Source organism: Xiphophorus hellerii, chromosome 24 (assembly GCF_003331165.1).
Source record: "Xiphophorus hellerii strain 12219 chromosome 24, Xiphophorus_hellerii-4.1, whole genome shotgun sequence".
NCBI classification, from domain to species: domain Eukaryota; kingdom Metazoa; phylum Chordata; class Actinopteri; order Cyprinodontiformes; family Poeciliidae; genus Xiphophorus; species Xiphophorus hellerii.
This window is the reverse complement of record NC_045695.1, coordinates 4,746,817-4,855,486: the sequence shown is the minus strand read 5'-3', so window position 1 is coordinate 4,855,486 and position 108,670 is coordinate 4,746,817. Positions and strand designations below refer to the sequence as shown.

At 44.2% G+C, this 108,670-nt stretch overlaps 4 protein-coding genes across 16 annotated transcripts; 3 read left to right on the top strand and 1 right to left on the bottom strand.

Moving 5' to 3' along the window:
* Window positions 1-6,889: 6,889 nt before the first annotated feature.
* On the top strand, window positions 6,890-38,831 carry LOC116715755 (microtubule-associated protein tau-like). 9 transcript variants are annotated; one of them, XM_032556365.1, is made up of 17 exons: window positions 6,892-7,162; window positions 16,085-16,153; window positions 23,084-23,246; window positions 24,261-24,335; window positions 25,191-25,379; window positions 26,371-28,908; window positions 29,054-29,254; window positions 29,398-29,553; window positions 30,012-30,067; window positions 30,933-31,047; window positions 31,139-31,195; window positions 32,154-32,461; window positions 34,606-34,698; window positions 34,990-35,082; window positions 35,505-35,586; window positions 36,965-37,077; window positions 37,266-38,831. In XM_032556365.1, the coding sequence occupies exons 3-17, from the start codon at window positions 23,114-23,116 to the stop codon at window positions 37,473-37,475; spliced, it is 4,419 nt and encodes a 1,472-aa protein (XP_032412256.1). In that variant the 5' UTR covers window positions 6,892-7,162; window positions 16,085-16,153; window positions 23,084-23,113; the 3' UTR covers window positions 37,476-38,831. The 9 variants fall into 9 exon arrangements, with proteins under 9 accessions (XP_032412261.1, XP_032412256.1, XP_032412257.1 ...); XM_032556366.1 differs by having other exon boundaries at window positions 6,893-7,162; window positions 29,401-29,553; XM_032556368.1 differs by having other exon boundaries at window positions 6,895-7,162; window positions 29,401-29,535.
* A 1,986-nt stretch (window positions 38,832-40,817) lies between these two features.
* Window positions 40,818-93,268, top strand: unc80 (unc-80 homolog (C. elegans)). 4 transcript variants are annotated; one of them, XM_032556361.1, is made up of 67 exons: window positions 40,819-41,718; window positions 41,902-41,950; window positions 42,133-42,319; window positions 43,452-43,777; window positions 43,845-43,968; window positions 44,047-44,111; window positions 44,252-44,394; window positions 47,339-47,612; window positions 47,688-47,822; window positions 47,895-48,111; window positions 48,504-48,644; window positions 49,807-50,075; window positions 50,148-50,474; window positions 51,227-51,361; window positions 51,467-51,614; window positions 53,840-53,890; window positions 54,257-54,498; window positions 56,163-56,326; window positions 57,484-57,582; window positions 57,748-57,956; window positions 58,542-58,648; window positions 58,716-58,869; window positions 60,320-60,492; window positions 61,454-61,666; window positions 61,737-61,872; window positions 63,196-63,329; window positions 63,416-63,593; window positions 63,678-63,887; window positions 64,200-64,297; window positions 64,376-64,576; window positions 64,647-64,754; window positions 65,352-65,490; window positions 65,624-65,805; window positions 66,953-67,084; window positions 67,214-67,246; window positions 68,773-68,959; window positions 69,042-69,170; window positions 69,540-69,683; window positions 73,139-73,239; window positions 73,432-73,518; window positions 73,592-73,775; window positions 73,858-73,952; window positions 74,070-74,159; window positions 80,071-80,172; window positions 80,251-80,431; window positions 80,498-80,763; window positions 80,832-80,966; window positions 81,057-81,195; window positions 81,697-81,793; window positions 81,861-82,031; window positions 82,107-82,199; window positions 82,290-82,508; window positions 82,601-82,831; window positions 84,053-84,176; window positions 84,503-84,628; window positions 84,708-84,831; window positions 84,899-85,105; window positions 85,241-85,425; window positions 85,516-85,681; window positions 85,761-85,940; window positions 86,121-86,268; window positions 87,508-87,564; window positions 88,429-88,510; window positions 89,174-89,279; window positions 89,495-89,515; window positions 89,760-89,953; window positions 90,936-93,268. In XM_032556361.1, the coding sequence occupies exons 1-67, from the start codon at window positions 41,192-41,194 to the stop codon at window positions 91,395-91,397; spliced, it is 10,863 nt and encodes a 3,620-aa protein (XP_032412252.1). In that variant the 5' UTR covers window positions 40,819-41,191; the 3' UTR covers window positions 91,398-93,268. The 4 variants fall into 4 exon arrangements, with proteins under 4 accessions (XP_032412255.1, XP_032412252.1, XP_032412251.1 ...); XM_032556360.1 differs by having other exon boundaries at window positions 69,039-69,170; XM_032556364.1 differs by lacking the exon at window positions 90,936-93,268 and having other exon boundaries at window positions 40,818-41,718; window positions 69,039-69,170; window positions 89,495-89,589; window positions 89,760-89,940.
* Window positions 93,269-94,455: 1,187 nt separating this feature from the next.
* Window positions 94,456-103,822, bottom strand: LOC116716016 (oxysterol-binding protein-related protein 11). Of its 2 annotated transcripts, XM_032556737.1 has the most exons (13): window positions 102,986-103,822; window positions 102,782-102,850; window positions 102,539-102,714; window positions 102,318-102,397; window positions 102,056-102,238; window positions 101,140-101,344; window positions 100,517-100,653; window positions 98,626-98,766; window positions 97,485-97,935; window positions 97,024-97,210; window positions 96,155-96,337; window positions 95,928-96,081; window positions 94,456-95,851 (listed from the first exon to the last, which is right to left on the bottom strand). In XM_032556737.1, the coding sequence occupies exons 1-13, from the start codon at window positions 103,099-103,101 to the stop codon at window positions 95,786-95,788; spliced, it is 2,148 nt and encodes a 715-aa protein (XP_032412628.1). In that variant the 5' UTR covers window positions 103,102-103,822; the 3' UTR covers window positions 94,456-95,785. The 2 variants fall into 2 exon arrangements, with proteins under 2 accessions (XP_032412628.1, XP_032412629.1); XM_032556738.1 differs by lacking the exon at window positions 102,782-102,850.
* Window positions 103,823-104,277: 455 nt separating this feature from the next.
* LOC116716017 (glycerol-3-phosphate dehydrogenase [NAD(+)], cytoplasmic-like) lies at window positions 104,278-107,908 on the top strand. The gene is made up of 8 exons (XM_032556739.1): window positions 104,278-104,444; window positions 104,713-104,890; window positions 106,019-106,159; window positions 106,228-106,366; window positions 106,470-106,582; window positions 106,669-106,902; window positions 107,010-107,116; window positions 107,426-107,908. The coding sequence occupies exons 1-8, from the start codon at window positions 104,404-104,406 to the stop codon at window positions 107,520-107,522; spliced, it is 1,050 nt and encodes a 349-aa protein (XP_032412630.1). The 5' UTR covers window positions 104,278-104,403; the 3' UTR covers window positions 107,523-107,908.
* The last annotated feature ends 762 nt before the right edge of the window (window positions 107,909-108,670 follow it).

Here is a 108,670-nt window from a genome sequence, read left to right as displayed (position 1 = left end):
CCTCTAACGAGAGATTTGGGACTCCAAACTTTGCCCAGTCTGGAATTTTCTCTGGCATTTTATGCAAGAGAGTTTAAAAACAAAAACATGCGGCCCAGGAGTACTTTTAATTTGGTGATTTGTAATCATAGCAAATAGTTTGGAAACTACTGATTTAGAGAAAAAAGCAATATTTGACAATACTGCTATCATGTAACCTTACATATTTGTAATTTTAAAGGGTATAGTTAATGGAAGTTTATATTCTCAACCTTTTTTTAAGAATATTTTTGTCATTCTGTTGGGAAAACTTTTTATCAACGCAGATTCCATTTTTCAGAAAGCCATTTTCTCCAGTTATAAATGTTTTTTCGACTTTTCGTAATATTCAAGCGTGGGCGAAATTGACAGTGAGCGTCGTGTTCAAATGTGTTCACTTTGTCAAATTGCTGGACCTTTTATTAACTCATAATTGTCACTTCTGAGCTTTCAAAGAGGGTAAACAAACGTTCAGAATTCAGATTTTTAGATTCTTATCATAAGGAGTTCATTTCAAATCTTAGAGAAATAAACAACATACGGCATAAGAGACTTGTGCCTAAAGAAATCTCTGGATAATAACATCTATCTAATTTTTTAGGTTTACTTGTAATGTTTCCATGTCTCATACAGTAGCCTGTGTTTCAGTTCAGAGCTGGTTGTAGGGGTGACTTCAAAGCACCAGGCTACACCCTGTGGTTAGCGTAAAGTCAGACACACCGCCCGGCAGACTGCTAATATATGCACAACACTCTGTAAATCTAAGACTGGCACACGCCCGCCGACGTGCGCACTCCTATTGACGTTCATCATACCGACACGTTTCCTTGGAGTCATTGCATCCGTCCGTCATGCTGCACAGCGCCGAGCCTCTTCACCTCCTTCCTATTTCTGTCTTTTTTCCTCAAAACTATTTTTAAGCAGGCCTGTCAGGCGTATTTCACATATGAGGAATTTCCTGTGTTCTGCTTTTATCGGAGAGGAACGGCGGTCCAAAAAGCAGCAGGCCGTCTTTAGCCTGGAAGTGTTGGAGGATCAGACGTGCGTATGGTTTGACTGATGAGACGATATGAACACCCAGAAGGACGTGAGGGAAAAATGACTTCCAATCCGTACCATTGGCTATTTTGTCCATTTAGACATTTCAGGCAATTTGTCACGATTTTGATTTTCGCCAGCTGGTCTTTCTCATTGTCTGATGCTCACTTTTGACTAATGGACCGCCTGTTATTTGCTCTCAGCAGTAATTGCAAACTAAAAAAGCAGCGCTTTCATAAACCACTTAGTCTTTTATTTTTTTTTTACGCTCTTGGGAGCTTTTCCCAAACTGCGTTGCAGTCGTCCCCCTTGAGCAATAATGAATAGCACGGCTGTCATTGTGCCTTTCACAGATAATTGCGACAACATAGTGAAATCAACTGTTTATTTTCCATCAATATTAAGACCAAGAGTGATAAGCTTGTCTGTAATTTTACAGTCAAGGTAAATGATGTGCAAAACTCTTTATTAATACTAATCCTGTAATAATTTATACAGTGTTTTTGTGAGCAACGTGTACATAGGTTGTGACATGATTTTTGAGGATCAATAATAGTTTTTGAATCAAGCATATGAACTCTGTGTCTATTTATTCAGTTTTGTACTTCGGGGTTTCACGCCATTGTTCGGAATCAAGCTTGCACAGAAGATGCAAGTTGAAAATAAAAGGGTGCCAAGGACAGATACCTGAGGTACTCCACAAGTCGACTGATGCACAATTAAGTGTGAGAGTAAAGGTGAGGTTTTATTAGCAGTAGCTGCTAATATCTTTCTATAAACATTAACTATGCCTATGTGTTAGCAGTTTTTAGTCAAACAAACCTGTATTCAGTTTCTAAAACACTTCAAACTCGTAGTGTGAAGAAAGAACGTTAAAATGTCTTTGATACCTTCGGTTAGTTTGATAAGAACCTTCGTATGATTGATAAAATGAATAAAACAATATTTCTTAGAGTATTTCGTAGTGACATCATCTGCATAAAATTGATAATAGTACTGTGTTATTCTAAAAAAAGATTAGCTCAGAAGTGGAGTTTAAATGAAGAGTAAAGGGTGCCAAGGACACACACCTGAGGTACTCCACAAGTCAACTTACTGTAGTTATTGATGACAGTAGTTTCCAGGGTTTTGAGGGTTTTCAGTTTTCAAAGTAAAGCTCCCCCAATGCAATTTCAACTTCCTTTCCCTGAAACTATGTCTTCTGCAAATAACACTTCTAAATAAGTGGGAGGGTTGAAAAAAAATCATCATATTTTGACTAATAAATGTTAAAATAAAAAATAAAACGGTTGATTTTAAGATTGGTGCTTAGCAAGTGGGTCACAAAGCAAACCCTTCATGTGAGAAGTCTTTCAAAATAAATAACATTTTTTTGTTGTTTAGCTCATTCTTTCAGTATTACCGTCTAGCAAACGTGATAGTTTTGTCTAAGATGTCTCAGGGAAAAATATTTATATTGGAAAAGCTACTTAACTTCACCAAAGCCGTTGGAGATATTTGGTTACTGTAGCTGTGACTAGGATTTTTGAAACTTTTTGTGATGAAATTGCAGCAAAATCAAACGGTTTCGGGTCATCTGTAGTATGTCTGAAATTCTGTCCTAAACACTCCTAAAGCTGAGTAACAAACGGTAAGAAATATGAGGGAAAATATTATTTGTTGGTTAATAATAAATGCTTTGGCCATGGATTAAATAGATTTTGAGTGAAAACGCATGACCTTCCCGTACTTTGATGAAAGATCATAACTGATGAGAATATTTGCCTCCTGTGTGGCCTGAGTATTTTCTAAGCTTCGAACTACGCAGTGCAGATCTGGTTAATTCAATCTCTCGAGTCTAAATTAAATCTAGCTTGTTTTAAACAAGCAACCAGTCAGATGAAGGTATTTTTCCATCCATTTCTGACCAAAACAACTAGCAATAGATTTTGTGCTGCTGTCCTGTTTAAATGCATTGATCCAGTCCCCATTCTGCCTGCCAGTACTGGAGATTACAAGCTTCCAGTCTGGGTGACAGCATTAGTACAGGGCCATCTTTAAGCCTTACAGTCAAATGGCAGGGATGCTAACATCTGCTGTTAGAGAACACAACATGACATTAAAGTTTGCCTCAATTACATCTAATTCAGACATAAAGCAGGTTAAAATGTAATAAACTTCATTGAACCAGCTTTCTAAGCTCGTTAAATGAAATGCTGTTGTACCAGAGCACATTGTTTTTGGTGGTGATTACACCCAATCATCCAGTTTTATAAGTTTAAGTTGATAAAACATGGCTGTAACCTGGTGATTAGACCATGTAACCCACTGTGTTTTTCTACTCTGTCTGGAAATTTAAGGAGTTTTAAGTGTTTTCAGGCTTAGAAAACTGTGGAAAAAGAGCTCAAGCATGTTTGTTTTTCCATCCATACATCATCCATCCAACGGTTTGTCAGTCTGTCTATCCATCCATCCATCCATCCACCCAACCAATGATTCATCCATCCATCCATCCATCCATCCAACCAATGGCTTATCTAGCCATTCATCCATCCAGTTGTTCACCCTTCCATCCATCCATCTATCCATTTCCCATTGTTTGTGGTATTAGCAGGTATTTAACCTCTGACCTCTGTGAACAGGACAGGGAGCGGTGTAGATGTGGTTGTTACTTTGACTTGAAGGATTCGTTTTAGTCTCTGTGGTTTCTGTCCGGCTCAGTGAATCTCATCTAGCGCTAAAGCTGCATTTTCAGACGGCCTGAGTCATGGTTTATCAGGTGAGGTTTGGTGACAGCTGGACAGGCTTTCTTTCGTCTCCACAGCAGTCCTCCATCCTGCCTGAATACAGAATGAGGTGCAGTATTAGTCAGCACCTTTCTGTGTTCCTGTAGAGCAGATGAAGCGTAATGTGTTGCCCTTCCCAGAGCGGCGCTTGAATTTCATCGTCTACAGCACTCTCCGGTAAGACTTCTGGACATTTCTATTGATTGGTTGTTCGGAGTATTTAGGCTGTGGGATCAGACGCAGAAAATGTTCTGATGGGCCCAAATCTGGATGACAGGGTCATCATACGTAGATGTCCGGGGATGATCCAGTCAGCTAATCCAGATCACAGAGGGTTGGGGTCCAGCCAGGGCCAGACTTTCCTCTCCAACTCATCCCCAGCACATCAGCAGCTGGCCTGGACCTGCAGGTCTGCTCTCTTTGTTGACAGTCCTGTTATGTTCTGGCAGATTGGCATTAGCACTGCTAGCATCTGCTGGTTGGAGATTAGATGTTAACTGCCACGTTTTACTTTCCGTCTGGGCTTGATGTCTAATCGGCAGAGACGGGCAGCGGCCCAGGAGATGGCAGGACAGAAACCAGATTTTCTGTTTCTCTCAATACCTTCACATTTGGTCTCATTTTTTGAAAAAGGTGGCATCTGACTCTCACTGTTTTAAACTTGTGCGTTCTTTCACCTCAATGCTGACAGCTTGATTATAGTCTCTCACCAATGTCTGTTTCTGACAAGCTAATAGAGGATATGAAGCAGCAGGTCAGCCATTTTCTCTCTCTCCCTCTAATTTTGAGGTGCTTCTGGAGACCTTAGGACTGCCTCCTTTCCGATTCAGTCTCACGTCAACCTCAGTGGTCTCTTGGTGATGGACGATGAAGTGCAGAGTGCCTCTTAACTTCATTCTTGACCTTATAGGTTTGATTTGGTGGACAGGCTGCCAGTAAAGGCAGCTAGTGAATAGAAAAAGTTAAAGCAAAATGTTGTCTGTTTTAGTCTTCAACAGAAAATATTTCCAAGAGCTCCTGAGCAACGGCCCCCTGGTTGTTCTTCCATCGGCAACATGTCCCACCGACATAATTTCCCTTTTTAGCAGTTGGGTCGATTTGGGGGGCAAACCTTGTTGTTCAGGCTGCGGGTCAACCTTACAGAAAAAACACTGCCTGACTGACAACAATGTGCTAGTGTTTTTTTTCTGCGAAGGTCGACCAGGATACACCAAGTGATTCCCAATCCCACCATTGATGTTCCTGCAGATTGTGAAACGGAGCGGTACCACCTGTCCTCCGTTATCTGTGGGGATCCAGAGGTGACCCACGTTTACACATGCTTGATGCAGGGACGACAAACCGTCAACGCTGTTGACGGACATGTCTTCACTGCAGACAGCCACTGCATGAAGACATGTGTGAAAAGGGATTCATTTAGGTTTACAAAAAGCAAAGAAATGAAGAGAAACACCAGGAAACCACACCTACTGTTACGGTTTCTCCAGCCCGTCCTCTCCGAGACGATAAAGGTGCTTTTGGAGGGGAGCTAAAAACATCTTGTTTGGAAAAAAAACCCCAGCAGAGGGCTGTATGCATGGCGTTTGCATGTTCTCCACATGTATACGTGGGTTCTCTCCGGGTACTCCGGCTTCCTCCCATCGTCCAAAAAGATAACTGTTGGGTTAATTGGCTTCTCTGAATTCTCCTGAGGTGTGAGTAAAAAATAAATTTCATGAATAAAATATCAAAAATAAAACATCATGGTGGCACAGTGGCCCAGCCTGGCGTTTGGATAATCAATGGATGATGGAAGAAAACTGGAACTTGTTAATAGTAATAATAACAATTATTATTGTATGGGTATATCTATATATATAATTCTAAAACAACTGAGATTTGCCATTCTTACAGGAGTTAGCATTTTACTTTCTAGATGTAATTTGTTGTTATTTGGGGAATTTTCTGACCGTCCAAAGCCAGAGTCTGAATTAAATGATAAGTTCATGCAGCTCTACTGCTTTCTTGTTGGCAAAATAAACTCGGGTTTAGACTTCCAGTTGTTTGAAACTTTTTTAGTCATTGCTTTCACCATAGATATAGCCGTGTTTAGGCTAGTAGCTATTTTCTTGTAGCCAAATCTTAATGATTGAAGTTCAACACGTCTTTCATGAATTGCATTTTCTCTTGTACGTCTTATTGTGCAAAGTGACTAAGACATATCAGTATTCATTTGGTCCGGCTGAAACAATGAGGAAAAATAGTTGTTTGTTACACTGGCCACTGCTGGTTTGGTTAAACAACCATTTTTTTTGACAATTAAAATCCTTACATTAAAACTTGATGAATCTCGACTTTTCATTGTCTTTCTGTAAATTTTCCAAACTAGTTTCAGCTGGTGACAAACCAGCTCTGTGTTAATAAAGAAGCTGAATTCTCGGGGTGGGGGGTTTCACAGTTTTCCCTCGTTCTTCCTCCAAACTTCTGATGCCTCCGTGTTCATTTCCTCTGACATCTGTAGCGGTGCAGGTGATGGATAGCTACAGCACGACTGGGGGCTCTATAAATAAATCCTCCTTCATCTAGTTTGTGGTTGCAGGAACGAGCAGGACTCTGCGGCTTGCAGTCCTTTCTGGGTTGGACCGTTTGCTTGTGCCGCTGCGGCCTCTGCAGCCTCTCTCCGCCTTTGTCTCAGCTCTGCTGCAGCGCCCGGCCCTGCCTGCAAATGAGCACCATCGACAGAGCGATTATTCAGCACGGGGCAAGCCCTGCACCCCCTCCTGCACCTCGCGTTGCGCTCCTGCCGCATTCGCTGTCATGTTTGGATGCTTCCCGCATTCACAGTCTGAGTGCCTTCAGGAGCAGAAATGAGAATAAAATGTTCTTTGTGGAGGTTTCAGATGCAGAGTGAGGTCTTTCGTCTCTAAACCCAGTGTCCCCCGGGGGCTGGGTGAGCCTCATATCGCTGTCAAATATGAATTAATGTCTAAAACATGAACATGTTTCTGGTGCTCAGACATGGCTGGAACGCAGCATCCCCAACCCCCATCGGCGTGATGCTGCCTTCAGCCCCAACTGTTGGTGTGTACGCTGGCGGAGGGGATGTGATTGGCTCTCTCTGGTTTTGTGTATGTGTGTGTGTTGGTGGAGGAAGTGTGTAAGCTGCAGGAGTGCGCTCTCGCCGGCTCCGGTAGCCGGCGTAGAAAACATCAGTCATCTTAGCGAGAGCGCCGCTGCCCCGATGACTCCGGCTCCCGCTCCTCTGCCTCCTTCTCATCCGTTTGTTTCTTCTTCTCCTCTCTCTGCAGAAGCCGCCGCCAGCCCCTCGCTCCCCACGCCAAAAGCTGGACCCGCCTCACCAGGTAAGCTGCTAAAAGCAACTGCGTTCAAATCATCAGCATGTAAACCCCCTCGCCCCCCTACACTTTTTGTCCCTCAGGGCTTTCTTTTCTTCCCACCTTTAATTTCAAATCAATTTTCCTTCTTTGTCCTCTTTCTTTTGTTTGCAGAAATTCAAATTTCTCAGGATATTTGCAGCTATTAAAAACAATGGAGCTGATGTTATGATAAGCCCAGGGTTGGCTCTGGATTTTTATTATTTATTTTGTTTTTGTTGACCTTTAGTCTTTGAGACGCTCTCTGTCTAGACAACCCAGATTATTCAGCCACTAGCCTTGCCGTGAGAGCATATCTCGGGATATCTAACACCATTAGCTGCTTTATTTTTCAGACATCTTGGCTTGCGGTGCCATGTGCCGGTTGCTCGTTGTTGGGTTTGTCAACCAAGCCGGGCGACAATCAGACTGTCTGTTCTCGTTGGCAGAGCTGGCTGTCAAAAGTTCTCCATCGGCTCGGTCAGGGTGCGCTGTGGAGCAGGTGGTGGTATGCGGATGGAAAAAAAAACAAAAAAACACCGCAACCTTCTTCTTCTCTGGATATTCCCCGAGACTGTGTACTGTTTTGATTTGTACCGTAGGAAGACTTGTTTATGTCTTTGTTCTGCTGTTTTTAACCATTTTAATGAAGGGCCTCATGGTTGTGGCAGTGATTTTTCTTCCCCGTTTGTTGATTTGAGCTGCCAGTCAACTGTATATCTCGGGATATTTGACCCCGTTTGAATTTATACAAGACAACAACAACAACAAAAACCAGCGTAGCCACTATTTATTGGAGTTAGCATGTCAGTTGGTAAAATAAATAGCTAACAATTTTAGCTTGGATATTATAGAAATACTGAAAAACATTGTTTTAAAACAATCTCTAGCATTAAGTAATAAGGAGTTAGCATGCCTATCGCTGTCAGTAAAATACATAGCCCAGGAGCAGCTAGCTTGGCTAACAACCAGTTGGCATATTTTTAGCACTCCAGTATAGCCTAGCTTAAGGGGAAATGGTCAAAAAGACACAATATTATGTAGCATAAGCCACAAACATTGATTAAAAACAGTCTGATTGTAGCATGTTTGCTAACATAATCAGTTACACAATGACTTGATGAGTTATAGCAGTTAGCATATCTGTTGCTAACATAACAAGCAACAGACACCGGCGCTGCCTAGGACAACTTTCCAAAAGGTAAATGACAGAAAAGACAGTAACTGTGAAGCACAGTGGTGGACCTGTTATGGCTGGTGATTGTTTGAGCCTTTCCAATGTAATAGCCTGTTATTTTGCCCCTAGTGGTCATGTGAGGCAGTGATTATTATTCGGGTATCAGAACATGGAGGGTTGCGTAACAACAAAGATCCAGATTGGAGTTGTGCTGAAAGGCGGTGGGAGGATTTTAACTGGTGGACCATGATGCACATCGCCCACATCGAACTACTAAATGGATATCAGCTCGTTTTTCATCACATTAGAAGCACTAATTTATATTGTTGTGAAGCCATTTTATCTGTTTGGATCACATCTGTGACTGGGCGACTACTGGGTCCGTCACATGCTCACCAACATGACGGCCCGCGCCCCCGCCATCCCCCCTTATCTGTCCGTCTCTGTTTACGTCCACCTGACTGTTGCTAGGCAGCTCCCAGGCGAGCCGTCTCCTCTCCGGAGACCGACTCAGGATGACATGCAGGTCGGAGGGGGGCAGCGTGCCCTTCCTCTGCCCTCGTGTTTGGGGACGGAACCAGAAGCCTGTCCCCCACTTCACCCCGTCAGCTCAGGTTGTTGGCGTCTGCAGCCGTGGGAGTCGACTGCACCTCTCCCGCTTATTGCTGTTAGTCAGCCAGACCTTTCAGATCTGGACGTGGAGGTGGTAGGAAGTTGCTAAGTGTGCAACGCAAGGCCTTTATAAACATTTTTTTTCCTGCCGTTCAGACTCCAGCTACAACTGAAGCCTGCTTGGCGAAGGTGTTACGCATCCTGGAGGTGGTGAACGTGTGGGAAGGTGGCAGAGCAGGAAAGCGGTTCTCACACCGCCTGCTGATGTGGAAACTCAACCACACAAGCTCCTTTTCCATTGCTGGGGATGTTCCCTCACCATCCATCACCAATAAAATACTTCTATAATGTAATATAAAATGTTATTAGTGGAGCTAAGGTCATATCAGCTCATATGCACGGTGGAGCAAGTGTCATGGTGAGGGGATGTTTTGATTCTGGGTTTTTGTTGATTCTTCAGTTCTCAATTATGCTTCATATAAAAAATGTCAGAGAAACATAAACATAATAAATCTTTTTTTCTTTTTAGAGCTTAAGTGCTTCGTATTGAAGTTGCTCGTTAGCGCCCTCGTGCTGTTTGGAGGTCATTTCATACCCATCAGGATTAGCTAAAATACAGCTTCATGCTCACATTCCTGACCTCTAGAGAAGTTCATAGGAATGAAATGTCTGCCTCCAGGCTTGCGTTTCTCCCCGCCTGGTGGCAACATGTTGATTGATGGATGGAAAACACTTTCGTTCTGAGCCGTTTTGTTGCCCGTTTCCACGTTTTTTTTAAATGCAGCTGTTGCCTTCGGGGCTCAACAGCCAGCACCTGCTGACGCTCGGTTTTGATCCGAATTCACTCTCCAGGCTTTAAGCTCGCAGATTGTTTGGCGGTCGAGCTGTGGGAGTTTCTGATTGGACGTGGAATATTAAAGGACACCTATATGTGAAATGATTTCCTGAGTGGAAAGTTCAGGACTCGGAACCAGATTTCCCACGGTTTGCTGCCCTAAACAGGATATTGCTGCAGCTCCTGACCCGAGGTTATGTCTGACTGTAGGATTCAAAGCTCCTCCACACGCACCTAAAGGAAGGAAAAGATTCAGGTTTCCACAACATTTAGGTCCACACTATCCTTCCTGTTTTTATTTAATTAGATGGTATTTGGGTTCCTGTGTGTGATATAAGTAGAAAAGTATTTTCCAGACAGTAAAAAGTAGAACCATGGTCTGGTATTTGGAGCCGCTTCACACTGAAAGACATGTTTAAAATGATTTTTTAGGTGACTTGGAGTAATTTAAATTCTTGTTCCTAATTTTATCCCGACAGTGTTATGACGCTTCTATTTTTGCTTCATATTATTTTTATATATTTAATTCATTTTATGTATTTATTTGTGTTGTTACGGTCGCTGGGATTTATACCAGATGTTTGAATTAGGCGATTTTATTTTTTTTTATGGAGTTATATGTAATTCTTCCTGGAAAAATCTTTGTAAAATCCTCCAAATTAGCGTTTCCCTATGGCTAAATGCCTTAATGTCGTCATGTCCAGCTTTTCTTTTGGCTAAATTTTTCTTCTTTTTTTTTTGTACGTCATGGTTGCTGTTTGTTCTTTATTTCCTCCCATTTCTGCTTTTTAAAGCCCTTTCTGTTGCTCACACTGGAAAATGATCTGTCAATAATAACAGATTCTGATATTGTTGTTAAACAGATTGAATTTTGCCTTCATATTTAGTTGCGGATTGTGTCCTTTTACCAGTTTTTTCACCCTGAATCACCTAAATTTAGTTTCATTTCTCTCAGTTTACAGCGGCTGTTCACTCTTGAACAACATCGCCATAAAGAACATCCCAGTTCAACACACTTTGGTTAAAAAACAGGCTTTTTAGGTCAAAAGTTCTCACATTATTTACACTACTTAATCCAGTAAAATTGGTGGAGCATTGCTGAAGTTTAATACAGTTAGTAAAATAGCTTTTTTATTTCTGGAATCAATAAAGCATCGAAAACGGCTGTAGATTTTCAGATTCCCCTCACCTCTTGCGTTTCATGCAGCATCCCGTGTGTTTTATGGAGGTGTTTGTTGGCCTGGGGATGAGCATGTTGGGCTCCCTGTGTGTGTGGGGAGCAGGAGGCTGTCAGGGTGAATTATGGGTGAGGAAGTTGGGGTGACAGCCAACTTAAAAAAAAGGAGGAAGCTGGGAAACCTCTGAGGGCTGCTGTCTGATTTTTCCGACCGGACCCCCAGGTTGAACAGCAACACCGACCACAGCTGCCTCACGAGTCACGTTAGCACCATAAATCCGTTAAGGAGCTACTTTTCTACATCATACCAGCTTTTAGAAAACAACTGGAAATGTAATTAGTACTATAGTTCTGTAGTTTGCAACGGTGAAATACAAGGTTGGCATAATAACGTGGTCAGCTGTCGTGGGGATGTTTGTATCGTAGTGCAACGTAGATTTAACATGGTGCCATAAAGTACAATGTAGTTACAATGTAGTACCACGTAGTATAGTGCAACGTACGTAGTACCACGTAGCCTCCTCTGACTAAAACCTACTTTCAATGTGGATTTTCCACAGTGTGAATGTTGTGAAGGACAACTGGCTTATCAATTCACATTACAATATAAAACAATTCTAATTACAAAGAAATTTAAAACAAAGCCATTGACCAAAGATTTGTACACTAAAACAGACATAATGGTGACTGTTTTTTTGTTTTGGTTTGGTTTTTCTGTGACCACCTCTATTTGTGGATCAGAGGTGTGTTAACCCTCAACCAGTCCTGGTTTGGTTTTCACAAACCAAGGTCAAGTCTAGATCCTCGTTTAAAAGCGTCATAGTAAAAGCGGCCACAGTTCGTATCCTTCCCTTTTTTTAAATTTCTTTAAAGAAAAAAAAAAGCTATTTCCTAATTTTTTAAACATCTTTTTCCCCATCTCCCCCCCCTTTTGAGCCTTTTAATAAAGATGAACACAATTTTTCTGGTCAGTGGAGCGCCGAGATTAAGATTCATTTCCTGTTTCTCATTCCTCATGAAGAGCCGGTATCTTTGGATTAGCTCAGCCTCTGACCTCCTTCTTCATCCGTCGCTCTGCTTTCTGCCTTCTCTACAACCCATTCATAGGCCAACACGACCCGAGAACGGCTGAAAATGTTGAGATGTTCGACAAGGAACATTGTTTTCTAGACTTGATCACAGTTTACGAGCCACTCTGCGCGACGAACAGAATTTGGTAATAAGATAAAGCTTGAGGATCACTGATAAGATTGTGGGCGTCAAATTATCAGCACGGCTTCCTGTAAAAGCTTCAATTAATGAACTTGGAGATAAGATGAGACGTTGCTTAGAGACTCTGTGTGACGACAAGCTGTGGGAATCAGGGAGTCGGGAGGCGGCATCCATTTCTGGAGCTTTGACAACAGAAACACAAAGAATAAAACGCCCCAAAATGATTCTGGACTTGCATAAAAACACTTAAATAAAGACATTAATATTATTTTTTGGATCTTTATGAAGAAATGAAAAACCTAAAACATTTTTAATGGTGGCTAAACACATAAACTTTTTTCTGCTAGCACTATTCAGAATATAGAGCCTAATGATGGATTGATATCAGAAGAAAGAAACTGTTTTCCAAGTGATTAAAACTTCTGTTGTGAGAAAATTTGGACCTCCATTAAATTTGGACCTCCATTATAAGGGGCACGTTGAATAACGGTTTCAATGTGCCTTCTGTAGTCTTGATTTAACCGAAAGCTTCAAGTTCTTCGTCAGTATAAGACGTATTGTGTGAAAATAGACAAATTTAGCTGAATTTGTCTGCATAAATTGTAAAAGTGGAGCTAAAACTGCTTACATGAATGTCAGTGGGTCCACTAGGACACCAATGATATCACAAAATCCAAACTAGTTTGGTAAAAACCATGAAAGTTAACAACAACCGTGCGAGTTTGATGAAGTTCAAGGTTTTGTTACCTCTTCAAACTCTGAGGCGTTTTCTATAAAGTACATTTTTTGTGAAACACGGAAACACCGCACGAGGCATCGCTACCTAAACATCTGGCATATTTCCAATAGAGAAACGTTTTGATGTATTTTTACATTGTTTAAATTGTGGCACATGTGAGTTTTCCTGTCATACCTTTGGTTTCCCAGCAAGTGGAGCAGAGTAGAATGAGAGAACGGCCGTTTACTGTCGCTGTAGACAAATTCTTTGCTTTGGCTCTTCTATTCCTGTCATTTCCTGATATTTTAGGGGCAGGATGGAACCACAAATCTCTCAGTGTTTTTCCCGCTCTTCTTTATATAGTAAGCTCGCTGTTCTGGCTCGGCAGGCCATTGAAAGAGAAATGACTTCCTGCTGCACTCTCTTCTTCTCATTACAGTTGCTTTCCTTTTATTTATCACATCACGCAGCTTCCCTTTGGAGAATAGTTTGTCTCTGTCTCTTTTTTTCCCCCCTTTTGCACAGATGGAAGAAAACTCCCTAAAAATTTGCCAAGAAGCAAAATAAATCTCTTAGCTTTGGTTATTCCTTTAATTTGTCAATCCCAATTCATAACAGGCAACTGTTTTCACATTTTTAGTTTACTGAAGACAAATCATTTGGACAGTTTTTTTTTTTAATGTAAGAAATTGTGGGAGAACGTCTTTCTTTCGTACAGTAAACATATCAGATTTGTGTCTCCTGCCAATTATGCATGAGATATATAGTAAAATCCATACAAAGCCAATGCTTAAATATGGCCCCATATGGTTTAGATCAGAGGTGCCCAAACGTTTTGAGACCAAGATCTACTTTTTCTCTCACCAGCTGGCTGAGATCTACCGCATGACACGAAGATGTAAAGATTGTAAATGAAACTCTATTGACTTATTTCATACGGGAATATACATCAGTTATAGCAGACATATTAAAGTTATAGAAAACCTCATGAAGTTTCTTCCTCAGTGAGATTCTGACACTGGGAGGAAGTTGCTGGTTTCTCATAGTAAGAAGCTGGTTGCAAACCTGAGGCCAGCAGGTATCAATCAGTTGTGGTAGATCTGAAATTTGGTTTCATGACCTCAACATGAGAAGTTGCAGACTGATGGGAGGAACCAAAAAGCTCTGATAAGCTAAAAGTACATCTTCTGAAAAGTTGGGATATTTCTCCAGAGGCGTCACCTCAAACCAGATGTTGGACTGGATTTTATTTGTGTCATTTGTGAACCTCAGCTCCTCATTTTCAACATCAGAGCTATGCAGGTTGAAAAAGCTTGTTATTTTGGAGAAAGTCTCATCAACATCAACACTTCCACAAAATAAGAGACGAAAATAAATGGCACACAGATATTTGCACAACACCTTGTTGAAACGAAAATTACTGAGCTGATTATTTTTGTTGGATCATTCATTTGAACATGTTTTGTTGATTTTTAAAAAAAATTAAAATGTAGTCTTTAATAAAGTTACAAATGTGACAGTGTGTGTGTCTGACGAGAGCGCCTTTGCAAACAATGGGGGAGAAAAGTGCGAGAACTTCGCCGAAACACACGTGCATTGGGCGGTGCGGAGACACATCGTCAAAGATCAGCCTCTGCTAGTCAGGGGGAGGCCCTCTTTATCCTGGACCTTGATCATGTCTTTATTATTTTGAGATAATTTATTTAATTTTTTTTACCAGAGGGGCGGAAACGGGCTTCCCATAAGCCCTTCACTGCACAGTGACATTTAGCCTACAGAAAGCGCGCCAAGCTGCCAAATAAACAAAAGTAAACTGACCGATAACATTTAGCTTTAGGATGGACATGTGTCACAAGATGTTTTGTCACAATTTTTTTTTTTATCCATAGTGCTGTTAATCGGAAAGATGGTTAGGTAATACAAAAAAAAAATTTTTTTTTTTTTTTTACTTAAAGGAATATCTCAAGGTACGCACAGTGCGATTTGCAATATCAGTCATTGAATTGTGAAGGTGCTCCTAATTTATCGTACAATTTCATTTGACCTCTGGGAGCTACTCATTAATTAATTGATTGGTCTACTTTTAGGAGGCAAATTGTTTTTGCTAGTATGGAAAAAAAAAAAACATGAATTAGCTGCATCTTAGTATAAGCCGCAGTGTTAGAAGTGTGGGGAAAAACGTAAGCTTATAGTCCGGAATTTACGGTATATTAAATATATTAAATTCTAAATATTACCAGAAAAGGAGCTATAAATTAGATATCATTTCCTTTTTTACATTTGGCTCCAACCTTTTTAGTAAAGTTAAGAGGTTAAAACAGGAAAACATAAAAAACACATAATCATCTGCTAATAGTAGAATAGTAACATTTGACTTTTTCTTGCCTCTTTTCGAATAGATAGTTTTCCTTCTTCTCTCATAAATCCATCTCCTTCCTACTTGCAGAAACTCTTTGTTTGCAGAATTGTATTATTGTCTTAATGCTTGTTTTGGCACCTGTAATGCTAACAGGATGCTCCGGGTTCCACCTTCTTACAGTTCCAGAGCTACGCACGGCTGTCTGTCTTTGAATCTTGGCCCAAGATTTCACTTCTTCATTCTACAAATCCTAAAAACGGCTCACTGGAGCCGCTGGTCTACTTGGCACAGGAAGGATGCTTGTAATCACTTGTTGGAGCAAAATTACCATCCCTGCAGTTGCCTTGGAGACTCTCCGCCAAACCTCTGCTTCTCCTTTTATTAGTCTGTTGTGTCGCTCAAGCTTGTCTTGATGCATTGATGAGGATTTCCAGCTTCTCTGAATACCAATAACACAAATCAGCCAGGAAGATTATGGTGGTACTAATGGCATTCATTTCAAAGTAAATTATCATAATAAACAAAAGAATAAAATGGAACAAACTATTATTACATTGTTTTGGCAGTGGCTTTGTTATGATGAGTAATAAATGTTGCTTACAGGCAGGACTGAGCCTAATGCACGGCTCTACAACACAAGATGAAAGCTGAATGTGTGGAAAAGACTTTAATATAATTTAAGACTCACCAGATGGGATTTGGTTGTTTAAGCTTAAAGTTGTGGATAAATTAAATAGGCTTAGGCTTGCTTCTTCAAATATCTAACTATTGTATTATGATTCTAATGTTTATTTCTCTTCATTTCTCATTTTTATCTCAGATCTGAGCCGACAGTTCAACGACATACCTTCCTGGTTCAACAGGCAGAGAAGCTCAGCTTTCAGCTCAGGTAAGTTAGTGGATTCATTAATAAATGGTGACATCAATGTGGAAAATTAAAAATAATATAAAATTCCAGCTTCCCTTTAGTTATGAAAGCAGAAATAAAATCTTGGCCAATAAAATTGTTGCTTCTGGACAGCAGAGGTGTTGCTTCTGCTGTTCATTTAAATTGTTAAAGGAAAAAAATGCAAAGCTAAACGTTTCGTAGCTAAGCATTACAAAGGTAAAAGTGACGTTGCTGAACATTATGGAGCTAAACATTATGTAGTTAAACGTTAAATAGCGAAACATCACGTTGCTGAATGTTACATAGCTAATGTTCAGCAACGTTTTAGCTAAACAGTACGGAGCTAAACGTTAAATAGCTAAACATCACGTAGCTAAACGTTAAATAGCGAAACATCACGTAGCTAAACGTTAAATAGCGAAACATCACGTTGCTGAGTGTTACATAGCTAATGTTCAGCAACGTTTTAGCTAAACAGGACAGAGCTAAATGTTAAATAGCTAAACATCACGTAGCTAAATGTTAAATAGCTAAACATCCCGTAGCTAAACGTTAAATAGCAAAACATCACGTTGCTGAATCTTACATAGCTAATGTTCAGCAACGTTTTAGCTAAACAGTACGGAGCTAAACGTTAAATAGCTAAACATCACGTAGCTAAATGTTAAATAGCTAAACATCCCGTAGCTAAACGTTAAATAGCAAAACATCACGTTGCTGAATCTTACATAGCTAATGTTCAGCAACGTTTAGCTCCGTAATGTAGCTAAACAGTACGGAGCTAAACGTCACTTAGCTAAGTGTGACGTTGCTAAACATTATGTAGCTAAACGTTGGTGTTCATGCGTGGACCACTGCCAGCTGCTTCATTCAGCCCTACTCTCTCTGACATTTCACTCTCACTTTTCCCATGACTCACTTGAGCCACAGGGGTCGGCTGGAAGTGGCTGCATGCAGCCAGATAATTGGCTTGGCTCTCCATATGTGCATAATAGCAGGAGATTGTGCTCGGTTTGGGCTGATATCATTTTGACCCACTAAAAGCAGTGATTAAGTTAAACTCTGGTGTTCCAGTTTAACCCCAGCTGGGTTTGAAACGTTAGTTAAACGAGAGGATGCTTCCTCACCAGCCTGTCTGTCCAGATCAGCTGGAGTCTTGAGAGGACATGGAAAAAGGTTGAGTTTGAGACACGATGACAACTCATTGTCAGATTACATATAAACTGTCAAAGTTATTTAAAATATTTGAAACATGCGCCACTAAATCATACGTGATCACACTGTATTTAATTATTGCTCTGACCAAAGTTTTGGAGAGAAGCTTTTAACTTGAGACATTTCCTGACTTAAGGTGTTTTATAGAAATTGTTATTGAATGTTAAATTGCATAAAATAATGAGTATTTATTGTTTATTTATTGTGTTGTGTAGATGGTTCTTATGGAAGCGTTTAAACGGCCAGATCTCAGAAATAAATTTGTGAGTAACAACTCGGTAAAACGAGAAAACATTCTCTTATTAACAAGATTTATGTCTCATTAAATCCAACGTTTTTACTTTGGTAAAAAAAAGATACTTCTCCATTTCTCTTTTCTTTTTTTTTTTACCAAAAAAAGTTTTGGTAAAAAAGAAAAAAAAAGATACTTTTTTTTGGGGTTTAAAAAAAAAAAAGTAACAAAAAAAACGGCAATACGGTTTTGTCACACCAATACCTCTTGGAATAAGAAACAAGAAAAAGGAGAGTCAAAGTGATCTCCATTATGTTTTTTAAGAAGTCGTAATCAGCTAGAGAAGCATATTTCTATAGCTTATTGTAAAAAGTGAAAGTTTCTCGTTATGATTTATATAAAACTCCTCCTCATTTTAACCAGTTTTACATTTTGCTATGGTGGAAAAAGTTTCTTATTTTGACAAGATATGAAACTCAAGAAATGTTCTTGTTTTGATGAGTTTTACATCTCCTTATGAGGGGAAACTGCTCCCGAGTTTACTTGAGCCTCTGGTAATTAAACACTTCCTTAAGTTTTTACCTTCATAAATCAAATATCTATTCACTACTTACTTAACTTTTTGTTTTCTAAAACAAAAATAGACTCTGAAACTTAAGTAAATTCAAGTACACAAATATGATGCAACTACAAAAGTGAGTATATTAGAATTGGATACATTTTGTGACCACATTATAGCTTGCGGGTTTTAGACATTTGATCTTGAGTGATAAATTGTGGGCTTTATGAGCTTTATGTTGGCTTTATTTCGATGTTATGCAAGCGATCAGTAACACCAGTGCATCGACTGGTTTAAATGGCTCCCTTTGTGTCAGAGCAGTGGGGAAGGAACCCCGAGGCGGCACCGCGCCCAACACGATCCGCTGACCTATTTCTGGATGGTCAGAGTCACTCCGTTCGCTGCTGCCGTCCTCTACCAACCACTGACCTCCATGACTCCACGTTGTGGTATCACTATGGGAACGATGACATGGCTGGTGTCCTCTGAAACGCTTATTGGTGGTACAGACATGGAAGGAAAATACCAATATAAGGGCAATAAAATAAGCTAAGATGAAACTATTTAACATTTCAGAGACTGAGGAAGAAGCCAGTAACAACGCTGAAGTTTGGAGGGGGAAGTGTCACGGTTTGAGGGTGCTTGAGTAAAATATGAGATTATCTATAAAAATAAAACTGATGAAGAATCGAACTCTTCACAATAACCGTGTTTCCATCAATGTTTTATTTTGGGGGGGGGGTTTGTTGCAAATTTTGAAGTATCGCGACCGAAAAGGTTGATGGAAATGGCCAAATTTTTAATAATTTCAGCAATTTTGATAAAAAAGTTTTTACGCTCGCTTGACGTGTTTGTTTTTTTGTTGTTTTTTTTGCTTTTCCAAAAAAAAAAGTTAATTTGCTAAAGGAGAAATGGAAACACATTTATCAAATAAGTTCTAACAGTAGATAGATGAATACTTTATTGATCCCCAAGGGATGGAAATTTGTTTGTACCAGCATAGCATACAACAACTAGAAAATATCTGAAGAAATTTAAATGGGGCCTGGCCAAGTGTGCCCATCGATTGGAACCCAGAGTCCTGATGCTATGAATTAGCATCAATGCTAACATAAGTTACAATGTACTCAGTAGCATGTGGAGAGTCACAAGCTTGTTGAGTAACATAAATATATATAAAACAGACATTCAACACAAAAGTAAAGATCAGATCTATACTTCGTGGCAGTTCGTTACCAGAAGAAAATCCTCATCTTTTAACACCAAATTAATATCAAGTCATGTTATTGTTTATAAAACATAAGCTCTTTTGAAATATTGCTTATCTGCTTAGACACAAGAAATTTGCACTTCGTTACCAGAAAACACGTTCATCTCTTAGCAACAGCAACAGATCAACAACAAATATGGCTATTGTTAAAAAAAAAACCATAAGATTTCTTCTGCTTTGTGGGAACAAATTTCGTGGCAGTTCGTTACCAGAAAAAAAAAAAAGCTCAACCTTGTTTCAGATGTCAGGGACTGGTGGACGACAAGAAGAAGCATTTCTGTGACTTTAAAGTGATTGCTCCCATATGCCTGGTATTTCGGTGTCTAATCTTTTGTAAGTGTGGGCCCCACCCCCATGCTTGTGAAGCCAGGCTCCAGTGCTTACAGTTTATTCACACTTACCTGACAGTTCTCATTATGCTTTAATTCTCCTTTATGTGTTACTAAGTCAATGAAAGCTAATCTGCTGCTGCAGGAGGAGGAAGTTGCTGGTCCGGCTTAAACACGGGATAAATAATCTCGTAGGAAACTCGTTTTATTCAAGGAACGGTTTATTTCTCCCATTTTCCTCTTGCTTTAATTTAGCATTTTAAAATCACAGGGAAATATCCTTGATGGCTTCATCAATGAATGAACGAATCCTGCAGAATAAGAAAGCTCGGCAGCAACATGCAGTCCTATTATAGTTGCGGTAAGTCCATACAGGTCGTATTTTATTGGGTTTTATGTGAAAGACAAACACAAAGCGGAAGGATAATTGTGGAAGGAAAGTCGTGTTGTTGCTATTCTGGAATACAGTGTTTTTCATGTTGGAAGGTTTTTTTTATGTATGTTTTCACCGTCTATCTGAATCGAAGATTTTTTTTATTATTGAAAGAGCTCCCATTCTTAGAAGTATTTAAAGAATTTATGTCTGTCTTTATTTCTGCAATTTGACAGTAATTGATACTAGCTACATTAGATGTAATGTTTTTTTCTTTAACTTTCAGTTAACATTTAGTTTCCATGCTCTTCCTGTTAATTGTAAGCATGATTAATTCATTGTATGAAATGCAGATAATTATCATAGGTTCATTTGATTTTTGAAAACCAGCGCGATTAGTTGAGATTTTGAAGAAGCTAATATTAGCTACTGGTCCACCATCTGGCGTCTCAGGGGGGGGAAGCGGTGCAGCACCAACACTGTTTATAGTGGGGATGGTGTGCTGCTGACCTCGACTCGGGACGTTGTGGGCCGGTGGGCAGAGTACTTCGAAGACCTCCTCAATCCCACCAACATGTCTTCTATTGAAGAAGCTGAGCCTGGGGACTCTGGGTTGGGCTCTCCAATCTCTGGGGGCGAGGTCGCCGAGGTGGTTAAAAAGCTCCTCGGTGGCAAGGCCCCGGGGGTGGATGAGATCCGCCCGGAGTTCCTTAAGGCTCTGGATGTTGTAGGGTTGTGTTGGTTGACGCGACTCTGCAATATGCAATAGCTTTGCAGGAGAATGTAACTTCAAGTTTGAAGCTTACATCGGACCATTTAATGTATTTATTGTTTCTTATATCTATTTCTTTATTTTTCTGCTCAACCTCCACCAGTAGGACCAAACGGTCCTACTGGTGGAGGTTGTCGGACACATTCGGCTGCTCACACAGAGGATTAAGGCCAGGTTGGCCTACAGCGGAGACAGGCTGCCGGAGATCCTGCCTCCTAAATGGATGGTGACATTCCGACTGTGAGCAGCGCTCCATGGAAGCACGAAGACTGACCCAGATCCGGGCGGGGCTGGATTAGGACCGAGGTGGGGGGGCTAATAGGGAGAGGACAAACAGACAAAAGAGGAACCTGGAGCCTCTCTGGCTTAGCGTATCTTCTAGTTAAAAACCTGCTGGTGTGTTGAAGACGGAGTACTACGACGTGATCAGATCTGACAGTTGTTTGGGACTCATAGCGGTGTCGATTTAACCCTTTAGTTCAGCGGTGTAGACGCTGTAGACTCTGAGATAATAATGAAGATCACAACATAGCCAGGCTAATTTGAAAATATCCGCCCCATCAAACTACAAAGTCATCCTAAAGTTGATGTAGATTTTAGAGAGATAATTCGATCTTTCCACTAAAATTTTGTTTTGTTTAATTTTTTTTAAGCATTTCATGTTGCAGATGGTGAAAGTACAGAGAGAGGCTGGTAAACAGCTGAAAGGGAGCAGTAAAAAGGGCAACGTCAGCTCCAGTTAACAGCAGAATGACAGGATCTGCCTGGAGAGCAAGGTTTACAAACCCAAACCAGGGTAGAATACGGTTAACATAAGTTTTGAGTTTTAAGAAAAGGACAGGAGAAAGATCAAGCTTTACATTATTTGTAATAATTCATAAATCGACACTATATTTATTATGATTCTAGATTCAATTTAGTGAATAACTACTTAGGTACGTTAAAGCTACATAGAAACAACTCAGTTATCTGAAAACACGCAAACTAATTATTCAAAAGGGATAAATATTACATCTAAATGTAAATGATTTTCAATTCTGAAAAAAAAGTGTGTGCCATGGTAATGAAATGAGTTTAAAACCAAACAAAATGAAAGTCATGAGTTAAAATAGCGTTAAAATGTTGTGTTGACGTAAGTGAAAGAGGTGAAGGTCAGTTCAGACCAACAGCAGGACTTCAATGTTTGGTTCAGGAGGTTCGTTCAGGTCAGATTCATTTAATCCTGTTTGTGTTAACTATAACAGCAGCATGGCTCACTGCTGACCAGAGGGATTTAAACCCGCAACCTCCAGATTCCTGCAGAGAAACCTGCTCTTTAAGATTTTCAGCAAATAAAAGAAGATGTTCTCGGGTGTAGCTTGGGGTGTGAGTGTCGTTTGATTTTACCAAAGCAGCAGTGGCAGCAGGAAGCAGGTCAGTGTGATTCCAGGCTGTCTCCCTCCTTGGCAGCAGCTGCGCCCCGCCCTGCCTTGCCTCTGACTGCCCTGGGCTCAGCTTGTCTGGGTGTCACTGGGTCCGTCCTGACTCTGCAGCAGCAGGAAGCAGGCTTTATTAAGTTTAGTCTGGTGAAGAGAGAATGAGCTGCAGCTGCTTGGTGATGATGATGATGATGATGCTAGCCTCCTGTTAATCCTGTTTGAAAAACACCATGCGTTTGCCTTGGGGAACAAAAGGCTACATGATTAGAGAGTTAGATACTTTTGTTTGTATTTCTAATGCGTCGAGATGATCACTGGGAGCTGCTGCTGTGTCGTTTCCTGCAGCATTCAGGCTCATTTTACTGGTTTCTGCTCAGCTGAGGGATGTGAGGATCCACTCCGCACATGGATGTTGAGACAAAGGCCAGACCAAACAGCTCACTGCAGCCGCTGGCTCCCCCTGGTGGCATTTTTAGTGTTGCTCTGCAGAACGTGCTGTAGATTTAAAAATAATGTTTAAAAAATTGGACAGAGTTTAGTTTGGGGGTTTTTTTCAGAATATGTCTTTGGATTTTTTTTGCCATGTATAGTATATGGTATGTGTTCTTGAACTGAGTATTCTTACTTTTGCTCTGATTATCGGACATGAAAATAGTTGAAAATTTAGACTTGCCTTTATTTTATTTAAATTTTTTATTTTGGCGTGTTTTTCGGGTGATGCGTGGCCTCTTCCTCCTCCTCCTCTTGTCTGCCCCTCCTCAGATCCAGTAGGTGACTCTCTGGCAGGCGGACATGGCAGACGGCAGGCAGCCAGAAGACCAATGGGCCGCCAACGGCCAGGAGAACGGAGAGAACGGCTACTCATCCTACGGCTACCGGGAGAACGGCTACCACGCTGCGGCGGCCGCTCCGCCTCCAGTAACAGGTACGGAGGAAGCCGCATGCTGAAGCTTGTGGAGCAGAGCAACGGCACGACGAGACGAGGACAATAAATGAATCAATCAATCAATCCACCTACGTTTTTATGATAGTAAACATTAAAGTTCCTCAGGAATTTGTTCAATCCAACAGTAGCTGAAGGAATAACAAAGGACAGAGTACAGAAAAGGAAGAGAAGACAAAGAAAGAGAATAGAAGAAAGGGAAGAATGCCAGTTAGAAAATAATGATGACATAAATAAGAAAGGCAAGAAAGAAAAGGATGAAATAAGACAGAGAAATGAAGGAGGTACAACAAGAGGTAAATGATTGTAGGACATGAGGAAGGAAGGAAGAGCAAAATGAGGAAGGACGAAAAGGAAGGAAGGAAATCAATGAAGAAGAAGAAGTCAGGTGTAAGGGTATCCAGGTAATGAAAACTCTCCACTTTCCACACTGTGTAGGAACCTTTGAGTTTCCATCTGCCAGAGTTAGCTCTCCATGTCCGACACAGGGCTGCCCATAAGTCTTCACTCCTCAGAGTTCTTCACATTCTGTCTCATTCCAGCTGTGAACCGGTGCACAGTTGTAAAGCGGAAGGAAAACGACGGAGAAAAAGAAGCAGGAAGTTCCACTGATGCTTCAGTTACTGACTTCCTGTTGGTCTTCAGGATCTTCAGATTGTAGTTTCGATACGTCCTTTTTTCTTTTTTTACAAACCAACTAAACTAAACTAATTAGTTCTCCGTTGGATCCAGGTTTGGGCTTTGACTGGACCATCTTCTTGTTGAAAAATGAATCCTTTTCCTTCCCCTTCACAATTCTACTCTACTTTGTGTTGATCTGTCACATGAAATCGTCACCGTTTAATCTGCGGAGGTCGGTATGAGAAGAATATTGAGCGTTACTACACTAGCTGAGTATAGAAAGCTGCTCTGACTCATTCCTCATCTCCGTCTTTCCATCCATGTCCCGTCTTCCCGCTGTGTCTTGTCTCTCTCTCGCTCTCTGTCCCTCTGCAGTGGACGACTCGGCCAACCTGCCTCCCTCCCCTCCCCCATCTCCATCCGCTGAGCAGACTGGGCCCCTGGGACAAGGTACACAGAACTTTAAGGAATCAGCCTCCTTCCAACATGCAGGATGTGTGAAAGTAGCAGAGAAGTTCTCCTGGTCCTCAGTATATACCACTCTGTCCTGGTCCGCTCATAATCTGGTCCATTTGGCCAACTGTACTCTAGTAATACCTCAATTAGTTATTAATAATAATAGTAATAGTGACAACAACTCTCTTCTTTAAGACCCATCAGTCTCTATTGGTCTGCTTCTCATAGTCAACAGCTCACTATGTTCTTTGTTCACTCAGTTTGTTGATTTTTACCATTCGTCTTACCCCCGTCCCCATTCCCAAACTGGTTCCAGTACTAAAGTGAGTCATAGCAATGGTGCTTTCAGTTAAAGCCACAATTTCCAGCCCGGAACTACTTCTGTCCCAACACCAACTCAGTTTCCTGTTTCCACGCAAAGTCAGCTTAGCTTTCAACAATAAAAACACCCACCTAGATTCAGCAACAAAAGCTGACAGACTGGGAAAAGCACTAGCTTAATTTATGGGTTTTTAAATCCATAAAATCCTGACGGCAGAATTTATTAACTGATTAGATGTCAGAAATGTTGGTTGGTAAATGTAACTAAAAGGTCGTCATTTAGAAAACAGCTTTTTATACATTTAGACACTTATATTAGGGTAACAAATCAAGTCCCCATTGCTGGATAAATAAACGTTATATTTGCAAAATATAATGTTTTTGCAACTTTATAATTTGGGTTATGCAATGGAGAGTCTACATCGCATAATCTAGCTTGCACCCATCTTTGTCTCTGTCATTTTCAACCATGTCACGCTAGTTTTAATGTCAGCCATGTCTCATCTGTGTCTCCGTTCCCCTGCTCAGAGGAGAAAGTAGAGGTTGTCAGTCAACGGCCTCCAGTGGAGGAAGTGGCATATGAGCAACCAGGAGACTTGCACGTAAAGCAGACAGATTGTTTAAGGGAGTCCCAGGCTTTGGGTTACCAGAGAACCCAAACACCTGAGGCCGTCAATGGAGGAGATCACCACGGTGAACAGAGCCCGACACAGACAGGTGTGTGGGGGTTTTGAAAACAACATGAGTGTTTGAACAATGGACGCTTTTCTTGTGCATGACCCTCTGGTGCTCTGCGATGGGTACAAAGCTGTCGGCTCTTGGTTTTTCTAACTTGTATTGCAGCTCAGGCTTCGCTGCCAACCTTCCCTGCTGCTTTGTTGCTCTGGACATTGTGAGCTTCTGCTGCAGTTCTTAGAGCTGCTGTTTGCAAAATAATCACGTGACATAGCATTTTGATTTTGTGTTTTGTTTCATGCCTAACCACAACCATTTGCTTTTTTTGAGCACATAATCAACCATATCATGGTTGATCATTTCTGCACCTTAGTATTGCCAGCTACATTGCAAACGCTAGAATCACTGTCTGAACCATCATTGTATTCTGTACATTTTTCTGTGAGTTTTGCTGGGGTATTGTGATTGGAAAAACTGCTGAGTATCTCACAAATAAATGCTGGATGCATTTAAAGTCTGTTGTAAACCATTTGCTTTTTGTTTTTCTGTTGTCTTCATATCATCCCACAATAAAGAATAAATGTGTTTTCCTATTGTTGTTTAAACCAATTTGGGCTTTAAAATTAACTCTCATTGGACATTTATTGTCATACTAATAAAGCATTCACCCTTCAACATACGTTACTTGATTGTCATTGACAAATAAGTAAGACTAGTTTTTTTCTGTGTATCCCTTTTTATTACAATAGGAATTCAATAAGCGTGTGTATTACCATTATTTATTGCCATTTAACATCATGCAACTCATTCCTTTGTTCCAGTTCTGCACGCTATCTTTGATGCTGTGACCTCCCCTTGTGCTGTTGTGGCCTGGCACAAAATACACTGTGCTGTGTGTTTTGCTTGATGGAGAGTATCTATGTGCTGGAAACCTCAGCTTGACTGTATGGGCTAGCTTTTGTGGATGCTGCAAACAAAGCTTTTTGCTAACTTGAGTCAGCCCAGACTTCTACAGCATCCTTCAAACTCACAGCCCAGCCAGCGGAGAGCAAAGCATCTAGTGAGTCTGAGGTGCAAGAAGGCGAATGTCCTGTAACGTCTGAAGAAGAACTTGCTTCGAGTAAACATCCCACTACTTCAGAGAAAGATCTCTCGGAGGGGTCCTCAACCAAACAGACTGATAAAGACAGAGGAGATAACACAGAAGAATCCCCTGAAGACTGCAAGCCTTTGGAGTCTAAAGTCAAGGACCATAAAGATGTTTCGCTGACAGAAGATGCGGCAAGTCTCGAAACAGAAAATAATGCCGGAGTTATGTTACCCAAGAAATCACAAGCTCCTTTGAATGAAAGTACTGAGAAGACTGAGGGAGGAGAAGCAACAAGTCAGGGCAACGGGGACAGTAGCATTCAGAAAGAAACAGTCCAGTTAAAAGAAGAATCAGATAAAGATTCAAAGACTTACTTTGAGACTACATCAAAAAGTCAAGAAGAGGGATTGTCACAAGGCTATTATGAACTCAGTTTAACCTCAGAGAAAGGGTTAAGTGTAGATTATGACAGAGCTCTGGGTCAATTTGAAGGACGAGAGAAGAAAAATGTGAGAATATCACCTGATAAAGCACTGTTAGAGCAACGCAGACTGTCCTTGAACATTCCTAGTGGGTCTTCGACAGAAACGACTGTAAAAGTAGACAAGTCGAGGAGATTATCTGAAAGTTTGTCTCCAGTCAGCGGAAGTTTTGAGGGGACAGAAGTTCCTCCATTAACCCCATTTGTTGAGATGCATACTTCACCACTTCAACCTGTAGTCTCCATTATCCCAACACCGACACCATCTGATAGCATCCAGACAATGGAAGACGCTTCTGCTGAGGGGCATGGTTCTAGCTCTGACCAATCAGAAAGCCTTTCTGATATGTTGGACTTGGCTGGGGTCCCACTTCGTCCGTCAATACAGATAAGGGACCACATGAGACGAAAATCAATGCCAGCCAGTGCACTCCTCGGTAATGCCTTTGACAAGCTGAGTCTATCGGAACAAATTTTGATAAAGGTGGCAGGGGAGAATCAACAGGAAGAGTTTGGCTACTGCGTGTTCAGTGAATACTCGGCACCCATGCCTTCTCCAGCCGATGTACCAAATCCTGGAGATTCTCAACACCAGCACTTCCCTTCTTTGGGTTCTGAAGAAGAAGAGGTTTCTAAAGTTGTGGAAATTGAAGATGGTCAAACTCAAGTGCAACAAAAAGATCAGAAAGAAATTACACAGGTTTCTCAAAAACATGTGTTGGAAAAGAAAGATCCACCAGTAAAGACCTCCTTGATTCTGGAGAAAGCTGTGACTAGTGGATTAAAACCAGATCGCTTACTAATCCCAATGACGGCTTCGAAAGACCGTCTTACTGAACTTCGTCTGGAGACTGGTCTACCTGGGGACATAAAGATCCAGGCAATCCCTGAGGTGGATGTCGAAAAAGACCCCTCTAGAGAGGCCTCACCCATCCCACCAGACAACTCCTTTACTTTCACTCCTGCAGAAACCGGAAGTAGATTTCCCCTGAGTCCCATCAGCCCCAAGTCTGAAGGAACCCTAGTAACTCAAGGCGGTGAGCCACAGGGGAAAGATGATATGCCCAACAAATCTTCAGAATCCAAGAGTGTTGATGAAGACCTGGAGGCAAACAAAGCGATGACAAACACTGAGATTGTAGATCAACAAGAAAAAGCTGAGGAAGCTGACAGAACCACGACAGCATCATTGGAGCCTTTACAAGATCATTTGGAAGAAAAACCTTTAAGCTCAGGAGAAATAGAAACACAAACACCTTCAGATGTTTCTCAGCATTTAAGCATTGAAAAGGCAGGAGGTGAAAAGACTCCCCAAATCCAATTACCAGAGTTAACGCTAACAAAAGACTCATCAAGGCCACAAGTATTATCTCCAATCATTGTAATACCTCAAGCACAAGTAGATGAAGAGGTCGAAGAGGAGGATGACATTGAGATTGCGGAAGAGCCTCAAGAGATTATGGAAGAACCTGAAGAGATTCTGCACTCCAAGAGTAATATAACAGCGGAAAGTATACCTGATATACCTGAAGTGGAGGAGCAGAAGGACCAAATGAGACTGATGGTTTGTGATAAGATGCTGGACGATGATCCCAAGTCAGGAGCTGAAGAATGGAGCCATAGTGCCCTAAACAGCGACGAAGGAGAGCCTGCTACAGATAGTTCACACTTGTCCCCATGTTCTGACCATGACCTATTACAGCAGTCTGAGGAAGGTGATGAGGAGGATAAAAAGGAAGAGGACCTGCAGGTAGATAAGATGGAATGGACAAAAGAAGAGAATGGAGGGGTAAAGAAAGATGAAACTTATCAAGAGGAAGTGGAAGGAGTTGATTGTGATGCAACTGGTGATGAAAAAGAGAAGAAGGTCCTGATTGAAGAGGATGGAACCAAAGAGAAAGACATAGAGATTGGTGAAGAAGCAAGTCTGGCAACTAACGATGAAACCACAATGAACGTGTCCATCCTGGATACAGACAGTAGCTGGATGGACCCTCAAGGTACCCAGAACATTTAATATATCTATCACTTCTACAATATAGTCAAAGATCTTCAATCTATATACTTAGAAAGCTGATATGCCTTGATGTAAGCTAATACCTAGCCATGGAGAACTAGTCCTCTCTTGATACTTTTCTGCTGCAGATGATGACAAAAGTATCATGACTGAGCAAATCGTAGCCCTTCCTCAGACACAGAGTTCTACTGCTGCATCTACGATGGTGGACTGCCCTGCTAAACAGTTACCCGGCAAAGGAAGGGGCCGCCTTGGCACTGCTGAATGCAGAGTGACACGCAAAGCACCTACCTACCATCCGCCAAGAGAGGAGATAAGAAAGAAAAAAGGTTCTCCTTCTGTTTTCAAGAAGTGTTTATAGCCAGAAAATTAACTTTTTTGTTACTACCAAAACTCTTGACTTTTAACCCAGCTTTTTATGTCAAAACTGATTTGTGCATGATGGTATAATAATGTCTCTCCTCTTCGCCAGTAGGCGTGAGGAGGGCTGACCAGAGTAAGGTGTCAGCCCTCCAAAGTCGCTCTCCATCTCGAAAGAGTGGAGCCAAAGTGGCGGCCAGACATCCTAGGCCTGCTCCGCTTCACGGCTCTGCTAAGCGCAAGGCCACAGGTGAACACCTTTCGCCAGGTATCAGCGCTGTGAATGGAGAGAGATCGCATACATGTTGTGAAGTCAGTATATATGTGACCTATGTGGAAGATTCAGAGGCAGGTCTCTCTTTATTTTTGGCTCTTGGAGGAATTGAGCAGTGGCAATGTAGCTGGCAAACATCGTGTGCTTCTTATCCATCAAACGTTTCCGTTACTTTCACTGCCTTAACTGCTGTCTTTCTTTGCGTCATGATTGTTTATTTCTGCTCAGTGTTTCTTTTGTTTATGATTCTTGTTTTGTAACATAGAGAGAAATAAAATGTTACGTCTTGTTTAATTTGTCATCTTTGAAACATAATAAACCAAATGCAGCTTGCTGTTTGGTACCTTTCCTTTGGAACTGTCCATTCATTACATGTATGCACCACATATGTGCAATCCTAGAAGATGAGTCCCCCTTCTGGTTAACACTGAGTATTGCTCCTTTTCCCACAGGTATGGCACAACACCAGCCACTCAGTGTGGCCCAGCCGTCCAGGGAGAGGCCCACTGTAAGTAATATTGTACTGTTCTAACAAACTGTAGATTGATAGGGCATGCTTATGTCACAATCCTACGAGTATTTTTCTCCCATACAGACATGAAAATATTTAAATCTGCAAAATTGATCAGGGGCAAAGCATAAAAGGAGAAAATCTTTACGCAAGAGCAGTAGCTGAGGCATTCACTGAGTCTGATGAGAGCAGAAGCATCACTTTGAGATTTACAAGCAAGGGGGATTGTTGAGTGGAATTTTGAGAGAGCAGTGCAACATCTGTAATCTAATGCAGTCCCACATCACTCCGATCTATGTTGCTTCTTGTCGCCTTTCTGCATGATGTTGGCTAAATATATCTGCATGTCTTCATCCTTATATTGTTTCCTTCCTGTCTGATGAATCATGTCGTCTTGCATGCTCGCCTTCTGTCCTTGTCAGTCGCGACAGAGAAAATCTGTGAGTAAAGATGTTCCCATGCAGATGAATCCCATATTTTAATTTCTATCATCTTTCAGTCATCATTTCCGTCCTGTTGAAGTGTATTTTTCCTTTCATTTTTCCATCTCTTGATTGCTTCCTCCACCTTGCATGTTTTCCTCCTCTCTCATTACGTGGACCACCCAGAGCCCCACGAGGGCCGTTCTGTTAAAGATGGCAGTGCAGCGTGGCGGGGGTTGCCCCCGGCCGGCCTCTGCCTGCAGCCTTAAACGGAGCCCCCTGGTGGAGGCGGTGATATGCGAGGCTCGGCCCTCCTCTGTCTGCTCCCGCCCTCCCCCTCCACCAAACAAATGGGTAAATTAGAGAGAAGAGAGAGGGTCTGGGCCGCAGATGGGGGGTACCTGTCTGGATTATTGACCCTGTGGTGTGTGTTGCTTCAGGAGAGAACATACCGCAGCCCGGAGAAGAGGTCATCCCTTCCTAGGCCGGCCAAGTCTCTGACTCGCCATATTCCTGCTGCTGAGCAAGAGGACAGCACCCCCTCCAGGCCAACCTGTAAGATTACACTCTCTCAGATGTGCAGTTTTTAAATTTCTCTTCCTTCCACCCTCCTGCTCTCCTTTAAACTCCCTGTTCTCTCCTAAAGCGATCCGAACCGACTCCAGAGGAGACGGCAGGTCTGGAAGAGCCCCTAGTATGGCAGGTAGAGCACCTTGTAGCTCCTTCCCCATCAACAGCTAAACATTTAGTCACTGATCACCATTACATCACAGAAGAGCTTCATGCACGTTTACTCATTGTGGCTCAATGAGTAAACATCAGAGAAACAGGTGGGATCCAGACCAACAGCTGTGCTGCTTCTGAGCTTAGATCCTATTGGTGTTTCCTCTGGTAACCTGGCAACAAGCAGCTGGAGGACAAATGATGTGATTAGCCTCTCACTGTTTAAACATTCCTGTTTGATCTGGGCTTGTTTGTCCAATGAAACTTGAGCACACATGGCTTCATGTTTATCCACGTGAAGCAGACCAAAGATGTATTAACTTAGATTTGTCTTTTGTCTTCAGCATGTTTTAGTTCAGATCTCTTAACCCTTGATTTTTTTTTTACCCTGTCATCACCTGATTAGTTCCTGAACAAAATAATATCACTCTCATTGTCCATCCTGCAAAGGGTTATTTAAGCCAAAATGTGTATATGATGTGTACATATATGGTACATACTTGGAAGGGAGATCAGTGTGTAGAGATTGAAACTGGACTTGGATAGTTGTGGACGTTGAAAACAATCGTTCACTAGCATACAGTTGTTGAAGTAGTCAGTGAATCGGATGAAGTAATCCATCCATTCTTCATCTTCCACCGATGGAAGATGGGGTCCTGGGGACAACTGATCGAATACACTGACGTCTTTTAGTGCAGAGGATGAAGTATCAGTTGCTAAAATAGACAATGAAACTGAAAGTAAAGACATGTTTTGCATCAATGCAATCGCTTTTATTATTGGCTAGTTGGACCAGTCAATGTCCAGTCAGTTTGAGGTGTACATGTTGCCACAAAATGTTTTACTGTACACGGTAACATCTTGATTTGTGAGTACAAACCATAATTTGAGTTGCAACTAGTGTATGGTAAAGGAGCATCCTTTCCTCCTCCCTTAAGGCACAGACTCAGCCCGGTCTCGGTCGGTCCGCAGTGGCGCCTCCACCCCAGGGTCTGCTGTCACACCCGGCACACCGCCCAACTACTCCTGCCGCACCCCGGGGTCGCGCACCCCCGGCAGCCACACGCCTAAGTCCTTCAGCGTCCTCCAGGAGAAGAAGGTGGCAGTGATCCGGACCCCTCCCAAGTCCCCTTCGTCAGTCCAGCGGCAGCTGAAGGTCATCAACCAGCCACTCCCTGACCTGAAGAATGTAAAGTCCAAGGTCGGGTCCACAGCCAACCTCAAACACCAGCCGAAAGGAGGACAGGTAGACCATTGGGAAGGTTTAATGTGGTCTGTTTGGACCTGTCCAGAGGTGATAGAAGGGCCTTTGGGGTTTTCTTTGCATTCAGCTAGTTTTTTGAGTAGTTTTGCACTTGCCGCCAAGACGTGTAATAGAATTGAGCTGTTCAGGGTGGGCGGTGTCCAGTAAACCCTATTAATAAAACAACATAAAGTTACTCATTGGTTGTTTCTCTGGTCAGATTTGTTCTGAGGAAAGTGTAATCCAAATTTCGTGGATGTGCCAAAATCCTGCCACATGAGGGCAGTAAATGACCAGGTTTTCTTCCTATCCTTTAATGGAAAATCACAAAGAAGCAGGTGTTGTGACCACGTTGTAATCTGGTTAAATTAGATTGTTTTAAATACAATGCATCGTCCTTCTGATGAGCACACTTATTGTCTCATATTGTCCAAATGTAGGCGCATCTGTAGAGCTTTGATGCTAACTACCAGAGATGGTGACATGTGAAGAAGGGTTTTCTCCGGTTCTGTAGAAATGTCATATGTCCACCCTCAGTCACTGTGCGTCCTGCTCCGTGTCCTCTGCTCTGTCCGCTGCCATCTCCGTCTGCCGCCGCCTCAGGCCTCACGTCTCCGCCGTCTCTACGTCCTCCTTCCCTCTGCTTCTTTTTCTATCCCTCTGCTTCCTCCCCGGCGCACCAGCACCAGCCGCACCAGCTAACACAGTCAGATTTAACAACGTCCATCTGTGCAGGAAGATCCGTAAAAACACTCCTCTTTGGCTGGAAGGACCACCAGCCCTTGGGAGCTGCTTTGGTCATGGCTGCCAAGGATTTTCCCTCCAGCTCTGAGGAGTATTTATAATCCAGCCTCCAGAGCCACTCAGAGTGCAGAAAAGACTTAATTTAACCTTCTATATTTATTTATTTTTTGCTGCTTTTTTTCCTAAAAAACAGATGCTTTTAAGCATTTCCCCAGAGCACTCACTCACTTCTGAGCCAAATATAGAAACACAGGGAGGAGAAAATCTTCACTGAAACTTTATGGGGATGTAATGGTGGGCTGACTGTTTTCAGAAATAAAACATGTTTGTTTTATCATCAGCTATCTTTTAACAAATCCAAATTTGTTAAATTTAGTATTGACGAATCATCGTCAATACTAATAAAAACTTAAACCTTAAAATGTAGGAATAGTTTTATAACGTTCTTCAAATTTAGATGAAGATTAGAACCGTCTTCGACTTTCTAGTTATTTTTTTTAATTATTATTTATGCCTTTAAAAACTAATCGGTACGTTTTTATGTTGCTTTTTGAAGTCATGAGTTCTTCGTCTCTGAGAGGCCAGAGTCTTTCCACGGCAGATGATGATGATGATGAGGCTCCTGAACGGACATTTCCAAGCTCATTACAGTATGTAATGTAATTATTGGAACAGATGAATGAAGCACCTTCAGACCTTTTAGAAAGGTTGAACCGAGCTCAATCATTCTCTTCCTGATTTATTTTGGGATTTCCGTGATGTCATGCAAAGAAGCAGCATGTTTTAGGTGTTGTGTTAAAATTCATCGACAGGTAGCATCACTTTTTTTAAATCAGCATTTTAAAAAATCTGCTAAATTTACAAATTTGAAGAACGTATTACAAAGGCATGTTATTCTGGAATAGTTTTGGTAATCCTAACTGATTTTATGCATTGTGCACATTTTTCATCTCTATAAACTAAACGTGCATGTATGATATAAATTATTCAAGGCCTCGCTGTTGCACAAGGTTTGAAAATGTTTTGTCACATTTTTTGGTGATACAGACGTTTGTGTTATTTGGTGCTGGTGCGCCCCTCCGCTCCCTCTTCTGATGCCACCCAGGGCAGCCGCCCATGTGGCGTCCATCTTGAACTCTGTGAAACATCAAAGCCTGTTGAGGCTTGTGTTTTCCCCCCCGATTCTCCTTCTCTATTCCTCTACCTTTCCCTTCTGTGTTGTCTTCTCTTTTAAAGTCTTTTTATATATATATATAGATATATCTCATTTTCTACTTTTAAAGCGACACAAGTCGATTAAAAACCCACCTTGGTTAAGACCTTTTTCTTTAAGTTATCCATTGCTCAGTTTCTTCTTTTTTTTTATTTTTATCATCAACATTATTATCCCGATTTTATTTTAGGTTCAGATTTTAAGTGAGAAGCTGGACTTCGCTCATGTTCAGTCAAAGTGCGGCTCCAAGGATAATCTGAAGCACACGCCCAAAGGAGGCCATGTATGTAACTTCTCTCTCTTTCGCTTCTTTTGCTGTTTTTTTTTTTTCCCCAGCTTTTACTGGGTCTGACATCCTGCTTTTATATGTGTCCATCTGTTTGTCCGTCAAACATTGAGGAGTTGAACTCGTGTTTTCTTTGCTGTGAATCGGCTTCTGTCGTGTCGAGGAGAAATGAAGAACTGGGACATTTTAGCAGGGATTATTTTTGGTGAAACAGCCGAGACGATGTGGTCTATTTCCAGTTCACCTCTTGTTTCTTTCCGAAAAGCAAATGAACGTGTCGTTTTATAGGTCATGATTCCAAGCGTTAAGCTGGACTTTAGCCACGTTCAGTCTAAATGTGGCTCCCTGGATAAGGTCCACCACGCGGCCGGCGGGGGAAACGTGAGTGACTCTGCGGAAAAGCTCCCGTCGTCTCCGACTCCCTCCATCCCCATCGCCGTCCAGCATGTCTGTAACATGTAGCTGTGGTGTGTTCCTGTGACTTCTGCCTCAGACGTTAAGTATAGAAACCATTCACGATGTTAGAAAGATGAAGCAGAGTCCCTCCAGCATGCAGGGAGTCCAATTTGAACGAGGAACGTCCTCTTTCTGTGGTGTCATGGTCTACTTGCTTGCTCTCTCCAGGAAGTGATGTCACCAGTCCACTTCCTCTGCCATAACCTCACAGATCCATGTTGTGATTTGTGTCTCCCCGTTCCACTCAACTTTGACCCTGTCTTTAACTGCATTTCCATATCAAAGCACGTCAGATTGGTTTCTCCTTTCCTTGGATTGTAATCCCAGCTGCTTGCTTCCTGTCGCAGGTTCAAATCCAGACCAAGAAGATCGACTTGAGCCACATCACCGCCAAATGTGGCTCCATGTCCAACATTCATCATAGACCTGGTAATCATTGTGTTGAAAGTGCATTTCTGACTCTACTGGATACATCTCCAGTAGATGTATGCCCCGGTTTTGTTCACAAAGCTTCCTCAAACGTTGCATATAGACACATTTTTACGATACTCAAAAATTACGTGGTTTTTCATCCACATCTTTTGAGTGATGATCACAGGCCCTTGTTCAAACGAAGCAGGTGTAGTTGTTGTTTCTAGAAAGTCCCCCATAATCACAGCGTTGAGTCTATAAATGTTTCGATCCACGTGGAAACACAAGACATTTTCCAAATTCCTAAAGTAGCGTCGTCAAGGTTGGATGCGCGCAACTGTTTAGTTTAGACAACAAAAACAGAAGAAGCTTGGTTAATGTGACTATGACATTGTTTTCAAAAAGTTGATTCTTGGTTATTAGCCTGAAGATTCAAACATTGTTTAGCTTTGGCATCTAATAGTTGCCAACAGCTGCTGTTTCAGGGTTTGAACAGACCAACATTAGTGTTGGTCAAAGATGATAGACTTTGCTCATTCTCACAACAATCAACATTTTCTCTAGTCAATCTACAGTTCGCTGTGTGTAACTCATCCAATGGCAGGTAGACGGTGGTGTGTGCCCTTCTTAATGCAGCAGCCATATTGGATTTTAGGTCTTTGGGTTAATAGATTTATGACTTTAGAGGGCATTCCTGAGGATATCATGGGTTAAGATTTTGGATAGTCCAGCTTCAGATTGAAAATGGAACAAACGGTTATCTTTGACAACAAACTGAAGTTTGAACAAGCAGGTTAACCCTGCGGTAAAGAGTGGTGTTCTACAATCATTTGATTTGTTTTGGTGTCAGATCAGGTCTGTTGTCGTTGTACCTGTTAGGAATCTAGGGGAGTAACTCCAAAATATATTAGCCCTCATTCCTTCTGTAGGAGCAAAATTGTTTGTTAAATCCACAACTGCTACTGCTCTTCTTTCCGGAGGACAATAAATGGATGGATGGGAATGTTTCTATGTGTTTAGGCCTTCATCCAGAGCACAAGTTTAATGATTATATTTGCTACAAGAGTGTGAAACTCTTGCCAAAACGTTGTCCTTCAAGAGTCTTTGACAGAACCTAGTGGGAGCAAGCTGCCAAATAAAAGATGAACGCCTCTTATTTATTATTTAATGATGATATTTTAGTCTTTTCTATTGTTGTTCAAACAAAACATTTGCCTCAGAGCGATTCCCTCCTTATGTTGTCTCCATTTTTTATGACTTTGTAACATCAAGCCTTGTTCCCAGAGGGCCTAGAAGACTACCCAGTCTTTGCTCCGGGGTTTCTTGTCCCGTTCAGCCCTAGGGAAGCGCGGCGCTCTCTGGGATGACGCCTCACGGCTCTCTGTTGTTTTCCCAGGGGGAGGACACATTCGTATCGAGAACATGAAGCTGGATTTCAAAGATAAGGCTCACGCCAAGGTCGGCTCCCTGGACAATGCCAGCCACATGCCTGGAGGAGGGAATGTCATGGTAACGAAGCTTTACGTTCACTTTTACTGTCAAGAATTTAAGTGTCAGGTTAAAATATGATGAATGCTGGGAATAAGTCGAGTGAGATGGGCAGTGTTGACGGGGGAGAGATGAGGTGGACAGGGTCCGGCCCTGGGTTTTGACCTTGACTTCTTGGCTCCGTTTCTCCTACTTTCCCGACCAAACAGATCGAGAGCCACAAGCTGAGCTTCCGGGAAACGGCCAAAGCTCGCGTGGACCACGGCGCCGAAATCATCATCACCCAGTCCCCCGGCGTGGAGACGGGGGGCACGTCTCCCCGCCTGTCGTCCGCCGGCAGCATCAACATGATGGAGTCGCCCCAGCTGTCCACGCTGGCGCAGGACGTCACGGCCGCGCTGGCCAAGCAGGGCTTATGAGCTTTCGGTCCGCCCCCCCCCGTCCTCCTGTTATTGTGCCCTCCCCCCCATAGACATCCAGCGTCGTCGCTTCAGTGCAACATGACCCCCAACACCTCATAACCCCCACAGTTGGAGTCGATCAGGTTGTCGTTCGCCCATTCGGATTTTAAAGACTAGATTCTGCCGCCTTTCAACGGGAAGCCTCTCAGTTCTTCTATCCTCAACTCAAATATGGATGTTCGTTTCAGATCCGATAGGCCGAAGGGTCGATTGTCTCAGCAAGTGGTTTTTACGATTGTATGACGAATTTTTTGAAGCGCGTCGCCACAGCCCTCCAGAATTTATACGGTACCGAATGCGATTTATTGCTACTAGATAATTAATGTTGTCTTAAAGGGTACAAACGTATGAGAGACTGACGGGAAAAATGCGAAAGAGTGGCAGACAAGTGGACATGTCTGCTGAAATGTGACATGAGTTTGTCTTTGTTCATCTGTTGGATTTTAATGTTTTCTTGCTCTGTTTTCTTTTTTTTTTTTACATAAATGTTACTCTAGTGTTACCGTTTTGTACCTTCCCTGTGGCTGCTCTGGCTTATTGGCGATAATAATAACCATGGCAGTTGTGTAAAATGTCGAGCAATGAACAGCTAGCTTTATAATAGGCTTTCTTATTTCTTTTTAGTTGTTCCCCCCAACCCCCAAAGCTGCCTGTTTACGTTCGTTTTTATATTTGCGCTGTAGTTTTACAAGGTTACACAATACTGTTGTGCTGGCATGGCAACAAAAAAACAAAAAAATACCGATTAAGTTCGAGCTATTTGCAGCTATTTTAAACTTTTTAAGTTTGAACAAAAACGGCCCGGATACAATCCAAGTCAGGCCTGAATAAGCCTTGTGAGCCTCCTTGTTTTTGCTAAAACACTGGGTGGTACGATGTGTTCAAATGGGTTAAGAGCCCAGAGTTTATTCAAATTAAGTGTGAAGTATGAAGCTTTATATGAAAACATTCCTGTGGGGTAAAGAAGATAAAATAAATGTGTTGGTTTTGATCGTTGCTGGAAGTCCAGAAGAAAGAAAAATAGAGTTCTTTTTCTTTGTTAAAAAAAAAAAAAAAAAAAAGTAAAACGAAACTCTTCTATCAGATTTTTGCTCTCCTTTGTGGAACCCTTTTTGCCCCCCGGTGTCAGGAACCCTCCCGTCCCCCCGCCACTGTTTCCCCGTGCTTCCTCTTCCTCCATCCCCTGTTTGCCTGTGTAAGTGTATTTAAAGAAATGTAGATGTGTGTGCACTATTTCCAATGTTTGAGATGTACTGGTGATGACAAATGCTCCGACAAAATGACGACCGCATAAATAAAGAAAATAAAAACCGATTTTGTTGAGTTGCTTGTTTTGATTCAGTTTGGTTGCTTCAGAAATAGCAACTTTACTTTTTTTTATTATGTCCATGATAAGGTCAAGAAAAAACACTTAGCTTTTTGCTAGCTATTTTCTAATTGACTCTTCTGTTGTGAATTTTAGCTTTGACACTTGGCGTAGCAAACTTTTCCAGACACTAATTATTTAATATAAATCGTACTACATATTTTCAGTCTGGATATCCTTTTCAGGATAGGTTATGTTTTATGTCATTAAGTCCCCAACGCTGTGCTCACAACCTACAGATATTACATTGAATGTTAGAGGAGACATTTGAGACTGATTGTAGTTTAGCTTGCATTAGCCAGTTGGCTATCAGCGGGTCAGATTACAAGAACTTCCACTGATTTCAGCTCAAATATTAATTTGAATGTTGGTCCAGAAGAATGTTTAGTCACAAATCAAACTGGTTAGCGTTAGCTAGCTATTGTAGCTAACCAAATGAACCACAAAACTGTCTTTAAAATTTGTTGAAAAGAATTTCTGAAACTTTGTGTTCTGGTTTGCATTTTCTTTCATTTTTATCCAATGGCTACCAGCTAGCTACCAGCTAGCTTCATGGTTAGCTGACATGGAAGTGCGGTAAATTCTGTTACGCGACCAGTAAACATTGCTAGTGTTGTCCCACGCTTCAGGGATCGTGACAGGATGAGGATGAGTCATTTTTTAAGAAAGTCAGCCTTGGCACCAAAACTGGTTTGAGTCACATGTTTTGTTGCTGTTCATTTTCTTCTTTGTGGGGATTAAAACGATGTTTAAAGGAAGAATATTTTTCCTTGTTTTTTTGGAATGCTAGAAGTTACTGCTAGTGTGACTGAGGGTGGATTTTTATCCACAACCACTTCTTAGTTTTAGAGGATGGGTAAAATAATGGTGACTTTCTAGTGAGCGACAATTGTCCAGATAAAATGCCTTGTTGAGAAGATGTGCCTTTAATTTGACAGTGCTCTTTGGTTTCTCCTGTCAGTCTGAAATTTCAATTTACAAGTTTTATATATCGTGTCACGTGGCAGATCTCAGTTGGCTGGTGAAAGGAAAAGTAGATCTCGGTCTCAAAAAGTTTGAGTACCCCTGATCAAACTGTCCTGGTTCTGACCTGAACCAGCGGACGCCGTAGACGTGCCCTTTCAGCCAGACCTGACCTACCTGGTGGAGGTGTGCTCCAGCAGCTCAAGTGGAGCCTCACCTGCCAGAACCACAGGGAGACCAGGTGTGTCTGTTCAACCCAGGGGTGTCGTGCACTTTGACCCCATGGCGTAGGGGCTTTTTAAAAAAAGGAAACGTCTGCAACGTTTCCATCCAAAAGAATTCAATTTAACTACATGTGAATGAATGAATGAATGTACTTTATTAATCGCAGAGGGAAATTCACATTTCAGTACAACCTGTCCAAAAACAGCAGAAAAACTTCATGTCCTGACAAAAATGGTGTACTTTATGACGCATTTTGTTTGTTTTCTCTTCATAGAACACAAATGGAAAAAAGTGAGTGTGCTTTGGGGAAAGACTGGATTTAATTCCCAACTCCTTTAGTTGAGCTTATTTACTTTTTCCATGTATGAAATATTTAAAAAAGCAGCATGTTGTTTCAGTTAAGAAGTTTCAATGATACTTTTTTTATTTTACATGGAAAGAAGCGAAACCCCCAACCATTTTTTGATGCCTTGGCTGACGCATAAAGTCTCATCAAACTGGACAAAAATAAAACAAAACACATGAGCTTACCATTTTATCCTGTCAGGGAAGGTTTTTCTTCTCCCGCTTCACAACCAATCAGAAAGTAGGAAATAATTTCAATTCTTGGGGAGGATTAAATGTACTGCAGCCCAACATAAAACATAAGAAATAACCTCCTTTTTTCTTTTTGTTTTGTATTTTCAACCAGGTAAGTTAAGAACACATTTTTATTTACAAGAACACACTTTAAATAAAACATAAAACAGTAAGAATAGGGGCAGGGGCATATTATAAAATTGACATCACATTTTTAGCTGAAGCATGTGCAGGTTTCAGACGGGATCTGCTTTAAAATACTACACACATGCGCAACACCAATAGAAAACCACCCACCTGTCTGATGCTGTCCTGGGCAACCGCCCCTATGGTTCACATCAAACGTCACCTGAATGCAACACACGAGCTTTACGACCGTTAAATACGATCAGGTTAGGAAAAGTGAAATCATCGTTAGTTAAATTGTGCTGTTTTATCTTTCAGTCCCCGAATAGGTGTTAAAAAAATATCTGCCTTTATATTTAATTATAAAACAGTAAAACATCGGTAATCCTGGTTTATCGGATGAAGGTCAGGCTTGATGATGATGATGATGATGATGATGTTTCTTCCCAGGTCATTAACCAACCTGTTGATGCTGACAGATGTCAGCAGAGACGCAGCGTCTTTAGACGAGCTGCACCCCGCACAGAGCCCCCATCTGCGGGGTGGAGGAACCAGAAACGATCGGCTCCCGCCCGCTGCTCCGCGGAGGTGCAGAAATCATTTCGCTCTCCCCCTTTTTCCTCCTCCTCCTCCTCCTCCTCCTGCCGCCGCTCTCTCTCCCTCTCAGTTCCCAGAGCCGCCGATCGACACTTGCAGCCATTTTACGCAGGATGAACCCAATCATGCGCTGAGGAGGGAAGCGGGGGGAGGAAGGCTGTGCGGATCACCTGGACGGATACAGGAGCCGCAGCCGCAGCGGGAGCGCCAGCCGCGGCTCCCGGTCAGCCAGCAGCACCGGTCCGGGGACAACATGGTGAAGAGGAAGAGCCTGGACGAAAACGAGCCGGAATGCGGGAAGGGAGTCCCGTTCCCCATCCAGACCTTCCTCTGGAGGCAGACCAGGTCGGTGGAGGCGGGATAACAGGTGTCCGGTGTTGGGTTCGGGTTCGGTTCTGGAGGTTGTAGGGGTGTTGCATGTTTGATGTAAAGTGCCGCACCTGGAAACGCAGATTTGCCCCCAGAAAGTAGGGCAGGCGCAGCTGTGGTGGAGGTAATCTGATTCCAATCATGTTAATGTGGTTTCAGCGCTTTCCTGCGGCCGAAGTTGGGGAAACAGTATGAAGCGTCCTGCGTGGTGAGTCACAATCTGTGTGTTTTTACCTTAGTGCACCTGCAGGCCGGTGCTTTTCCTGCTTCACGTGAACTCATCTCCATAATGCTGTCGCTGGAGGGGCCATCCGGGCCCCTCACACAGCAAAGAAAGGCGCCTTTAATCCCCTTTTGTCCCCCCCCCCGTGCCTCTGGACGCCGGCCCAGTCCTTTGAGCGGGTCCTGGTGGAGAACAAGCTGCACGGCCTGTCTCCGGCCCTGTCCGAGGCCATCCAGAGCATCTCCCGCTGGGAGCTGGTCCAGGCTGCGCTGCCCCACGTCCTGCACTGCACCTCCATCCTGCTGTCCAACAGGAACAAGCTGGGTGAGGCTCCACGGGAACAAAGAGGCTCTGGTGAACCTTCACAAGGACTTTTTTTATTTTTTTATTTTTTTGTAAAACAAAAAACCAAGTCCCAGGATAAACTGAGGTGCAGCAAATCTGATCTTAAACTCTTCATTTAGGAGATATGATCCAGACAATCCTTCATGACCTAAACTATTATGAATAACCAGACTCAGCCTGATGATCAAGATCAATCTGACCCAAAATGGCGGTTTGGCTCCCTTTCACTCAGGTCCAGTTGAAAGCCAGATATTTCCTCCAGCATTGGCTCAATGAACCACGGCTGACCTTGGGAACCGTTACGATAAAATTCAAAATACTTTATTGATCCCCAAAGGAAAATTAAAAGCTGCAACCCATTTGATTAAAGAATTCATTTAGATGGTGGCTGTGGAGAGGAGAGATCTCCTGTAGCAGTCTGTATTACAACTAATTTGAAGAAGCCTCTGACTGACTCACTATGTAGTTAGAATTTCAGGTCCATGTTAAATGGACAAAGTTCAGCTTGAGACAAGTTAACCAGTTACAAATACAGTAGACCTCCACCAAGTTCAGTGTTTTTTTTCTGTAAATGTTACAGTATAAAATGCAGCTTGAGAAACTCAAATACAAAACCTAAACACTACTAGACACGCTATTGTTTACAAAGCAGCCAAAAAGTAAGGAAGGGGGTAGATATTGGCTTCTGTGGCAGCGCTAAGATGGTTTCCACTACGAATATTAATGCATATTAACGTATATTTGGTGTTTTAACTGTAGAAATACACAGATGTGTTTTTAGATGAGATCTCGAGCATTTGAAACTTAATTCTGATCTAGTAAAGAGTGAGGCGGCAGATCCTTAGTTGTCAAAGGATTTCGGTCCAAGTCAGTTCGGTCTATTTTTTGATTCAGTTGAAATTGATTATATACATTCCGGTTTGTTCCAGTTAATTTGCATAATGAGCTATGCAGCTTCAGTCCAGTCACCTTCAGTAACAAATGTGGTACAGCAGTAAGATGGGGAGCCGCATCCATCAAACCAAATGTTCACCTGTTAACTGGTGTGTTTGCGCCCCAATGTTTAATGCCATCCTGGGTAGCTGCCGCCTGCTGTCCTCTGGACGTCAGAGGTAACGTTGTACCTCCTCCCTCCCGTCAGGCCACCAGGACAAGCTGGGAGTGGCGGAGACCAAGCTGCTGCACACGCTGCACTGGATGCTGCTGGACGCCGCGCAGGAGTGCAACCAGGAGGCGTTGGGCAACCAGGGCTGGTCCCGGGGTGGCAGCAGCAGCGCCTTCCTCCAGCCGCTGGGGAACCAGGGCTCCTCCCCGGGGGCCCCCGGCTCGGGCTCCGGCTCTGGGCCGCAGCACGGCAGCTCCCTGCTGGAGGACGACGAGAGCGCGCGGGCAAAGCTGTTCCACAAGAGCATGGCCACCGTGGAGCTGTTCGTGTTCCTGTTCGCGCCGCTCATCCACCGCATCAAGGTGCGTTCCGCTTCACGCCCGGCACCGGGGCGGGGGTCTCTCCGGAGTCTAACCGTTGTTTGTCCAGGAGTCGGACCTGACCTTCAGGCTGGCCAGTGGCCTGGTGATCTGGCAGCCCATGTGGGAGCACCGGCAGCCCGACATTCCGGCCTTCACCACCCTGATCAAACCGGTCCGGAACATCGTGACGGGTAAACACCAGTCCAGAGGCGGTCTGTTCTCATTTGCTCATGATCAGGATCATAACGGGCTCTGTTCTGTCCCGCCAGCTAAGAGGAACTCCCCAGTCAATAACCAGTGCAGCCCCCAGGGGTCCGCCAACCAGAGTCCCCTGGTGAGTCAGGATTTAGCTGCTCCTCTCATCAGATTCAGCCCGACGGTCCGTCCCCTCCTGGTTACTGCCTCTGGGATTCATTAACGCCACGTGTCCGCCCTCCTTCCTGTCTGTCTTATCTGTCCATCTACAACCCACAGGGCTTCCAGGTGGTCTGTGAAGCCAGCCTATCAGATTCCTCCTCCCCTGCAGCAGGTGAGCAGAGCTGTCGCCGTGCCAACTCGGTGGAGAAGGGAGGGACATCCCAGCAGCCCCCGACGGCCAAGGGGCCCTCCAAGAAAAAGTGAGCACCTTTACCTTAACCTGAAGCCCAACAGAATTTAATAATGATGAGCTGATCTTCATATTAACATCAGATTTGATTGATTATTGTAAGCTGTGGTGCATTTTATACATCAAAATGTATGTTTGTCATGTTTCTCCTTGTGGATCTCCTACTGCATTAGGATTTATGGGTTTTTTTGTCTTATTAATTCAGAGTGTGAGAGATAGATACACACACACACACACACACACACACACACACACACACACACACACACACACACTCTGATCCACTCTAATAATGTTCCTTTATAACAAAAATAATAAACATAAAAAAAATGTTCATGTTTAGAGTAGAAGGTTATTCTAATCAGGGTTTTATTTCATTTTTTGACCTGACTTTTAGATCAGGGCCTGTTTATTTTAAATCTGGACCCTCTAACTTCTTCCCGGGAAAGCAGGGGTTACCATAGCAACCAGAGACTTTCTACCTCCTCCAGTAGACATGGCAGCCGTTTTCTAATTTTGTATGACGAGACCTGGAAACGTTACACCAGCAGAGTAATAGCCGGGGAACGTCACCGTGTTGGCGGGGAGTGAAAAATGAGCCCTTCAGGCTTCCGTCAGATAAACTGCTCAGCTTATATTAATAGCTGTTCTGTCTCATCAGGCAGACACAGAGGCTCTACTCTCACTGTTCTCACTTTAACCCACATAACCAGGGTAATTATGCTCAAGTAATGTCTGACGCTGGCATCAAACCTGGGGAGAATCTCCATCAATGAGAAAATATTCCAAAATTGTTTTTTTTTAAATTCCATGTGGGTGTCTTTGTTTTTCCAAGTCTTGTCACATCAGGTTGGATTCATTCTGTGACAACCCTAAAAATCCAGATCTTGTTTCTGGACTGTGGGGGTCCCGATGTGGCCGTTCTGCAGGACTCGGGTGGGATTAGAGGCTCCGTCTCTATTTCCTCATCAGTCAGACTCTCATTTCTATCCTCACCCCTCCTCCTCCTCCGCCGCCCCTCTGCGTCCGTTTCCGGCGTGGATCGGCCCACGCCGCTCGCTCCCGTCCCGTTCAGTCCCCCGCGGCGCCGTCCGCACCTCTCGCCGAGCGCTGCTGATGCTGAAGCAGTTTCCATGGCGACCCCGGCTGCTGCAACTTCCCCCTTGCGCCGGGGACTGTCGTCACCGGGTCTCCGTGGCAACCCAACAACAGCAGAGGAGGGAAGGAGGAGGCAGCGTCCGCTGCTGCTCTCCGCAGATTATCCCGGCCCTCCCTCTGTCCCTCGCTCCCCATCTTCTGGTTCCCAATATGTTTCTCTGCAGCGAGCGCTGACCTTCATCCAGCTTATTTATAGTGGACTCACGTAGGCCAAGGCTCCATCTCCCCCCCGTCCTCCTGCTGCTGCTGCCCAGAGGATGCTGAAGGCGGGCTTTGCCCTTGTTCTCCGTCCTCCTCTGATGGATTATTAATGAGGCATTGTGGCAGGAGGAGTGGACAGCAGGACTCTTTTGTTATTATCCCCGTTGACTGAGAGTTGAAGTGAAACGGAGCAGCAGAACGCGGGTCCGGACAGCGTCATGCTTCGTCCCGTTGACTCCATCTCCAAATGGAACTCCTGTCTCCCAAAATAATCCCGGCCATGCAGGCCAGTGATGTGTGCTGTGATTTCTCAGAGTTGTCAGCTTCGCTCGGCCTCGTTTTAACCAGATTCACCCCCATCGACTGGCTGTGATCAGTGCAATGTGCTCATAAGGGCAGGTGTGGTCCCATAATACCAGATTGTATAGAAAATCGAAATAACCGCCATCCATCTGGTCTTCATATCTGTTCAGAGGAATGTCCACCAGGTTATCACTAAATAACCTCAATATTTGGTGAGGTAAAAAAACGAAACATCCAAAAGATGAATAATCGCCCAATTTAACAGGGAAATGTGCTGGTTTCTGTCAAAATTCTGTTATTTACATGGAGAAACGGCCGTATGCAAAGACATTAAAAGTCAAGTAGCCAGTATGTGTGTTAACACAAAGCCAACCAGGACAGATGATGGCAAGAAGCTTCAAGAACATTTTATTACATGAAGTTAGAAAATTGGGAGTCAGAATCAAGAAAGATACAAGATGCAAAAACTACCTCATTTATAGCGTCGGTCCCACCTGCCAAGTTCAGCCCGTTTTCATCCAACTCCGGTCCGTTTTTCTTGAAAGTCCGGTTCGGTTGGTGACGTGTGAATGCGGAATCGAACTCTAAAGTGAACTCTGCTCCTACAAACCTCAGTCTCGGTTTGGTTGAAATGAACTCCGGTGCATTTTGAATGCATATGTGAACACCAAGCGGACCAGAGGCCGCTCCAAAAGCAGGAAGTGGACTGCACCGCATGGTATTCTGGGTAAATACAACCGAAACAAACGAGCTACCCTAGCGCTAGTGGGAGAAAAGGTTTGTGGTCTTTAGCCAAAGACGGAAGAGAAATCCTCCAACTACTAAAATCTGACGCCACTCCATTTTTGTCTCCATTTGGTGAAGAATGAAGTGTTGCTCAGTGTCTTCTTCAGAGGGTTTTGTGTCGTTTCCTTCGGTGGTTCTTGGTGCAGCGCCCCCAAAGGCAAGGAGGGGAACAGGTTGCTCAATGTGTTTGGTTAGTTTGACTCAAAGCAGAGAGAAAAAACCCCCCACAGCAGCTGGAAATGGAACTAATGTTTCAGTTTTGATCCTAATTGAACCGAGTCTTCCGGAGTATGAGGGGGGAAAACAGAAATGATGATGGAACCGTGGTGATTTAGGAACAAAATGGTCTTTGATTTCATTGCTTTCTTTATGACTCCGCAGCCAGTCTGGAGGCTTTGAGGTCCCTTTCGCTTCTCTAACAACTCAGCCGGTCTCAGATATTGATGATGATATTGATCTGACCAAGCCTGTGGTTGCAGCAGCTGTTAAGTCTCTGGTTCCCCCAGGACGTCAGCTCCAGCCGGTCTGCCGGCATCTCTGGCGCACCGCGCCCGCTACGCCACCTACTTTGACGTGGCGGTGCTGCGCTGCCTGCTGCAGCCCCACTGGACAGAGGAGGGCGTGCACTGGGCCCTGATGTACTACCTGCAGCGCCTGAGGCAGATCATGGAGGAGAGACCGGAGCGCAACCCGGAACCCCTGGTGACCCCGCTGCCCCGCCCTCGCAGCAGCTCCATGGTGGCTGCCACGCCCTCCCTGGTCAACACCCACAAGACCCAGGTAGCAACAGCAGCCACTCACCATCATCAGATTTAACAGCAACTTGATTGATCGAGGCTTTGCTTTGCTGTACAGGATATGAGTCTGAAGTGCAATGAAGAGGGCAAATCTCTGAGCACTGAGACCTTTGCCAAGGTTTCGCTCACCAACCTGCGCCGACAGGCCGTCCCAGACCTGTCCTCTGACCTGGGCATGAACATCTTCAAGAAGGTCAGTGCCCAGCGCGGCAGTTTGACCCTACAGCGGGGTTCTTTACACTAAAGACTTCTGGTTCTGCTGCAGTTCAAGAACCGGCGGGAGGACCGGGAGAGGAAGGGCTCCATTCCCTTCCATCACGCCGGGAAGAAGCGGCAGCGGCGCATGGGCGTCCCCTTCCTGCTGCACGACGACCACCTGGACGTCTCGCCCACACGCAGCACCTTCTCCTTCGGAAGCTTCTCGGGCCTGGCCGACGAGCGGAGGGCTCTGGACCGCGGCGGCTGGCAGGCCACCATCATGGGTAGGTCACGACGCTGCTGACCTCCAGTCACATTCTCCTCCAGTGATTCTGTTTGGGGTAACTGACTTGTTAAGGTTTTAGCTCTTACAGCTGAAACCCGGCTAAACCTTAAATAAGACGAAACGTTTAACACTCAAGTTACTTAAGTAATCAAAAGTCAAAGCTCAAAGGAAAGGAGATGAAGTGATTTGCACCAGCAGGTTTTCAAAATTGCTGGCTTGTGTATTTTGAAAGGAAATTGTAATAGTAGAGAAGGTGACATGGTGCTATTTGTGAGCTGCAGTTACACAGATTGAGATTTTCCAGCTCATCTAGCCTCCAGCAGCATCTGCTGTTGAGGTTTTTCTTCAAAAACAGCGCGTGAATCCCCTCGTGTTCCCATTCCTTTCCAGGTAAATTCACACGCAGAGGCAGCACGGACACAGCTGCCGACGCCGACAGCCTGAGCGCCAAGCACTCCCACTCCCACCACTCCCTGCTCAGAGACATGCCCGACCACTCCAACAGCCACAGCGACAACACGGTGAAGGAAGGTGAGCCGGGACAGCGGGGGCTAAACGCGGAGGAGTTATAGGCGGAAACCGTCAATAAACATGTCAAGGTTTATTAAGAAACAGAGTCTGGGAGTCGTGTTGTTTCACCATTAATTAGATCCGTTAGAAGATGGCGGATGTTTCTGTCTCTGCCGGGTTACGTAATGCAGTCATTATTGGGACAAACACACACAGATAACAGGCCTGGTTTTTAGATGCAGAGCGGCACTCAGAACCTGAACTGAAGCGGAAAACAAACTTCACTAATCAGTTCATCTTTATTGACAAGAATCACTTATTTTGGTTGTTTTTGTTTCTATACCATGAGAATCTATGGAACCCCTTAAATGCAGATAGAATGATCAATAAAAAGTTTTTCCCAATCTGTATATATATATATTTAATCATCATAACCATGTACCTCATCAAGCAATAATAAATGCTAACAAGAAAAAGGACCACTTTTTTTTTTCAACATATCAGACACCTTAATGCAACCTGAAATTTGTTAAACATTGTTCATTTACCAGCGCGATTATTTTTTGTGAGATTTGATGACTCTCACAAAAAAAAGTCATCATTTTAAAAGGAAAATAAAAATAAGCAAAGAGGTTTAATGGATTAAGCGGAAATAAATGCTTTTGTAGCTCTCAAATATAGGACATAAATATCAATAAAAAAATCCAATAACTGGCTCTAACTGGCCAGAATTTGAAGTTCAAGTTACTTAGAGTTTTTTGTTGGCCAAAAAAGTTAAATGGACAAAAGAACTGAAGGCTTTATTTCCAACCCTGATTAGGGCTTTCTTCCTATTCGCTTTAATTTTTAATTTTCAGCTTGTGAAATTGTTTTCCTTTTAATTTTAAAAAAAAATTTGTTTGAGGGGTTTCTAAAAAATGACTTGAATTTATAAAGATAACGGGAATGGTAAGTGGAGCAGAAGACGTCTGATCACTTGTTACAGTTGATTTGTTAATTTGGGCTTTTTTCTTCAGTTTTTACAAAAAAAAAAGATGGTTGCTTACGTGTCATATAATGCTTTGGTAATTATTAACAATCGAAGAGAATGGGGGAAAATTCAGTCGAAGAAAAACCTTTTTGGGGATGTCTTGCTTAATGAATCGGTGGATTTGGGTTAAAACACTGAACTGTTCTTGTGAAGTGCGATCTCAGATCTCCACCATCACCATGGCGGCGTTCAACACCACGGTGGCCTCCTTCAACGTGGGCTACGCCGACTTCTTCACCGAGCACATGAAGAAGCTGTGCAACCCATCCGCTGCGCCCGAAATCCCCGTGGAGCCGCTGGCCTGCACCAACCTGCCCCGCAGCCTCACCGACTCCTGCATCAACTACTCCTGCCTGGAGGAGGGCGAGAACATCGAGGGCACCAACAACTTTGTACTGAAGAACGGCATGCTGGACCTAACGGTGGGGACCCTGAACGCATCTCCTGATAGCTCCATCCGGCGACATAACGCGCTTTCCCTTTCCCTGCATCAGGCCGTGCTGCGGGCGCTCTATGCCGTCCTCGCCCACGACATCAGCTCCAGGATCTGCGACGTGGCGCTCAACATCATCGACTGCCTGCTGCAGCTGGGCGTCGTCCCCGGCATGGGGAAGAAGCTGTCCAAGCAGGACAACAAGGAGAACCAGGAAGCCCGGGCCAAAGACCCGGCCGGCCAGAGCCTGGCAGGTGGCGCCCAGGGCGGCGGCCCGCTTCCAGGAGCCGGCGGGGGTGGAGACGGAGGTGGAGGAGGGGGGAGCGGCGGAGGCAGCGGGCAGGGGAGCAAGGATGACGTCAAGAATAACAAAGAGAACGACAAAAAGGTGAGTTCAGAGTTTATTCTGTAGATTTTAATCTCGAACACTTTCAGAGTATTATAAGCCTGGCGGGCCACCAGGCTTTACTTGCCAGGCTCAGCAGGATTTTATTTATTTTATTTTATTTTTTTTAATGTTTCCCTTTTTTAAGACTTTATGGTTGGTGTTTAGGTATTGTCAATAATGTCTTCCAATAATGCATAATTACACTGTGAAAACATAAAATCTTGTCAAGTGTTTTTTGTCCAGTTTCTAGTGCAATGATCTTAGTTCGCTTCATATAAGAAAAACAAACTTACAAGTAGCTTTTCAGCAAGATATAGGAGCTTGTTTTAGTAAATAATTTCTTAATATTGATGAAAACGTTCTAGTACCATTGGTAGATAAATTCCCTTATAACGACATTTTTCTGTTATAAGTGAAATAATCTGCCAATGGAACAAGAACTTTCTCATCAATATTAAGGAATTATTTACTTAAAACAATCTCCTATATCTTGCAGAAAAACTACTTCTAAGTTATTTCTGTCTTATTTCGAGTGTACTAAGATATTTGCACTAGAAACTGAACAAAAAGATTTGGTAAGATTTTGTGTTTTTGCCGTGTACCTGGTGATATTTTCAATTTTCCTGTCTACTTTAAACGTCTTTCAACTCAAAAACCCCAGTGGGGCCGCCGGATGACTGGCTTAGCACCACTACCGGCGGCCTTAGCGAGTTTTCTGGGAGAAAGCCCGACTTTGTTTTCTTCTTCATCAGGAGGAAGAGGGTTCTGGTTTCAGCACCCACCGCCTGGCTCTCGCCATGCTGATCAAGATAGTTAAGTCTCTGGGCTGCGCTTACGGCTGTGGGGAGGGCCACCGAGGACTGTCAGGAGACCGCCTCAGGATGCAGGTTGGACGCTTGATCTCAGCTGATTATTTCCCTATGAACATGGAGAACACTTCATGTATTCCCACAGTCCTTTATGATTATTGTATATTTTATGTTTCATTGCAGGCCCAGAATTGTCTGACTAATCTGTATAAGCTGGACAAAGTGCAGTTTCGCCAAACAATGCGCGAGTATGTCAACAAAGACTCCCTCAATAACATTGTGGACTTCCTGCACGCACTGCTGGGCTTCTGCATGGAGCCCATTACAGACAGTAAGTATGTGGAGTATCTGAGTGGGATGCAAGCCCTCAAAACGTTTGCATCAGCCTTGATTCCAGATGCAGAAACTGGATAAAATTGAGCAGCACAAGTATTAGTACGACATTATTTTTCTACGATTCGTTTAACGTTGAACACGTATGCAGGATTTGCTGCAAAAAGTCAGGAATGAAAATATGCTTGCATGTTAACATGCTGCAGTTTAGCTGGCATGTTAGTATGCTTACCATCGAGTTTAGTCTGCTAACTTGTTAGCACCAAATAACTGCTAAAATACTAAGCATTTCCATTCACATTCAGCTTTTCAAGAGCTAATTATTTAAAAAAAATACCTGGTGTTCTGGCAAGGTATAAAAACATGCAGATTTAAGTATATTCATTTGATGCAGAAAATCACCACTTCAAGACAAATATGCTAATGCTAGATCTTAGGCTAACATTAGCTTTTAAGAAAATTAAGCTAAGAAATAAAAAAATGCTCACAAATGACTTTTTAAGGTGAGACTGACTTCTTAAAGTAAGATTTGGAACAAGAAACCATGTTATTAAAATATGGTGATAAGCATACAGCCTAGCTTGGGCCTGTCTATTTTTTTGGGGGGGGGTAAAGTTTAACATAATAAACATTTTTATAACTTGATTTCATTTTATTACAAATTTTAACCATAGGCAAATCTGGATAAGGCATGTATGCATGTTTACAGAAGGCAGACTTTAATTAAACATTGGATATTGCAACTGCTACCATTAGCATATACCTCAATTTGAGATAGCAAACACTACTACAGAAAAATGGATTTAAAAAATACACTAAAGTAAGAAAGGTTGAAAGTTTGTTTTTGTATATGTGTAAGAGAAAATACCCCAGAATAATAGAAATGCTAATATTAGCATAAACCCAAAATGTGTAAAATTTAAAAATTCCTCGCTACATGAAAAGTTTGGGAAAATATTCCAAACTCGGACTTTAAAAATGTTCACACACACCATAAAATGGCATATTAGGGAGTGTGATATTAAGCTGAGCTTAAGGGTTTCTGAAAAAGAAATAAATACAATGCTGCATTAGCAAACGGCAACAGTGTGTAAAGTTTGGGATCATTAGCTTGTCTCTGGTACAAAAGACATGGCTAACGGCTAAACCACCATTAAAAATAATCATAGCTTATACAATGTGTTTTGACAAAAAAAATTACTTTTTGTTAAAATGTAACAATTTCATACTACTCTGATACATAAAATTGCTAATAATATTACGGTTTGTAAAGTTTGAAACAAGAATTATCTGAAGGTATTTAAATGTTTAAGGTATATGAAGAGCAAACAAAAGCATAAACGTTGTGAACACAAAGGCTACAAGTCTTTCCTGAAGATTTAGAAAAAAGGAGACCACTCTTCTTTGCCATATTTTTGATATTATGCCAAAGTTGCATGTAAGCTAAACTGGCCTTAGCTTACATGCTAAGACCAGCATGAAAGCTGGTTTTAGCATGTAAGCTACGACCAGCTTCTGGCCTTCAGTTTCTGGAAGGCAGATTACCCTAGAAGTAATATAACAGTGATAAAATTAGTGTGTGTCCCTTTAGAAGGGCCTCAATAACAGCTAGCATACTAGCAGTGAACAAAGCTAAATGTTTGACCCTGCTGTCCCACCCTGCACCTTGACTTTGCATTCCAGCCCTACCTGTGTCTGTGTGTGTGTGTGTATCTGTCTTCCCCCTCTCCTCCATTCACTTGTCTTTGCTTGTCATATTTTTGATGTTTTCCGCCTGCTTACCTTTTCTTCATCCACTTCAACTAGCCAAATCCTGACTTCCTTACTCGCTCATCCATTCTGTACACTTGCCAATTGGAAGCTTCTCCCATTGCATTGCTGCTCTAACGGTGGCTATGAGACACAATGAACATGCCAGTTTTCCAGTTTTGCACTGAAATTTTGAAGTATTTTGTACACGGTACTGTCATTTAGTACAAAATACTCCGCAGTTGGCAAGTTGCTGAAGCAATGAGTGTTTTGTTGATGGAAAGTGACCAGGGCACCTTGTTCGTATTTTTTTATTTCATTTTATTTTTTTGTGTGCGTTTTATTTTTGACTTGTGTGCATCTTGGGGTCACCTCCTGGTGGAGGTGGGGTGCCACGTCTTTTCTGAGACCACCTTACATGTCTGTGCTGGCCTGATGTCAATCAACTTGTGCCCCGCCTCTTTTCTCTTGCAGAGTACGGCAGTGCAGGTGAGAGGTCCAGGAGGGCGAAAAAAAGAAACATCGGTAGATACACACGATTAATGATTAATAACAGTCAATAACATAAGCAGTACGATGACTTTACTCACCCAATCAGACCCTTCCCTAGACACCGCTTTCATCGCTGCACCCCTCACTCTGTCCGAAAGTGACAAACTCGCCTGCAACTCCTAAACTTACACCTGTGTGTGTTGAATCTGGCTTTATTTTTGCAGTTTCATCTAACTGGACCCAGACAATAAGCCCCCTACTCTGTTTAAAGCAGGCCTTAGTCACTTGCATGTATCCCCTACCCAGAATCCTTTTAATTTTGCTTCTCCCCCATATGCTTTACGAACCCCTTTCCTTTGCCCCTTGCCTCCTTTCTGTTGTATGGGCTCACTACTCCAGCTGGTCAGTATTGTCCCCCTCCCACTTCCATCCCGCCGACTGAACCGGCTCCTGTATCATCCCCGGTCTCTCCTGCCTTCCTGCTGCTTCCAGACAAGGCGGGCTTCGGCAACAACTTCGCCACGGGGGACAACAAGTCGCTGGCGCAGAACATGGAGGCAGTGGTGGTGGGCTGCATGTTCAAGTCCCTCATCACCCGCTGTGCCTCGACTACACACGAGCTGCACAGCCCAGAAAACCTGGTGAGTGGGACGAGAAGTCCATCACTACTTTTTTTTATCATGGATGAACAGAAAGATCCTGACTTTCTGCTTTACTCAGTGATCACAGTGTATAATCGGATCTTATTTTCCATAAACAGACCACTTTGTACCGACAGAAACAATCAAGGTACGAACCACTGCTTTGTTTTTATGTATCGCCTTATCAAAAGACCAAGATCAAATTTAATTTTAAGTTTAATTTTTAGCTAAATTTGTTATTTGGTGATATAGCAGAATATTTGATGTGAAGAAATTCCAACCAGAGACCACATTTTAAAGTATTTGACTAATTGTTCCTCCAAGATAAATAAAACTTCTCCAACACGAAGCACTTCAACAGAAAGCATAGAAACATGATTGGTTTTCGTTGTTGTTTTCCTGCTGTATTGGTTTCCCCATCAAATGGCACTAAAGTTGTATTACATTACAGAAAATCTGAAAGGTGTGTTTAAAACTAGAAACTGTAAACAATGCTGCACACTTTAGCTCATTTTTTATGATTTTGAAAAGTGGAAATTTCTATTAAATTGATATTTGTATTCATTGTGATATTAACTGGACAAGTTAGCTTTAGCTCCTATGTATACCAGGTATTGCACCCAAGTTAGCTTCAGCTCCTGTAAGTAACACAGGTACCTAGCTTATAGCAGCTATTCTTGCCCCGCTTTGTCTGGGGGAATGTAACAAAATGTAAATAGTTTTGTGAGAATTAAAAATATCAGCTGAAGATTATATATTTTTTTGTAACCTGACGTCCCAAGCAGAAATAGTCTTCAATACTACACTACCTTTACATTACAACGTTAGCTAAAATTGGCTCATTAGCACATTGGCCACCATTTGTTTAGATGTTTTCATCATATTGGCTTGCAACACCATATTAACAGATGGTGAACATATTAGCTAATATGCTATATTAGCGTACATGAGCATTTAAACCAGTATTTGTCATTTAAAATTGAATAAATAAAAAAGATGCTCAGCAAGATTTAGAGCTCCATTTTTATTAGCTTGAGTTTAGCGCTGTCGTTGCTAGACAACAGGATATATGCCCAGGTAATGGCATATATCTGGGTGTATACACCTACCAATTTTTGCCGTGGATGATAGGCCAGGTCCTTCCAATGATTAATTAATTTAGATCCACCCACCTTCTATAGTATTAGTTCAGTATCATATTATTTTCTTTAAGGTAAAATGCTAACATGGGTATATTAGCTTATAAACCAATATTTTGACTAAAAAGCTACTGTTAGTTCACATGTTAGTGTTATTGCATGAAAAATAAAAATAATACAGCTAGCTTATGAAGCTTTACAGCTTCACTTGACTGATGAAAAATCTATGCTTCTTTATGGAAGCATGGATTCCACAAAGAAGGACGTTATTTATGGTTCATAAATTGTAATACAATGATGACTAGCTTTTGTTAAGGAAGGTTTTAGTCTGAACTGTAATAAAAAGGTCTTCTGCCCACAGGCTGAAACTGGTGCTTTGATAAAGTCCAGAGAGGATAGCTGCAGAGAATTCATCCTGATCTGTATGGATGTGAATAAATGGCGAATATCAGCCTGAATGTAGCTCCGTTCTCCAACACGGTTTCTCATTCGCACATCAATCTCACTCTTGCTTTGCCTTCGCAGGGACTGTACTGCGACATCCGCCAGCTGGTCCAGTTTATAAAAGAGGCCCATGGAAACGTGTTCCGCAGGGTGGCGCTGAGCGCGCTCCTGGACAGCGCCGAGAAGGTGACTGCCACCAAGAAACCCGACGAGAAGGACGACGGCAAACAGTTCGGACCAAGAAGGTAGTGGCCAATCACTGGCTGGAGTCATTCTGAGAGTCATGGTGTTTTCTCTAATCAATGCTGAACCGCTTCCCTTGCCTGTAAATGTAAACAAACCTCTGTGTATCCAATCACAGTGACTGTTTCTCATCACTGCTTGGTTATTTTTCCTCATGTCTTGTCACCATCTTGTCTGAGTGAATGATTTGATGCTATCATTCTCAAAATAATGTGGCTAAACACTTGAGAAAGTCCTCTTTGTATGCCACATTACTTGACTACACCAGCAGCTTCACATAAATACATAATGAGTAATACTATTTAGTGGTAACAATATTTAGTCCAATTACAGCAGATAATTCTGGTAAAGCTCACCGGTTATGTGAAATGGCTAAAACACGAGGGAAAGTTGTTGTTTACCTCTGGCCCTGAGCTTTTTCCAGAACTTGTTGGACCCTGTCTGTCCATCTCTGGCTGACCCAGAGGGGACAGTCCACCTCCCTCTGATGCGGACCATGGTTTCAACCTTGAAGGCGCTTTTTCTGATGGTTCCCATTTGGCTGCAAACTATTCCAGTGCTCCTGGAAGGCTTTGGCTTGAAGACACTAACATAATCACATCATCTTTGTAAAGCAATCAAAGGCTGCTTTGTGGGAAATATGGCATTATTTTTGATATGATAAAAATACTGGACAGAAGCTGGTGAAAAGTTTGCAAAACTTTGAAAATGCTCAAGGATTGTCTTGTTTGACATGATGTGACATCAATATAATGTATTCTGCTGAGGAATATGGCAACAGAAGAAGAAATGCCTCTTCTCAGGCCTGGAAAACCTCTCTGAGCCTCATGGGAGAATGTGCTACGGTTTGTCGAAAGCAAGGTTGAACGTTTGGGAGAAGCAACAACAATGAACCCCTTTGAATTTAATGTTCTATCTGAAGAGAAATCTAGTGGTGGTACCATCATGGTTTGACCTGTACCTAGCTGCTGCAGCAGAAACCTGGCTTTACAGAAAGGCCTACCAAACTGTTGGCATCTGAACCGTTATGAGGCCTTACCCACCCAGTTCAGCTCCATTCTGCTTTTGCTTGTCCTGACCTGCTCCTCGCTGCATCGAATGAACTCATTTGGCGCCTTACTCAAGTGGGCTGTGTTGGTATGTGTGTGTGTGCGTGCAGGTCTGAGGCGGGTGTGTCCGGGGAGAAGGGTCAGGTGTCCAGTGCTGCAGATGAGTGTCGCAGCTGCATCTCCAGTAGACCCCCCCAGACCCCCGAACAGTGAGTGTCCAGATCACAGCATCTCCATGAAACATCACCTCTGTTGATCCCAGCTGCCATTCCAAACTGTCTGTGCTCCCCCTTTGTGTGATCTCACGTTGTTGCCGTTTTGGTGCGTAAGTATTCACACCCTCCCCTTACCGCCTTTCCTCTTTGTGCCGCTAGCGATGAACAGATCCCGGGCGCTCTGCTTGGCAGGAAGGACTTCTGGAGGAAGATGTTTAAGTCGCAGAGCGCCGCCAGCGACACCAGCAGCCAGTCGGAGCAGGACACCTCGGAGTGTACCACCGCACACTCCGGTACCACCACCGACCGACGCTCCCGATCCAGATCCCGACGCATCTCGCTCCGCAAGAAACTCAAACTACCGATTGGTGAGTCTAATCGTTCTACAACCATCTCCAAACAGCTCAGTTTTATCTTGCAGCTAATGACCAAGTCTTCTTCGTTTCCATAACCATATCTCAATCTGATATATGTGCTTTGTGTCCAACGTTTGTTCATCCTGAGAGGTTGGGTCACTTCATCTCTTCAATCTGCTTTGTGTCCCTCTGTGTGCCTCAGCATGCCGTAGGACCGCCCGCCTCCCCATCACTCACTCTGTCCTACGTATGTGGACGCGAATCCATCCTCTGATCCATCCTCGTGCAATGTTTTCTCCCTCTCTTTGTCTCGTTTGTCGGTCTTCGTCTGTGTCCCATGTGTGCACGCTGCTCCAGACCCGGAGTTCATTTTTGTCAACTTTATGTCTTATGCAATGAGCTTCAGTGCGGAACACCACCAACAATTAGCAAAAATTCCCTCTTCCAAAGACCTAATTTAAGTAAATTCATGATGCATGTTCAAACTCTGTGTGTAAATCTGTTTCCTGTCTGTTGGACCCTGCATGCTTATTTGCATTAAGCTGAAAGTGTTTCATAAAGTTTGTTTTAGTTGCCTTATCGTCCCGATTGGTCCAGGAAACTGGCTGAAGCGCTCCTCCCTGTCTGGGCTGACGGACGGCGTGGAGGACCTGCTGGACATCAGCTCAGTGGACCGGCTCTCCTTCATCCGTCAGAGTTCGAAGGTCAGCCTCCCGGAGGAGCCCCTAGCTATAGCCGGAAGTGCACGTCGTAACATGTTTCACGTTTCAGGTGAAGTTCACGAGCGCGGTGAAGCTGTCTGAAGGGGGTGCTGCGGGGCCGGAGTACGGCAGGGACGAGGAGGAGAATTTCTTCAAGCGGCTCGGTAAATGGAGGTCTGGCAGGAGGAATCCATCCAAGCTTCACCACACAGAAGAGAAAGATGGTAGACCTCCCCTTCCCTGGGGTGTCCCACGCTCCATCCTGCTTTTGTCTCTGCGCGCTCTCTCTGTCCTGTCTCAGTGGTGTCCTGTCTCGTCCCGTCTTTGGCCATCTGTTGTGCCGTGTCTCCCGGACAGCTGTTGAACCGAACCTTCTCAGCCCGTCAATGTTTAGATCATGTTTCTAAGACGTTTTGCTACAAAAAGTTTCCAGAAGGTTGTGAACAACAAAAACAACAATAATTTGGGGCACAAGATATGAACTTAGCTGCATTGGGTCCATTTAAAATAGTTTGCAATTCATTAGTTGTATGTTAATAGTTTGAGTTTGGCACATATGGGCTGGAAATATGAGCCCACTTGGCTCATCCCAACATATGGGATTAGTTGTGGGTTCCCAGATGACCTTCCTTGTATGAGTTTAATGAAGTGTGGATTATGGCCACATCTTGGAACAAAACATAACCTGCCTGTGTCCAATAATCAGTTGCATATGAAAGGGGGCCCAACTAGGAAAGAGAGAGAACATCCATTAAGTAAAGACACCTGGATGTAGATAGATATGGCAGTTAGCTTACTGGGCTACATGTGAAGCCAAGATGGTTTGGAAAGGGTCTAAAAACATTGACCCCCGTTTGAGATTTACTGCGTTCCGTATCGGTCCCAAGGTAATTCCTTATATAGCTTCCCATCCAGGACGTTTTGGAAAAGTTTTGTTTGGGTTTAATATCTGATGTATATCAGACAAAATACTGGTCATTAGTTGTAATTACTTCTAAATGTTACCCATTTAGTTTTGAAGTAAAATTATGTAATTCAGGAAGTAAATGTTTTTTTCCGAAATGTCTAAAAATGATTGAGTGCATTGTGTTTTTTGACTTTTTGAAACTTTTTGTGCAAAACCACAACGCTCAGGATGGGCGCCATCCTTCCACAATAAGTCGTCCTTCAAATCTCAAGATGACCCAGAACCTGAATGTAATTTGCCTGAAGCGCCTTGTGTTGTTTCCTCCTGGTGAACCTGGACGTTGTCTCTAATAAATCATCTGTTGGAGAGCATCTCCCTGCTGCAGAGCATCTCCACGCCAGCTGTACCATGACGCTGTCGGTGCTCCCTCTGTCTCTTCTGTGGTGACGTTGTGGTGGTATTTTCCAGCTGCTAGCTAAACGACAGTATCGTCTGCATACAGCTTTATCTCTGTGGGGCTGCGCTCACACTTGATCTGCCATTGAAGGTATTTTCTTTGTGTCATTTGGCAGCAAGTTGAAGGAGAAAAGGAAACGGCGTTCACGTGTCGGCTCAGCCCGTGGCTGTTTTCTCTCGCTCATGTTTTCATTCGTGTTCAATGTGCTGGAAGGCCACGTTACTTCATATAAAGTGAGACCTTTGATGCAGTTTTCCTATGACACGCGACCTGCTGTTCCAGCACCTTCCATCTGTGCCCCGTTCTCCAGGACCTCATGGTTTCCAGGAGCGCTTAGCGGCCAGTCAGGAGGCCATGAAGAACAAGAACGTGGTCAACCTGGGCGCCATCCGGCAGGGGATGAAGCGCTTCCAGTTCCTCCTCAACTGCTGCGAGCCGGGAACCATTCCTGACGCCTCCATCCTTGCTGCCGCTCTAGACTTGGTACAGGCTTCTCTGAAAATAGTCAAAATTAAGACTATTAGACACCCAACACTGGTTTTCTTGTCAAAGGGGATTATACCCATTGAAAGCCAGCTTCTCACTAGAATACTTTAAAATGAGGAGAGTACGAGCTAGTGTTAGCTTTGGAGAGGCTAGTGACTAGCATGCCTATGCCACCTTCTTCTATACAGGAAACTTTATCAAGGAAAATACTATATCTGTCGCACAATAGATAATCCAACATGACATCAAGCATAAACTTACTGTATGCTGAACTTGGCTTCTGATTAATGCTTCTGATTCAGCAGATGGCTAAAGGGCGATTCCACCTAACTTTTCACTACCTTCATCATCTTTAATTTGCTTTAATTTAAAATCTTTAATGCACAGACTGCTCAAACATTTATAAGATTATTTTACACTCAAATATATATATATAATTATATAATATGCGCCGCTAAGTTATTAGAACAGTTTGAACATGTAATTTTGTTATGGTACATATTTTGTAGTTGATTGATCATAAGTTTATATTAATAAAAAAATATAGGTACAATGGCCCTATGGCCATCAGAAACCAACTTCATTTTCTATAATCCAGCATGTTTCTGCTTGGAGTCATGTTGGTCTACAGTAAGCTGTCAAAAGAAAACCTCAATGCATCTAATGTATGATGACTGTTGTATGACATCCATGTTCTTTGATAAAGTTTCCTTTAAAGAAGAACATAGGAGTTGTACTGTAGGTCACCAGTCTAGACATGCTAGCTTATCCAAAGCTAACGTTAATTAGTAGCCTCCTTCTCATTTGCCAGTGGCATCTGTTCAGTTTCTGATGCCGGCCTATCATTAATCAGATCAGTAGTACCAAAATTAAGACTACTTAATTAAAAATGTAAAAAAAATAAAACCAAGCCAGACCGGATCCGTTTAATCACTTTTTAACGTTTCTCTGCTGTTAGGAGGCTCCTGTTGTGGCCCGCGCTTCTCTGTTCCTGGAGTGCGCCAGGTTCGTCCACCGCTGCAACCGTGGCAACTGGCCAGAGTGGATGAAGGGCCACCATGTCAACATCACCAAGAAGGGCCTGTCCAGGGGCCGCTCGCCGATAGTGGGCAACAAGCGGAACCAGAAGCTGCAGTGGAACGCTGCCAAGCATTTCTGCCAGTGGGGAGATGTGAGTTAAACAGGATCAAACCGAGCTGCTGGTCCGTCCGCCTCCTCTAACGGTGTCTGTCTGCGCACAGGCCATCGGCACCAGGCTCAGTGAGCTCTGTCACTCAGACAGCGAGAGCCCCGCCAACATCCTGGGCTACGTCTACGACGAAGAGACCAAACGCAGGATGAGGAAGGAAGATGAGGAGGAGGACTACTTAGAGGACAGTGAGTCACATCCAGGCTGCCTTAAGGAAGCAACGAGAGCTACAGGGAGTTGGTTTAGATCAGAGCGTGTTGATTTATTTGAATGGCCTAGTCAAAGTCCAGACCTGAATCCAGCTGAGAATCTGTAGAAAAGCTTGGAAATTGATGTTCACAGATACCAGCCTGACTGAGCTGGAGCTTTTCTACTTTGCAAAGCTGGTGAAGAATGTTAGCTGTTGCTGCAAAGCGTCGACTCAGGAGGGCTAAATACAAACGCACACCGCACTTTTCAGATTTTTGAGTTGCATAACATGTTTAAGATGTATTGTTTTCAGTGCAGCACTACTCTGTGTAACATCCCATTTAAACATCATTGTGGCTTACTGCCTAACTCTAAATCCCACCTATTTCTTTAAATGTAAATTTTAAAGTCCCGCATTTTTTATTTTTTCAAACTCATAAACTTCACTTATGAAACTTTGTGAAACATTTTTTGATGGGAGAACTCTTTAACTAACTTATACATGAAGCAAACTTTTTGCTGAAACGGCACAGATTTTTAGAAATTTAAAATCTGGAACTGCTACATGCTAATTAAAAACATTTCAGAAATTTCAAAATTATATATATATTTTTTATGTTGTATGTTTCTGGTCTTTGTATATAAGGGAAAAAAATTCCAACTTTTAAGCCAATAAAAGTTAATATTAGAGACGAAACTGGAACTTGACCAAAATTCTTCATCAAAAATTTATTTTGATTTTTTTATTTTATTTTAAATATTCTAATTTGAATCTAATCTTACTAATGGAGCCATGTTGTGAGCTGTGATGACTTCCTGAAGTTTCAGAAAGAGCAGGAGTTCCTTAAAAAGACAGAGGTCCAATTTCAAGGCATCAAGTTATGAAGTGAAATTTCAAATTTCTTTTAAGTCATATTTGACATATATGGTAGTTTTATAACAACTGAAGGTAATATAGTTAAAGGATTGGGATATAAAATGTCACTATGTGCCTGGAAAATACATAAAACTGCCCCTTTAATTCAAAAGGTTTGAGTTTTGAGCAATTTTTTTGTTTGACTACCAGATGGCAGCAACTGTCTCTTACTGCCCCTTTAAAAGTCTTTCCAGCGGGGGTAACCTGATATCTGATGAGACGATCCAACCTGATCAGTCTTCACCAACATCATAAATACACAACATCTTCATAACCTTTTGACCTCAGGAGGTGAAGAGTTTAGGATTTAAATATGGCCAGATTAGAGGTTGTATGTGTTTCTTGTGGCTCTAGGTGTTCTGATGGACTCCAGTTTATTTGCTGACCATGGTTTTTGCCTCATCAGACACAGTGAACCCTACGAAGTGCGGCTGCCCTTTTGCCCTGAAGATGGCCGCCTGCCAGCTGCTGCTAGAGATCACCACCTTCCTGCGGGAGACGTTCCCCTGCTTGCCTCGCCCTCGGACCGAGCCGCTGGTGGTCAGTCCTGAACCTCTCCTCTTAATGTTTCCTGTGTTGGCACCTGAGACTGTACTGTACTGATACGTCAGCACGGTGTGCTTCAGGACCTGGACAGCTGCCGGCTGCGCCTGGACCCGGAGCTGGGCCGCCATCGCTACGAGAGGAAGATCAGCTTCGCCGGCATCCTGGACGACGAGGACGGCCACGACTCCCTGAACAGCAGCAGCCACACACTGAAGTCTGACACCACGGGGGAGGAGAAGAAGCCCCAGGAGGCTCAGGGTGAGCCACAGGTCGGCAGAACCCCCCTCCCCCAGGCTTCCTGCAGACTGTTTTAATATGTCCGCTGCGCCTGTCGCTCCCCAGCTCCTGTCAGGAAGATCCGCATCGGAGGCTCCCGGCTGCTGCAGATCAAAGGCGCCCGCAGTTTCCGTGTGAAGAAGGGCGGCTCGCTGTCTTCCATCCGCCGGGCGGGGAGCCTGAAGAGCACCAAGCTGTCCCGGCAGGACTCCGAGTCCGAGAACGAGGAGGGGCTGCTTTCCCAGACGCAGAGCAGGGACACCGTCACCGACATCGGTGAGTCGGGGGGCAGGGGCAAAACAATGCCGTGGTCCTGAACCCAACTGGGCACAGGCTGATCAATAATCAAACAGGTCTGACCTGGGAGTTTTATACACCTGGAAACCTGTGTGTTTGGTGAGATTTTTTTTCTAATATACTCTGTAAAAATAAAACTCAGTGTCCCAAAAAGTGACTTAAGTCAGCTAACTGAGCCCCTCTCTGGTATTTATTGTTCATTTCTGTTGTTTCATTTTCGAACTTGGAAGCTGGTAACAAGGACATAACATTTCTTTAAAGTTTTATTGTGTGTTCATGTCGATGTTGCAGGAAGTCCCTTCAGCACCAGTGAGCCCAGCATTGAGCCTGAGGGCCAGGGCTCCGGAGGAGCTGAAGACAACTACCACCGCAACATGTCCTGGCTCCACGTACGTCCATCAGCCGGAGCTGCTGCTCCACCGCCTCGTCCTCCAGACGCTCTGATCTGTCTTTATGTCTCCGTCCAGATTATGATCCTGCTGTGCAACCAGCAGAGCTTCATCTGCACACACATCGACTTCTGCCACCCGCGCTGCTACCAGCACCACGGCCGCTCCTGTGCCCGCCTCGTCCGCGCCATCAAGCTGGTCTACGGCGAGTCGGTGGACAGCCTGAGGGAGGACGGCGCCTCTGGTAACGTCGGAGGACGCGCAAAGAAGAACAAGGAGGTAAGGCGAGGAGAGCCGTTAAAGGAAAACGGAGTCTGGGGTTTTTAAAGCCGTTTTTTCCCCCCTTCAGTGTTCAGATAAATCCTGCCTGAGAACTCCGTCCATGAAGAGGAAACCGACCGACTCCAATGCAGAAGGGAAGAAAGACACTGGCATGCTCAAGTACATCCGCAACCAGGTCAGCTGCTTCGCTCAGTCTAAGTATTACTTTAGGACAATTTATTGCATAAAAGTTTGAATTTAATATTTCCAAATCCAGAGGTGGGCACTAATACCAAAGCGCTAATCATAAACATTATGTAGGCTAGCGCTAAAGCACTACATCAACATTGTATTTAGGGGCGTTAACCCTAAAGCACTAATCATGAACATTAGCCATGCTAATTCACCACATCAACATAGTGTTGAGGTGGGACTAATGCTAAAATATCTAAATTTAGTTAATACCCAATGACTGTCAGGGACACATCATTTATCGCCCTCTACAGGATCACGTTTCTTATTACACATCCTTTGCGCTCTCAGGAATGGATTCTTTGAAACAGAGCTGAAAGTTTACAAAACAGCCAAGTAAATTAAATCTGCAGATATTAACTGGAAAAAAAGCAATCAATGGGTGGCTAAATGCGCTAAATGTTTTCAAAATTAGCAAAATACGCCAAAGCGCTAAGCTAAAAATTAGCTCAACCAATTAGCGCAAGTGTGCCAGCCAGTGTCCAAGTCTTTTGGTAAAGAAGGAAGACGACCATGAATCGGTGAATTTGCTTTGTTTCAGGTGATGAGTTTGTCCCCGGCTCCTCTGTCGCTGCTGATCAAGGCTGCCCCCATCCTCACCGATGACATGTACGGAGACATCCAGCCCGCCGCCTGGGAGCTGCTGCTCAGCGTGGACGAACACATGGCAGCCGCCGCTGGTACGTTCATCCACATCTAAGATTTAAAGGCTTATTCTTTTGGATTTCCATCATAATTAGGTTCTCTTCACCTATTATCAACATTTCCTATTTCCACCCGTTCCTCACCTCCACCCCCTTGAATCGCCTCCAGCCGCCATGTTTCTCCTTTGTGCCGTCAAAGTCCCCGACGCCGTGACCGAGATGATGATGGCGGAGTTCCAGCACCAGGAGGCCTGTCAGCGCATCAACTCCATTTTGAAGTTCTACACTCTGTGGCGTTTTCGCTACCAGGTGTGGCCGCGCATGGAGGAGGGAGCCCAGCAGATCTTCAAAGTAAGAGACAACTTTGGGGCCGACCACACTGCGGAAAACTGAGTACAACTCATGATCGAGCAGCTTGTTCACACACTACAAAAATCTATGTAAAGCAATGATTTTCAAAGTCATAGGTGAGGAAACCCTGCAAATTAATACAAGTTCAATTGGGCATTGGGGCTTCTGTCATGGGTCTGTCATGAGTTTTGCATTTTTATTCATTTGTTTAGTTTCTTTCACACATTTGTCTGTGTTTTGAAGTAAACATAAAAATAGGTTTGTGGTGAGAGATATTATGTGAAGTCAAATGTCAAGTCAGTTGTAGAAGTGAAATAAAAAATTTTTTAATGCCATCATCTTAACAGTGGTGGGCACCGCTAACTAAAGATTTAGCTGTGCTAACCCTAAAGCACTAATCTTAAACATTAGTAGTTTAGTGGGGTAGTTTCCCTGCACCACTAAAACGCTACACCAGCATGATATTTAGTATAAGCTAATGCTAACATGCTACATTCTACCATACCAGATCTTAATGACGTGTGTTACGTCATAGTATGTACTCTTATTGCTTACTGATTTAAAATTCTTCCAGAAAAAATATTTTTGGAGAACGTTTTCAAAGATTGTGGGAATGCTAAATCAAATTTAGCTTCGCCATATGCAGATTAGCAGAAGTGTATCGACCACTATTAATATTCTCTCTGTGTTTTAGCATTAGTGGAGTCCCAGCAATAGGTACAATATTTTTAATGTTATGTTTTATGTTTAATGTTATATTAGTTACTTAGTACTTTATGGCTTTTTTAGTTAATTTTTTAGTGTATTACATCTTTATTTGAATAAGAAAATCAGACAAAGTAATATCTCCTTCTCACTAAAACAAGAGAGAAATTACCGTAAACTTAGACAATTCAAATAAATTTTTTTTTTACACCAAATAGGTGAAAAGTATGAATCACTGATCTAAATGATAAATTCTGATCTTTAGTTTTTCTTTTTAAGATGGAATCAGCAGGTTCTTCAGTTTGTAAATGACTGATTTCAGTAGTTTCAGAACAATGTTTGAGACGTATTACTGTGTCAAACATTGTTCTGAACAATGTTCAGAACGTTCAGAATCCTAAAGCTGGTACTTAGTTACTGTAACCTGTTCTCCACCCATCAGATCCCTCCGCCCAGCATCAACTTCACCCTGCCGTCCCCCATCCTGGGCATGCCCTGCGTCCCCATCTTCGACCCGCCCTGGGTGCCACAGACCACCGGCAGCGTCCAGGACCCCATAAACGAAGACCAGTCTGTACGCACAAAGGGGTTGCTTTCAATCCTTTAATGCACTATTTTAACCAAACTCTTTTGGTTCTGATGACGACCTGCCAGCACAAATCATATACTATAATTTTGATCTATGAACTGTCTTTGTTTTTAGTTCCCCACATTAATTCAGTCAGTCCATACCATAGTAAGTTGGTATCTCTGTCCGAGTGTTTGCGCTGATGCATCTTGTGAAGTCAGATCGAGGATAATCATGAGGGGAGGCGGTCCCGATCTTGTGCTGCATCTTTCATCATTTGGGGGAAAAAAAAAGTCTTCCAGCACTTGCTTTGACTGCGAGACGAGTGAAAAATGACAGCATGCATCAGGCGTACCGACTGTTGACCGTTGTGCTGTTCGTGCATGCTCCCATCGACTGAGAATGGCTGAATGTTGACCGTACCATGTGTTGAGAGGACCGTACTTAGATACACATAAGCATTTTGAAGGATACAGTAACTTTCTCCCAGTTTCAGCCTCTGAGACCAGAGATGCTCCCATGTTTATGGTGCAAACCTGCCAGAACAGTCCACAACTGGACTAACCAGTACTGTCAGCAGGGGGGGATAGGATAGAGCAAGGGTGAGCATCACTTCTTCAATGTATTTTTACTCAAGTAGAAGTATGAAATAGACAAAACTAAAATGCTATGTGCAAATTCTGGTATTTTAAAGACCAAAATGGAAAGAAATATGCAAATAGCTAGCAAATCTTAAGCAGAAAAACACTTCTAAATCAGTTTATTTCTATTTATTACCAAAGCTTATAGTAGATAGTGTATGTATATACTGTATATATATACATATATTTTTTTTTTTAACAAAGTAAAAAATTACCTGTGGTGTTTGTTGTATAATCACTTGACCACAAAATGCTCTGAAACGCACCGAAAGTAACATTAGAATAGCAAAGACTTTGTAGAAACAAGAGGTCTCACTTTGGCAAACTTTAGGTGTGTTCTCTGTGTCAGGTTCATTTTTGGTCAAAACATGTTTGTTCTTCATTCTAACAGAGTGGCGTACCCAGAAAATCGCAATACTTCACAATAAAAGTTCTCAAGTAAAAGTAAAAAGTACAGTGAAGCCCACCTAAAGTAGTTTTGTCCCCTAAGAGTTACTCAAGTAAATGCAATTACTAGCTACTATCCACCTCTGGCTACTTGTAGTGAGAAACTAACACTGATCACACCATCCTTGATGTTACACACGATGGTGGCAGCATCATGCCGTGGGGATGCTTATTTTCCAGAAGCAGGGGAAGACAGATGAAGAGGTGGAGCGGTTTGGGTTATTAATGTGACAGGAAGAGGAGATCAGTTTTCAAAGTTTTTAAAAGTATAGCATTATCAAATTAGTCTCTTTATTGATATTAAAGATGGTTAATATTCAGGCTTTTTATGCAGTAATAACTTCCACCTGCTGGTGCTGCCTTCAGCTAGCCGTTTAGCTGCGGTACGTTCAGTGACTGTGAGATGAAAAAAGATTTTAAAGTGTCTCCAGTTGGCAAAGTTTGAATAATTGGGCTTTAGCTCTTTACCCTGGGTGTTCAGAGGAGCTCACTGGAGGAAAGTTACTGTTCTGTCGTTGAAACCGAGAACTTCTCCTGAAGAAAGCCATGTTCGCCTTCCTGGGTGGGGGGTTTGAACGTTCTCCGGCCCCTCTCTCTTGTGTTTAGAAATCGTTCTCTGCTCGGGCCGTGTCGCGCTCCCACCAGCGGGCCGAGCACATCCTGAAGAACCTGCAGCAGGAGGAGGAGAAGCGGCGGCTGGGACGCGAGGCCAGCATCATCACGGCCATCCCTGTGGCCCAGGAGGCCTGCTACGAGCCCACCTGCAGCCCCCCGCCAGAGCAAGAGGAGGAAGGTGGGGCTGTCGCCCAGCTCACCTCCAGGCCGCGTTCCGCTCTCTGACGGCCTGTTGTTTCTCTCTTTGGTCCCGCCAGCAGAAGAAGTGGTGAACCTGGCGTCCCGCCGCCTCTCCGTCAGCCCGTCCTGCGCCTCCAGCAACTCCCACAGGAACTACTCATTCCGCCGAGGCTCCGTCTGGTCCGTCCGCTCCATGGCCAGCGCTGAAGGTAGAGAGATACTAGACGACAGGGTTATGAAGTCATGATGAGGTCTAGTATGTTAAAATTTAACATGAGCACAAAGGAATAAGTCTAGAACAGGGGTCTCAAACTCCAGTCCTCGAGGGCCACAGTCCTGCAACTTTTAGATGTGCCTCAGCTGCAGCACACCTGAACAGAATAATTAGGTCATTAAGGCTCTGGAGAACTGATCTACACAAGGAGGAGGTAATTAACCCATTTCATTCCAGTGTTTTGTACCTGTGGCATATCTAAAAACTGCAGGACTGCGGCCCTCGAGGCCTGGAGTTTGAGACCCCTGGTCTAGAACATGTGGCACAGCCGTGTTCTAACTTTCACTGGTTTGTTGTTTTAAAGATGAAGAAAACACAACAGATCACACTCCCACACACCACATGCTTCAGCCTCCTCAAGCTGTCTTCCCAGCATGCATCTGTGCTGCAGTCTTACCAATAGTCCACCTCATGGAAGATGGAGAAGTCAGAGAGGACGGCGTGGCTGGTAGGTTAAAAATTAGACAGTATTATTATTACTATTATTAATCTTATTTAATATTTTATCCACGGATCTCTGGAGATAGGCACCAGACACCCAGACAAGAACCCTCTGTAGGCCCAAGTCCTTTAGCGCTCATCAAGCCTGGGCGAAATGTGGCCCAAATCCAGAGGTAGTCTGGATTTGGGCCACAGTGGAGGCACTTCTACTTTTACACAGCTTTCTCAGTCCAGAGAGTTCATAAAGTTCATTATTGTTGTTAGCTACTGGTCGGTGCTAGCAGAAATAGCATCAACCAGAGCTACCTAACATCAGAGTTAGCTCTGATATCAGCTAGTTTACTAATATCAGAGCTAACTTTTTCTTAGACTTAGACTTAGACTTAGACTGACTTTATTGTCATTTTGCATGCACAGGGTGAATACAGAACGAAATTTCGTTGCATATGGCTCAGGACAATGTTTTGAGCTTTCAATGTTGTGAGGTTACTCCAGAATAAAATAAAATACAGTATAAAATATGAATATAAATATAAATATAGAATATAAAGTGCAGTAATGACAGTAAAATATAAGTTATTTAGCTCTGTACATGTGCAAGGTATAAAGTGGAGACCAGATTTTAAGTGCAGTCCAGTTAAGAGTTCAGCAGTCTGATGGCAAGTGGGAAAAAGCTGTTTCGGAACCTGGTGGTCCTGCACCGGATGCTGCGGAACCTCTTTCCAGAGGGCAGCAGGGAGAACAGTCCATGGTGGGGGTGTGAGGGGTCACTGATGATGTTTCGGCCTCGGGACACGCAGCGCTGGGATGAAATGTCCTGAATGGAGGGAAGGGGGGCCCCGATGATCCTCCCTGCTGTCCGCACCACTCTCCTCACGTTCTTCCAGTCGGAGGCGCTGCAGCTTCCACACCACACAGAGAGGCAGCTGGTCAGAATGCTCTCTATGGTGCTTCTGTAGAACGTCTTGAGGATGGGCGGGGGCAGGTGTGCTCTTCTCATCCTCCGCAGGAAATACAAACGTTTCTGTGCCCTCTTGGCCAGAGACGTGGTGTTCACAGTCCAGGTGAGGTCGTTAGTGATGTGCACCCCCAGGAATTTGGTGCTGCTGACCACCTCCACAGCCGAGCTGTTGATGAGCAGTGGAGCGTGGCTGGGCCGGTTCTTCCTGAAGTCGACGATCATCTCCTTCGTCTTGTCAACGTTCAGGATCAGGCTGTTGTCTCTGCACCAGTCCACCAGCTGCTCCACCTCCTCTCTGTAGTCCAGGTCGTTGTCGTCTCTGATGAGGCCCACCACCGTTGTGTCGTCCGCGAACTTCACGATGTGGTTGGTGGCGAACCTGGGGACGCAGTCGTGTGTCATCAGAGTGAACAGCAGAGGGCTCAGGACGCAGCCCTGAGGGGAGCCTGTGCTGAGGGTGATGACATCGGAGGTGTGTTGTCCGATCCGGACTGACTGAGGTCTGTCGGTGAGGAAGTCTAGCAGCCAGTTGCGCAGGGGGGTGCTGAAGCCCAGGTGTTCCAGTTTTCCTGCCAGATGCTGTGGGATGATTGTGTTGAACGCTGAGCTGAAGTCCAGGAACAACATCCGCACATGAGTGTTCTTCTCCTCCAGGTGAGCCAGGCTCAGGTGTAGGGCAGAGGAGATAGCGTCCTCAATGGAGCGGTTTCGGCGGTAGGCAAACTGGAACGGGTCGAATGTGGAGGGGAGTCTGGAGACGATGTGTTCTTTTACCAGCCTTTCAAAGCACTTCATCATGATGGGAGTCAGTGCCACAGGCCGGTAATCGTTGAAAGAGGTGACTTGAGGTTTCTTTGGCACCGGAATGATGGAGGCAGTTTTGAGACAGGCTGGCACTGTGGCTTGGTCCAGTGAGGTGTTAAAAATGTCTGTTAGGACACCAGCCAGCTGACCTGCGCATTCCCTGAACACCCGCCCAGGTATGTTGTCGGGGCCTGGGGCCTTCCGTGGGTTGACTCTTTTCAGGGTCTTCAACACATCGGCTGTGTCCAGGCAGAGTGCCTCCTCTTCCTGGTGGGGAACAGTTTTCTTTGCCGGAGTACTGTTCAGTGCCTCGAACCTCCCAAAGAAGTTATTGAGTCCATTTAGAAAGTCGGCATCAACTTCACCCACTGGGGGGGAGGATGGATTGTAATCTGTGATCGCCTTTATGCCTTGCCACATACTTCTGGTGTTGCTGGTGTCGTGGAAGAACTCCTGTATTTTTCGACTGTGGGTTCGCTTTGCTAACCTGATAGCACGGTTCAAGTTGGCTCTCGCTGTCCTCAGTGCCTCCTTGTCGCCAGACTTGAAGGCTGAGTTCCGTGCTTTTAGCGCTTTAGCGTTTTAGCTAGCTTTGAAACTATTTAGCGCACATAACTTCCTAACTTTTCAGATCAATTCCAAAGTGCTAATTTACTTGTCTGTTTTGTAAACTTTCACTTCTATAAAGTTTGACCGTATGTTGATGTTACAGTTAACTATTAAGAATTCAAGTAGTTAGACGTTTATATTCATGCTCTTATTGTGAATGTGGTAAAGAGTGTTTACACATCAGAAAATAAAACACAGTCAGCAGAGAAAAAGATATAAATACAATATCTAGGGACATTATAGAACATGTAAGTGATAATGTCAAAATTAAATTGGTGATAGCGGGTTGTAGTCTTTCAAGGGCAGATATAATTTCCAGTGAAGAGAGGAGACAGAACTGACATACAGCTGCATTCTGATCCAAACTGTACAGTAGTTAGCACAAAATTAGCAACCGCGTTAGCGAAACTCAACAACTATAAAACTAAATGAGTGAAATGCCTGATCCAAATAATCACTTCCTGAAGTTCAACTGTTTAGCTTGGTGGCCAATAATAAATTTGACCTGTAGATGGCGATATAATACACGTTGTGTCCCTGACACATGGTGGGTGTCAAGATGGTTGACTTTAGCGCTATAGCATTAGCTAAATATTTTGTTTGTGTAGGGCTTTAGGAATAACAGAACCAATGTTTATGATTAGTGCTTTAGCGTTAACACAGCTAACACTGCTGTGCTATCCCTGGGGCCAACACTGCTGCCGGCTAACACTCAAAATGGCTGACAAATCTATGATAGAACAGAAGCCTAAATTCAATAAACCTTTAGAACAACACCTATTTTTATGGTTTAGTCGTCTTGAAAGGGCCACAACTCAAAATATAATTGGCTCACCAACACATTACTAGAATCCACATTGTTTAATGCTGCAGGTATTCAGACCACTTTCTACTCAAACTCTGCCTAGTGACCGCAGATCCGAAATTCTGTTTGGTTTATTATTTTCCCAAAACAAAATGACTGTATTACTCTTATTCTCTTATTCTAGAGAAGCATCCTGCTGATTAATGAAGTATTTATATCTAGCCATCCAAAGGTTCTAATTTGAATAATTGACCATTGACTCGCCTCTTACTGTTGGTTTCAGTGAGTGCTGTTGCACAGCAGATCCTCTGGAACTGCCTTATTGAAGATCCCGCTCTGGTTCTCCGCCACTTCTTGGAAAAACTCACCGTGAGCAACAGACAGGTGAGAGAGCTGTTTTTAAGACGCATTTTTATGATTTTTAAGCAAAAATAAAAGGTTTTCATGACATAAAAGCAGCAACAACAACAAAAAGCCAAACTCTTCACTATACATCAGCAGAGAATGTAAAAGGGATTTCTTGTTCTGCATTAACGGATGCAGTGTGAGTTTTCCAAGCTGCTGCTGTGTCTCCAGGATGAGCTGATCTACATGCTGAGGAAGCTGCTGCTGAACATCGGCGATCTGCCCGCTCAGACCTCCCACATCCTCTTTAACTACCTGGTGAGATAACTCCCACCCTCCTGAGTGTGTTTGCTGCTCAGGTCCCGGTTCCTGACCCAGGCTGTGCCTCCAGGTGGGGCTGATCATGTACTTTGTGCGGACGCCGTGCGAGTGGGGCATGGACGCCATCTCTGCCACGCTGACCTTCCTGTGGGAGGTGGTGGGCTACGTGGAGGGGCTCTTCTTCAAAGACCTGAAGCAGACCATGAAGAAGGAGCAATGTGAGGTCAAACTGCTGGTCACTGCCTCCATGCCAGGTCAGCAGGCCGACCTTTCACCCTCACTACATAATACAGAACCAGCAGCGTCTGCTGTAAGCTCGTGTCTTTTGGTTTTTAGGAACCAAAACGCTGGTGGTGCACGGCCAGAACGAGTGCGACATCCCCACCCAGCTGCCGGTCCATGAAGACACCCAGTTTGACGCTCTGCTGAAGGTAAACACCCAGCACTGCCTCCTGTGGTCCACACACAGATAGAACTATAACTTTGCTGAAAGAACAGTTGGGATCATGTGAAGGGGACGTTAGCTTTGTCCATCTTCTTCCCACCAGGAGTGTCTTGAGTTCTTCAACATTCCTGAGGCCAGATCGGCTCACTATTTCCTCATGGACAAGAGATGGAACCTCATTCACTACAACAAGGTGCAGCTTGGACCAGACTAAATGAGTTGTTTTGTTTTACCTTTTTGTTTTAGTTTCTCAACATTAATCTGTAGGACACAGATTAATGTCCATCTTAGAGACAGTCAGATTAGTCTGTCTCCTACATTAAGGAAGAGACAGATTAATGTAGGAGACATTACTATTCTCCCTACTTTAACATATCTCACAGCATCATCTGCAAACATCATAATCTTTGTTAGCTCCAGTTAGAGGAACCAACATTAGCTGACTGTATTTAGTTCTGCTTATCTAAACAGAAAAACTTAAGATAATCTCCTGAATGCATTTTGCAGGACAAACAGGTTCAACAGAAACTAATTTAGTTCAAGTTAATTTATTTAAGTCTTTGGTTCGTTTCGCTTTTGTCACTACAACAGATTCTGACGAGTTACAATAGTTGTTGACATAAATAATTTAACAAAATAATGTGATGACATAATTTCTGCGAGTTAAACTGATACCCAGATCAACAATGAAGTTTTTGTTTTGTGAAATAACAATAATGATCTTATGTGTAAGTCAGAGCTGAAATGATTCATTGTGATTATTGAAATAATTGTTGACTAATTAATCATTAACTAGAGTATGTAGACTCTTAAAAAATTGATTTACCAAAAGGCCAACACACTCATAGCAGTAAATAGGTCGAAATGTACAAAAACACAAACCTTTTGCGTTTAAGATTAAAAAAAAAAAACTTAGTCTGTAAATCTGTTCTGCCAGAACTCTACAGGCAGCTTTAACCTCACCTGGTTCACATTCTGTAGAAAACAAAACCTCTGATTAAGCACATTTTTGGTATAGCAATGCATAGGGATAGAATCCCTATACATTGCATGGCAGGCCTCTATTGTTCTACACCTCAAAATAACTGCTGCCTCCTACTACCGTTAATGCGGCTTGTACCGCTGCGTGGCCCCTCACAATATATATATCAAAACGTGCGGCTCAATCCCGTGAGGGGAGCTATTACTTTTGTTGGCATTTCGAGTAACTGTGGCGACATAATTAACAAAAAACGAGCCAAATTTAACTCAAAACAAAAGTCAGTCACACAAAACAGTGTCAGTTAGACCCAAAATAGACAGAATTTAGTCTGCCTCTCTGAGCTGCTCTTTAGAACCACAGTGATGGCAGAACGTCAGAACTACAGACATGGTGGAAGAACTGCTATAAACTCATCGCATCTCTGAATGGTGCTGTTTATGTTACATCTTATATGCATATCATCAAGTGGTGGCAAAAGCAACAAAAATCTAGTGTGCTCTGGACTTAAGATGGAGTACATACACACATATTCATGACATACTTTGATTAAACTAATTTATCTTCGGTGTGATTCCAGTACCGAAAAATTAACTTTATACCAGGTGAGTCTCTCTAACCTGAGAATGTGAAGCTGTACTGGGCTGATTCTGTGCCTTCAAATCATTTTAACAATACTCCTGGAAAAGATTCATAACTTATAACTCTGAAACAGGAACAGGTCTGAAAAACAGCCTGTGTTCTACACTCAAGAGAGAGATTCATTTGTTGCATCAAAGAGTGATGTCATCACTGCTGATGTCATTGTTACCAGTGGAACTGAACATTTTAATGGTGCATTAACATCAAATACGTTTTGAGCGTCAGGCGAGTCTGGTTTATATTCAAAGTCTATGTGAAGCGTTGGATGCGCTAGATTTGTCAAACGCTCCAAATGGTTCAAATCGCGCCGCTCCAGAGGCTTGAAGCGCGACGCAACGGCCCTCGACGCGCCTCCACATAGACTTTGAATGCAAACCAGCTGCGCCTGACGGTCAAACCGCATTTGGTGTGAACACACCATTATATGTCCAGTGTCACATTAGGTTAGTGCTTCTCAATTCCAGTCCTTAAACCCCCTGCTCTGCATGTTTTAGATGTGTCTCTGTTTCAGAACAGCTGTTCCAGAACAGCATGACCTCTTCTGCAGTCATCAAGTACTGCAGTAGCATGTTAATCACCCACAGATTCAATCCAGGTGTGTGGCAGAAGGGGAACACCTGAAACATGCAGGGCAGGGGGGCCTGAGGACCGGAATTGAGAAACACTGCATTAGTTCCATCATATTAGGACCAGGCTTAGGTCCTAATATGATGGACTCATTGCTTTGGGTCAGGGGTAACATTTAGAGGTAAGATGCTAATTAAGTTTTAGATAGGGTTAGGGTTAGGAATAGGCTAGTATTGTTTGGGGTTATTGAAAATGTGTGGATTAGGCAAAATCGCAGCTACTAAAATGAAGGAAATCAATGCAAAGTTCTAATGTGGGTCGAAATAGTTTTGACAAACCTGTACAGCATTTTGTTTTCTAAATCATTATAAACAATGATGATATAATATTAGGGTGTTTTTCTGCCAATTGTGTAGCTGCAGTACACTAGTAGTCTAATGCGTTGAATGTGCTGAGACACATTCAACACATTAGAAACCAATCAGAACCAAAGGTTTGCCTTTTGGTTCTGATTGGTTGTTTCTGGACAGTAGCAGAGCTAGATGCATTTTCGCAGATTCTCTGTTTCATATTCTACTGTCAGACACTTTTAACAAATATTCATCCATCCATCATCTAACACACTTATCCTTGCACACACACATTCACACCTTAGGACAATTTAGAGAGATCAATTAATCAAGCAATTAATGCCGAGTGTTAGCAAAACCTAGGTTTGGATAGTGACCTAGGTTAGTGCCACCTGGGGGTGGGTCGGCGTAAAGGCCGAGCCGGGCATAGATTGGCCTTCACGCCAACGCCAACATGAAGCCCCTTCATGCAACCAGTGGAGGTTGGTCGCATGGACGTCTGTCTTTCCTCTGACCTCCATGTTTGTGTGGAGGTTTGGCTTTGCGTGGACTCCTCTGATTGCAACCTGGGTGTGGGTCGGTGCAAAGGCCGAGCCACGCTATGCATGGAGACCCCTGGTTGATTGGAGGTCTGTATTTCGTTAGACCTCCCTGATTGATTGGAGGTCTGTATTTCGTTAGACCTCCCTGATAGATTGGAGGTCTGTCTTTCCTCGTACCTCCCTGGTTGATGGGAGGTCTGTCTTTCGTTAGACCTCCCTAGTTGATTGGAGGTCTGTATTTCGTTAGACCTCCCTGATAGATTGGAGGTCTGTCTTTCCTCGTACCTCCCTGGTTGATGGGAGGTCTGTATTTCGTTAGACCTCCCTGATAGATTGGAGGTCTGTCTTTCCTCGTCCCTCCCTGGTTGATTGGAGGTCTGTATTTCGTTAGACCTCCCTGATAGATTGGAGGTCTGTCTTTCCTCGTACCTCCCTGGTTGATGGGAGGTCTGTCTTTCCTCGTACCTCCCTGGTTGATGGGAGGCCTGTATTTTGCTAGACCTCCCTGATAGATTGGAGGTCTGTCTTTCCTCGTCCCTCCCTGGTTGATTGGAGGTCTGTATTTCGTTAGACCTCCCTGACAGATTGGAGGTCTGTCTTTCCTCGTACCTCCCTGGTTGATGGGAGGTCTGTCTTTCCTCGTACCTCCCTGGTTGATGGGAGGTCTGTATTTCATTAGACCTCCCTGATAGATTGGAGGTCTGTCTTTCTTTGAACTCCTCTGGTCGTAGGGAGCCTTCTATTTGCAGGGGGACCTCTGGTTGGGTGGAGACTCTAGGACGGTTGTTTTCCAGAGCAAGTTTTAACTTCACCTTCAGGTCTGCAACCTGACCCTGCAGAGATTTCACCGTTTCCTCCTGGGCTTTGAATTTGGAAGCTTGCTCTGTGTGACTTTTGAGCTGCTCCTCGTATTTAAGTCTCACTCTGTACTCTTCAACCATGACTTCTATCAGACCTTTGTTGCGGGAGGCATATTTTTCAGCCTCCCTCTTGAAATAATCCAGCTGTTGAAGGATGCTCTTGTCGGCTGTAACTTTGGAAGAGCAAGAAACCTTTGACACATCTTTAATCTCTGGCACGTTTCTTTCTTGTTCACGTTTGACTCGCAGGTGATGTTCTTTTACTACCATATTTTGCAGTTTTTGAATCTCCTCCTGATGTGATTTGACTTCAGCCTGATATGCAATCCTTCGGTCTCTTTCCTCATGGAGATCAAAAATCTTACTCTGCAACTCTTTTTTAAGATCGTCTACCTGCTTTGCGAGATCGATGACGTGTTGGCTTGTTTCTTCCACAACTTCCACTGAGGGGGTGATCTCGAAGCCAGCAGAGGGAGTTGTTTCCTGCTTGACTTCCAATGATGTTGGACTCTCAAAGTTGCCAGAAGGACCTGATTCCCCCTGAATCTCTGCTGATTCATCTTCCGGCTTAATGGGGCTGTCGCTGTCATCTTCAAAAGAAATGACTTCGTCGAAGTCGACTTGGATGTTGAGGTCCATCATGTCGACCCATGAAAGCTCAGCTGGAAAAGCTTCATGTTCACAAACAATCTGTTGTTGCTTCATGTCGATGTTCTGGTAAATTCTTGCTTCTCTGAAAGGCGTGTAATATCTGGAATCGATATCCCGCTTGTTTCAATTAATTTCGAACTTGCTCTGAAGAGTGATCTGTCGCGATAGAACTGTGGAACAGGTCTGAGAAAACTCTGTCTGCGAGCTACATTCAAGAGAGAGACTCCTTTGTGGTGTCATAGAGTGTCGTCATAACCGCTGATGTCATTGATACCATTGGAATTGAACATTCTATCAACCTTATTCCTGGGAGGCTTACTGGGGAAACGATTAAGGGTGTTACTTCCGTCGCCCACCAGAAGTAGAAGTATTTCATTGTAATTTGGAGGGTTTTTGGCTAATCTATATTCATGATAGAAGTTACATCTCTGTTTTCAGTTATTATACAATATTTAGTAAACTTGTTTATGGACACCGTCTGCTATCAGAGAGCCATTCAGTACAGAGGGTTGTAATTATGAGCTTAATCACGGGGAGCAACAGTGACACCGCGTTAAGTTTTGTAAAAGAATTTCTAAAGAAAAGCCTAAATATTCCTCTCAGGGTAGTGCTAACTAATATTAGCCTTTACTATCTTTTTTCTCTCAGGTGCGCAAGACAGTAAATTAATGTTAGCACAAACCTTTGCATTTCATTGCCCCCATTAGCATTAGCCTTTTCCCTAAAAGAAGCTTTTAGCTATTTTTCTTATTTATTAGCCATGCTTAGTACACTGAATGGAGTGATGCTCCACATGCTACTGACAGCATTTTGGCTAATGTTAGCAGTTTGGCTCATTTTAACTTGTACACTAATTTCAACATACTGAATGGCATAAGTCCATGTTACTCAACATGTTTGTCAATCTCCACATGCTATTGAGTACATTGTAGCTTACTTTAGCATTGATGCTAATTTGTAGCATCAGAACGCCCACGAAGTGTGCCAACCGACAGGCACACTTTGGCAGGCCCCGTTTAAATTTCTTCAGAAATTTTCTAGTTCTATCTGTTAGTCAGTAATGCAAAAAAATAAAATAAAATTAATGAATCTATAAATGACCAACTACAGGAATGATATATTATTGTATTTTAGGCAAGAAAATGTTAATTTATGTTAATTCAACCCTTTGCATGAAGTTAAAAGTGAGCCAATTTATTTATTTTCCCATTGACTTGCGATTAGCTGAAAATCTTTTTGTGGAGAGATTAGTGTAAAGAACTGGTAATCAGACAGAAACGACCTCTAGTTACAGTTTCCGTTTATTTTCTTTGACGCTGAAGACTGTAGATGTTAGCTTCTGTGCTAATGCTAAGACTGCTACCACTGTGAATGTTAATACATATTCAGGTATACTTATATATGTATTTCAGGTATATATATAATGCTTTTTAGAGGAGGTCTCAAGTATTTGTGGGTTTTTTAGTTTTTTACATTCCTGATCTACTTCCTGTTGCCCGTTTTGCTCCGTCAGACCTACGTCAGGGACATCTACCCGTTCCGGCGCTCCGTCTCCCCTCAGCTCAACCTGGTCCACATGCTGCCTGAGAAAGGACAGGAGCTGATCCAGAAACAGGTAGCGGCTCCAGGCCCAAACTCCTCCTGTGACCCCCCCCCCCAGTAGATCCTGAACCACCGTGTGCCGCCCGCTCAGGTGTTCACCCGGAAGCTGGAGGAGGTCGGCCGGGTGCTGTTCCTGATCTCGCTAACGCAGCGCATGCCGGCGGTGCACAAGCAGTCCCACGTGTCGCTGCTGCAGGAGGACCTGCTGCGCCTGCCCTCCTTCCCCCGCACCGCCATCGACGCAGAGTTCTCCCTCTTCAACGAGCCTCAGGGTGAGTCAGACGTCTATTAGTGCGGCAGGTGTTGCTACGGCGACGTCAACGTTGTGGTCCGTCCAGGTAAGGAGCTGTTCGGCCTGGACACCCTCCACAAGGTGCTGTGGATCAAGCTGCTGGAGGAGATGTTCCTGGGCATGCCCAGTGAGTACCCCTGGGGGGACGAGATGATGCTGTTCCTCAACGTGTTCAACGGGGCGCTGCTGCTGCACCCCGAGGACAGCTCGCTGCTGCGCCAGTACACCGCCACCGCCATCAACACGGCCGTCCACTTCAACCACCTGTTCTCTCTGAGCGGCTACCAGTGGATCCTGCCCACCATGCTGCAGGTACACCACCGCTGACCCAAGCGGCTGCGCCTATGCAGAGTGACGGTTCTGCTCTGGTTCTGTTGCAGGTCTATGCGGACTATGAGAGCAACCCGTTGCTGCGGCAGGGCATTGAGTTCTGCTGCAGGCAGTTCTACATCCTCCACAGAAAGCCCTTCATCCTCCAGCTGTTTGCCAGCGTCGCACCCCTGCTGGAGTTCACCGTAAGAGCCGATAAAGTCCCTGAAACTCCCTCAGCCTGTGACGTGTGCCTGCCCTAACGCTCTGACCCGATCCCCCTTGAACCCTCCCAGACCAGCACCAGCACCGGCCTGTCTAAAGGCGTGTCGGCCCAGTGTCTGTTTGACCTGCTGGTGTCTCTGGAGGGGGAGACGCAGGACGCTCTGGACGCTCTGGAGCTGGTCCAGTCAGAGAAACCGCTGCGCTCTCTGGGTAAAACCTCACCACCACACACCCACCAGGTCTCCAACTACAGCCAGGGTTCACCATAAACCAGTCAGGGTTCCTGCACAGCCTGGAAACGTCTGGAAGTAGATGCTGGAGGATTAGCAGAAAAACCACATGGAGAATGTTTTATATGCATCGTTTCCCTCGATGCTGTCTTCATCCTTCCATTATCACTGACTGTATTCATTTAAAATGGACACAAACACAACGTAAACTAGGTACATTGTGTCAAAGCGTCCTTCTTTCCATTCCTCCTTCCATTCTTCTTTCATTGCATTTTCATTCTTTCCTTTCTTTCATTTCTTGTGTCCTTCCTCCATGACTTTCTTCATTCAGCCTTTCCTTCCTTGAAGTGAAACTTGCGGATGGTAGAGCTTGGATAACTCCGGAGTGTTTCCATGGAGACCGGAGTTGCCCTGTGCAGGTCTCACCAACAGACCGTTGCCTGTCATTCAGTGTCCAACCTTTTGCTCTCTGTCCCTCCAGACTTCTGCTACGGTAATGAAGATCTGGCCTTCTCCATCAGTGAGGCCATCAAGCTGTGTGTGACGGTGGTCGCCTACGCGCCCGAGTCCTTCAGGAGGTAAACTAAAGCCACATCTTCTTTGGTTCCCTACAGCAGACAGGCCCTGATGCAGGTCTCTGGTTAGCCTTCAGATGCTGATGGTTCTGGAAGCGCTGGTTCCCTGCTTCCTTCAGAAGCTCAAGAGCAACACGGCAACAATGGAGTCTGCGTCCGCGGCCAGGGACGAGATCGCTGCCATTGCTGCCATGGCAACATCCCTGCAGGCCCTGCTGTACAGCTCCGAGGCCCTCACCAGGTTTGGCTTCCAGCAGTAGCAGCTTTGAAGGTTTTAGTCTTTGCATTCAGTGCCTGGAAATGTTTCCATCTGCAGACCAATGACCGCCCCGCAAATATCTCGCTGTGACCAGGGACACAAGGGGGGCACCACCGCCAACCACGCCATGTCCGGAGGCGTCAACACCAGGTGACGGTGGATCTGGTATTCCTAAATCCATTCCCAAGAGGAAGAGGATTGAATGAAGGTGTGTGTGTGTGTGTGTGTGTGTGTTCCCAGGGACAACCTGCACCTGCTGGAGGAGGGCCAAGGCATGCCGAGGGAGGAGCTGGACGAGCGCCTTGCTAGGGAGGAGTTTCGCCGCCCGCGAGAGTCCCTCCTAAACATTTGCACCGAGTTTTACAAACACTGCGGACCCCGCCTCAAGATCCTGCAGAACATTGCCGGGGAGCCGCGCGTCACTGCCCTGGAGCTGCTGGACATCAAGTCCCACATGAGGTAGAGCGCCTCCCAGCGCCTGGTCACAGCACTCGACAGGCAACGGATGTTTTTCAGGTGTTTGTACGTGTTTTTTTTCTTTTTCTCATCAGGTTAGCGGAGATCGCCCACGCCCTGCTCAAGCTAGCGCCCTACGACACCCTGACCATGGAGAGCCGAGGCCTCCGGCGCTACATCATGGAGATGCTGCCCATCACCGACTGGTCGTCTGAAGCTGTGCGCCCCGCCCTCATCCTCATCCTCAAGAGGCTGGACCGCATGTTCAACAAGATCCACAAGATGCCCACGCTCAGGTGCGCTCGCCCACAGGCACTGTGCACCAGGTCTGTTGAACCCCGGACTCCCTTCTCTGTGGTGGCTGTGTCGTGCTGTGACGCTGGTGCTGTGGTGTGTGCAGTAGCTAGGCAGCTTCTCGGCGCTGTTGTCCATCCAGCTGTCTTTGTGGCTTCTGGTGTGTTTCTGTGCTGGCTGAGTGTGAGGCGTTCAGTTGTGTGACGACTTGTGGACTAACACACACACAGTGGACCAGTGGCAGTGTTCCCTCTTTGCAGAGGGGTGTGTCCACTCTGAAGATAACACATTACACTATATACCATTTTGGTTTAGCACTTTAGTATTAGCTTCCACTTAATACCATGTTGATTTAGTGCTTTAGCATTAGCTTCCACTAAATAGCACATTGGTTTAGCACTTTAGCATTGGCTTCCTCTAAATACCATGTTGGTGTAGCACTTTAGCATTAGCAAAACAAATGTTTATGATTAGTGCTTTATTAGCACTTTATTTAAAGTTAGTGTTATCGCTACTAACTTTTTGGCTAATGGTTCCCACCACTGTAGTGTAGCCAGACACATACATTCAATAGAGACTGTCTCCATAGCAACGTGTCTGAATTCGACTCTCATTGCTAGCGGGATGATGGCTAACATCTTGCTAAAGCTGCAGTGAACCCTAAATCTGAGCTACAACTCAACGCACCAATGAAAGCAGAGACGGCAACCATTTGTCGGCCAGTGAAGCAGTTGGTTACCATGGTCACCTTAGATTAATTAAAAAATAAAAGATGTCATTTTTAAAGAAGGAAAGACAGTAAAAAAAAAAAAAGAAACATGAGCAAGCAGATGGGAAAGAAAGAAAAGAAAATTCCCTACACAGTTTTATTTTTAGATTCCACTGAATGTTTTTTGTTTTTTGTGGTTTTGATGACTGACGTCACCTTGAGGATGAATTACAAGAGGAAAGCAGGTTAGATGAACAGAGGGAACACTGATCTGAGATGTCTGTTTACTACTGGAGCTGCCGCTGTTTTTAAGCTTTGCTACATTTTATGTCCACACGTAGTTTTTTTTAAACTAAAATAACAAAACAAAAAAAACACTGTTTAATGGCGTGGTAAGTGAACTTATGCTTTGTTTTATGCTTGGATATTAGTCCTTTTAGATAGTTTCATTGGAGATTTAGAAATAAGACCCTTTAGAGGAGTTTCCTGTGGGGCTTTCATGTGCTCTTCTTTTGTCATGGGGTGGAACTACGTGGTTTTCCAGGAGACAAGTGGAATGGGAGGCGGCCAGTAATCTGATTGAGGGGATCTGTCTGACCCTCCAGCGCCAGCCAATCATCTCCTTCCTCCCACACCTTCGGTCGCTGATTAACGTCTGCGTCAACCTGGTATGAAAGCACAAACAGTCACAAACCCAATTATTCAGGAGTATTTCAACCAGTTATTACTTTTTTGCTAAATGCCATTGCAGAAAGTATTACTATCTAAAGCTCTCCACACCAGGCTAATGTCAGAATGCTTGGCAAGCAGGATAAAGTCCCTGCTGGTTGTTGTGAATTGGTTGCTTTCAAAGTAGTTTGGGGTTTCCAGTGATTGTAGTAAAAGCCTTTATGACACAGAGAAGCACCAAAAAGTGGAAGCTGAACATTATTTTGTCACCAGATTCACCTGTTTGAAAGAAAAGTAGACGTCTAGTGCTGACCTTTGTCACCAGGTGATGGGTGTGGTCGGCCCCTCCAGCGTGGCGGACGGCCTGCCGCTCCTCCACCTCAGCCCGTACCTCTCTCCTCCGCTTCCCTTCAGCACGGCCGTTGTCCGCCTGGTGGCTCTGCAGATTCAGGTGCGGCTCATTACAAATTCAGCTGACTCATCTAAACACCCCCCCCCGTGTCTTTAAGCAGATTTTTTCTCCCCGTCAGGCCTTGAAGGACGACTTCCCTCTCAGTCATGTGATCTCACCGTTCACCAATCAGGAGAGGCGAGAGGGGATGCTTCTCAACCTGCTCATTCCTTTCGTTCTGACGGTGGGCTCTGGAAGCAAAGGTAGCAACACTAAATCACTAAACTCACTCTTTATTTTACAGCTTCCTAACGTTCTGTTGTGTTGCAGACAGCCCCCACCTTGAGCAGCCGGAGATATTCCTGCTCCTCCAGACGGTCATCAACATCCTGCTGCCCCCTCGGATCATCTCCACCTCCCGCACCAAGAACTTCATGCTGGACGCATCTCCGGCTCACTGCTCCACGCCCGGAGACACTGGGAAGGACCTGCGCAGGGAGGGCCTGGCAGAGTCCACCAGCCAGGCCGCATACCTCGGTACGACTGGGAGCTGGAAAGCACTTCGCCTTCAATCAAAGCCTTTAATCGGAGTAATCACACTCCGACTCTGTTAACGCTGACAGCTCTAGTTTTATTACGATTTGTGCAATAACCTGGCTCCACCCTCCACAGCTCTCAAGGTGGTGTTGGTTTGCTTCGAGCGCTCGTTGGGAAACCAATGGTACCGCCTGAGTCTGCAGGTTAAAGAGATGGCTCTGAGGAAGGTGGGAGGCTTGGCTTTCTGGGACTTCATCGACTTCATTGTGCGAAGTCGTATCCCTATTTTCGTCCTCCTGAGACCCTTCATACAATGCAAGGTAACAAAGCTACATCCATCAGTGGTTTTAGGTCCACCTAGTGTTTTTAACCGTAGCGGACCTGATGCTGATTCTTCACGTGTCGTGCAGTTGCTGACCCAGCCGGCCGACTCCCAGGAGGAGATCACGGCACGGCACCACATCGCCGACCAGCTGGAGCGCCGTTTCATCCCCAGGCCTCTCTGCAAGAGCTCGCTGTTTGCAGAGTTCAACAACGAACTCAAGATCCTCAAAGAGGCAGTCCACAGCGGCTCTGGTCAGATAACCGAACCGCAGCACATTCCTCTACTGATGGTCTGGTCTCTTAACTCTGAACTTGGTCTCCGTTCCAACAGCATACCAAGGGAAGACGTCAATCAGCACAGTTGGCACCTCCACGTCGGCCTACCGGCTCAGTCTGGCCACAATGTCGCGCTCCAACACAGGAACCGGCACCGTGTGGGAGCAGGACAGCCAGCCGTCACGGCAACCATCGCAGGACACGCTGAGCCGCACCGACGAGGACGACGAAGAGAGTCAGAAATAATACTTTCAACTGGGATGGGCATTTATCGTTAGAGTGAAAAGTTTATCCAAACTGTTCCCTGAAAAAAAGTCACTTATTACAATATGATAGTCAACGTCGGCCACCGTTTCTTTCCAAACTTGTTTTTCGTTAGGTGTCATCTCACTATTCTACCCTCCCTTTGCTGTAGATGACTCCATGAGTATTCCCAGCGTTGTGAGCGAACACGAGGCCTTCCTCCCCAGAGTGATGTCACAGCGGCGTTTCTCCAGCCACGCCACCGGCTCAGCGGCCGCGCAGCCCGAGAACCCCCGCACCACCATGCTGCCCAGCCAAAGGTAGCGTCCCAGACACACACACAACAAAAACCACGCCGTAGACTGAAGAGTTAGCTTTGAAACTTAACCACATTTTCTTACATCCTGCTTAAATTCAAATAAGATATATTTTTCCTTAAATGAAGCCTGAATTAATCTGAGAAAAAAAGAAACACATTAATTGTTTCAACTTAAAAACGCATAATGAAAATAATAGCAGGAAAGTTAAATTTGGTGACAAAGTTTGTCACCAGTTCTTTAAGTCTTATGTCAACAGGAGTCCCAAACCACATTCTTGTGGAATGCCACAATGTTAGCGTTAGCACGGTAGCTTCTAACATTAGCATCGTAATGTTAGAGGCTTTAATCACTTCGTTCACTCCAGCCATGGATCAATATGATGCTTTACTTATAATTTTTACCCTTTTAACCAATATAAATAAAGTCTTAGTAGTTTATATCTTTAACAGTACTGAAGCTATATACTTACATTTAACATTAGTAAGTGTATAAAATGCTTTATTATTTATTTTAAGACTTACCTGTCTCCAATGCAGTCAACTGTTAGTTTAGTAGAATAATGATAAACTTTTTAAAATTTAATAGCCTAGTGATGTATTTACAAAAATTTAAGAATTAGCATGTTAATGGTCTAGCTAGTAATGCAGAGGCAAGAGTACAACGTTTCTACGAATTGATTTGTGGTCCATTTCAATGTCCAGTGGTGTTACAATTAAAGATTTATTCAATATTTTAGAGGGACAAAAAGAAGAAATATTGAAGTTTTAATAAATTCTAACATTAAACAAGAGCCTGAGTAAATGCAAAGTGCAGTTTTCAAACAGAGGGAATTGTTTTAAATCCTTCTGCCCCAGTTTGCCTGTCAGTGACAGTGGGAGCTGTGAAAGCTAATATTTTAAATTCCAGATTACAGGCAGAAAAGTGTCAGATTGATGTTTTAGGTCAGTTAGTTTATTTCTGTGTTAGTGCAGATTCAGGTCGTCTTTATGTAGCATGCAGGACTTTAACCCAATCATACCCCACACCCACAGTCATATTTTTCTGTGTATATATCTGTTGATTTCTAATATTGCTTTAACTCAGCTGATTTTAAAAGTCTGCTCCAGCTTTGGTTTTGGTTTTTGTTTGGCCCCGGCTTTCCGTCCTAGACATAAAGGGTCTCAGGGGGGAGGGGTAATGGATCTCAACTACACTCCCTGAACTCCCACTCTCCCCCCTCCCTCCGCCCCCTTTTTACAGTGAACCCAATGTGCTAGATGAGTGCCAGGGCCTTCTACAGGAGGGTAACCTCTCTAGGTACAGTGGCCCAGTCGTTGTGTGTGTCCCATCGGTGCATTCTTTGCATCTGTCTGCCACTGGGAGGGGGCATGGCCTCGGGACGGCCTCCTCTGCCGGCCGTCGATCACTCATCCACATCCAATCAAATCGCCCCTCTCCACTCTCCTGTCTCCTACTCTTTCTGTGTGGGTCCAGCCTTGTTTCCCCTTCACCTCCCCTTTGAGCTCCACACTGACCCTCATCTTCTCAGCTCATCTTGTTGCTATCCTAACCAGGCCCCCTTCACCCCCCCGTACTCCTCACACTTCCCGAACTACAGAGCGCCCCCCACTGGAGCCTGCTCCTCCTGTTAGCTGTGGGTCTCTCCAGTCGATGTGCCATCTCAACAAGTCAGCCTTCCTCCATCGGTGCCATGGTGTCTCATACTGTTTCCGTGTCTAACCGGCTTCTTGCTGATCAAATTGGGCGTCCTGTCGTGGATACCAATCTGTAGGGGCAACGGGGGAACTGGGGCGGCAACAACTCGCCAACACTTTGCTCTTGCTCCACTTTTCTTCTACTTTTATTTAAAACCCATCCAAAAAATACCCCTCACCTGTTGGTAAATTGGTGTAAGAAGCGTTGCTGCTCCAGCCCCCACTACCCCCTGTTGTGTTTTGGTGTCTGAAGCGTTAGCAGCACTTGTTTCTTTTCCTGCTCTGTGGTTTGGTGTTCTGTAGCATACCGTGTGTGTTGTGATGAGTAGTTTAGCATCTTGTGTCAACCCAGAGGTGGGTTTCGGGGAGCGAACGCTCGGGTGTTTTTGGGGCCCCGCTGCACTGATATGTTTGTGTGTGTTTCCTACATTTGTGCGTGTGTGTCTGGTCCGGTTGACTGAACCAGGGTTGCCAGCGTGCAAAGTGAGCCTGGCCAGCAGAACCTCCTGATCCAGCCGCCGTTAGGAAGAAAGCGCGGACTCAGGCAGGTACGGACATCCCTTGGGAAAGCTAAGCTGCCGGACTAGCTACTGGGGGAAAATTTACCAATGGGAAACATGGCCAACTGTCACTTTAGAGGTTTTATGTTTAACCGTTTATCAAAATGAAGACGTCCATAACATTAATGTGAAGTGTTGGCATGCTCTCTTAGGTCAGGCCATATTTTATTGAGGTATTGCTTTCCTCTCAGTGTTCAGATGTGATTACCATTTAATCTATAACAATGTTTTTTCCAGTATAAGATGTTATTTCAGAGCTAATGCTAATGGTTAGCACCTACACACTTTGTTGTCTTTGGCAATTCCTCATAACTAGCTTTTTTATCTTTTCTTTTACCACTTTGTTTATTTTGAGTCATTACAAACAACAGTTATTTTTTATTTGACCGAGTATGCAGAGAAATATTAGCATTAGCCTGCTCTGCTAGCTAACATTGCATTTCATTATGGCCAGTTCTCACTGATCTGTTACACTCCATTTGCTGCAATGGAGTGTTGGCAACCTAATCACTTATTAGATTGCTAATAAATGACAGCTGTGTGTTCACAGCAGCACAGGCGACAGATTCAGCCGGGTTTTGTGTTGAAAGGTTTGGCCTGTGGATGGAGAGGAGCTCCACCTGACTGGAAGTGATTTCTGTCTTCCTGCAGCTGCGGCGCCCCCTGCTGTCCATTCCGAAGACTGAACCGCGAGGCCGTTCTGGAGCCAGACTCTCCACCACTCGCAGGAGCATCCAGCCCAAGAACAAACCTCTGGGTAACGGGAGGTTTTCTGTTTCCTGTTTCTAGATAATTCAGATGATTCTGATAGTCCTGTTGCTGTGCTGAGTCAGCGGGCCAAACCCAAAGCGTAGTGTGTGTAGCAGAGCCGTCCTCCCGTCCTCTTTGTTCCACAGCTGTGTGTTGTACCGCCTGCCACCACACTGACTCTGTCACTTTGTTCTGTCTCATGCCTTATGTTTCGAAATAAAGAAACTTTATTGGACTGTGAAGGTGAGACCCAGCCGTTAACCCCTTCCTCTCCACCCTGCAACGGCCTGCCCCCTTTATATCTGCAACCTTATCCAGTAGGGCGCTCTGCATGTCTGTCTTGCTCCCCACCCAGTATCCCCCTCAGCTACTCCCTCCCCCCTGCACCTCGCCCCCCCAAATCCCCTCCCTGAGCCTCCACTACAGTGTTAGCCAGGCACTAGCTGCTGAGTTTTAGGCTTCTAACCACCATTGTGTGTTCCCTCAGCGCACGGAGACCAGAAGAGGTCTGTGACCTTCACTGAGACTCAAGGTCAGCAGGGGGCCCAACAGGGGGCTCCGGGCGCCACAGACCCCTCAGGTGAGGGCAGGAAGGCCAGCCCGGCTCCGTCCAAGTCCCCCACCCTGGAGGTGCCGTCTGCCACCGTCACAGCCGACCTGCACGGGCCGGTCAGCATCCAGGTAGAAATGAACACTGGTTAGATTCACAGCTTCCTGTTTACATTGGATCAGTGAAAACAGTCTCCTAGTAACCAGGAAATCCTTTAGCGATCTGGTTTTGTTCACTACAGTAGAGTCAACAAGTTTCCTGTTAAAGGTCGCTCTGAGTGACCTCTAGTTAGCAACAATTCAATAAAATCAAGATTTAATAATGTTATTGTTCTTATTTTAAAGGTGCCATAAAATAAATGCGTTATTTGTCTCTTTAAATATTAAATTAGTACACTTTCCTACTTAATAATCTGTTCACCTCTTTATGTTAAAAAAAATCTGTTCTGGTACAGTTTAATGCTTAATCTGTTATATTTGCATATTTGTACCTCTGTTTTATATTTTTCATATATCTATTTAATATTAGATGTTATTTGTGTTTTTTGTATTATATTCTAATTTTTAAAATCTCTAAATTTTGATTTATTTTATCCTTACGTCTCTTAATTAAAAATTAAAACCACATTACTGAATATTAAATTTTTTCTAATATATTTTTACTGCAAGTTATTTTTATTACGTAGTTTCAGTTTTAATATTATTTAAACTGAAATTGATTTTAACTCGTCTTATGTAATTTTCTTTTCATTAAATTGTATTCTGTCTTACTTTATTTTGTACTTAAATTTTTGTTTTAGTTTTTTTTTTTGTTTTAAGTTGTCCAAATTAAGTTTAATTTATTTTATTTATTTTTTTTTTAAGCTAGTTTGGTTAAACTCCATTTTCTATGTAGGTTAACTTAAAATGCTAAAATCAGGAGCATGTTTCTGGCTCCAGTCATGAAATCATCTGATCAGATCTGACCAATCAGAAGCAGCGGTGTGGCTCCACTTTCTGACTATTTTTCTGTGATGACGACGTTCTTCTTCTGTGGTAGTGAAGTGGCAGCAGGGCTGACAGCAGGAGGCGGTGTTGAGGTGGTTTGTGTGACCTGGCCGTTTGCCGTCCCCAGGTTCCTGCCGCCCTGAGCAGCAAGGAGAGGAGGGAGCAGTGGGGTCTCCGCAGCAGCCTCTCCCCCCCACCCTCTATCTCCCGCCCGTCCACCCCCACTCCCCCATCCCGCACCTGCTCACCCCTCCCCCTCCCTCTGTCCCGCACCTCCTCTCCTCTCCCTCCCCCTTTGCCGGTGCTGAGCACGGCCCCCGCCCCGGGTCCCCCTCCGCCGCCACCACTGCCCCCTGTATCCAGCATCAGGGACAGCCCCGGGGATGAGGACACGGCGGCGCTGCTGCCCCGCGGCGACGCCCTGCTGCGGCTGAGCGAGGACGACGGCACAGAGAACCCGCTGCTGGCCCCTCTGCTGGCCCCACTGCTAGGCCCCGCCTCCCCCCGCCGCTCGCCCCGCCGCTCGCCCCGCCGTTCCCCACTCCCTTTCTCTCCTGTCGACCTGGACCTGGATGAGTCCCACGTCTGACAGCAGAAGAAGAGTTTCATCCTAGTTCAGCTTCCTCCATCATCAGCTCCACCAGAGTTTTATTATTACGACTATTTCCTTCATAAATTCAGAGATTTATTTTTAAACTATATTTTCAGCCACATATTTATCAGTCTTAAATATTAAAGCTTCTAACAGATATTTATAGTTAAAGAAGGAACCCTGTCATATTCACTGCACCCTCTACACTTACTGGCACCATGGTCTGAATGCGTCCCTCTAACGCTGGTTGTCGCATATTTTACACATACCAGAAGGTGAATAGTTAACACTCTGCTGCCACATAGAGGTCAAAGTTATACCAGCTACACCTGATTTTAGAGATGTTCATAATGAAATTTCAATGATTAACTTTTGATATCAGTCAGCTTGGCAGCATAAACAACAATAATAGAGGCCCGCAGCATCACAGCTCCTCTACCTTGCTTCACATTGTCCCAGTTCAGGTTAGTAAACTCCACATGTTTACTTTTGTGATGGTATGGCCAGAAAGGGCTCCCCCCCCCCCCCCCCCCCCCCCCCTCTGGCACCACAGGTCGTCAATATGGAGACAGCAGCTAACAGTTGTCATGGAAACAGGGGTTGTGTAGTCTTAGCACAACTTGTAAATGTTTAATAAGTGGATATTTGGATAGAAGAGAGAAAAGTTGTTATTCCCTATGAGTTCCACTTTGAAGAGCAACTGGCCTCGGTGTCTCATCAACTTTATTTCCCAGGGAAACAGGAAGTCACAGTTTACTAATTAAAAGTTCCCAGACTCTTTAGTGTTATTTGTTTCATAGGGACTTTAAAGGCTGGAGCGCAGGGAAGATCCTTTCACAATGAAAACACGTGGCGCTAGCTGAGTTGTACTTTAACTAGGACTATTTCCATGCACCTTTGCTCATACTGACTACAATGAAGCTTCGCCAAAACAAAAAGCCAAGAAAAAAAAATCATATGCAGAAAACCAGCCCACTGTTAGGTAAAGTGTCTTTGTACCAATCTTCACCGGATCGACCTGTAACTGTAGAGGGCGCTGTCTCTAAAAGCCATTTTAAAGCTAATAAAAAATACTTAGTCTTTTTATTATGTGGCATAAGAACATATATTGAGTATTTATTTAATAGAGAGTGAAAATGTATTTATATTTATTTGTCAGTGACTTTAGTCATAAAAATGTCTATTTTAAGCCATCAGGAGCCAACAGATGATGGAAAACAAAAAGCTTTAACAGTTGGCCCGTTGTTCAGAGAAAAGCAATATTTAATCAGCTCTGTGCCCCTTTAAATGAGATTTATTGTGTTTTGATTGTGTTCTAATAGTAAAACAATAGAAATAACACAAACACGCCTGTAGATTATCTGTAGTTCGCTTGTTTGTTGCGCTGCTACGTGTCGTGTTTCTCATCGTCCTGTTTGCGTCGTCGTCGTTCAGCAGAAAAACTCCAGCTGTGATGAAGCTCGTTGCTGATGTCATGCCTTAAGGGAATCATTTCACCTGTTCGGTTCCAGTTGTGCTTACCTGCCATGGTTAGAGGTGTTTTGTGCCATAATTCACACCAACGCACTGTGACTGTAGCTAAATAGCTTCCTGTTTTCTGCTAATGTAGCTCTTTTCCTGGAAACCTGTAACAATGGCTGCATGAGACACAATGCGGTTTCTTTTTACCTGCTAAATAAACAGGATTAACATGACCTCTTGGTTCATTTATATTGTCAAATTTTGCTGTTATGACTATTTGATGCCAGTAGGGGGCAGTGTATTCCAAAAACACCAGATAAAAAGTGTTGTTTCCCTTTAAATGTCTTATATTCTGTCTTGTTTGACTATTTCTCAGCTATCTAAATAAACAAATATTGTTTACAGCCTGCTTGAAGATTTTTTTATTTATTTTCTGACAAAGTAGACTTGAGAAAAAAAAATACCTGAGCTGGAAATTCACTTTTTTTGTTTTCTATTCTTTGAAGTTTCTGATTTTTGCCAGTAATCTAACCATGAAGAACATTGAGCGCAGCGACGAACGCTTCAGGATCACCACGATGCTCTCATACCGACCTGCTGCCAGCTCCACAGTAGGTCATTAGAAAGGAAAAACACAAATTAGCTGAAGAATTGAAGAACTTTTTCTCTTTAAAATGTGTTGAAGAAATGTACAGCTTTCCCTCTACTGTTGTACATAAATGGTTAATTTGTGTTTCAAAGTCCCAATCACATCTGGAAGAGTTAAAATTCATTAATCAGCCCTCATTTTCAAAACCCAGCATGTCTGCCATTTTAGGTATCGGCAATTTCTTTAAACCCAAAGCATACGGTTAAACTTCTTACTGTAAACGTGCATCTTTGTTTCAATCTGTTCTACGAATCGAAGATTGTTCACTTGCTTTGCGAACAGTGGTTAACAAAGTAACGTGTAGTGAAGGGCTTGAGGGCCACAACAGACTGAGGGCCCTCAAATGAAGTGAATCTATATCTTACAGAGTTCTCTGGGTTCTCTGACAGCAAAATGAGACGAGTGACTGTGTAGCCAGTCAATTTTAATGTACAACTATAAGTCTAGTTATTGCTCATCTGAAAAGGTTTCATGTCATAGATCTTCTGGTTAATGTAAATATAAGAATACGTAGTCATGAAATGTATATATTTTTTAAACAAATTAATTTCTAAGCTCAGTTTGCAACATTTAGCTTAAGTCTCCGTCCTGACATGAAATATGTTTGTATTTAGTCCCATAAATGTCGATGGAGAGTCAGCAGGCCACAGTCGAACTGACAGCAACCAGGATGAAGACTCTGTTCACTGGAGAAAAACCACTGGATTTATGTAAGGTAATAAATGTCCTTATGTTTTATTCTCATCTTAATTCACACCTAATCGTTTCCTGATAACCAGCCAAGTTTCTTTAAGAATGGGATATTTATTTTTAGCACGTTGTTAGTGGGAGCTGGGTGGAAGTGGAGCACAGTGATCTGCTAATCATTCGTGGTCCTTTTTAGAGTTGTAATAGTTTTCAACCATGTTGTGTGTGAATGTAAAAAAAACAAAATGAGGGCTGTTATCAGAGTTTAGGGTTTTATTGGATTATTAGCGCACGTCCGTTCCGCTGCAACATCAGTGCATTTCACAAATCAGCAAGACAGACGACAGGAAGTCCACAAGAGTGACTCCTTTCACTCCCAAACTCTGACTCTTAAAGGAAAATAGAAACTCAAAACATGAGAACAGAGCAGACATCAGTGCATCGTTCAGGTTAACCACTGGTGGGAAACAACCGGCTCCCCCTGGAGGAGGGAGGAGTCGCTAAGGCACCAGGACTGCAGGTGGGGTGGGGGGGTAGCTTATCGATGGCCGAGTGGACTGATCCCGCCTGGAACCAGACCGGGGTCACTGGGACGGGTTCTTCACACAGAACCAGAACCGTTCCAGCTCCACAGGGAGGAGGGAACAAACAGAACCGCTTTAAAACCAAGAGGAGAGCCATGCAGGAGAACCCGGAACAGCTGCTCTACTGGCTGGGCAGGGCCGGAGCTAGAGCCACCTGGAGCTGGGGGGACCAACGCCCAGCAAGACCAGCAGCTACAGGAACCACATGGGGCCCCACAGTTACAGGATAAACTGTGAAGCATTTATTAGCCGTTAATAAACATGGAATGGTTCATAAAAATGTAAAAATTAGCATGCTTAAAGCCACGTTAACTCCTTAATAACCATTTATTACCTGTTTATAAGTACTAAACGTGTAATAAATGATTTAAAACTTGCAATATCCAGGCAGTTTGAGTAAAGTGACTTTTTACATGTTTAGATGGAGTAACTTATTAAAATGTAGTTAAACGAAAGAAAAACGAAATTCTGCACTTTATTGGAAAAAAAAAAAAACACCACTTAAAGACAAAGAACAAATTAATGTGAATACAGTGAAGAAGGCCAAAACTTATCATTCCAGCATATATGTATATACATATAGATGAATAATATCTCTTAGAAAGACTTTTGGGGCAAATACTTTCAATTTCTTGGACCAATCCCAAGATCTATGGGATTTTGGAGCAGTTTTCCTGTGACGTTCGTCCTGATTGGTTGAGCTGCTGGTCTAGAGCAATCGCAGCACGTCGCTCGCCCCTTTCTCTCTCCTCAAACAAACGCCCCTCTTAAACCAAAGTGTAGCTGAAGGTGGAGAAAAGAAGCAAACCAAGCAGATCCCAACCCTCCAAACCGTCTTAAGGCTGTTAGTACCTGTACAAGAACACGTCGAGATATAAAAACGAGCAGCGGGGCGGCAGCTCGTCCTCTGAGGCTTCGAGCGCCACCTGATTGGCCGCCGGTTGCCAGAGTGCCCCGCCTTCATCCCAACTGTGTGCAACTCACTCACATTCAGCCACCTGGACTTAAAGACAGGAAACGTAGGACTTTGAATTCTTCCAGAGAGGCTTGCTGTAGGCCCAGCCTTCACCCTGCAGAGAGAAACAGGAAGTAGTTTGGTTCCTGCTGCTAGGCGACAGGAAGGAGCCGGCTGCAATGGACGCTCACCTCCCGGTCAAAGTATCTGGTCCTCCACGGCGTCTCGGTCTCGGCCCGCTGGCGCTCCTCGGCCCGCTGGCGCTCCTCCAGGACCCTCTTGTGTTCGGTGGCTTTATCGATGTCCTTCTGCCGCAGCGCCTCCGTCACGTGCTGCCACAGCCGCCTGCAACACGAGTTCACCACGTTGGACAACAGACAACGCCAACATGGACGCTTCCCGCCAGAACCCAGCCCACCTGGACTCTGTGGGCGCTTGCTTCTCTATGGGCCGGACCCGCTTCCTGGTGACGGGCAGCTTGGTGACGTCCACCACCTTGGTCTCTCCGCTGGCGTAGCTGAACTCCAGCACGCCGTTCCACTCGCCCTGAACCCGACACACCACCGCGTTGGTGGAGTTGTGCTTCACCTCTGCCGTTACCCTGAACACCAACAACAACGTTTAGCAGGAGCTAACACTAAGGTGCTGTACCAACTCCATATTTAGCAAAGCTAGCACTAAAGCTCTATGCCAATGCTGTATTTAGTGGAAGCTGATAGAATTTGAATAGAAGTTTGGCTATCTACCCTTGACAGACTACAATACTCAAGCAAAAATTTTATTGACATAATTTACATGTTCAGTAATGTTCATATTGTGTTTGTTGTCCATGCTTTATTTTCTTAATAGTTGATGACTAAAACTTTGACAGTTTATCAAACAGCCAACTAAATTAGCGTTTTAGAATCTATCTGAAAATGTTTAGCACACTTGGCTTCCCCAAAATGAAAAATTAGCCCTGCTATTGGTGTATTAGTGGAAGTGTTTCCACCACTGATAATAAATCAGTTAGTAACACTGTAAATGTGTAAGTAATACACATTTACAAACACTTAAGGTGGATTTTAGGGCATTTATTGGCTGGTTTCCAGTGAGCGGTTTGGTTTGGTTCTTTATTCAGAAGAGTGTTTCCACTCTTACTTGCGACTGGTTATTGGACAGACCAGTCGTTTTTCTATCCTCCAATCAATGGATGGTGTTGTGTGACGCCAGTATCTCTACCCTAACCATATCTTTTAATGGAGCTGCAGCTGAAGGGTGGTTTCCATGGCACCCAGCGGTACGTACTTGTGTAACTTTCCGCCGTAGAAGGGCTTGGTCTGGAAGGTGATGACGGCCGAGTATCCGGACTTGTTGCAGGCGATGTTGACCTTTCCGCCCAGCTCCACCCAGGGCACGGTGAGGATGGAGCGGGCGTAGGCGCAGGGCAGCGTGAAGGTGTACTCCTCATCGTGCTCCAGCAGATGCAGGCAACCTGGACAGAGACGTCGTGAATCAGAGCGGACAAATCCTCGAGAGGTGGCCGTGAAACCAGACGCTGAAAACCCAATCCCGCCGGCTCTGATAAGCCTCATTAATTACTCACAGCCGCCGTTAAATATACATCAGCTGCTATCTGTTCTTTCCAGTCTGCATTAAGTACAGAAGAAGCAGCAGATCCCGACAGCCTGATGCCTTCAGGAACCGAGAGCACAGAGCTCATCGAAGCTAAGTTAATGCTAACGCCACAGGCGGATGCGTTCACTGACCTTCTCCGATCATGGACACGCCGATGGACATCCCCATGAACTTGCTCTTGGTCCACACGTGTGTGTTCACACACATTTGCCTCTCCGGACACTCTGCGTAGAAGCCAGACACCGGGGGATGATGGGACACCTGCTCCGCCACAAAGCGCACCTGGTAGGGCTCCGGGGCCTCGGCGGGGGGCTCGGCCTCCCCCTGGAGGGCCTCAGGCCCCCGGGGGACCCTCCAGGAGCAGTGGAAGGTCTCTCCGATGATGGGGTTGTAGGGCTTCTTGGCGATGGCGCCCTTGCGGCCCTCGTGGAACGATGTGAGGTAGTACTCCACGAAGCGGATCATGCGGTCCTCGGGGCTGTTGCCGTCGGTGACGGTGACGAAGAGCTCCGGGTGGGACATGAAGTCTGCGTACATCTCCAGCAGGGAGCGCTTCTCCAGGATGAAGGTGGGCAGGACCACCTGGGGGACGGATTTACACGTCACACCCTCCAAACCGAAAACCTCAACTGACCACAGCACATATTTAGCACCTAGCTGGCAGCTTCTGGTTGCTATGGAGATCCCAGTTTACCTGCCTTCTAAGTAGTGCTTGGCTCATTTAAATCACTTTAATTATGAGTTCTCTTCTTCCCAATATTTAAGAGTAGCTAAGTAAAAAATGACTAAATGCACCAAGTCTAGAAAGTCCCACTACATTCAGTCTGTAAATGTTTTGACTAGCAGCTTCATCCAATATCAAAGTTAAGAGCATCAATCCTAATTATACCAATAAAAATAAATTTTTTTTGTTAAAACTCCACCAGGAAAATCCTGATCGGAGCGTCTGGAGCAGAAGCGGCAGGATTTGATTTGATTGTGAGTTGTGTTACAATCCTGACCCTGACTTTAGATTATTTAGTAAAACTGATTAAACACCAATATAATACATGAGCATGAGAACTGCTGTATGCCTGGTCTCCTGAAGGGGGCAGTGCAGGTCACCTAGTTCAGTTTTAACCAGAAGCTGTAGAGGGAAGCCATCCAGGTGTTAAACCTGGACCTTTTGAAGATTGATGCTTTATTAGCAGAAAAATTAAAGAACCAACAGCTTCCCCTTCTGCTGTCAGGCCGAAACCTGATCCTGCTCTGTGATTGGTGGACGGGCCGTACCCGGGTCAGGTCCATGCCCAGCTTGAGCTGCGACAGAAGGTGCAGGATGACGCTGCGCTCCTCCTCCACGGCCCCCAGGTCCTCCTCCGTGTCCATGAACGAGTCCTCCACCTCGTCCTCCGGGTCCACCTCCTCCTGCTCCTGCCAGACGAAGCCCAGGGCAAAGTTCAGCGCCTCAGGTCACACAGCTCCTTACAGCAGATATTACAGTAACACTCTGCTGGTTCTGGTCCGTTCTCCACCCAGAACAACTACAATGCCTGCTTTTTACTCAAAATGCAATAAGCTGCTCTTTAAAATAATAAATTAGATAATTTAAGGAGATTTTGACACAGAATAAAATTAATCTCTCGTTTTTAACTTTAGTCAATGTGCAACTTATATTTAGTCATTACTATTAACACTATAAAACCCAGTTTGTTGACTTTAAACAAACTTTTTATTATTTATGTCTGAGGTTGCTGAATAAAAAGCACCATCTGAATATACCAGCTGCTCCTCACTTTTTTAATCGCCATCGCTCCAATAAGTGGAACTGGGCCGATATTGACAACCAGTATCAGTTATCGGTCATAAAAACATTAATATCTGTGTCCCTTGCACACACAAAATGATCCTAGAAATATTCATTGCTTATTTGTATTTTTATTTATGAATGTTATTAAACCTAAAATTGTTCCCACAGTAGACAAAACTCACAAGTTTCACCACAAATTATTAAGTTTATAACATGATAGAAGTTATTCTGGTTCAAACTGGTGGATTTAAAGGGACTCGCATGGCAGCTTATTAAATCTAATTTCTTAACTCTGATTGGTCCACTCCAGGTTGGCCGTATGCTACACTGTTAGCGTCAACACAACCCAAGCTATGCAGGAAATAATCTCGAGTCCTATAGGAACCTCTTGTCTTCTTTGACATTTTAGATTTTTAATTCATGACTTTTCTTGTGTTTGAAATTAAACCAAAATGCATTTAAAAAATGTTTTTTCTAATATATGAAGACGATTTTCTGTATCCAGAAATAAAACAGTGATGAATTAGAAAGTTTACACTACTTCCTGTTCTCTAACCGAGTTACTTCGTTAGGAAATGTATTCATTACATTAAAAGCAAAAACAATTATATGCAATACAAACATAAATACAAGTCAATAAAATGAAAGGCAGCAAAAAGAGGAAACATTAAAAAAAACAGAAATATATGTTTTTTTTAAATTTGCTCTTTCACTTGCTTTTGATTGACTTTTTAATCATTTTGTGTGAAAACCCTTGGTGAAGTCTGGATTTAATGTCTCCTCATTGAAGATGAATTATGACCTGAAATCCATGCATTTCCATAGAAGGATGACAGAAATGAGTGACTTTTTCCACTAAATACAGAAATGTTCCCGTTTTATTTACAGGCATTTTAATGGCTAAACGTCATAATACAAAATCCGTGAGGGACGACGGAGTCCCTGCTCGAAATTCCGTGAAATCGAAGCCCATTGAAAGGCTGTTTACATCGTTTTAAACTGCGTGACTGTGAGAATGAGTGGGAATAAAAATACCAACAGGTATTTTGTTCCATATAACACAGTAGGAGTGTAACAGGTAAACCTTCTATGGATGCAAAAGCAAGAACCCCCCCACTTGATGACTTTGTGTTTCTATGTTTGATATGATGAAATGCCTTGCTGCTGAAATGTGCTACACAAATACAATTTGATTGATTGATTGATAAATATGTGACTGAAACTAATGATGGCATTTATGAGACACAGAACCGTTATGACCCAGGTAGAGCAATTTATTGATAAAAACTGATCATGTTTGAAGTTTATGAAGTGACATTAAACAATGAAACGTGCAGTGAAGGAAGCCCGTCTCCATGGTAACGGCGTTCTTACCTCAGAGCAGCTGCAGGTGTCGGGGGCGCTGAGCGGCAGGCGTCCCCCCTCCAGTGGGGTGTGGTTGCCCAGCGGACTGCTGCCGTTCTTCAGGACGTCGTCGGCCACTTTGGGCTCCAGCCACTCGATGGTGGGTCCTGTGGAGGCAGGCGAGGGCCCCGCGGCGGGCCCCGCACAGGCATCAGCGGCCGAGCTCATGGTGGTACCCCCTCCCCTCCTCACACCCCCCCCAGCAGCTCCACCTGCTGCTCTGACCCAATGCGACAGCAGGAGCACTGGGAGTAACACAGCACCGCCTCAGACCACGGCTATCACCACAGCGTGGCCCCGCCCACAGGAAGCCTCCTGCTGCTCTGATTGGCCGGCTGCTGGCCAGGTAAGGAGATCTGCTGTGAAACTGGGACACATTTAGCCAAGGCAGAGTGGCGGCGAGCGGGTCAGAGCGCAGCGTTCTGAGGCTGCTGCAGCCTCAGAACGCCGCTCGGCCTGCTCTACCTGCTCCACCTGCTCCACCTGCCCCACCTGCCCAGGTGAATATTTAACAGGTGCCGGTCTAATTACCTGTCCAGACGGCCAGCTGCTCCGGTTCCCATCAATAATGTAGCATAATTCCAGTCACTCACCTCCCAGGGCGGCCCGCTGCCGCGCCACCTGCTGCAGCTGCAGGATGTGCAGGCACTCGCTCAGGCAGCTCATGGTGGCCATGGAGGTGGCCTTCAGCATCAGCAGGTCCTGGTCCAGGGGGGACAGGCCGGGGCCCGGGGCCGCCGGCAGCCCCTCGATGCTCTGAATCAGGTCCCGGTGCTGCCCCTGGGCCTGGCTCATCATCTGGACACAAACAGAATCACATCTGGGTTAGAGATGAGCCAACATCAGCTCTGATTCTGCTGCTGCAGCCTACCAGGATGGCAGCAGTGCAGTAGCTCCCCCTGCTGGACACACAGCACACTACCACTCACCTCTGAATATTTCATGATTTAAGACAATACAGCTAATTACACATCAGCAGGAAATCACACTTTGCCCTCCCTTTTACAGCAGGGGGCACCAAAGTGCAGCCCAGGGGCCACTTGTGGCCCTTGCACTGATTTTTTTTGTGGTCCCCAACACTATTCAAGAATAGTAACAATTTCTTACAATGGAAAATGTTAAGTACAACATAAAGTATTTGTAGTTTTACAACCAAACTTTGTAAGTAGAATGACGTCTATCTAGAATGGTCAATTTTGCAGCATCCAAATCAACTTTGATTTAATTTATTAAACTTCGCTAAATATGTTTAGAAAGAAAGTGACCCGATTCCTGTTTTTATAACAGGATACGTTTGAATATTCTAAACACTTGCCATATATATTTCTTTTTCTTATATTACAGCAAATGTGGCTCTGGATCTAGGGGGAATGACATCACTTTTCTTCCAAAAACAAAGAAACATTCCCACCTGGGTCTGGATCAGCCTGTCTGCTGATTCCGCATGATTCAGAAACCGAACCAGTTACAGACAGACGGGTGTCGGCCATGTTGGGGTGTGTGTCGTACCTCCCTGGCGTCCAGCAGGTGGTCGGGCATCAGGGACTTCCTGCTGGAGTAGACGGAGCCCTTGTGGTTTTGCGTCCAGCCGAACAGGGCCGAGGCGCTCTGACTGGGCCGCCGCAGAGACATCGGCGAGCTGGCGCTGCTCTGGGACGCCACAGAGTACCTACGGCTGGGGGCGGGGTTGCTCTGGGAGACGAGACACACATGACGAGATGGTCCAGAGCCGGTCTGGGTCAGAATGAGAACCAGGCGGGACCTTTCCTACCTTGCCCAGGGCCTCGGTGTGGTGCTGAGTGCAGATCTGCAGCCGACTCACCCAGTGCTGCCTCTCCTTGGCGTCACTGGCTACACACACACACACACGCACACACACACACACACACACAGAGGAGAGAATCATCGATCCTGCGCCTCACCGGCTGCACATAATGGACCTGCTGCAGATCAATACCAGCAGCTGGATGATGGTGATGATGGTGGACTCACCTCGCAGCTTGTACTGTTCTCCACTGATGGCGTTCACGGTGAAGGTGTGGGAGTCCTCGTCGCTGGGGGAGATGACGGCCCCGGCCAGCGGCAGGCTGCCCCGGGGCTTCTGGGAGCGGGACTGCTCGTTCACAAAGTACTCCAACAGACCCGCCTCGTTGTTCAGGACAAAGAACCTGGAGGAGCAGCCTGTCAGTGACCAGGACACCCGGTTTAAAGCGCAAGCGCCAGGTAACAACTCACCTGTACTGCCAGCCTGTCACCAGGTTGGTGTACTTCATCAGATAGCCGTCAATGTTCTCCATGTGATCGCTTCGGACAGACAGAAATGTTTAGGTCAACACAGATTGATGATCAGCGGCTACTGACAGTCAGCGCGCAGGGCAAAGTCCGCCACCTTCACTCAGGTGAGTCAGGTTGGCAGGTAAACAGAGCAAAAACACCCACCTGTACTGCCAGCTCTTCCCGCCCGCTCTCCCCGAACTGGGCGTTCTGTTCGGGGGAAATACATCCACTTTCCCCTCGTTCTCCGCGACCCGAACCGCCGCAGTTTCCCCCTGCATGGTCACAAGGCAGAGCCCTTGCCTCCGTCAGCCCTGCTCCTCCTGCGGCGGCGGAGGCTAGAACTTCTGATGCTAAGCTGAGATTTGATCACCCAGCTCGAGCTTCTGGGTTCTAATTTCGCCCCACTCCAGGAAAAGTCGTCACCCGCCTCTGGGAAAACCGGCTTGGAGCCCTCCTTCGGACAGTTAGGGGACTACGGCTGAGGAAACATAATTAAACGATGTAGCTGGACAGCCTCTGCTAGCTGCTGCTCTTTACTGCCTCGGCAGGAACGCGATTGTCACGTGACTGTTTGACGGGAGCGCATTTCCGGTTTGGATTTAAAGAAATAAAACAATAAGAAAAATGAACAACCAAAACCCGCTGCTAATGTTACACAATAAAAAGGAATTTTTGTAAAAGGGCAAAAGTTTTCCAATGTACAAATCGTGTGACGTACATTCAGAGTACTTCAATTTGCCCCTAAGAACGCTCACTCGGCTAAGTTTCTACAAAATACATCGTTTGTAAAACAGATGTTACACTGATCAAGTTTCAAACCCCCAAATTTTCGCAATTCTTAGGATAAAGGTCGTCATACAATTTGCTAACTGAACTTATTTATCACCTCATTAATGTAACTTATTTCCACTGTAAAGAAATTTACAGTATTTGACCAAATTGAATCACAATGATTAATGTTGAAATGTCTGCCAAACTGATATTAAAAATAAATTTTATATTGCTAAGATTAAGTAATTTTATTTATTTTCTAGAAATAAAGCAATAGCTACTTTTCCTTAATGTTAGAATTTGTACTTTTTTAATTTAATTTGATTATTCTCGCATTCTTAAAACCATTTACACCATTATTTTGAAAGTCTCACAAACCGGAAGACTAACCATTCAGAGTTCTGCTCCATAGTAGACGTTATGATTAGCGGTGTCCCCATTATTTAGTGGTTATTTATCAATCGGCGCCCTCTAAAACATCATCGCAGCTTACATGCTGGGGTATTTTATTTTTTACGCACCCAACGCCGTATTCGGCCGCATTATTATCGTCGTTAAAAGTAATTTAAGCCTTTTATGTGGAGCTGAAATGAGGAAGTTTGTGGAAATCCTTTGAGATTAGCAGGCTTGTGCTCCACGCAACACTTCAGGTTGCTGAAAGTCCACGGGAGGAAGTGGGAGGCGGAACCGTGGCGAGCTCAGGGTGGAGCGGGTGTCTTTTAGCAGCAACGGGGCGGATAAGGAAGTTCTACTGGCGAGTGGAGAACAACACATTCTTCAGTCTGGCAAAGCGTTTATCCAGTTTCAACATGCCTGCTCAGAAAGTCTGCATCGTTGGATCTGGAAACTGGTGACTTTACTCTATATTCATGTTTTTTGCTTTATGGCTTCTTTATGTTGCGGTCAGCGTTGAACTAAATTTGAATTAGGCAGATTCAAACCTGTTGGGTTATCTCTACTCTGTGTCACTCCGGGGATTTAAATGTCCTCTTCTCTTCTTTTAAATGTGCAAATAAACCATTAGCATCAAAGCTTTACCAAAACCTGTCACCCTTTGTTAAATAATGTCCTGTGATTGGCTGGAGTCCTCCATCCTGAACTTGTGGCTCTTCCTCCAGGGGATCCTCCATCGCCAAGATCATCGGCCACAATGTGAAGGCGTCCAACCGCTTCAACCCCATGGTGAACATGTGGGTCTACGAGGAGATGGTCGACGGCAGAAAGCTCACCGAGATCATCAACACCGAGCATGAAAACGTCAAATACCTGCCGGGACACAAGCTGCCCAAGAACGTGGTAGGGTGTTGCTGTTTCCGAGAATTTATCCTCCACAGGCCTGTCCCTACAGGAGCAGGAATGTCCCTGGAAAGAGTTTGTCTGTCTTGGTTCTGGGGAGTGGAGCAGTACTCACTGGGAAAGATCAAAGTGTGGCTTTCAGGCCTATTGGTAGTGGCACCATCATGCTCACCATCCATAGATGGAATTATTAAAAAATCATTAATTTCTCCCAATTATTCAACTTCCAACCCTTATCTACCTAGTAACAGGACAGGTGTCCAACCTGAACCTTTCCGGTCCACCGGGTCTGACCGTTTGCCTTGGCTGCAACTCAGTGAAGGTGCAAGTTGCTAAGTGTTGCACACTTAATAATTGATCAGTCTGCTTTTGTACTGTACTTGTAACCAGGTACAGTGGGCCCCCGACTAGTCACAGCTCAGTTTTTGCAGATTTTTCTGCGGGAACGTAACTTTCAGTTATTCATAGAAAATTTGCCAATTCGTGGATTTTGTTTTTCGGATCTATAATATTCCAGACAAAATGCAGCTTGGGAAGCTGAGATATCTAAGAGTGATTCTACTAGACATGTTGGCGTTTTGCACGGCAGCCAATCCGGGAGTGCGATTTCTTTTCCTTGGCACTGATTGGCTGTAAGGCTGCAGCTAATGTTTATTTGACTAATTGCTTAGTCTGATGATTAATTGGGTAATCAGAATAAAAAATTTAAAAAAACATGCGCATTGTGCAGCTTTTTCATTGAGGCTTTTTTATATAATGTTAGAAATTAAAAGATGCCCATAAAGAAGTTTCTTTGTCAAATGAGAAAACAAACATTTTTGCCTTAATTTCAATAAGAGCATTTCTGCAATGAATGCTTGATCTGTAGCAAAGGCATAGGCATTATGGTTTCATTGCTGAAATAAAAATGAAAAGTCAGTTTGTTGCGAAATCTTTAAAAATGCAGAATGAAGCATAAATTTGAGCTTTGAAGTTTTTTTGAAAGTGATAAAATCCCGTCTCGTTCTTGTGGAATCAGTGTTGCGTCTCGTGTCGTGAGTTTTGGGTATGGCCATAGCCTGGTCAACATTTTTGAGACTTCAGTCTGGGTGGTGTGGTCTCTAGTGACGGAGGTTGCCGTGTTTCCAGGTGGCTGTTCCTAACGTCACCGAAGCCATGAAGGGAGCCAGTATCCTGGTCTTCGTCATCCCTCACCAGTTCATCAATAGACTCTGCGACGAGATGAAGCCTCACATGACGGAGGGAGCCATCGGGATTTCCCTCATCAAGGTGGGGTTGTGGTGTTGGAGGAGTTGGCTGCACAGGGTTTCGCTGCTGAACGCTGTGCTGCTCTGCAGGGAATCGACGAGGGTCCGGATGGCCTGAAGCTCATCTCCGACATCATCAGGGAGAAGCTGCAGATCGACGTCAGCGTGCTGATGGGGGCCAACATCGCCAACGAGGTGGCCGACGAAAAGTTCTGCGAAACCACCATTGGTCTGCTCTCATTCTGGTTCAAATGGGAAAAGTGCTGATGTTAGCTGCCCACAGGATTGACTTCCAGTTTCCGAGTCTGACTCATGTTTCCGCTTCCATGAAGGGGCAAAGAACGCGGCGCAGGGCCAGCTGCTCAAGGAGCTGCTGCAGACGCCCAACTTCCGCATCACCGTGGTTCCTGAGAGCGACACGGTGGAGCTGTGTGGCGCCTTAAAGGTACACACACGCGTCAACGCATAACTTAACTTCCGCCTGTTTCCGCTTGACCAGCTGTTCTCTGACCCCCTCTATACCCATCCCAGAACATCGTGGCGGTGGGCGCCGGCTTCTGCGACGGCCTCGGGTTCGGCGACAACACCAAGGCGGCGGTGATCCGGCTGGGCCTGATGGAGATGGTGGCGTTTGCCAAGATGTTCTGCAAGGGCAGCGTGAGCTCTGGCACCTTCCTGGAGAGCTGCGGCGTGGCCGACCTCATCACCACTTGCTACGGCGGGCGGAACCGCCGCGTCGCCGAGGCCTTCGTCAAAACCTCCAAAGTGAGTCAGACACAGGAAGTGCATCACAATGTTTCCCCTTCCTCACTTAATGGAGTTGAAATGAGCTAGCTGCCAGGCGTCATGGAGCGTTGTGTTTTCCTGTGCAGTCCATCGCTGAGCTGGAGGCCGAGATGCTGAACGGCCAGAAGCTGCAGGGTCCACAGACCTCAGCCGAGGTCTACAAGATCCTTCAAAATCGAGGCATAGTCAAGAAGTAAGTTCCCCACCACATACTGCAGGTCTAGTACATAGATTTATACATAGGTAATATTAAAATTACATGCCCACTGTTTGGTCTTCTCGTCCAACATCACTGTCTGACCTCACAAATGGATTTTTGTAAAAATGGTCCGAAATTTCCTGAAAGACTCTTTTAAACCTTGTGGGATGACACAGTAGAAGCTGTTAGTTACATTATGTTAAAACCTGTTAATAAGCTTATTTTGTTTCCCTCGTGTGTGTTCATAATGGACGCTTTGTGTTTTCTATCACTAATGCTGTAAAATGTTTGTGTGTCCAACAGGTTTCCTTTGTTTGTTGCCGTCTACCAGATTTGCTATGAAGGGAAGGAGGTGAAGGAGTTCATCACCTGTCTGCAGAACCACCCTGAGCACATGTAGCCTCCAACTGGCTGCAACCTCAACCTCCCACCACTAGAGGGTGGCAGAGATCCACAAGATAAGCGCACAACATAGTAGACAACCTGGCACGTGAAAACTGTTTAACCTTGGCTTGCAGTGTGTGTTTGTGTTGTTTTTTTTATTTTTCTAATTGTTATTTTTACTATTACACTTTGTGGGAAACAATCATTAATACAAACTTTTCTTTTCATGTTTTAATGGGTCCAATTCACCATTTATACGCGAGAGCGCCCGAAGTGTCTTCACTTTTTTACTTTTATATATCACTACACCATGTACATCCCTGATCTCAGAAAACCAACAACGGGTGTTATTTTTTTATCTTCATGTGAAGTGTTTGACTTATTAAAATTGGTTTCCGTGAAGCTGTGAAGTCTTTGTTGTCTTTGTGTGGAAAACATATCGGCTTTTAAGCGTTATGGCAGGAAAATCACACTATTTAAATCCACATTGTACATGTTAGAAATTTGCGTTATCACATTGTACTGGCAAATCCATGATGGACCAATCACTTGATTTTACATGTGGATTTTCGGTTTTGTTTGTTAGAGGGCAGAAAGTGATTCCCATTTAAACAGCTGTAACTATGAAAAGCCGATTAAGCAACAAACTTGTTTCCTTGTCCCATCATTCAGACCAGAAAAACATTTGGGATTCCCCTTGTGCTTTGACCTTTTTGCGATTTTCCATTTTGGAATCTGATTTCTAACAATCACTTGTGTTGGCACATCATTTTTAACAGGAAATACCAAAAAAAGCCTCCAGTTTTGAGGGTTGATAAAGAGCTAACAAAGTGTTTACCTAAAAGCTAACATTGTAGCATGTTAGTGCTAATATCAAATATACAAATACACTTTGAGTGGAAAATACACTTATTTTTCATTCAAACAATTGGTCTATTCAGAGCTAAACAGCATAGCAACTTCCTTCATCAGCAAATGTAGTCGTAAACATAATTAGGTCAAATTAAAATTATGAAATCAAATGTACATTAGCACCATTTGAAATAGCTACAACTAATTATTGCAACTGATAGCATATCAGGTCTAAAGAGGTGTAATAAGAAAAGTAAGTTTTCTTTGAAGGCTTTGTCAGCTCTATTGGTCCTTATTTGACAGTTTTCAGAC

Coding starts and splice junctions, on each gene's coding strand:
- LOC116716017 (XM_032556739.1), top strand. CDS start 104,404: ATGCCTGCTCAGAAAGTCTGCATCGTTGGATCTGGAAACTG. Junction 104,445..104,712: donor ATCGTTGGATCTGGAAACTG/GTGACTTTACTC, acceptor CTCTTCCTCCAG/GGGATCCTCCATCGCCAAGA. Junction 104,891..106,018: donor ACAAGCTGCCCAAGAACGTG/GTAGGGTGTTGC, acceptor CCGTGTTTCCAG/GTGGCTGTTCCTAACGTCAC.
- unc80 (XM_032556360.1), top strand. CDS start 41,192: ATGATGATGATGATGATGATGATGTTTCTTCCCAGGTCATTAACCAAC. Junction 57,583..57,747: donor CCCCCCCAGACCCCCGAACA/GTGAGTGTCCAG, acceptor TTGTGCCGCTAG/CGATGAACAGATCCCGGGCG. Junction 86,269..87,507: donor ACCATGCTGCCCAGCCAAAG/GTAGCGTCCCAG, acceptor CCCTTTTTACAG/TGAACCCAATGTGCTAGATG.
- LOC116716016 (XM_032556737.1), bottom strand. CDS start 103,101: ATGCAGGGGGAAACTGCGGCGGTTCGGGTCGCGGAGAACGAGGGGAAA. Junction 102,851..102,985: donor GGGAAGAGCTGGCAGTACAG/GTGGGTGTTTTT, acceptor GTCTGTCCGAAG/CGATCACATGGAGAACATTG. Junction 96,082..96,154: donor CAAGCGCCCACAGAGTCCAG/GTGGGCTGGGTT, acceptor CTCGTGTTGCAG/GCGGCTGTGGCAGCACGTGA.
- LOC116715755 (XM_032556365.1), top strand. CDS start 23,114: ATGGCAGACGGCAGGCAGCCAGAAGACCAATGGGCCGCCAACGGCCAG. Junction 30,068..30,932: donor CGTCCAGGGAGAGGCCCACT/GTAAGTAATATT, acceptor GTGTTGCTTCAG/GAGAGAACATACCGCAGCCC. Junction 31,196..32,153: donor AAGAGCCCCTAGTATGGCAG/GTAGAGCACCTT, acceptor TCCTCCCTTAAG/GCACAGACTCAGCCCGGTCT.